We start from the raw sequence: 121910 nt of genomic DNA, 5'->3' as shown, positions 1-121910 counted from the left end.
GCAAATCAATCTCTAACAGACAAAATGTCTTACCCATTTGTAATACCTTAACTAGCTAACATCTTTTATTTCTTCCACTTGACCTCTTTTTCATGTATATTAAAATGCGTTATTCTATATATTTATGCTCAGTACGTTCCTGCCATGTATATGCATTCATCTTTTTTCTTTTTTCTTTTTTTTTTTTTCTGCATGAGAATTTCAGAAAAGATATTGGTGTGACACATTTTTATCTTCTTTTCTTCTTCTTTCCTGTCTGCAAGATTTGGAAGATCTCCAGATTGATGGTGAAGGTGTTCAGTATTGCCTGTTTCTAATATTGATTTTTTATCACAAGCTAAACTCTAGGAAGGACTACCTATATATACATCACCACTGAAACTGGTGCAAATATAAAACTGTAATACTGGCATTGAAAACTGACTAAATAATGGAGGGGAGTAGCCTGACATTCCTCCTAGCTCTTCAGAATTCACAGCCCTTCAGTACTCATCCCAGACACCTGTCATTCTTTTGGCCAAGTTCAGCACCCAGCACCTGAGCTTGCTGCTGTTTTAGTCCAACTTCAGTTCTTCTGGCAAGGTTGGAGATGCTTCTTTGTCCAGCCCCCTATTTATTTCAGTACCCAGAGTAGACAAGTGGAGATCACTGAACGTATATTCTTATTTTTTTCTGCAGAATGTATATACTTAAAATCAGTGGACCAAATCCTCAGAAAATGGGTTTGATGTCTTAGTTACCTTTTCCAGGTAACTTAGTTACCTTTTCTTCTTTAGAAGCTACAGATAGAAACTTAATGCTGTTTCAGAATGGCAAGGCAAACCTTCTGTGAACTTACTCAGTGTCTTCAAACTTTATCTCACATAGACACGATTACGGCCCCATTGGTACAGGTACAAACTGCATTCCTGAATTCTGAAAGAATGACTTTATGCAATTGCAGGGCTGGAAGAAATGCTTCTAATAATCTTTCTAGTTGAGAGCGGTATTGTATTATCGGAGAACTGAAAATGTAATACTTTTAAAGGACGCAGTGAAAAAATTATGCTGACAAACAGAGGGTTAATAGTCTAGACTCAGTCGTTTGCAAGACTTCAGCGATGTTTTCAAGGAAAGGCTCACTAAGAACATAGAGGTAAATGCAAAATGGGATAAAATGCGAGATGGACTTAAAAATAGATGACTCCTGAGTAGCTTGGGTAACAGCTGATTTTATGGACAAAGGAAATGCAGTGGTTATAATCTATTTAGACTTCATTAAGCATTTGATATAGAACCATACAGGGAATAATTAGTTAGGGATTAGTATAAAGTGAACAAAGAACTGGATAAGGGAAGATGGAATGGCTGATGTTCAAAAGGTGTGTCTATATTAGCAAGCAGTGCAGCACTACAGGAATAAATACGCAAAGTAGTTGGTGCTCAGGAGCCAATATCCACACTGTAGGTAGAGGGTTGCTTCTGACCAGCTCTTGTCTGGTCCCATGGACTGAACTCTGATTAGCATCTGGAGCATAGCGGGGGCACTGCTGGAAAGCATCTCTTGTTCACTTTCATCTGAAAGGAACCCATTTTCCGTACTGGGTGCACTACTTCGTAGTGCAAACTGAAGTGTGGAACAGTGATAACAGTCGTTGCAGAGCAGGATGAAGCCACCACAAGGGCACAGCCTCAGTGGCTGGAACAACTGAAGCAGAAGAAAATTGGAGTACAAAATGCAAATTTCAAAATTTGAACTGCATTGCCTATTTTTGATGCTATAGGATGCTAACTAAGCAGTAAAGTTTTAACTGTAGTATTGACGTACACATGACTGTGCACTGGGGCCATAGCTAGTCTTACCTGTAGCAAGGCAGATTCTTGAAACAACAATGTCACATCATCTCCCCAATTCTCCTTTTCTTCTTCACCCATTTACTAAGGACACAAACCATGCCATTACAATGGATGCCAGTAGGTATTTAGCATGAAGCAGTGGTACTACTCACCAACATGAGTAATGGGAAACACCTTCCCTCCATCTCCTGGTCATTATCCTCCTGGTACAGCCCCGTAGGCCATCTGCTTTATTCAAGATGCAAGTGCATCACTGGCTCATATTCACCCTGGCATCTGCTGTAAACCTCAGGTCCTTTTTAGCACAGCTGCTCCTCAGCCAGGTGCTTCCCAGTCTGTACTGAGACATGGGGAACCCTGTGCTTCTTCATGAGCTTTCTGTTGCCCAGCCCTCAAGCTTATCAAGGTCTTTGCCATTTGTTGTCAGCCACTCCGCAATTCAGAACTCAAAGGACAGGTTTCCATTCATGGCAGAGTGCTGCACTATTTTAAGAACTTCAGTGGAAACATAAGTCTAAATACAATAGGTTTGTAACTGAGAGTTTTCTCTTCAGAAGCAAAGAACACCATGAAACACCTTTTTATAATAGTGACTGGTAATACACTGTATTTACCAAGTTTGTAATTTTTTCAGACTCACCAAAGGTTGACTCCAGCACCCCTTGCATGGGACCATCTCCATTTACAGGCCAGACGGGCTCCACAAACCTCAGCGGCAAACACCGTTTCCACGCATTTGAAGAATTAGGCCCAGATAGCATTGGAAGTTTTGTCTCATATAGGGGAAGATGAAGATGGATACTGCCACCTCTGCTGTAAGGGCACGTATAGTTGATTGTATTCTGCAGTCCTTAAGAAAATATGTCTCCCGTGCTTCTGCCCAGGGTATTTTAAGGATTTCAGCAGCTACCTAAAGTGTCTGAAGTGCTCCGCCACTTACCAAGCACTGTAAAGGTATCTCCTGAAACCTAATGCTGTTGTTTGAGGCACTATTTACAGGCCTGTAATGTAAACTCTGGTGTATGTACTTAACTTGTAAAAGGTAACGCCTGTCAAAGGAAGAGTACATTATCTCAAGACTGCGAAAACATTCAAATACACGAGTGTTATTTTTTTCCTGACAAAGACATTTCCTTGCCAAAGACATTTCCTTGCCAAAGACATTTTTGTAGACAGTGTTAGAATTTGTACTGTTTGCAACCACTGCAAAATGCAGCTGCTGGCCAAAATTTTCTGCATTAAAGGAAGCTATAAAGTGTATGTGCTCATAGAAGATCTTCTTTCCTGTTTTTTGGTTGTTTTTTTTTCTTACAGTCAGTCTCACAGGGCTGATGGGCAAATATTTAATGCACAGTCTCTATTCCAGAAATGTACAGATATTAATAACACATGAAGGTATTTTAGAACAACTAATTTCCTGTAAGTATATAAGAGATTAAAAGGCAAAATCTTGAAACCCTTATTTACTTTACTTCTTTAATGCCTCACTCTATGGCTGACATCTACATGGATAATCTTTTACTTTAAATTTGAGCAATATGTAAAGGTTCAGCCAGCCCCATCTGAGAGTAAAAGGTGTTCCTTACCAAAGCTCCTTTGTGATGGACCTGTGTCGTGGTTTAACCCCAGCCAGCAACTAAGCACCATGCAGTCACTTGCTCACTCACTCCTCCTCCTCCACTGGGAAGAGAATTGGAAAAAACCCTAAAACTCGTGGGTTGAGATAAGAACAGTTTAATAATTGAAATATAATAACAATAACTACTGTAATGAAAAGGAAGATAACAAAAAGAGAGAGAAATAAAACCCAAGAAAAGACAAGTGATGCACAATGCAGTTGCTCGCCGCCCACAGACAGATGCCCAAGCAGCAATCTGCCCCTCCTGGCCAACTCCACCCAGTTGATACACTGAGCATGACATCCTATGGTATGGAATATCCCTTTGGCTAGTTCAGGTCAGCTGTCCTGGCTGTGCTCCCTCCCAGGTTCTTGTGCACCTCCTTGCTGGCAGAGCATGGGAAACCGAAAAATCCTTGCCTTAGGGTAAGCACTACTTAGCAACAACTAAAACATCAGTGTGTTATCAACAGTATTCTCATACTAAATCCAAAATACAGCACTGTACCAGCTACGAGGAAGAAAACTAACTCTGTCCCAGCCGAAACCAGGACAACCTGTGATTTGGGAAGGAAGGAACCCAGTTTCCTACCTCTCTGAAGCAGGCTGTACAATACCACTTCTCACACACTATGAATCCCATGTAGCACTGTGACAGGCGAGCAGGCTCTAAGCCTCAGGCACCTTCTTTTTCATTGGCAACATGGATCTAATAGAGAGACGATACCATCACTAACAAACAAACTCACTTAAATTAGTAGCCAACAAATCTACAGGCTACTCCCCTGATAGAGTGCCTATACCACAAACAGGGACTTCTTCTAAAGATAAGACGGTTGGAGCTGGATTTTCTTTCTTGCCTGATGGCTAGTTAAAAGGGTAATGTCAGCTCATACTTCTTGCACACAGCCAGCTCTTGAAACCAGCTCTCTGGTGGATATGAAACGTTACTGTAGAGGAAGCTGGGCCACTTTCACGAGGAGTAAGGAGTGGGCTACAGCTTGACCCCATGTAAAGTATTACTTACTAGAAGAGGGTAGGGGCGGGAAAGTCATCTATTAATTGCAACTCTCCAAAGGCAAGATGGTCACATTGTTCCCATTTTTACCAGGCTGCCTATCTTCTTTCCTTCCTCCCAGTCATAAGACCCAGCTCTCCAGGTGACAGACAACAGACAGACCAGTAACAAACCAGAGTGTTTTCCTGGTGGGTAATTTCAGCAAAGAGAGACTCCCTCAGTTTTGGTTTTGCTATTTTTTGGTCTTGGGCATTGCCAGCATCACGTGGAGTTAGATGAAACTGCTTCAGATATTTGGCTACCAAAGACGATTCTACGTGAATTTATATATATATAACTCATGGCACGGAAATGAAGAAACACTAGTTAATTAGCAGACCAGTTCTCATACGGCTCTCAGACATTGCCCTGAAGTGTGTGTTAACCTGCTGTCATTTACTGAACAGGTCACTCCCCTGTTGTTCCAGGCTCCTTCTAAAATGGATGAGAAAGAGAGTGATTTCTACAAAGGCTTCTGAAAGCCCTAACAGTACTTGTCTGAAGCCCACTCTTATTTTAGAGGTGATGATTACTTATCTGAGCCAGTATCTATCTTTCCTTTCTAGCACAGTTCTGTTGATAAAGAGCTATATAGAGTTCACATCAGTTGTTCTGAGCCAGCTGGTATGGCAAGAACATTTTTGCATCAATTAGAAAGTGCTTTTTTTCTTCGTAAAACGATTGTTCACTCAGGTGAGCTAATTAAAGATGACTAACCATAAATCCCCGGTGGTAAACATGGATCCCTGCTCAGTTTGTAAATGTGAAAGTGTGACAAAAGTTTGTGGAATATGTTAAAAAAAGGCCAAACACTGAGAATCTGTAGATTAAAAGAAAATACCTATTCATTCAGTGATGCTGCTAGTTATTGTTTAAAATCTATGAAATATTGAATCAGATTTTTGTATGAAGTGTTTGTATGGTGTTAAAAAGAAGAGAGAAATAGAGACCAAGCACTGTTACTTTAAATTGGTTTTAATATGTCTTTCAGGACAAAATAAACAGGTGTGGATCCAAAATTCATCTGAAAAAATCTGCATAAGGTGTTAAGTATAGTTTGCACATTACTATGGAAATGCTTAATTTTCTTTCCTTTTATAAAGTGCATTATGCCAGAACTGTAAGACCATATACAGCCAAATTAAAAATTAAAAAAGCTTGAAAATTCTATACTGCATGTGTTAGGAAGCATACACCTGACTATGAAGGCCATATTGTAAGGGTAAATGTGAGAAAATACATCAAATACATTAATGTGCATGAGTGAATCAGTAATTGCTACTTTTAGAAAACTATAATCTTTACCACAAATTATGCCATTTTGGTAGACGTTCACCCTTATTCTTCCATCCAGATATCTAACAGGATGATGCATCAACCAGTTTTAGTCATTATTATTGCATTTGGCTGGGGAGAAAAAAGAAATTAAATTCATCACAGTGATTGTTATTAAAATGAAATTCCAAACAATACAAAATAATACACAAGGGAAACAGCCAAAATGAAAGAAAATTTACATAAAAATGTTCTTATTAAGTATTGTGTCACTCAGTAGTTTAAAGAGCTTTTTGATAAAAGCCTGAACTTATTCACATTTAACTCAGTGACAACACATATGAAATTCAATAGGAGTAGAACTTTAATTTAAAAAATCCACGCTATGAAATGAAATCAAATGCATGATATTATTTTTACGGTACCAGTGTAAGTCAGGGGATAATTGCCTATTACATCATGCCCATTGACAACATCACTGGGTTTTTGATGAATCCTTGAATGCAAAGACAGGCAATGTGGATTTAACGGACACTTAATGGAAAAATTACTTAACGGAAAATAAAAAGATTAGGTGAACAAGAGAAAGTAATCCTGTGAAAATTAAGCTATAAAACCTAATTTTTTCAATATGCCAAATACTTCATTTAGAGCTGATCATTAAATCCAGTTATTCAGTACATGGAGTGGCTTGTTAGTCATTGTGGACTTTACCTATAAATCAACCAAAGCTTAAATATAGCGGCAACCTCCTAGCACAAATGCACTGATGAATATGGGGCCAAGAAAAGGAACAGGTCTAGATCATCCAGTAGGCAAATGTCACAAGGTTAAGCCATGGGAAAACAAAACTTAATTACTGTACCTACAAGCATCTTTATGCTTAAATTACGTCATATAAATGAGGCACATTTCACGGTGCTTGTAATAATTAGCACTTACCAAGCACCTTTCAGAAATGGCTTGCAAACATTAAATAAGGTCAGAAATCTCATTGCTCTTTCATTAGAATACCCATAAATACTACAGGGAGAGCTTCCTCATCAATGTCAGAGCAAGGCTGCAGGACCCATGGACCTCCAAAACAGTGTAAAAGAGGTGAGGATGTATGCCTAATTGCCATTTTACAGATTGAAAAAACAGTAGCAGGAAGATTAAACAACTTGTCAAAGATCAACAAAGCAATTGTAGCTGAATTAAGGATTCACGGCTTTGGGCTCTTTTTTTTTTTTCCAAGAGATAAAGGGTATTTGCTTGTGGCATAAAGCCACAGTCTGTTATGAACTGGGGTATGAAGAGACTGCACTGCAGCTGGAGGGTGTAAGAATTCTGCCTTACAAGCAGCAATACATCCGTAAACAGTTAAATTTAGTGCTTGCTTTGTGCTTGTATCGGTACTTTTGTAATTGCTTCTTGACACAAATGGGTTTGAACTGTTATTTAATATTGAGTGAGAAATGACAAAGGGGATGAGTATGACACAGAATACTCCAGACAGGTTTTTCTTTTTCCCCATCTCTGATGCAAAGATTCTCATGGGTTCATATCCTTGGAGTTATCATCTCAGAAAAGGGATATTTTCACACACTAGATAATGGCATTACTGGGGTTTTGATGCCATTTCCACAGCCCCTGGGAATGATACAAAAATACTGTTATAGCTTTCTGAGACATCAATAGAAAAGGAACATTTACTCGGAAAATTCCGCAGTTACGGAATAACTCCGTTTCTACTGTATTCTTTCTCCTCTACAAGAGGTAGGCCTTTTTTTGAGAGCTCTTGAAGTATAGCCATTATAAATTAGAAGATCCACAAAGAAATCCAAGTGTATTCTTAAAGATTCTGGGACCTCTCCACGGCTTCTACATGTCCCAACCCTGGCTGCCACATGTCATCCCCTTCTATAAATAGGCATTACATTTTGCTGAGGAAGGTCAAAATGTGTGAGGGGTGTAAATACTGCAGCAGTCATCGTTAAGTCATGCATTGATTTATTCTTGGAAACCTAGAGCTGTGGAAGCAAGTGTGCCTTACAGAGCTGCAAGTCCCAAGTTCCTCAACAGATATCTACAGTAAAACTTTGGAAATTACAATCACTGCATGAGCAGGAAGAAATGTTTCAGGTTCACTGAGAAAACACAGCGTGCTGCCTCGGCTCCGCTCTCCCCGTGTGTTTTGTACCCTGAGGACTCTCTTCCTTCCACCTTTGCTCACTCCTTCCCTACTGCATAAAATAAAGACTGCACATCTGACAGTCTCCACAGGGATTGTCTGCTAGTACACAGGATATTTGAACTTTCTCCAGTTTGGCCCCTCTACAGATGTTAGTTACTAGAACAGGCTCTGTGACAAAAATATTTTAGATGCTCCCCATTCATTTTAGTGGGCTATTAAAAAATCATTATATAAAAATTATAGATAATTGTGTTTGCTTTGCTTTGTGCAGTCAAAAATACCTACCTAACTTCACCATATTTCAGAAACTGAAAATCTATATAATCCAACCAATTTAAGTACATGGTATCTGTCTTATTACTGCCAACCCAAATACATAAACATTGTAGCATTTGAAGTTGAAGAGCAAATCCAAGCTTCACAATTCTAAAGTTACCCAGTAACTACCGGAAAAGGTTTAATACTGGTTTCAGCAAGAAGAAATAACTCTGTATGGGTGTAAAATACTTTTAAATAGTTAACATGGCTCAAATTTAAAAAAATATTTTTCCTTATTTTGTTAAGAATACGTTTTTGATTTTTCTTTGATAGTGGCCACCAAGGAGATTTTACACTGAATTTACTGAGAACTTAAATAAAATGTTACAATACAGAATATATGTTTTCTTTCTATTCAATTCCTAGAAGAACATGTTGGTTTTAAATAGCATCTCCATTTAAAGAGGAAGCAGTAAGGAACAGATGAATGCTAAATTGTGCTTCTCATCACTGAAGTTCTTCATTCGTTTAGAATAGCTGGATCATCGACTCTCTTGATTTTCCAACTCCGACCCATTTAACTAGGGAGGAAAACACATCTATTAGAACAATTACTGAGAGTAAATATTACAATCAATGAATTTGAATAATTTTCACCTTTCATCACGCTTCACTACGAACTGGCCAACTTTGTCCTGAAACACAACGCTAGGAAGTTTTACTGTCAAAAATCACTTTACACCTGCTGCATTACCACACTAGAAGCGCAATATACTGAAGTTTGAAACCATGAAATAATTATACCATAAACACAAAGCATTGCAGATGGAAGGCCTAACAGAAGGTCGAGTATGTTTGTTGCAGGTTTAACTGTCATTGTCTTGAGTGACAGGATGTCTAGCTAACTCCCTGCAGAGAGGAAGTGAGAGCTCTGCCAGACTGTGAAGTTTTCTTGATGTGGACCAGGGGATAGTGATGCACACATGCTATAATATTGTTAAATATAAAGCTGCAATTAAAAACATTATCCAGTGTGAGTAGCCACCCCAAACAGCATACTACAATTGTTCCACTACAGTTTTTATTGCCCATGCATACTACAGAACTGACTGTAGGTAGGTCTCCTATAGCCATCAAACCCACCAAGGCACCCTGCCTTCACACCGAGAACCAGAGAAATAAAGTGAGGGAAGCTTTATTTACATATCCCGTCGCCCACATCTGTGTCCGTGACCACACACAGACCACCCACTGAGTTTCAGGGTCTGCTATCAGATGCTTCCTAATCCACGAACTTAATACTGGAATTGCCACAGCTGCAACTAGCTTACACTCCCCAGATGTGACCTTTGAGGTGCTTTATGGAAAACAAAAGCACACATGTCAGCTTTCCACGTTTGCTACTGTGGAAATTGCCTTTCAAACTCCACCATTCATGCCACATCTAGCTCTTGGCACCTCTAGAGCTCTAGCAATTAGATTTGAAAAAAAATGGATGGCTTGATCATGTTAAGATTCTCATTTTTCCTAAGAGGCAGAATTGGGCTAAACAATCTTGTATCCATTGTGCAACCCATCTCCTTATATGGGTAAGTATGGAAGAGATAAACAAAAAAAAAAAGAGAAGTCTACATCCAAACAGGGATGCAGCGCAGGAAGTAAAGTGAAAGGAAGAGATTAGTAAAGGGAGGACATTAGACTAACTATGCACTGAAGCACGGTGGTGTGAGAGATCCCTAAGTTTTCACTGACAGAAAGCAGTAGTTTGCCAAGAAGAACACACATTTATCTTTCCTCTGGTTAAGTCCTTGTCAGCAGCAGCTTGGAGCTCTCTGCAACACTGCAGACCTGCCCGCAGAACACCACCCCTTGCTGCTTCTTGACAACCTTTACCATCATCAGCCCAACCACAGGTACCTCCATTGCCTCCTGCCCAAATCAAGCCACTCCCTGGCTAACGAACTGAGCACTTTTACAGAGCTGTTCCTGTCTGCTGTGGCATCCTCATATGTAGATCTACAGAAAGATTTACCTGGCACTCCAACATGGTTCTCCACACAGCGAATGTAATTCTGGGCCTTGGGTGGGAGGTCCTCCCATTTTCGTGCACCAGTTGTGTCAGTCTTCCACCCAGGCATTGTTTCATACTCTACTTCCACCTTCTGTAGTATCTCCTGATTAGCTGTGGGAGAACAATTTTTATCACAGTTGATTTTAGCTGCTCCACCTTAAAAGAACACGTCTATGGTTCTTGACCAACAAAGTCTTTTGACAACATTTAAAATCTGATAAATAAAAAAACCCCCAGTATTTCTACTGGTTGGTTAATTAATTTATTCTTAATTTAGATTAATTTCTATTACTTAGGAAGATAACTCTGATTCAAGAGGATCTAGTAATCCAGTTTCCTCTTGCCAAAACCTTAGGATGCACTCTATGTTGTCAGAAGACTACTGAAGTATTTTTAAGGAAACAAATTATTTGAAGTTTACAGTACACTTTTTGGTTCAGATTTGCACATAATAAAATAGAAGTCCTCCTGTAGACAAGGCACGACTTCCTCAAAAATTTTTACTTTCATGGAACAGGGTTGAATCAGGCTTGCTAAAAACTTAGGTGCCTTCAAGCCTTTCCCCACTGGAATTCTCATTGTGCTACTCTCCACAGTCAGAAACTACCATCAGTGGTGGGAAAGCTGGTGGCTGCTGCCAGCCCTCCCTGTGCCTCCAGAATCCCCCATCTCAACAGAACAACCCCCTCATCTTGGCATAGACTGTTACAGGTATCTTGAAAACATCATTAATGTATCAAAATTACATATTATTACATCTTAAAAGTTTTAACATGAAGCATATTCAGGAGGCAATGTATATTTTTATTAACCACAATGTTGTTGCTGTTAATTACAGTTACATGATGGTAGCCGATAAGCAGTTTTATTCTGCTTGTATCCATCTCATTTTTTCACAGCTTAAGCACTGATTTTATTTTTACTTTACTTCATTAAAGGCTATTGCCAAAGATACACACTGACTTGACTCTTGCTGACTTTCAGACCCCTTGTGTTGTCAATAAAAAAAATCTAATGGGACAAGACATAGAGGCCCTAACACAAGATTTTATTTGCTCTGAACTTCTTGTCATCATACATACAGACGCAAGGTGACTAGAAATGCTAACATACTGATACAGTAGTCTTTATACTGGTATCACAGTTCTGCAAATTTCTACAGAAGGTCTAGCGAAAAAGAAATCAAGCCTGATTTTAAAAAGCAAACAGTCTTTCCCAACAGGCATGACTTAACAGAAAGAGGAAAATGAACATAGATATTTAACAACATACCTGGAAAATATGGAATTCTTTTTCCACCCAATTTGTAAGCAACACCAATTTTAATCTCATCAAGGACATCAAGAATATCCAGTTTTGTTAATGCCAAACTGTACAGAAAAACATCAGAGTTACACACATGATGAATCTCCTCTTTAATACTTTCCACCTGTCTTTTCTTTTTTCTTTCTAGTTTTGTATTCACAAATCCAGCTCAGGCAACCCAGCAAGCAGAAATACACAAATATATTAAACTATAAACTTTGTTAAATGAATTCATGCCTCTCAGATGAATACATGACTGAGTTACTAAGACACATTTCCAAATGCTTGGCTGCTCATACAGGTGCACAGTGTTCAGTTCAGCACATGAAAATGCAAGCTGACTACGTAAAGTGAGCCTTACTGGACTTGGTTTGGGTGTGTATGATGGCACGTCACTTTACATCACTACTAGCAATTGTTTCTGCTACTCCTACTGATTCACAACAACTGTAAGACAGACTTATTTACTAAATTACGCTTTTAAAACAGACTTCACAAGCATAATCTAGCTACTAAAATCACGTATACAGTTCAGTAGGAAGGATCCCAGCCTGACTTTCAGTGCCCAGGCTGTGCTACCAGGGTTGTCAGTTTAATGAACCTTTTTCTTCTTGTGAATGAACACACTGGAACACAAAAATGGAACCTCAAAAAGACACTGTAGTATTCACTGATCAGAATAAAACTGCATTTTAAAACTAGTAAAATTCTCTAGAAACAATATGCCAGACCTTGCTGGTAAAAATATGAGTAGCTAAGGATTTAGACATACATTTAGGTATGTACATAACAGTCCATGCTATATGTGCTCAGTAAGTATATGATGAATGCAATGATTAAATGAAAAGGCCTTTTGGGAAAGAAGCAGCACGGAGCCAGTTCTTCAACTTTTTGGAAGTTTTTATCTCCCCATGTGTTTTTAAGTGTCACAGTTACCAGAAATGACATAGTTTTGTTGATAGAAGCGCAGTAATTGTATAGAACTGAGATGGAAGGAAACATAATGCCTTCCTAATACTATTTCCACATAAACTAGAGCTATGTAAGTTAAAGCAAAATATAAATCCAAGTAAAAAAAAAATTTGAAAAACCTTCTGATAAATTAATGAACAAAGATCATTGTTCCTTTGTAACATTAGTAGCATAAACAATATTAAGCCTCAGTTTGTAAGATATTAAAATGCCCAAGGTCATGTGTTTGCATATATGAACAAGTTTGCCTGAATGCATGAGTAAGTCTACACTTTACATGAACAAAACTGTAATGAAACTTCTGCAACTTCTTCTGAAAATACAGATTGGTAATTAGTATAAATTAATGGCTTGTGATAGTTACTAGCATTTTAGCATTAGACATAATCTAGCTTGATGGTATTATGGTCTTGAACAGTTTCTTTAGACAGTCACTTTTCCTTTAAAATGTCAATTTAGTATATATTTTTAATTATAAAATAATTTATCAACCAAGTAAGTCACTCAGTCCCAAAGAAAATAAAACTCAGCCCATTAAAAGCAGAATTTATAACATAATAATAATCCACATCTTTGTAAATAAATGAACCTGTAGGGACTGGAATGGAAGCTGTGCCAGTTGCTGTGCACTTTGTGTCATCCCACTTAATTCACTTAAAGAGACAGTGGTTCCAAATGATGCAGAATTGGTCCTACAAGTACGATCCACTAGAGCCAACCAAAGCTCAAACCCAGCAGGTTTTAGATCGCGACGTAAGTCAGTATGAAAGCACTGCGCCAAGAACTGTAAACTCTTAAAAAACTGATACATTGGTCCAATCTACATTTGCCATCTGATGTAAGCAAAGTGAAAACATGTATGAAAAAAAATCACTACTATGATGTTGTAAAATCACTTGATTTGAAAAAAAAGTCAAAGGAATTAGATTATTATTAGCATTAAGACAATTCTCAGTTGCCCATTGTGAATTATTTTATTGCTTAAAATGTAACACTTTACTGGACTTATATTAATGTTACCTACATATTTATTCTGCGAAGCACAAAATTATCACTTCCAAATGTAGCGCAAAATCTGTGATGCTTACGCAGTGAATCCGTTGATCATATGAGCATATTTCAAAATGACAAGATCTAACCAGCCACAACGTCTCTTTCTGCCTGTAGTTACTCCCCATTCATGGCCACGGGACTGTAAAAGATCTCCAATTTCCTAAAAGAAGACAGAAAAGAATGCTCATGGTATTTCACTGAAAAATAGCAGGAAAACGAATATAAACAAATATAGACAAATAGCAAAAAAAATATAGTTGCTCAATTCCAAGGCCTTTTTGTAGGAAAAAAAGAAAAAAATAATTAAGTTTTATTACGAGGGGACTAAGGCAGAGAATAAAGCCCCTCATATGTACAGGATTTTTGTATTTCAATCACTAGTATTTCCAAAATACTTATTTAATATCAGTATTTCATGTTCCAAGGAGACACTTTTCTTCCTTCTTCATCTGATAGGAAGATTTCCTTGACAATTCAGCCCTGGTTTTGATTTTGTTTGTGTTTACTTTCTTCACCTGGTCTTTTGGCATCTACTGTTTTGGGGGGCCAAGACTGTAAATGCCTGGGACAAAATCAATGCTTGTACAATGTCGAGGTCAACAGACTCCTTGACCATGCCTAGGGCTCCTAGGTTCTACCACAGAATGAGACTGCCAAGTGTTCCCTTCAGGCAGGCAGCATCTATAATGCATTAAAAATGAAGAAGAAAGAAACTTTACGCTCATGATTCATGTAACTAAAGGATATCACCAATTCATTTGAGCCATTAGAAAAAGGATTTTAGTGACTAAATCCTTACATTAGACCTGGATCACTGACCTAGAGATTGCTGTGTGCATAGTTCATAATCAATACCCTGAGCTTTCTAGTTTCTTGATAATGAAAATACAACAGACAGTTTAAAAGAATCAGAATCTCTCCCCTTCTTTTTATTGATCAATTTGTGCATGACTGGCTGATGCGCACACCACATTTATTCTATAAATCACACAGAACACAGGCTGTGTTAAGCACAGGTTAAGCACAGAAGTTGTATCTTGTAATTTAAGTTTTCCTGTGATGCACTGACGGTTCCAGCCTACAACAAACTCTCGCCACTGAAACGCACCTAATGTTATTACATAAAATGATGAAATCTATTTTCACATCATTCATTACAACAGAAGTGTGGTCACCATGATATAACATCATCACACTTGTGTTTCTCTCCTCTGAAGAAAAATACCTTAAGTTTATAATGTACTTCTCTCTTCATGAGTGCAATTGCTTGGCATTATTATTAAGGTGCTTATTTATCATTTGTATACCCTTACCCCATTCCATTGACCTTGTTTTTTGGCAACTGTATATATTGCATTTTGTAACATTAAACCTACATTAATCTGCTCAGTGGGGAAGGCTCCAATTCCCACCCGAGTAGTATACGCCTTCACCACACCGTACACATCACCGACATGCTGGGGAGGAACACCAAGTCCAGTGCATACACCACCTACGGTGCAGTTCGATGAAGTCACAAAAGGATAGGTGCCTGTCAGAAAAACAACAGCACAACCCTGTTTCAGCAATGATAAGAAACAAAGACTGATTTTCCTTTATGAGTTGAAAGGAGATTTTCACCTGTATATTTGGCTTTAAAGCTAAACTGAAACAGCAGCCAAAGAGCAGGGCAAATTCTTCTTACTACATATCCCCATTTTGTTTTTAAGAGAACAAATTAAGCTGTTCTTCCCCAAATTGCTTCCTCCTGTAGTGAATAATATGTATTTAGATTGCTAAAGCTACACAGAAACCCCTCAAAATGAAGGATTTTTTCCACTCAAATAGCTGACTCACCCTGGCAATTTGTATAAGCATATTATTAGTGAGCAAGAAGTTCAGACAGACAAATAAGAAAATATCCTGCTTTCTTATACTTAAGGAGGTATCAAGTATGTGCTATCTGTTCCAATGCGTAAGCTTTTTTGCATTCATCCTTTGAAACTTTCACTGAGAATTGCCCACAAGGGAGAAATTTAAAAGGATCTCAATACTACTTCCATTAGGCACTGGATCTATTCTAGGATGCTGCTGCTGTGTAAATGTTTTTTCACTGTCCTGTGTATCACAGAAAGTATTTCCGCTACATCCACGGAGAGCCTGGTGTAAAGGTCACGGTCTGACATTGCCAGTCCTCTACACAAGTAGCTCTGAGTATCTGCACCAAATTTTCTAAGTCTTAAAAGGTTATTCATGAACTCTACACTGTGACTCTGGATTGGAGAATCTCTTCAGTTCTTCATTTCATCTTCATGGAGACCTAAGTGGTTTAATTAACCTTTGGTAAGAGGGCAGAGCAGAGATCAACTGAGGAGGCTAGACTTACGGGTTATCCGTACCAGTTTAATCCTCCCTCCACTGCAGAGGAATTACCTCAGCAGCACTGCAATGGGTGCCTGGAATGTATGGCAATGTGCACACACATTTAGAAGTAATAAAGACAAGAACATCTGCAGTGAAATTGCAACTCCACTGGAATAAACTTCAGTAAAAATCAATATTTAAACCCTAAGCACTTAATCCTGTTAATGATACAATCTCTGGCTTACTGTGCTTTACTTTTGGGAGATCTGTTCCTATTAAAGGAAAGACTATTTTGTTTCTCTATTTTTCTGAGGTTTTCAAAGCTGATATAAACACAAATCAAAATAAAAGTAATCTCTTAGGAGTTAAATTGAGTTTGAAATTTAACTTACCAAAGTCAATATCAAGTAATGCTGCATTGGCTCCTTCAACAAGGATCTTCTTTGGGGAGCCATGAAGAGCTTCATACATAAAATACACACCATCTCGAACCATGGGCCTTATTTTTTCAGCATATCCCTGCAAATTTGAGTAGAAATGTCAGCTTCCCCAGATAATAGCTGGAAGTAGGGAACACTGTGTTCACTTTTGAAACACGAAACATACAGATAACCCTAACACGCCAGCCTCAATAGCTGTATTTTACCTGAAAAATACAACCATTAGCTTATATTCTATTGAAAACAAATCAATGACTGATTCACATAAGAAAACATGACTTGTTATGGCATCAGAATGCCACAATTTCTGTACCATTTCTATTCACAGAGATGTTGTATACCTACCTCATTTTGTTGATACAGTCTCTCTATAGTGTGTCTATAGTCTAGACACACTGAGAGTGGGACTTCAAAATAGCGCAAGCTCCGAAAGAAAAAAAAAATCACTACCCACGAACATTAAAAAATATCTTTAAAGGTAGCGTGTCAGCTCTGAACAAGTACCAGACAAAACTTGGGAAAGGTAAGAGATTTTTTTAGCATCCTCTTTTCTTACATATTCATCAAAGAACATGTTTTACCAGCAGCTCTTCTGAATTTATTTATGAAAAGACATTTTTCTTGTAATACCAGCATCTTGAAACACAGCTTCCACAAACAATTCTTCAGTAAGCATGGAAGTCTCTCAGACAAACTAGATCAGTTATGGCTGGAGACTGCTAACTGCAAGTGTCACCCTGTGTCCTCTTGGCTACTTTAATACAACAGTTATTTTATGTCAAAAATGTTATAGGAGAATTAAATCATCCACAAAATTTATTTTAATGCCCACAAGAAGAGAACATTCTATTAAGAAGCATAGCTACTGCTTATTGAAAGGTTTTATAATAATGAAGATATGCATTTTTAATTTAAATTAATTAATTAGTTTAATAAGTAGTAGTTCTGGTACACTTCATTTTTACTTTTTTAATTAAATATTACTGTTTTCTTCTATACTTTCCCTGAAACTGAACAAAAAGTACAACTGTTAAATCCTTACCTTTAGCTTTTTCAATTGTCCTTCTACATCTATTTCCAATGTGGGAAACATTGACTTGTATTGTTGTGCCAGATTTTTAAATCTGTAAAATATTGAAATAGTATCTATGAAGAACATACTCTGTTGATAGAACCTTTGGCAAGAACTCAGTTTATGTTATACACAGTATATACTGAGAGCTACAGGGAGAAAATACCCAGAACTTTGATACCCCAACCAGTGCATTTCCCAATGTACAAAATTACATTTTAAATTATGAGAAACTCTGTGAGGTGCAGGAAATATACACACACATTCTTTCCAGTTTTCTTCTCCTTCTAGACAATTTATATACAAAATTCAGACACATATTTAAAAACGTCTCCTTAAAAGCAAATCTGTCAGCCAAAATGTATCGCTCTTTAACATAATATTTAGAAATGGAAATAGTTGTACCTGGAAGAAAATTCATCAAAGTCAGAAAGGAGGTCACAAATTCGAAGGCCTGTTCGTGCAGCTTTGGAAGAATATGTTGGTCCAATCCCCTTCTTTGTTGTGCCAATACTAATTAAAAATAACCCCCCCAAACATGTATAAATATATGCAAAAATATGCTTTATGCTAAGTAATATTATTAAAGCTCTTCAATACACCATATACTGGGCAGGAGGTCTGAGACATAAAAAAATGACTAAAGTTCTATAATAGTGAATATATAGCAACTCTCATGGTTCAGTGGATTTGCATAAATATTGGTAATATTCATGGTGTGCAGTAAAGCATTAAGCCTTGGGTCTGGCTGACACAAGCTTAGTTGAAACAATGTGCATATATACATATATTATACAGTAATAAAGGTTACTATACTATCCTGTGGTACTACTACATCCCTTACCATAAACAATAGGAAACAAATGTCATTTTCACATTTTCACAGTTGCAGCACTGTCTATAGTTGTAAACAACCACCAGTTCTGTGAGTGATCAAACTGGTTTCCTATGGCTTTGGCATTATTCATACCACCTCTCTCCCTATGAACTGTTGTAGTCTTTACCCTGATGAGGATAAAAATGAAACTGTTTCCCTACCTGCATGCCTATTTTCATATGCATTTTAGAAATTTTGAGATCTCTATTTGTGTGTTAAGTTTGGCTGAAATTGTCCAATGGGATCAAAAACTAATAGACTAACAGAGAGAAAAATACAGTGTGTTCACATAAACCTTTGTTCTTTCAGAAGCCAAAATAACGAAGTATGAATAGTTACATACTGTGCTAAAGTCTAAGATTAAATTAAAATAGAAACTAATATCTCCATGAAGTATAAGTGAATACACTATAAACGATTACAAGTGTGGAACCTAATTGCGCCAACACTTCAGACTTGATTCAAAAGAGCATCACTAGTCTGATATTAAACTGGATTGGAAGCATCATTTTACTGGAAATGAGTTTGGGGGATTTGGTAGGTATTTCAAAATGTTTCTATATGTTGCAGAGAACTGGAAAACGGAAATAGGTAGGAATTCATATCCTGCCTTTTCAGTAATACCTCAGAGTTTGTTCACTAACATAAGTAGGAGCAGAACAGAGTCACAGAATTAGTAACACCAGCAAGGCTCATTAGAGATACATTGCATTTCTGTTTTCCAAAATTACACCAATTTTTCAAATTTGCATAATTATTAATGAAATGAAGGTGCTGAAAACACTTACTTTTTTCCTTCTTGTGCTTGACGTTGCACTTCCTGGAGCCCATCTACTGCCTGGTGAAAGTCAAACACTGCAATGGAAAAACAAATGGACATAGTGCGAGACCAAAGGAGAAAAACATTCTTTAAATCAGGGACATCTATAATTTCAAGACAAAGTTCCTTTGTTATAACTGATAGTGCACAGGCCGCCTCATGTGAAAACAGAGCGAGTATTCCTTAAACATTGTGAAAACATGTAAAACATCACTCTTTAGTGGATACAAATACCATTATTATGCTTCAGATACACAACATATAAAGAAGCTGTACTAGATCAAATACATGACTGCTCTGTGGAGTAATAAGGTAGTTTAGTACCATGAGCTAAGCAGTCATTTTGATTTTTTTCCCCCTTCAATCATCACTTACCTATATGTGCTCTATCTGATATAATCAGTCTTTTCTCCCAGTCTTTTAAACCTGTCAGAAGATATAAAGGAAAGTAGGATTTCAGCTGTGCTGATTGGTCAAACTTTGAGATTTGCTTTTAGTTTTTCTATGTCTTTCTTCTAGTTTATATAGCTTTTTGTTAAGAAGACTGCAGACAAAATGGGTAAACCATAAGTGAATATCAAATAACAGCAATATTTTTGTTAACAAACTTTTCTCATTTTTTACTTTTTCAGCTTTCTCATTTTGATATGGACAAAGATACTCACCACTTCTTCCTAGCCCAGAATGCTGTGGCTTACACACAATTCTTATTTTAAGGAAAGATTCATGTTTAACTCGCTCTACGATAAATCACTTGAACTCCATTTGTGCCTCAGAAAATAAAGAATTTATATATATAGAATCATAAAAGAATTTAAGAAGTAAGGGACCTTAGAAGGTCATCTGGTCCAAAGCCTCGCTGAGAGCAGAACCAACTGAGTTTATACTTGGGCACAGAAATGGGGACACAGAAACTCTGGGTTAAATTATCTCAGTCTGAGGTCAAAGGCAGCTTTGCCACACACCTTAGGATTTTATTTTCTATCTAATGTGGCATCAAATGCCATAAAACTCCCTGAAAACCCAGGAAAAGATTGCTTTCGAAAATCTGTCTGAAGACTACAACACAATTCAACATTTTAAATACTGTCTTCCTCATTATTTAAAATCCAGAATGTTATTGTGCTGAATATTTATGGTCAGAAACAAAGGCTTAAAAAACCCTTCAACCTGGCTGCCAAAATAAGGAAAAGTTAAAAATTATTCGATACAAACCTTTCTTTTCATTCTTTTCAGCTTCTTCAAACAGGCCTGGTAAATGTATAACCACTCCATTACCTTCGGGAACATAAATGATTTATTTTAAAGCAAGAAATAAAATACGCCTTCTTAGGATGTAAGGCATGCAAACACTTGCTGTCTGAAATTTTATTTCAAAAGTAAGACTAATCTTCTCACATTTCTCACAAAGTGATCTCGAGAACTTTTTGGATAAATCCTCATTTTGGGTAAGCAGCTACAAGCCTGCTAAAATCAGAAAAACAAAGAGCTTTCTTGTTTTAGATGTGAATGCCGGGCCTGCTCTGAAGCCAGCTGAGGTAAGCGGATTCTTGTCTTTGTTTGTGGTGGACTTTGTACCACGACTTCAGCCTCGATTGTTCACTGGTAAAAGCTCAAAGAAGTCCACGGCCTTACAACACTGACAAGTCTGTGTGACAATATTTAAATTTTCTTCAATATTCACATATTTGTTTTAAACTCAGTTCAGACTAGTGCTGAAATACATTAGCAATGCCTTCTCCCTGCTTTTGAGCTACAATATAGAATCCACAAGCAATACAGAGCATTACTGACGAGGCGTGGAGGATTAGTGATGTAGTGGGCTGGAAACAGCTGCTGCTTCCTTCTTGAGAACATCAGAAATGCATGCAAGAGCCTGTCTCAGCCTAGTTTTAGGATAACTTAAGTTATAGTCTTTACTAACTGGCAAGGGAGTAAATCGGAAAGCAAAACGATACACCATATTTTGCAGAGAGAAAAAAATGTTTCATGTATTTCAATCATCCATTTGGAAATTATCAAATGAAACAAAACTGAAACTCCATGACTCACTAAAACTTACACTCATGTCTTGCACATTCTGTATACATTTTTTCTGTCAGAAAGAATCATCATTTTGGACAAGTAAAAGTCTTAAATTTGCCTGTCACTTAAATATGAGTTTAATGTCCAGTAAGCAATGCAAACTTTTTAGTGATGCCATCTACTTCGAATATCTTTACAGTGAAATACAACATCACCTTAAACAGCTGGTAATGTGAACAAAAAGGAGACTGGATGGTAACCTTCCAAGCGGAGCCCTGTATCTTAGGGTCTATTTCTGGAAAGTCAATAAAGAGATGCCAGAGATAAATTATATTATTTATTTAGCCTAAGTGCCAGGTTTTGTGTCCTCAAAGAATAGCATATATATTTCTGAAAGTATAAAAGGAGTGTACAAGTAGAGGGTGGGATCCAAACTGTACCATAAAGCACAAGAAAGAGCAATGTGATGGAAAGAGGGGGCTCTTGCTTTCAGTTTTCTAGTAGCAGAAACTAAACTAACACTGAAAGTAGAATAACTCTTCATGTTAACATGCAACAGTGAAATAAAAGTCAAACAGCTGAAGCTAAAGCAAATCTGACTCTCACCTATATGTTTTTCTTCGCTTGCTACTATAAAATATGGTTGCAGCTACACATCATACAATGTTATTTTATTTAATAAGTTCCAAAATTGTCTTACCAATAAAAGAAATTGCCTTTGGATTAATGATGCCACTAGGAAATAGGTGAAAATCATATTCTTTCCCATCAACAACCACAGTATGGCCTGCGTTATTCCCACCCTGCAACAGAAAGAAACACCTGAAGATTAATGGTCTCATACCACCACTCTAAACTCTCAGCAGATGATTTGACATGATCATCTTTTTTTATTTATACATTCATGTCCTAGGTCACTAATTTCTCCACCTTATGGTTTCTTCAGACACTGTAGTATTGTAAAAAGGGCTCAGACAGGACAATTAGGGGGCTGATGGATTTCAGCAGGACTGTGTAGAATTACAAAGCAGAATGATACCACGGGGTCAAGCCAGGACTGGGGCAGAGCAATGTGGGAGCAGTAGCAGAAGCTAGAAGAGAACTGAAGCTTTCGGGGAACAAAACTGGATTGAACTACCACCCACAGAGTCCTGTCTCTGACATGCCTACACAAGCCCATCCTTTTTGGGCATCTTCTGTGCATGGTCATTTCTTTTGAATGGAAGCTCTTCCTGCCTGCCCACCCACAAACAGCTACTGCTTCTCTAGGTGTCCAAGATGGAAGGCATATATAAAGTTGGGAGCACGTGTAGTCTGCAACTCCACAGAATCTCCCTGTCAAGGGATGATCTTCCTAGTTTCCACCACCATCACTTTATGGAGCAATTCATACCTTACACAACCATCTACCAGACCTGAGAATGGGAGGTGGTGTTTTCCTCAAGAAACTGATTTTTCACGAACAGCTTCAAAAGAGAATGATGAGACAACACACAAACTTGGGAAGAGGTGAGTAAATGAAGGTCATGAGTCGACTTGAACCAAAAGAGTTTTAAAAATTAAAGGCCCAGTTTTCTCCACAAGCTTAATGTTTGTTGCTGTTCTGTCATGATGTAACTTTTTCTCCTATTGATAAGGTTGGGAAATCTGACTGCTTGTCTGCTCTGGTGCTACAGGCCTTCCAATTTCCAAAATGATTACAAATCTTCGTGGATTTGATATGAGGTCTGAATGATGTAGAATTGTCTAGAATGAGGGCATCTACTGGAAAGGAGAACTGAGACTGTCACCAGTAATTTGCAAATAACAAAGAGTGTCGGCTGAATGAGTGGAGTTGTTACATGAAAACTTTGAGAAAGAACAGTCACTTACAAAAATTAATAATATAACACAGGTTCTTCCAGAGTTTTATTTACTCTTCATTTACTCATTTGCCCATTTGATAGCATGTAATATACAGGAAAATGGCAAATGACATTCCTTTCAAAATATGGATATATGCTGAAACCCAACATTAAGAAAGTAAAAGCTACAGGTTATAAAAAAAAATCAAGTTTTTTTAAGCAGTGGGATGGAGGAAAATATTAAGAAATATGCTTTTAAATACGACAAAAGTAATTCTCATGTTTTGGAAGATCTGAGCTCAACAATGAAATGTAAAGAGATAACCTGTTAAGGGAGAGCTGAGTAGGAGTTGTAACACAGAAACTGGTGCACACACATATTTAATTTGATTTGGCAAACTGCTGGGTAGCTCATCCTTGGGCTGGAAAGGACTCCCAAGCATCTTGCTAATGCAGTTATAACTTGTCCGGAGAATCCTGAAGAAAGCAGGACCGTCCTGGGTATTCAACTTGCCTCCCAGATATAAGAAGCCAGTTGTAGGAACCTGGATCTAGTTAAAAGTACTGAATTATCTAGCAGGCTAATAAATCATGTAGGAGACTCCTTTACATGACATTTAAGAGGTCTGAGACTGGATGGATTGCACTGGTTGAAACACTAGTTTATTTTTTTATAGCAGTATCAGGCTTGAGAAAGAGGCTAGTAACTTCTGAGACAATCAGCTTTCCTCTTCTGCTTGCGTATAGACGATGACAAAATGGAAACTTTAAAAGAATGAACTCCATCATTTAACACTGATTTAATCTCTACTACAAACAACTTTCACGTTTCCTGAGAAAATGGGGAACCAGGCTCCTTCAAAAGTATTTGTTATCACTAACACTATAGTTATATTCTGCTTTTCTTAATCAACATGAACAAATGAAATCAAGCTTGAGGACTCACAATCTGAGATAAAAGCACTCCTAAATTATAGTCAGAAGTGTTTTCTTGTATCCTAAAAGTCTAGAAGGTGGGATATACCAGTATGAGAATGTTTATGAAAGGTAGCTTATGCTTTTGGAAATTTTCCTGAACAAGTGATACCCAGACAAATGCTCTCTTTCTTTAGCAAATGCTTGAAAAGGGACATTAATCAATCAGCTGTGAAAGCTGGCATACATAAAAAAATGCTGAAGTACAGAAATATCAGCACATATGATACAACCTTTAATTGCCAAAATCTCTGAATCCACTTTCAGTTCCTCTGGACAGACAATATAAATCAAGAATTCAGTGACAGACCTTATAAAACAGCACTTCCCTAATTTAAAGCTAGTGCTGACAGCTCTGGAACTGGTTTTGTGCATTGCTCATGTTGGTCTGCATTTCCTAAACAAGTGTCTTCTGAGTATATTTTTACAGCTCAATTAATTAAATTTTTACAATTATAATTAAAGTGGTAGCAGAACATTGAATTGCCCAGCAGACATGACCAAACTTGCAAAACATACTGCTGGTCTGATGAGATACTTTGTTTATTATCTGGTCATCTCAGTAATTTCTCACATTCAGTTTCATAGATATTCTAACAGCATATTGGCAGTCTAATAGCTCAGATATTAAAGATACCTAGTCCTTTTCTAATTTTACTTGAGTTCTGAAAGTCAATATGGGGTCTATATGAGCCACTTCTTTTTCTAATGAAGTATAAGGGGAACCTAAAACCTTGTATGGGCTTAATCTGAAGATAACATGATTGAAGGTGCAGAGAACTACCCGCTACACTGCAACCATGTAAGCTCCCTTCTTTTCCTCAAATGGTATTTTATTAAAGTGGTGTCAACACTAACACACCTAGTGACAGTATTCTCTGGGCCCTCAGGATGCTTCCACTTGGACCAAGAGACCTCTGGTGTCTCTGCTTGGCCCTTGCTTCAAGTGCAGCTCTGCATAATGAGCTTCCATTTAATATCCAGACCCAGCTCACAGAATCTCTGCTGTGCACCACTGATCTCACCTGAATTTTATTTACCTTTCATCTCTAGAGTTGGTATCTGCCACCTTCTGTGCTTCTTCAAAAACTTCTCTAACAAAGGGAATGGTAAGGCAACAACTTCTGACAGATTAACCACCAGTGCCACTCTGGCATTATCTGCATTGCAAAATGATGGTATGACCAGAAATAACAATTAGCATTCACTTCCAAAATCTGGGAAGCCTGGGCACTCCCATTAAACTAGTCCGGTGTGGGAAGTTCTGTTCCCAAGAAGGAACCACTAGGGCAGCTGTTGAAGCTCCAAAAGGCTAAGAGTGCAACCAGGATGACAGCAGCGTCTTGAACATTAGCATCCACTTCAACCTAAAACCTTCCTTACTGCTCCTGCAGTGATTCCAACATGTTCAGTAGCACTTGCATCCCTCCTGTTAAGCCACTTTAATCTCTAGTGACTCTATTAAAACTGCAACAAATGCAGGAAACCTACCAGGTGCAGGTGATGGGAGCATCAATTACAGCAAACTGCAGGAATGAAGTGGGACTTGAGAACTAGAAAGTATTAAGCATGCCGAAGACAACAGGATAGGTATCTTACTATAGTAATAAAGAGACCTTAAAATCATTTAGGAAGCTCATCTTCAGAGAGCACACAAAAATCCTTCCTTTGAGGCACTGCCTAGATACAGCAATACTTTTTGATTGGGCACCCATAACTGTTGTTCTTCGTATCAGCTATATTAAAGTTTCAGAGCAGATAAATGCTTGTTTCTAACAGTATTTGGTAGGTGTTAAAGTTCTTCACATTTAAATCAGGCACCTAAGACAAAATAACTTTCATTGAAGTCATTCATAGCCTGCAGTGGAAAATTAGTATTCAGCCTTTTGAAAGTACCTACACTGCTTAGCATATCAGTTTTTATTAACTTCAAAAGTGCTAGAAGTTGAGGCTCTAGTAACAGCATTGAATATGTATAATTTCAATATATTTTGCCTAAGGAATGCTCTATTACCTTGTGGTGCTGCAAGCTATGCCTCCTTTCTTCTAAAATCCAGCAGACCACCAGCCATGTGGTTTAAATTCAACAACCTAAAATGCCTGTCATTCCAGGTTGGAAAACAGACTTTAAGTTAATAGAAAGAGCTGCAACATGTTGTTTTAAAGAGTTAAACAACAGGAAACATACCAGGCATTATTTTCAGAGGACAGTAATCCTATATGTTGAGGTTTTGGGGCGGGGGGGGGGGGGGGGTGTCTGGGGGGGTGTGGTGTGTTAATTATTTTTGAAGAATGTTTAAGTTGGACTCAGATAAAAATTGGATTATTTTCTGGAATATTTTAGTCTATATTTTCAGACTTCTAATAATCAAAGTGTAAAGTTACATACTGTCCCAGTACCAGAATGAGCTAGAGGAACTTAAGCTACCTCATAAAACATCCTAATGTTTTTTTCAGCACATTAGTTTATCTAAAAAGATGCATTTCCAAGCTTTTTATGTGCTGATCTGCTTGTGATATGGGATTCTTGCACTGAAGTGACGTACTTTGATTACTATTCCATAGTATGTGAACACAAGAACTGCATCAATACACTAAATTGAGAAGCTATTACATCTTACTAGCGTTAACAACTGTATGCTGGTATAAACACTACCTTTTAGGGAATTAATAATTATTATGAACAGGCTGGCAAAGGAGAACACATAGTCTTTACCTTTTTAGAACTTACAAAAAAGATGAAGAAACAAATCCACCTCCCAAAGTGCTCAGCCATTTAAAGGCTGGTGGTTTGTTTTGTATTGTTTTTAAAATAATCTCTTTATTCTCTGCAGTCGAAACATCCCAAGCTAGAAACAGAATTTCTATTCAGAGCAGCAGTGAGGCTGTTCAGTACCTGCAGCAGGAACTCCTTCCTCCCAGCTAGCCTTATGATACATGTTTGAATAGGAATGAAATGTGTCCTGATGCTGATGTGTTTCTGCCTGCTCTTGCCAGGCAGGTTGTGTGCAGGAGACTGCATTCTGCATATGTGGGAGGGGTGTTTCCAGATGGTCTGCTGGTTTCCACTGGTTAGCACACCTTTCAATTGCTCAGTGCCTAAACGTAACTTGATTAACTAGATTGATATGAGAAATCATCAGAGCACATATAAAATGCCTTAAAACTTGATGATAGTTTCAAACTATAACTAGAGGATGAACACAAAACAGGTATGTTTCTGAGGGGTCCCACACTGATCTGTCCTCACCCTCCTCCAGTTAGCAACATTAATCAATGCAATGGGGAAAAAACAGAAACTTGTTATTGAAGATCTGCAGCCGACACAACTGTCATTTGAGAGGTTTAACAGCAGTACGCAGCAGTCTGAGCTCCTTAGCCAACTGGTATATGCAGTGAATCTACAAAATGTCATGACTAGGTTTAGACTAAATGAATTAGAATCAAAAAGGTAGGCCAAACTTTGGATGGGAGATATCTATGCTAGGAAGCATGTGGAGGTGTCTGAACAGTTTCAGTATTGGCCGATATGCCTAAAGCGAACCTCGCATATATAAATGGGAATATCAAGTAGGAGTAGAGAGATTGTATTACCTCCCCTTTTGGCAGTGGTGCAACTGCTTCTAGAATACTGTGTCCTGGGTGCTTGGACACAATTACAAGATGATCTCCTCCGGCATTATAATCTATGAATTTATAATCTATGAATTGGAATACCAGCTACAAACCAGCAGTTTGGGAAGTCTGCATCTGAAAACAAATGCTGATTCCTGTCTATCTCTTTTCACAGTAAGTGTCCCAGCTCTACTAATTCCATCCATCGATGAAGCAAAATATTTTCTGAAATTCAACTGCATCTGCAGGCCAAATACCTCTCATCATACTGTGAAACAGACTACAAAATACTTCAGTTTTCTTATCTGGATTCAGTAATTTTCTTCCATTTATAGGATTTCATATGTGATTCTGAATAAACAAGAAGGAGCACTGTTACATAAATTGTTTCTTCTTCCTCTTTAAAATTTAATTAACGATGGCTATTTCTAACTTACATTAGCAACTGCCTGGAACTAACTTGAATAAATGTAGCTAATAAGTGTTACCAGCATAACTGGCTTTGACATGAACTTTATAATAATATGAATCTATTGCCTTTCACGGTATTCCTCGTGATTTACACCATTGTGAATGAGTTCAGAACATCATTGGTTTAAAACAAAAAAAATCCAACACACAGACAAATGCAATGCATTAAGTGCTTTGAACGCTCAGACCCTTAGACACAATGTCACAAAATCACCTGTGTGTGAAAACTTTTGTCAGGTAACTGAAAGTGCTGTACATTCCGGTTGGGAGGTTGCTGCCACAGATGCTCATTATAATTTCCTTTACTGGAAGTTTTTTCTTGCTAATTTTTCCAGTTAAACTATCACCTGATAGCACCCAACTCACCCCAACTCAGTTCCAAGAAGTGGGTCATAACTTTTTTTTTTCAAACCCAAGCCATTTGAAAGAGCTGGGTTAGGGAATAATCAGAAGTATACTTAGACCAGAAGAGCTGAGGGAGCAGTGAATTTTAAAGCTACGGTAGTGACAAAGGGCTGGAGTGAGTTCCAGGTATTTATCTCCTGACATCAGTTTGCATCAAATCTAGTTTGCCTTGCTCTTCTTCCCAAAGAATATATTTGCAATAATGGTTTCAAGTACGAACAACTCTGCACAAAACTGCTATGTCTGATTCCTGCATCTGTTCAAGTGTGCTCCTGCTGTGTCCCTTCTCACTGTCTCATAGAACGAACAAAATCCACAGGATCCCACCTTCCCAATCAAAATAGTGATCTCTTCAAAAACTCCTGAATTCCCACGGAAGGAGACCTTCTAAAGCCTAATGAGATAATTAGTATGATTATAAACACAAACACTCTTGAGAAGAACTGAGCGAAACTTTTGACCTTTTAAAGAAATATATAAAATTATTTCTAGCACAAGTATCAAAAACTGAAGCTTATATCATATTTTCATTTGTAGTAAAGGAAAAATACTACATTAGTGCAAAAGTGACCCTAACTTATATGGATACCTTGGTCTTCCTAAGTATCTGAAAAATGCAACTGGAAAAGCCAGGTCTAATTCAACTCAGGTTTTAAACAGCAGTCATTGTAGGCAAACTAGACACTCTTAAAGTGCAGTTATTTTCTCTCAAACTGGATTTAATGTTTTGTCAAACCACATAAAAACAATATACTACAACAGACCACTACAACAAAACACACATTTAACTCCAGCAGAAGATGTAAAAAAAGTAATGAATTCAAGGTATATTGATAGAAAATGCTAAAGTGGAAAAAGCATTCTGACTAATGTTAGCAGAATCCCAAAACAAAGGAAATCAAACATGAAAAACCTAGACATGTCTGCTCATCTTTAGTCCTCTGTTCTGAAGAAGTGTAGTCATGTCCCTTTGGGAAGTAATATGATCCAAGGATATGAACATAACTTTTCTTATATCTGTAAACCAGTTAACAACAGCTAGTGAGTTACAACAGGAATGAAATAGAACAGATGTCATTTCAGCTTAATTTTCAGCTGCTTTCTTTTGATGCTTGTAGAGGATAATAAATTCATCAAGCTTTATAAAGGGGATTGAAAATTAAGCTTGCTTTCTTATGGAGATTTGGAAACTTTAAACCTGACCTTCTCATACAGTATTTATAATCCTGGTGGTCCTGACATGATCTCGCTGATGCCCAAAGGAGAGGCTAGTTTAAAATAGCAATGTCACCATGTTGTTCTAAAGCCTAAAATGATATAGTGTAGCATGTAAGTATGTATAAGCAAAGTGAAAAATAAAACTTGGATAAAATAGCTTATAAGTGACAGATAGCTACAAAAAAAAATTTCCAATTTTGAAAGAGTGAAATTCTTTATTGTAGCTAAGGAAACCACTCACACTTAATGAACCCTCTCCTTTGTCGAATAGCAAAATAAAACCTACTTGCTCTTTTGCAGGGAAACTTGCAAAAAAATTACTTAGAAAGAAATATGCCTGTATGAATGTACATGTATGTGCAAATGGGATTATCAACCTTCCCAAACATTAGAGAAATCAAAACCAACAGTGTTGCAGTCACTGCACACTCATGACTCCAAGGTCATCAATCTCTTCACTGAAGATCATCACGCAGTAAATCATTAGGAGATTAAAGTCTTTACATACTACTTTATCTTGTAGGGAGAAATTATACTAAATATCAGGGTTAAATCTCACTTAAAGGAGAGCAACATATGATACATACACCCAGAGAAAAATAGTAGCCATCAAGCCCCTGTAACTCCACGTAATCATCACGTAAAACTGCCCTAATTTAATCCCCGTTGCAAACAGTTCCAGCAGCCCATGATCAATAGGGACAGTCACAACAACGTGTGGCTGCTTTGCCCTGCCATGTCAGCAGCAAAACAGAGGAACAAAGGAAACCACCCTGTCTCGCACCTAAACCACTGAGAAAAACTTCTCGTCTGACATTTCTGCCACGTTTGGTTTTTGTTATTCGATCACTTGCCCACAGTATATTCCTTTGCATTCTTCAAAGCACCATTTCTAACATATATGGTATTTACTTTGCATTCATCAAAACACTAGAACAAGGAAATAAGGAAACTGGCAATAATATGCAAGTTATTTGTATCGTAAGTATTGGGCACACCCCTTCACCCTTTCCTAGGTTGTTCTTTAATGTCGCAATGGTATCTCAAACCCAAAATGTTGCTAGGCTTTTCTTACTGGTTAGTCCCTCTCAATCTTATTTGTTAACATCCACTACATCAAGAAAACTTGCCACTCAATGTCCTTGGTGTATGACCTGGTTAAATCTCTTCGGTCTAAACGACTGCGAACTACTCAACCACAGAAGACCTTAACAGCAAGTTTTTCTGGTACCTTTTTTCAACCTCCTCAGCTTTTCTTCAGTATTAACATCAACTATAATTTTTGTCCATCTGTCTCAAAAGATCAGATGAGCCCTTTTTAAAACCAAAGCAATTCTTAATTTGAAAGCATACTGACTTGGGTAGAGGAAATGTTTTTAAAAGTGACTGCATATTTAGTGAAAAATAAAAGCACATTAATATGAGAAACTTAAGGAATCTAATAACAACTCTTCTTATTGCAGTCACATTCTTACAATTTGGTGTTGTTTCTTCAATGCCAGTTCTTAAGGGAACGCTGCTAACATCAGGCAGATTGTTTCCAGACTTCCAGAAGGCAGAAGTGTCACAGATCTGACACATCCAGCACTGCATTGGGCAACACTGTAACAGCAGTGCCAAATGAAGGCTTGAAAAATCTTAAAAACTGTCTTGGACTAGTCCCTTCTGCTGAATCATTGTCACAGGTTTTGGTATGAAGCGAAGGAAAGACACGCATTTATGCCGCAACTGTTTTCCCAATCTATTCAGTAACCAAGATCAAACCCACTGCAGGTAATGATTATTATCACAGGGGCTCTACTAATTTACTAGCAATATTTTTTGTATCTTTCACACTATGCTTTTGGAAAATCTTTTTCTCTTTCCTCCCCTTCAAATTTTTTATCAAATTGTTTATGGGGTATTTTCCTATAGTGCTTTTGGATGTTTTGTTGAAAAACAATATATTGCACAAGAAAACTTCATCAGGAAAGGCAGAATTGTTTACTCTCCATTACAATAGGAATTCCTAGACATTCTTGGCACACACCTAAATTATAAAAGAGGAAGTGTTTCATGAGTAATTTACCATTATTGGCAAAGATGCATGGTAATTCTCCTGCCATATATGACAATACACGCTATTTACATTCATACCCATACAGAACTGTTCAGTAAACATGTTCAGTGAAAAGTTATCATTACAAGTGTACCTTACGTGGTCTTTGCTTAAGGAAACAGCTAGAACTGTATAACCACCAGCTGCCCTCAGGTAACTGTGAACTTACTACAGCAGTTCTATGTATGACTTTTTAGGAACAGATCTAGTTTAAGTGGTGCCTCTGGAGGTACATCACCTCGGCAGTTGTGACAGTTGACTATTTGTTTGATCATGCTCCAAAGCAGATCTGAGAAATTATCTAATTAAAAACCAGGTAGATAAAACCAGTCACAAGATCTAGTTTTGAAGGCAGCCACACAACAACGTATGCGGTGATGTGAGAAATGTACAGCTGGAATGAGAGCTGCCACTGAAGAAATCACGATCCAAAGCCATGTTTTGAACAATGCCAAACCTCTCTTCATCAATATGATTACACATATCCAAATTACTTAAGCTTACGTTAGGAATTCTTGTTCTATGACAACATGCTAAGGGGCTAGGTAAAAAGTGAACTTCCCTCTATATATCTGATATTCTATCAGTTAAAAGCTTTTAACAAATGCACAAACTCTGTTTTTAAAGGAAACATCAAAATGAAACATCTGCAGGCTAAGTCTTTGATTGTACCCTTCCCTGAAAATATACCAGGGATTAAAAGTATTGCACAGCATAATGTGACGGTTCTATGCCCCAGGAGGCCACAGTAAGAAAGAAGTATTAGCCTCTATCGTTCTGCTTCTGAATGACTTTGCTTGCTGAAAGAGCAATTTAGAGGAAAAACATTCTTGATGTTCTCCATTAATAACCCGAACTTAGACAAACCTACTTAGTTCTTTAACAGCCTTAAACTTCCTGTTGTTATTCATTTATTTAGAAATACCTTTTCCGCTCATTTATATGGGTGTGTGCGCGCCGGTGTATCTAGTATTTTAATGAAAGCAGTCTGTGAAAAGTTTTGTTCAGCATCATCTGTGAGAATATCCAGGTATCTTTTACCCTTATTGAAACATCCCCTTTAACAAAGAATGTTTCAAGTATACAGATGAAATGAAATCAATTACTTTGGGTGAACTAAGATTTCATATTTAAATTGTCACATATTTCAGTGTTGCTAACGTGAAAAATGAAGTGAATTATGGAGTGTACCGTCATTCGTTTGGATTTAGACTGTGTATAATTTAAGTACTGAGAAAGACTGAAACAACATGATCAACAAATTGAGACTCTTCAATTCATGTGAAATTAAATTCTGAAAGCTCAGGAAAATTAAGCAGGCTGGGGTTTTAATGCAGAATTTTCTTTATTTAACATATTCTGAAGCTTCCCCTGTGCCTGTGAAGGACTTCCTATTCCCATTTGCCTGCTTGCCTTTCTTTCCAGTATCCCAGGAAATACCATTTCATTTCCTCTGTAGCAATCCAGCTGTCACAGATTTTTCTCACGAAATCAACAGACTAAAAATACTTGAGAAACATTTAATGAAATTTATTTCCTTTCACAGAAATATTAGGGAACTACTATTTTGAGAAAGCTCTTCAAACTCAAATTTGGCCCTGAATTGAAATTCTTATTCAGATGGGGGGGGGGGGACGACACACCCCACCTTTTTAAAAACGTTAGCTCAAAGAGTATCCTGCCACAATGAAGAATTAACCTAGCTGAGACATTGTTTCAAAAGATTATAAACATCCCCCTTTCAGACGTTAATTTTCTAGCTTTCCCTACATACATTGTGCTGAGGAATAAAACAAGCTGTTGAACACAGTTTCCATCAATGTCTCAGAAAATGGAGTGGACAGGAAATAACATTGTCAATCATCATATTCTAAAACATAAAAAATTCCCTGTGGAAATTTTTCTGATATTTTTGCCAAAGTCTCGTCTCTAATAAGGGAGACCTTCAGTGTTTCTTGTTTAAGCAATCTCTTCTAGTTTTTCTTAGTTTCTAGGAGGAATGTGAAACAAGCAAGATTCTGGACCAAACACTGATGTTTTCCGCAGCAATACGCAGCATTAATGAAGTCCCTCTCAAACTGATTATGCCTATAAGTTAATGACCTACTATTATCACACTGAGAGAACTCATCAGTACTGTCCACATGCTTAGATATGTGAATATCTTTACTAACTAAACCTTAACAGTCCCATCTGAGTTCTAACAGAGGCAAAAATCATACACCGTTATCTGCTTGCATGATTGGCTTTGAAAGTATGAAATATTAAATTATTAAAAATGGCATCTTTTTAAAAAGCATCCTCAAAATTGCCAAACACACAAAACCCCCCACTTAAGTATTAAAAAACCCCCACTTAAGTCGTATAATTTTTGCTACTCAAAAGTAAATGTTTACACATATTTTACCTTTCAAAGGTTTTATATTCTTCCCTAAACTCTAATCCTGAAGATGCTTCCATTAAATCAGTGTATTAGTAATCCTATTGTAGTCTCATACACGGTGTGTGTGCATGTGTATCAGTGAACACTGTTCTGAAAAGAGCCCAGAGCTCTTCTAGATCCACATGCCTTCCATCCGTCCTGCTCTCATCATCAGGCTACAGAAAGATGATCTAGATGTGCCCACCAGCACATTAAACCATCTAAGCCATCTACCCTGTTCTTAACACACTAACCCTTCTGGCATGCTCACACACACAGAGTCCTGTATCCTTCAAAGGGTATTCTGAGGCTACACCTGGGGGCCATGCTTGCAAATTAGTTCTCTGGATGGACAGCAAATTCGTCCTGGAAGCAGCCTCAGGGCACCCCTCAAAAGCAGGTCTAAAAAGAACCAATATGACCTATTGCAGTAATAACAGTAAACCCATGAGAAAGCACTGTTTGACTGGGGCCTATATGAAATGCTCCTCCTCAGCTAAAACTTTTGATTTTTTTTTTTCCTCACCAAAGCAATTATGAGACCTGTGTTTAAATTCCTAGCAACACGTTATTAGGGGGGAAGGAGGAAATAAAGATAGAAAAGTAGCTATAGTCCTGATAATACATATTCATTAGCTAACTTTTGCAGGGAAACTTCTCCCCAAGGTGATTCAAGATCTTGGGAGTTTAATGTCCCAATTGAAAAAACTTCCTCCACCTTCTAAATAGTTAACTTGCATGACAACATTTATTTACATAATATACTTAATTACACAAACGTCCTTGGATTTATCATCTCGGATTCAAGGATATCTGTAGCTTTTCAGTAGCTATCATGCATTTTAAGGCAGGAGAAATTTCATGGTACGTACCAGCTGAGCCGGACTAAGCTAACTACTTACTACTGTGGTCACACAGTTTACAGGGACAACCGAACAGAGTATTAGCTGTATTGGTCTAATATGTTCATAAATAATGTTTGAAAACAGTTCTTTTAAAAGTTATTACTGTGATTACTATTATTTGGGATCACCTTTGTGCCTAATTTGGTTTCTACTAGGCAAATAGATCGTTTTAAGAATCCCTGCATTATATTCAATTCAAAAATACATATAAGCAAAGGCATGTAAGATGCTCCCTTTTTTCATCAAACTGTTTCAATCTTGTACTTTTACGTAACTTGTTTTCTCCATTTTACTCACGCTCCATTTAAAAAGTATTTTTAGAATAAACTTCCATGCGTTTTACAGGGAACACAACCTGCCTCTCAAAAAAAAAAAAAAAAAAAAAAGCCCCTGCACTAAAACTTTGGAAAACTCATTATGTTTATTAGCAGCTGGACTTCAAGCCGGCTCATACCGTTTTTCTCCCGGAGGAGCAACAAGCCCGGGGACACCAACCCCCTTACAGGCAGCCTTACAGCCAGCTGACCCCACCCCAGGCCCCGGGGCTTTGCTTCCCAACACAACCCAGGGCCGGGAAGGAAGGGCCGGGAAGCGCCCGGAGCGCGGCCCTCCGCCGGCCGGCCCACCCTCCCTCCCCGGGCGGCGGCAGGGGGCAGCGGCGGGCTCCGGCCCCCGGCAGCGCTGCCCGCCCCGCCCCGGGCAGACGGCCCCCGTTCCTCCTCCCCCCCCGCCTGCCGGCACCTCGGGATCTTGTGTCGCTTATCGTGAAGGGTCAGCTATTTATATTTATAGTTCGGGGCTTTTTCTTTCCGAGTGGCATTTCGAGGCGCAGCCGGTGAGGGTTGGGGGGGTATGGGGAGCCCAGCGGGGCGCGTTCGCGTCCCACCGCTCGCCGCGGGAGAGGGGACGGGGGGGAGGAGTACGGAGCGGGGAGGGGAGGAAGAACACCGACAGGAGAGAGGAGCGGCAGAAGGTGAAGGCAGGCAGGCGGCGGGGGAGAAAAGGGAGAGCAGCACGGGAGAGAGAGGGGACCCGCAAGGGAAGGAGGGCGCCGGGCTGAAGGGAGCGGGGGTAAAGCGGGGGCCGAGGAGAGCACGAAACGCAGGGCGGGGAAGCGCCAAGGGGGAGCGGCGGGCAGAGCCGGCCCGGCCCGGCACCCACCTGGCACCGGCACACAATGTCCGACTCGGTGGCCAGCAGGTCGACCACCTTGCCCTTGCCTTCGTCCCCCCACTGCGCCCCCAGCACCACCGTCACTTTGTTACCGCCCGGCTCGCTGCGCGCCCGCTTGAGCCCGCCGCCGGGGTGGCTGCTGCGGTCGTTGGACGCCCGGGTGCCCGACATGGTGGGAGGGTGGCTGGAGCCGCCGCCTCGCTCTGCCTCGCTCCCCCGCCGGCGACGAGCCCAGCCCCTGCGCGCTGCCCGCGCTGCGCCGCCGCCGCCGGCCTTTAACGGCGCCGCCGCCGCCCGCCCCGCGCGGCGCGCTGACGTGCGGGTCCGGCTGCCCCGCCGGCCTCGGCCGCCCCGCGCGGGCGTACGCACACACGCACGGTCTCCACACGTACGGTCTCACACACGCACACGCGCGGTCTCCACACACACGGTCTCCACACACACGGTCTCACACACACACACGCGCGGTCTCCACACGCGCGGTCTCCACACACACGGTCTCACACACACACACACACGCGGTCTCCACACACACACGCACGGTCTCCGCACACACACACATGCAGTCTCCTCACACGCACACCGACCTCCGAGGCACGGGGGCTGTGGCACTGTGAGGCAAGCGCAGCCCTGAGGCAGGCGTGTGACAGGGGCAGCTCGGAGGGACGTGGGCCTGTGTCACATGCTTGTCTGAGGCAGCCGGGCCTGTGGCAGGGACAGGCAGACAGACGTTGGGCTGAGTCACGCGGGGCTGTGTCACTGCGAGGCACGCTTATGCAAGGGTCTGCGGCCTGCGTCTGTCTCACTCTGACGTGGGTCTGAGGCGCGTGGCTGTGTGACGGAGAGACACAACACACGGGTCCGAGGCGCGTGGCTGTCACGGCGGTCTGAGGGCCGTGGGGCTGTGTCACGGGGACGTACGGACACGTGCCGTCCTGAGGTGCGTGACTGTCACTGTGAGACGCACGAGCAGTGCTGAGGGGTGTGTGACAGTGACACCACGAGACAGACCCACGCGCTGGTCTTAGGCGCAGGGGCTGTGTCACTGAGACACACGCAGAATCCTGAGGCACCTGAGCCTGTGTCGCTGCCAGACAGACGCTGGCCTGAGGAACATGGGCCTGTGTCACTGCCAGACAGAGGTTTCTCTGAGGCATTTGGGGCTGTCGCTGTCAGACACACTGAGAATTGCACACGCAGAGTAGCTTGACACGCGCACAGGTACACTCAGAGTACCCCGTGATACCTAACAGTCAAAGGGAGAAGGACGGGCACACAAGCAACTCCAGCATACACGGGTCATGAGACGCAGACATCTACCCGCTGGCCCGAGAAACATGGGCAGGCGCACTTTGAGTTTGACAGACACACACGCTAGCCTAAAATACATACGACTGTTGTCCTGAACTGGCACAAACCCCGTTGACAGGCACATACATACCCTGTCCCGGTGGCCTGAGACACCCGAGACCGTTCCAGCAAGGCACACATGCACACCCACACATACGCTCACACACTGACCTGGAAAAACACAGGACCGTCACCGTGAGACAAATAAACAAGCGAGGCACGTGGAGCTGTGTCACAGGGACAGATTTATGTGCCCGCTTCCCTGGTGTGACAGGCGAACAGGCAGCGCCTGGCATCCATAACCCTTTCCCCATGCACGAGCCATATGCTAGGCTTGACTTTTTCTATAACGTGTGTCTAGCTGGCACCACGTCCTTAAAAAAAGCAACTTGAAAAGTGTAAGCTTATGGACCAGTCTGAGGCACATGCAACTGTGTTAGTATGAGGCATATATATGCACGTACATGCCTGCACACACATGCATGCACAGAAGCAAAACACCAGCAGAACATACCAGGCTGCAGCTTCAGACAGGAAGAACTGTACCAGCCGCTGCTTGCGTGCTCCTCCTGGCAAATGCACGCGTGTGATTCCTACCAAGAGAGCAAGTGACAGAAATTCAGCATTTTCAAGTAACACATTCCTTCTCTTACACTGTGGCTCAGATAAGATGCCATGATATATGTGAGATGACATGAGCACTTTGTGTATGCAGTGGTCAAAATGCAGAAGGGTACTTATACAATCCATTACTCTGGTATAAGGATGAAAAGAAAGTGCTGGAATACTCAAATGAACTCCTTAGAAATAAATATATAGCAGCATGTACAGCACATTTCAAATGTGCGTATGTGGGCTCCGTATGTGGGCTCCATATGTGTGCATGTATGCATATACACAAGCATCTACCCATGTACATACACATACAGGTATGCATTTACATATGTGCGTATATAGAAATAGTATAGAACATATTCCAGACTCCAGCACCTTGTAAGCATTCATGGTGGCAAACAGAGCAGAGATTTGCTCTACTTCATTTCTAGCATTTGCAATATTTCCTCTAGGAAAAGGAGGTAGGGAAGATTTAACACTCTGTATGCTCCAGCTGAGTATTTAGCATCGATCGATGAAGGTGATAAATATGGAAGAGAAGACTTGGAAGGGAGCTCCTGATGTTTGAGTCTAGTTTCCCCTGCTACTGCAGTTAACTAAATTATACAACACCTCGCTGTTCCTAGTGAATAACTGTTCCAGAGCTGTTCTGGTTAGAAGCCTCTGCTAATTTCCATCCTTCTGGCCAATTTATATCCATATGTTCTGTGCTGACATTGCCATTTAGTTTAAATACTTCTTCCTCTCCCTTTCCTTTCTATGTATTTATAGAAGGAATTACATCCAGTCACTGGCTTTGTTTTGCTTGACAGAAGAAGACAAGGTTTTTCACTCTTTTCCTCTAAAGACCAGCTCTCAATTTGCTGGTCATTCTCATCTGCCTGCCCTGCACCTGTTCTGGATTTGGTTCATGTGTCTTGAATAAGGGTGGCTAGAATTGTATGCTATAGTCCATGTCAAGTTCCCTGGTGCCCTCTACACAGGAATTAACGTCTTCTCATTTCAGCTGGAAAGGTCTCACCTAAGACATTCCTGGACTTGTCAAGTTCCACATATGTGACAAAAGTCAGCTCCTCTCCCACACTTCTGCTGGTATCTCACACACTGAAATGCTGCTACTTCTTTCTGCCATTGGCATGTCACATGCACAATACAGCTACTTGGCATTTCATGTATATATTCACAGCCAGATGCCACGTCCGATCTAACGTGACCTGAAAGACAAGACTCCAGCTTCTGTTTCAGAATTTTACATTATAGAATTTTAACCTTTACTTTTATTTTGACCATTATTTCAGTTGTAAGGATGGAAGGCTACTGTGCAGTCTTTTAAGATGTTTGGTTCCTGTGGTCTACTATGCACCAAATGTCTGGCCACAACTCCTCAAGCATAGGCTTTATGCCAAACTCTCTGGGCTTCTTGCCCTGGTACCAGCCAGTCTAGAGCTGCCCAGCATCCCAGACCAGTTGAGCTTGAACTTGTTCCACCTGACATGGGAACAGCCAGCACTGGCCATGTTTCTCTTCACAGCCATGCACTGACAACTCGTGGACCTCATCTGAGAAACTTCTGCACTGGTCTATCCTCAATCATTTGCAGCCAGCCTGGTCCTGCCATGCAACAGAAATTCTTGTTAATGACTTACTTAAACTTCTCTTTACCTGATATCTTAGCCTCCTTTGTAATTGTACTCACCCCATACTCTGCACCACATTGAGTGTCTTAATGAAGTCCATGTCTACTGCATTTGGTCTACCTTGATAGTTGGCAAAGGAAGCCGGTGCCAGAGTGATCTGTTTCTACTTTTGCTCCTCCCTTTTGTACTTTATCCCAGTTTCATTCCCCTCCAGGCTTTTATTTTCTTTCAAAATTTCCTCTAAAGCTTTCTTTACTGTTCATCAAATCTTTCAGATTTTTTTGCCGCTTAATAATAAAATCATTTTGTCCATTAAATAATAAAAATTGTTTCATCTCATTGTGGAATAAATACTTGTCGGGCATTACATTTACGGTTATTTTTACAATTTGAAAACATGAGCACCAAGGAGGGCAAAATGTAGCAGTGGTGTCACTCAGTTCCCTCACACACACACTAATTCTCCTCAAAACTGACAGCTTGTGAGTCAGCGCCACACAGCTAGAATATAAAAATACCCTGCAAGAAATACCTATTCCTGGCCCTGTTCCTCTGCAGGAGAAGCTGTATACAGCTACATTTCGAAGTCAGAGAGGATCCCAGAGTTATATTTATTATTATTTTTATGGTATTTAACATTGCCATTCTTGCATGTTTTTTTTTTCTCTCTGTACGATACTCTACACCTGTTAGTGTAGGAACTCAAATCTTTTGCCAGAGTAATGTTATTGCTGTTCTTTTGTTTGGTTGGTTGGTTTGGTTATGCTCTATCTGGTTTTTTAAAAGCAAATCATCCTGGCATGACTATATGTAAATTGCCCTGCTTAAGGACAGAATGTAACCTTTTTAACAGGAGATGACAGTGTTTTCAGTTGTTTGTTCTTTGTGGCTCTCAGCCAGTTATACATTAATAATTTTCATATATCTTCAAAGTGACTGGCTTGGTGGAAATTGCTGCATTTTTTTGTGCAAAGAAAGGTACAGTTTCTCTCTTCTTAATAGCCAGAAAGTATTCTAAAGTATTCTGGGGTTTTCTTTTTACGTTATTTCAGATGTAGCAAACTTGAAATTTTTTTAATGTTCTCTTCAGGATTTCTGTAATCAGATCCACTGTCATTCTGAGATGGTCAGAAACTCCAGTCATATTTTCTTTCCAGTGCCAACAATGTCAAACCTTCCATTTCTGTAAACTGTTTTATATGAAGAAATTACTGAACACTTTGCAGGCAAACTAATCAACCGGGGGAACACTTCTCTTATAAAAATTCAAACCATGTAACTCAGCATAGAAATAATATGAAGCAGTTCATTACTTGAAGTGATTTGTTATTCTTCTTACACCAATTTAAAAACAAACTCAAGTCCACCAAAATCAATGGATTTAAGTCCATTTTGATGTGTGAGATGGAAAAAAAAATCAACTCTTCAAGATAGATTTTGCTCAGTTAAAAGCAAATGTTTGACTTTTAGATTGAGTAATACATGAAATTAACAGTGAGGTCATGCAGAGTGACACGCGACTTGTAAGGGCTGCAGGTATGCAGTGTCCCCGTCCCCTGTGAGTCACCTGGTGCCGGGTACTGACAAAGAAGGGAATGCACCATTAGCTCCGTGATCAGTATCAGTGTCTCAGAGGAGCTCCCTGTTCCTCAGAGCTCTACGGTTAAAACCAATTCACCTGACAACGTTTGACCTTCGCAATTTCACAGAAAAAACTTTCAAGCATTTGCCTTCTCAGGTAAAAAAATGCAGTGCTTTTTACTTCAGCGCAACTAATAGGAGCAAAGTACGTCCACATGATTAAAGCAGTTCACTTTAGATTTACGGCAGAATAAATTAACCAAAGCTATACTCTTTCTTTTCAGAACATTTTTACCAAACATTTGTTTGTTCACAGCCCTGATAAAAGTAGTAAATTGGTGCAAAAGCACATGAAGAACTATACTCGGAGAGTAGTAAAGAATGATTTATTTGGAAAAAGCCCACATCAAATTGCAAAGGCTCGGTTTGTGGTTCAAAATTTTTTTCTGTTTCCAACCGTGAAAGGCTTGGAGCGTGCAATAGAGTGCGTTTATTGAATGTGCAGATGGGACAACCCTTGAAGTGACAAGTATGCTGGAGACCAGGATGCTTCTCTGAATAGGAGTCAAAATATTACATGGTTGTAAAAGAAGTCAAACATCATGCTGAGATGGAAGAGCAACCTGTAAAATGCAGGAAGATATCCTTTCACTCTCCTCAGCCCTCCTGAATTGCCCAGCTGGAAATCCAGCACTACTGTGAGGAAAATGAGATCCAGTTGAAGAAAATCTAGAAGAATGCCACAAGTGCATGAACACGGATGGAAAACCCTAGGATGAAAAAACTAGGAAAGCCCCAGAAGGAAAAACTGGAAGGGCTGGGGTGGTTTAGTCTAGGTGGAAACAGACCAGAAGTAACATGATAACAGCCACCAAATATGTAAAAGGCTGCTGCAAATTAAAACGGAGTGGTATCGTGTTTTCTCTGTGGTGGTTAGCATGAAATGAAAAGAGTTTGCATCTTTGCTTAGGCTAAACCAACTGATGTGATAAATGTGGACAAACTTGAAAGCATATAAAGCTTTATTAAACTTGAAACAGAAGCTGTGAATAAGACCAGCTTTGCTCCAACACTGCTGCTAAGGATGGCATTTTAGCACAGCAGCATTTTAGCACCATGTTAGCACAGCAGCAGCTTGTCCAGGCTGCAGGATTCCTGTGTGCTTGGGCATTTTTTGAGAAGAGATTAGGCAAAAATGATTCAGCATTAACTGCTTTGAGTTAGATCAGCTTTACTAACTGTGTAAGTCCCAGCACTGTGGGTCTTTTCTGAAGACTTTGGCCCAAACCCTCAAAAAGCACATATCCATCTGTTTAGATGCCCAAGTTGAATACTTAAGCAACGCTTAAAAAGCTGCTCAGCTGCCACCCAATTCTGTGATCACCTACACGTCTGTGGGTGGGCACAGGCAATTTATCCCACAGTTCAGCTTGTTGTGTCATGAGAGAGGTCTCACATCTGCTTTGCTACCAGGTCCCTCCCTCAGGAACAGTGAATGTATAAACCAGAGCAAATGCCCCCCCAAATTGTATTTGGACTATCACCACAGACTGGCGGAGGAGTTAAGGGTCTCAGCTGTGATGTGACAGACACTGACTGGTTCAAATCTGTGACTAGAGACATGGACAGGAACTTGAGTCTCTGGCATCCTAGGGTGAGCCCTATAATAGGTGAATTATGTAGCATCTTTCTCTGCCTAACAAATAATCAAGCTGGTACCAAAACTGGAGGCCTCTTCACATTATTTCAGCTGGTTGGGTAAATAATACACACTGAAATAAGATTTCATAAAACCTATGGAAAGATTTGAAAACACGTTTTAATGAAATTAGTTCAATTTGAGTCACCTATCCAGTCAATTCAATGAGTTGAAGATTCTGCAGGGTGATTTATATTTTAAAAAAAGAGATTAAAGGAGCACTGCAATATGGTTATGCTCCTTTATGCCTGTGAGAGCATGGCCTGAAGTCTGCCAGACTCCCAGTAAAAGAACTGTGGCAAACTCATTGAACTCTGGGGTGCAGGGTCAGGCTTTAACAAAAAAAAATCTTTGCAGTTTTCTAGAATTCATGTGGAATTAATTTAACTGCTTAACGGTTTTATATTGCCAGATGCAATTAAGAAGCTTTTTCTCATTTATTCACCTTCTTATTTAGGAGATTAAGATCCAGATAGTCTATCCTTGCAGCTGCACTTAAAAATAAATAAAATAAAAATACCATGACAGTTTTCACAATTAGCACAGGAAAAGCAGTTGCTTGGGATCTTATTTGCTACTACGTGATGTAAAACCACAACTAAAAAGCCTCACAGATTTAGGTACATTTGTTTAGCTCTGTTTACTGAAGTGAACATATACAGAAGTGAAATACATCCTAGATTACAAATACATACTAGAGTACAATGCAGTTGTAAATGAACTCTGCATTGAAGGTTGGACTTGTCCTTAATACACAGTTTTTAAACCATTATTACATGCTTTGAAAAAGCAAACACAAGCAATACAACAGTAACCCAGTAAGCAATAAGCTTTTAGCAGCAGAACATTTGCTTTTTTCCCCAGCTCTTGAAGACTTGATGCTTTTATTATTGCAAGGCCAATTTATGCTGATGACATTTTATCATATATCGGTTTGTTACAGCCACATGAATAAGTCCTCTGTAAGTAGAGACAATAAGAAATTTGCCAGCGAAAAGCTCTTGTATTTGACGCTGAATATGTCAACATAAGAAATTGGGCTGGGGCGTCTGCTTTTGCAGTTGGTTTCTATATGTAATGATTGTAGTTATGCTGTGGAACTCCCGTACTGTTCATCAAATTTTACTTTCTCTTCATCTTCTAATAGCATTTCATTTTCTGCTGCAGTTACAGTATTACAGCTACATACATAAATCCTCACCAGATATTTAACTGCACATTTTCACTTTTTTGTTCTTAAGTGGTGGTGTTCAGTTGCTTACTCTGGTCATTAGCTGTGTCCTCAAATTAGCATTAGAAGCAGCTCATTTTTCCACCTGGTTAGGTAAAGAAACCTCTATGTGTTATTTCTCTTGAAATAACATATAGAATTGGTCTTTGCAGGTGTTTGATACAATTCTGAAGAATTTAAATGCTCAGTAACAGAAGCTGCTGCAAGCAAGCTGAAGTGCATCCGTAACAAAAATAAAGCAGGATAGTTGCTTAATCCATTATCAAGCATGGAAAAAAATTTTCTTAATTATAAAAACATATGTAAACATGTTCAGCGATGTTAAAAATACCCCTAGATGTCTGAGTCTCTGGAATCAGCAGAAGCCTGTCACTGAACTTTTTAGGAAATTTTGTCTTAATTTTTATTCACCCACCCAATTTATTGAATTTTGGTAACAATTTCTGACTCGGCTTGGTTCTCAGCAGTTTTCAGTAGCTGCAAGCCCTCCCTTGTAATCTGTTAATAGTACATCAGTGATGGGTGCTTCTGCCTTCACCTCTTCTGTTTGAACTCAGGAGAGCAAAGATTATTGCCTGCCCTAAGAGACTTTGCTGTTCTGTGCTGTCCATGGCAGATCTGTCAACTGCAGAGAAATGATCCTCAGACAACTGGATAAACCAGATATTGACACTGACAAGAGCATGTGACTGGAGTTAAAGGTCAGAGATTCAAAGACTGTAGGACTGGGGCCTTAAAGATTTATGCACAGGATTACCCCGTGTGCTGTAAATCGCTGGCTTCACAGGAGATACCTGCAAAGTTAAAGGTGTACTTAATTCTTTGCGGAACCAGGCCTTGATAATCCTGTAAACACATGCTAATAGGGTTTCACCAGATTTACTGTCTTTTCATTCCCTCCTTCAGAAAATAAATACAGAAAATAATTACTTAACTTGCTAATTATATGATAAAAAAAAAAGAAAAAAGGTTTTATGTAGACTGAAGAATGTTAAGATGAGCTCCAACATCCTGCCATGCCAGATCTGATACCCTCTATAGTTTATGTCACCATATCCTGATGGAGATTAAAATAGATTAAAAAACCACCTGATTTTCATTGTCGCCAGTGCTACGCACAGTTTTCTAAAATAAGTAATAAAAAATAATTCAGAGTCTAAATACCCTCTCACATTTAAGTTTATACCCCAAGAATTAAATCCACCTTCTCACAAAGGACCAAAAATAACGACAGTTCCATCTAAACTGCGTGTTGGAAGTGCAGAAGGTTCTCCTGGTCTGGTGCTCCTTCTCTTTACAGGGTTGAAGGACACCTTTAATCCTTACAGCTGCTGAATGTCACTTTATAATTTTATTTTACCATATACTAAGTTACTTTTCTGTATTTACAGGAAAAAGGTTTATTGTTTTAATCTGCAGCTTTACATTAAGCATGTTACGATTGCAAAGTATGTAGAACTTTTGCAGTACAGCTTGTCAAGACAATATTGAAAACTTCGCTTTGGTCAGTTTTCAGTGAATCTTACGTATTTTTAAAATGTATTTCTAAGGATGAGTAACTGTGAAAGAGGAGCTAAAAGAATGCCATTTATTTAGACACCAGATACAAGGAAAAAAAGTCTTCCAAGGGATAAGCATCTAGTGTAATATTTACACGAACTCAGATTTACTAATGCCATTTTTGCAGTGGTTCTCTGAAGAATCAAGAATCATAACCAAATGTTATTGGCAGAAATCTTCAAGAAAAGTCGATGTCAAGTATTTGCCAAAATAAAATTTTAAAATACACACATGCCAGTGTTACCACTAGAAACGCTTCACAGCCAGGTAGGCCAGCACAACAAACGCTTTTCTACATTTATGTCAATCAGCTGTTCTTCAGCAAAGCACAGACGCTCCTTTAAGCACACTCATAACTGCTTGAAGGAATCAGACGTCTAATCAGAAAAAAGCAAACGTTCTGGTAACAGTAACACGTGACACAACTTGCCTACTACAGTGACACAGCGCAGCTTGAAGTTCAAGTATGTGTAACTTTCTATGCCCCTAAAAGTCTTCAAACAACTATTCAGAGCAATAGCAGGGTATCACCCACCTCTAAGCAAAATGGTAGCAACTTGCTCGTTGGGAGTGACTTTTTTTATAACATCCCTATCATGATTTCTTCCAAGCATTCACATGCACTTGAAAATTGATGTCTTACTATACTATCTGCTTGACAACTACATCATCCATGGCTAAGTCACTCTCATTGTATTAGATTAGCTGCAACTAAACAGATATTTTCATCCTAATTAACAAAAGACTGGCTAATAAAACCAGAATTAATTTTTGTTTAATGTACCGCTCTTTCCATACTCTCCTTTTAGCCTCTTTGCATCTTCTCCTTTAAGCTGTTTCTTCCTTTTCTCAGACTTTGCAGCTTGCTCCTTCCTGTCTTGATTTTCCTGCATTCAGACAGAACAACAAATAGAAAAAATAAATAAGAAGAGCTACTGAAGGAAAAGCTGATTAATAAACTCTCAATTTGCAATGAGTAGCTATTCTGAATATGCCCTATGCACACTTAAAACTCTCAGCTGCTGGGGTTTGAGGGTAAATAGCAGAACAGAGCTTCCTGGTCAATCCCTTTGGACTTTTCCATATGATGATGTCACCAGCAAACTATTTCATTAGCTTTAACTGCCACGTTGGACTATGGACTGAAATGCATTCTTCTTAATTAGTCCCTTTGTCCACAAAACAGAACATTAGTTTAACTTAATTAGCATTCTAGAGATTTATCCCATAGCAACCTTGATTTTACATTGTTTGTATTCAGGGATTTCTACCAGAAATTTCAGGAACTCTTCAACTGTGTTAAACAGCAATTCACACTTTCTCTTTAGGCACCCATTAAATTTGCCAGCTGTATTTCTGCACTAGTGTTCAGTGGCAGAGTCCAAGCTGGATGTCTGTTGGTACCAGTCGTACAACTGCCAGGATGGCATAAATCCTGCTGGGATTTACGCAGGCAGGCAGGACTCTGGTTTCTGCAGAGCTGCTGGTACCGGGATGATATGATTAATGGAGGAAGAGAAAGAAATTGAGCAATTGCTCCTAGTAAAGGAAGGAAGACCTTTACTCAGTGGAAGAGTATTTCTGGGTTTTGATAAGTGGCACAATGACAGGAGAGGGTAGTTCTCAACAACTGGGATAACTGTAGCAGAACATCAAGATGACAAAAGCCATTTTCTTAAAAGCTTATGCAGTCCTTGTTCCAGAGTTGCAATCATCATCAGAACGTTGCCATCACCACCTGGAAGCTTGCTTGCTTTTGATTGCAACCAGTCGGTAGCTAATCTTCATGTCGTAGGTAGATCAGTAGTTACTGGGCCTGCTGTCATAGAGATTTGTGATGTTAAGAGAAGGGCGCTGCTGTGTCATATTACAAAATTTAATAATGTCCAGGAAGATGTTGATGATTTGGTGCAGATAGGATTCTTGATGAGGCACGTCTGCTCTCCTTTGCAGAGAGTTTGGCAGCAGAAAAGACATTTTCCCATTATAGGGATAGATTTGGTTGATTGCTATGGATAGGCTGAAGAAGTCCCAGGAAACACGCACAGGTTTCTTAGAGCCTTTATGGAAAGTAAAAGCATAGGATCCTTTTGTCCAAAGAAATTTCCAGCCAAATAAAGAAAACTTGAGAACATTACTAGAGTTAGTCTCTCTGAAATACAGGAGCATTATAGGCTCAAGGTTATGGGGACCTTCACTGAATATCTAGAAAAGGAGAGAAAAACGGTGTAGTGTTGACAAAGAAAGAAAAAGAGGGTGCTTCTGAAAGAACATGGTACAGGCAGTGAAGTCTTATGTAGAGGCTAAAAGCCTTTCATCACTGTATGCCTCCTACACACTTGCCTGATAAATTCCTGCTGTGTTTTAGCATAATGTCTTTGAGATATTATCGCTGTTGAGATACTTGCAGATCTGTGGGCCCTGGGAGAATGTCTCTGTGTAACATGCCACAAGAAGTAAAGGAGGTGAATTCAGGGATACATTGTCCTGCTACTTGAGCAGCACACACAGAGTACTGAGAACAAACCAAAACACATTAGGAATAAATTTATGGATTGAGCAAGCCTGAACTAAATTGTTCAGAGAAATTAAAACAAAAAATATACATAACGATGCGACATAAACATACTTAACAGAGTTTCTTCAACACAAGAAGGCTAGACAAGGCAAAGTGGTAGCAAGGCAGAGTAATGAATATTCACAATCCCTTCTCCATCTCCTGGATTACTGAACACAGCTGTATGGATGAGATTAAATGATAGAGGGGTGTCACTTTAGATTTGCACTTTGTGAGACGTTAGATACTTGCTTGATCTTTGAATTAAAAGATGCTCCATGACAACTGTTTATCCCCACACTATCTAAAGTACATCCTGTTCCAACGCCACATGCACCCTACTGAGGAGCAGCTGCTCCAGCTCGGTTATCCTAGGGGAGCACTCGGAGGAACTATCCCTGTGCAAAGCTGTCTGTGTATAACCTCTGTCATCAACCGAGTACTTCCTAGAGCAGAATTTGTTTAACTTTTTTTTTCCTTTTCCTGAGATTAGACAGCCTCTTTGTTGGGAGCTCCTCTCTTGGAACAGCTGCAAGTGCTAAGAGAAATCAAATGTTTCTCCCAATCCCCTATAATCACACAGTATTCCTTTTCCCCGCAACTTTACAACTCAGTTCTCAGTGTATCTCCAATTTTGTTTTTTTTTTATCTTTGAGCTGGGAAGCTATTTTCTCCCTGTCTCCTTCCTCCTGCCATCTGCTCCTTTTACTTTTGAGAATTGGTAAAACAGTCATCAACCCTGGGTGACAAACCTTCTCCTTTTCACTGTGTCAGTTTTGGGGATCATTTGGGTGTTTGTAAAGCTTCCCCCCCACCTCTTCAAGTAGATGGAGAGGAAGAATGCAGATTCTTATTATAGTAATTTGATTTGTGTAGCTCAGTTTTTGTTACCTGAAGGCTACGAGTCCAGAAAGAACCCTCAGGGAATGAAGGAAGATTTTGTTTAAACAAAGAAGTAACAAACTCAAAATCTTTCTAGGTAAGCTTAGGAGCCATAAAGGATCACTATTTATCAAAATTATTTCCCTTCTTATTTGATGTGAGATTGGAAAGATAGCACTAACGATTTTGGTAGAGCTAAGAGACCTGCTTTACAGAGAAGGCTCATCTCAAAGTAAAAGTTACACCTTAGCCTTAAAGCTTCCATCAAATGGCACTGGAAAGAGATGATGCATGTAGCTGATTCTAGTGTAAAAATCAAAATCACAGAACAAAAAGATGCTTTAAAAATTAAACCCTTCAACTTTTCAGCATGTTGCCGTTTCAAGCACAAACAGTATCTTTACTACAGTGATAGGGAGAGAAAGCAAGGCAAGAGGGGAGAGGAGATTACATTACAAGTCTGCAATGGAGGTAACAGAGATGCATACAATGTGGCTAACAGCTGTGGTACCTCTGAGGTGAGGTGCTGCTGAGAAATGGAACCAAAAATAGGATGAAAGGGAGTTTACATGTTGGGTAGATAAAAAGAAGTTCCTTTCTAGTTGCTCCAACCTGGCTGTGAACAAGCAGCACCCAAAAAAGTAGTTTAAAACTTCTGCAGCTGTACTAGGATACTACATAACTTTTATTGGGACTGTTTCTCAAAAGAACTGCAGTTGCTGGATTTACCCCTCACAGCAATTTTCTCATATAGCTCTCCACAGATGCTGAGCCACTATGTTCTCAACCCTCTTAATGCTTTCCTTCCTGCCTAGAGTTTTAGGAACTCTAAGGATCAAGTGTTTTGCCATAGGATCTGTGGCTTGTAGGGTTTATTTTCCAGACTGTCTGTGGCGCTGTCGCATCGTTTTGGAGCCTGGGTAGCTGTATTGCTTGCAAAATTGAAGCCCAGTGCCTCACAGGATAAGCAGATAGTGGGATTATTACAGGATATATTTTTCATCTTTCATCTTCTAACACTTCCTCAGAAGCTCCTTTGTTTTCATCTGAAACTATGATGTGCCCTAAAGCACTCCTTCAGCCTCCCTTGCCTTGACGTTGCCCAGCATAGTTGTCTGTATTCTTGCAATACTTCTTGTCATGTGGACGGTCCCCTTTGTAGAAGGCAAATGCAGTCTGGGGCTCTCCTGGAGTCAGCACAGGAGTGGGGGATTATTGCTGTTCAAATATATAAAAGTGAAGCCACTCTCACCTGGCATTAAGAAAACCCTAGAGGAAGTACATTAGTTCAGGTGTGAAGTATGTAGTAAGGGATGTGAAATGGAGGTTTACTGGAGGCTTACTAATTGGAAGGTGCTGTACACAACTTTCATGGTGAAATTGCTGTTTTCTTACTCCTTATTGCAATGAGTGAAGTCTTATAAATTAATAAAATGCCAAATATAATCTCTTGGCAGATTCATAGTTTTGTAGGGGACACAAAACATACTGTTTTGAACTAACTAGTACAATGAAATACCTACATGTAAACATATCTCACAATTAGGCTTTGCCTATTGGAAAATTTACCTTTGGTCTATTGGCAAAGCCTATAAAGCATGTCACGTTGCTCATTCTTTCACACATCACTAAGCTCCTATTGCATTGAGGCCTGATTAGTAATTTTACAGTGGGAACAACAACGTGGAGGGTTCTTAGTTCTCCATAGCAAAAAAAAAAAAAAAAAAAATCACATTTTATATTTGCCCACATGCTCATTTCTTGCTGCAGGTTGCAAGCAAATAAACAGTTACTTTCATTTACTTCTGCAGCCAAGGTTTAGGTAGGCCAGCTTGGAGTATAAGAAAAAAAGGAATTCTTGCTTGCTTAAAAAAAAAAAAAAGTTCTCAATCTATTTCTAAACAGTCACAAATGCAAACCACCTGTAAGGCCTTGAGGAAGAGCTCTCTGAAGGTTGTCATTGTGCTAAATAAATCTTCCAAAGACAATTTTTTTCGGTCTTCACAAAGATAATCAGCAAGTTCTTCCTTTTTCTTTTCAATGGTGGCAAACTCCTTCTGCAGGTCCTTTGAAGCATCGAGACTGCCCTGAGACACAGGTTGCAACACAATTTATGCATATTAACAAGTAGCGCATATTAACAAGTAGCATATTCTGAGCTGCCCAGAACACTCAAGCCAGTTAACACAGAGCAGTCAGTTTTTAAAAAACTGACAGTTAAGATTTGTTCACAATGTGTGGTATTTTCTTCTTAATTGAACCATCTGCATTTCCCTGGTTTTTCTTTTGGCCCAAAGCAGCTCATCGTATGTTGCCACTTTCACCATACAACCACATGGAAATTTGGCACAACCTGGCATGACTGATGAAGGGAGATACAGCACCAGGATTTCTGCCTTTTAGCTTTAGTTAAGTGACCCTGTTTTGAGAACAGGAAAAGCTAGGATGTTTGGAAATATGCAAATTGGAAATGTGAAAAAAAAAAAAGCATATTGCAAATCTGTTCACTTTTTCTCCCCAAAGAGCACTGAGACAAAACACGTTTTTGTACACATTTATAGTTGCATCCTACATTTCATTTTTAGGGCCTCCCTTTCTTTTGCCCACACACAAAGCTGACTGGTCCTCAGCTGTTTCCTTATCACAATACCACATTACAGAAGTGGAGGAACATCTTGGATGCTCCTTCCACCAGGGCGCAGGGGGAGTGCAGTCCTGACCCTTTCCCATAGAGCTCTATGTCCATTTGCAACCTGAATTACAGTGCCTTTGAGGAGAGATTTAAAGTGTTTAGGAAGAAGGATGGGAAATGTGTCACACCCACATTACCTACTTGAAGAGATTTTGCATGCTGTGTTTTTAAATCGTCTGTTGACAAAAATAAACGCTTCTCTATTTCCAACAGTTTCTTCAAATTGGCACTTGCCTCAGCCCGCATAACATCAAAGTGGATTCTGAAAGGCCCACAAAAGGGACAGTACATTGAAGGCGTGAGTCTTTTGTTTTCATTAAGTTAAAAGATTATTATAAACAGTATCATCTTTGTAAATGAATGTGGAATTAATTGTCTAACCCAGACCCTGCTTTTGCAGGTAGTTCTCTATATAAATCCTTTTCTACGTGCTCAAACCCTCATCTAAGAAAGAATCTGTGCTTTTGCCCTCACTACCTCCCTGGGTAGATTGTGGAAGAACCTCACTGTTCTAGTATTCAAAAAACTCCTCCAAAATTTCCAGCCTATTTTTATTCATAGGCAACACACACTCATCTCTCTTGTGCCAATACTGTCCTTACTTAGCTGGTTCTTTTCCCTCCTTACCTTTTCTCCCTAATCTATTTGTAGTCCAAAATTGTATCTCTTCTCAGAGTTCATTTAGCTCACGTGGATACCCAAACACGTTACACTGCCAAAACAACATCTTCTATGGTTCTGACCTACTCTTTGTGCCAGACAAGAAGTACTGAATCAGCAAAACCTGGTGTGGTGTTTCACAGTGTATCCAGATGTGAGCAGCATTAGAAGAGTCCCTTGCAGGATTTGCATTGTAAACAGCTCTCCACAGGTTGATTAGCAAATCAATTCTCTAAGTTTGAAAGTTTGACTAAACTAAAGGGCAATTACTTTATAAAAAAGAGCACATTTATATCATTGACCAGCAAGATTTAGTTTCAGGTAACAGAAGTATTTCTATTATGACGCAACCCAAAAAGAAATTAATGTTTCAAAACAACATCCAACTTAAATTCTGCACAGATATAACTTGCAAAAGCCATAATATTTTCTGTGGCATTACTGAATAAAAAATACTTTCTTTTAATTATTTAGCAGCTACTTAAATGTCAATCCATCTCCAGATTTAAAAGTTACCCCTGCTTGTAGCTACAAGGAAATGTAAAACACTACAAGGTTCCTCTTAATTCATAACAGGATTAAAAAATGTTAATGCCGGTGCTATAAATGTGGATTCAGATTAGTGTAATTTAACATATCTCCATGTGATTCTTCTCAGCTAAACAGAAAGTGCTGGTGTTAGACTCATGAGGCTTTCAGGCACATGTGGGAAAGTCTGCAGAAACAGATTTTTTTTTTTTCTACCCACATACGTTAGAAACTTGTGCTGATACTCAACTCAGGGACTCCTGAGGTCCCTCGATTGCCAGTAAATCACTCCAATCATTCCCTCCTTACACCAGCTCTGCACATGTACCTCCTGATGGGCTTGTACATGAATATCACAGAAATTTCAGGGAAGATATGTTTCTATTGCAATAGAATAGAAGAATTCTATTGGAATAGAAAGAAGTAGTGGTGGAAGAAGAATCCAGTCCTTGAAAATGAAGGAGTTCACTATTTACACAGTTTTACTGGATCATCCGAAAGAAAAATCACACTGAGCTCCACATAAAAAGTCTTAACCAGGTTGATTTATAAATCTTAACAATGTTTGGTGTTAGAAGGGAACCTCTCTCTCCCACAGCAGAGAAGTCCTGTGACCTTATTACACCACCATAAAATGACTCAGCTCCTTGTTGGCTTTAAAGAGGTTGGCAATTCATACATGACAAAAACAAACAATAATGTCCTACCCTGCTGCCTTGGAAACAAAGTCAAGATCGCTGGGAAGCTGCAGCAGATCTGTGTGGGTTTTTTCGACCTCCTAAAATTGAAGTGAAAAATGGTTACCTTGCACAGTCAGTCAAAGAGTATGAAAATTTTTCAGCTGGACAACATCAGGACTGAAAAATTAGCACTTCAGTTTTCATTCTTATAAGTGTAGGGGTAAATTTAGTCTCGTTCATTCTTTGTCTCATGTTGGTACCCATAGGGAGTTAAAAAGAAAGCAAAAGGCTCTTTCAACTGCTCAGGCTTACATCCCACGTGCTGCCACAGTGCACAAGCTGACCAGAGATTTTGTCTTCATACCACTAAAATTAATTTCATTTGACAGATGCATTTGGGAGACGTGTCAACACAAGAGAGCAGTTGGAGAAGAAGAGAAAGAAAACAGCAAGCAGATATGTTAAACAAACTTGAGAAAGGAAACCTAGTGTTAAATCTCTAAACATTACTGCACATGGATTTGATCCCGTCTGCACAGAGAGCGGTGGAAAAGTTTTCATCGTATTTCAGGCACAGAGGCTTACTCTCCAGACACCTACAGTGGGGTGCTACTGAGGTCAAAGCCCCTTAGTTTCTGGGGAATGAATATTTGAGAATAACGCATGCAGAAATAATTTCACAGTTTTGTTGTACCTCCAAAATATGGTGAAGCAGAGTAATGTGGTTTTGGTTTGCTTTTGTTTCTGTTAGTCTGAGCAAGGCACTAATTTTAAAACCTCCAGCATCTCCAGTGTGACGCCCCTAGAAGACACAGAAAAAAGTTCCTTCCTTCAGTTTCCAAGTCTTGCATTTGTATTTTCTGTTATCTTTAGAAATATAGCAATTAAAGAAATCAGTTTACTTACATAGTTCAGAAAGTTTCCAACTTTAAGAATCAATTGGCAGAAAACTGGCAGTCGGTGACTGGTAAGAAGTGCTGAAGAATAAAAAGAGAGAGATTTTCAATAAACTAAATTAAATGATCTGAAATAGGATTTTCCTTAGGTTTGACAGCGGGGGGTAATAAAATTCTCATCCAAGATCATGTCAAGCCATTGTTACAGATTTGGAAATATACAAGTACAGAAATAAATCAGCTGAATGGAAGTGGAATGAGTAAGTTTCTGTTGTGGTGTCTTCTCTACAAATAGATGGAAAACTAGTTTTGCCATCAAGTTGGGAGTATAGATGTGTCATCCCTGCAGCCGCTTATGAAGGAGAACCACATATGAGAAAGTGTATAAACTTGTGAAAGTCTATAGCCCCCATTTCTAGCACATTATTATTCTAGGTTAAGAAAAGCAAAGGGCTTTTTGCCTTGTTATCATCGTTAGTGGGAGTGATAACCAAAAGCTGTGCATTTTAGCAGAAGAATCTGGGGTAAGAATAAAGTTTTTGGCAGAACTAGAACAGAAATGCTGACCCACGCAACGGGATGGAGGGTAGATGGGTGGGACTGCAGAGCTGTTGATTGCAACGCAGTAAAGAGTAACGATAGCACTGACATCAGCCAGCCAGGTATAGCCAAGTTTTATGTGCAAACATAAACAAAAGTTTTGCAGTTTAACTCTTCAACAGGAGGTCAATGACTCTCTAAAACTATTGAACTAATTGGTAGAATCCAAGATCAACTTCAAGAAAGAGCTAAAACTAAAACCAAGGCTAATTTTGTGTGAAGGGGGTTGCTGAAACACTGGTGAACATCATCTGGGACATCTGTTTTGGAAGCCAAACCAGATTCTGGTATGTCACTGTGGCCTGCTCCACCACAGAGCTAAGCTGGACTGCAACCAGTGTGCACTAGATGAAAAACTAGAACTGATTCATTGTTATGGACAAAAATCTCCACTGTGCACAAAAATTTAACCTGTATTCAAACAGAATCTGGCACTGACATAAAGGAAATTTTCTTCTTCTCTGCAGAACTGCTGACAGGAGAGAGGTTTGTGTTATTAATGTCAACAGAAGCTCCACTTCAGAGCAAGACAGCACAAAACGTAGTTCTGCTGAATGAATTCTGGAAGCAGGAATCTACAGAATCGTTTTGCCATTTGCTACATATTCAGCAATTAAAAGGTTAATTTTGATTAGATTATAGCATATGTTACCACTGATGCTATTCAAGTAGAAGAGAGGCTTCCTATGACTGGGCCTGGGCATAGACACAGCACTGATGTACTTACTTTCACAGGCTGTCCTGATAGCTCGTGCTTTTGGCCACAGACACTCCAGCAGAACCGTTGTTTCCTCACAAATCAGCATACATTCAATCCGCAACTGGTAGCTAAAAGAAGTCAGTGGAAAAAAACCCCAACAAATACCACAAAAACAATCCCCACAGGCCTGATTAATTGACTTGTGTTCAGCAAGAGAATCACCCATTTTAGGCAAAGTGCAGTACCAGCATTGTTACATGCTCTTTAATGCTCTGACATGAGAACTGGATTATAAATAAATCAAACACTTAGATATTTCCAAAGATGCCCTAGAAACAATTATCTTCTCTTCTTTCAGAATGCAATGTTGCACTGACATCTGGCAGTGACTTCCTTGCGTGAGGCCATAATTTTTTATAATTCCTGGGCAACACTAGCCAGGACTTTTGTTCTTCCTTTCAACTTCCCAAACAGAAATTAGAAATATTTTTGCATTGATGTCCTTTAATGATATTTATGCCTCACCATGGATTAATATTGTGGAAGAGCCATGAAAACATTTTCTAAAGTACTTTTAAAGCTAGCTGTAAGTTTGAGAAAATGAAAAGGCATATTTTCACCACGACATTTTCAGAAAAGTGTTTCTGTTTGTGGCATGGCAACTGATCAGATTTATGGAGAGTTGTTGCTATGAATTACAACATATCACCATATTTTTATGAACAGCATAAAGATTTCTCTGCGTGCACCTCATTTGACTTCGTAAAAGTGAGGGAGGTGGTGAAAGCACAGGCACTGCTGTGATTCATTCACGGTTTTGTGGGCACTCTTTGGTAGACTGGAATCTCTAAACCAGGGGTGGAGTGAATCAGCAGCCTGGTGGCAGGATTCATTCTGCAACTTCATGCCATGCAGATAGTAGCTGTACAACAGTCAGGAGTTTTCTCATACCAAGGTTAATTTAACTGTAGTTTGCCAAAGGTGTCTGAAAGCCTCTTCAGCCTTTGGGAAGGAAAAGTTTCTCAAACCAGCTCTACAAATAGTAGTCAGATGATTTATCCTGAAGACTGAATATGAGGAACATTGCTTTAGCATAGGAAACAGAGACCTTAATTCTTATGGACAAATCTTATAAGAACCACACGAATGGGTTGAAGACAAGGAGAATTTTGCTTACCTAGGAACTTCGAAGAGATGGAGATAAAACTGATCTGCATTTGCTAGTTCTGATTTTTCTTCTTTGAAAGATTTCAGGCTATTTATCTAACAGGGAATAAAACAGTAAAATAACCACACAGATATTGTGGGTGCCCATTGCTTCTTACAGGTATGAAACGGGCTTTTCTGAACTTGCTGGGGGCACAGGCAATGGGACTGAGGCAGATGAACAATAAATTCCATATATGAACTTGTTTGTAAGGGCAGATGCATAGGTTTTGTTTTGGCTGGAAGGTCATCTGCATTTGTATAGCATCTTGTAGGATGAATCCCTGATCCATAGGCAAGGATTCAGCAAGCTATAGTGCATAGAAATCCCGCAACCCCTTTAAAAACATGGGTCCTTTCCCTTTCTCCTCATTGAAACCTGCTCTGAAAGGCTCTTTATTCACCTAAGTCCACAAATGCTAATGTACTTCATCCATCTAATTAAAATAATGGGAACAGAGAGCAGCACTTAGTCTACACCTGTGCTGAGTCTCCCAGTGTGCTGTTGCCTAATCTCTGTGTGAAGAGGCCAGGCCGTTGCTGGGGCAGACTTCCCACCACTCTACCTTGGAAGTTCATTGACTGAGATGGTGCAGGAGGATATGGGATCCAGTCATAACTTCTTGCTTTAGCAGTGCAAGTGTTTTAAGCTAAGCACAAAACACGCTGAACTCCGTCAGAATAACACACTTAATACCTCATGGTCTTCAGGCAGCAGTTTAAGTAGCTGCTTCAGTATCTCAGCATCCAGCTTGGATCTATCCCCTTTCTGAATCATGTTAACAATCTCTTCATTGGAGCTGCAGGAAAGAGAGAAGTGCTGTGGAGCAATGGCACAGGGAAGAGTGACATGACAAACAGAAGAGACCCCAACCTCTCAGCTAGCACTATAGGAGTAAATGAAGTAACTTACTATGCTTGCCTGCCATTACATTTTGGATCTTAGTCCTCAGAAGTACAGTGGAGATATGAAAAAGCAAAGCATTTTTTTTTAAGCCTAAAGCAATATTCCTCATAATTTAGATGTGCTTTCTGGGCTTTGTTCATCTTTATGCAACAAACCATGAAGGCCCTCCTTTTTCTGTGGCTGTCCAGTGTCACTAGGAAGAGATTTACTTTTGGATTCCTCCACTGCTTGCAGCAAAGCCAGTGCTAAAACCAATGGCTCTCCTCCTGCTGAGAAGTATTTATAAAGATCCCAGAAGGTTTTGCCCAAAATCCTTGCCTGAAACTTTGGCAGACAACATGTCTTTGAAATGAGTCCAGACTGCTCTGGTTTGGGCTCTGGAGAGCTCGGCTCCCTGCAGCCACCGGTGCTAATAGAGGCAGCACCCAGCTGCAGAGCAGCCTCATCCCTCATGAGTGCAAGCAGGGCTCAACTCTTTGATCCCCTGGTCACTAGCTGCTCTCAGGAGAGCTTCACCACTGCCCCGGGGAATCATGCAGAGAGAGGAAATAGCAACTGGATTAGGCTATGCACAGCTCTTCCCCACTGAGAAGCAGTTTGCAATGGAAAAAGAATAAAACAATCGTAAAAAAAAATCCCTCTGACTGATTCTGATTTATTCTTAACACAAAGGAACTTCTAGGCTGAGTTTCTTTTTGAAGCCCTTGTAACATGGGCCATTGCACAAAAGGCAGGGAGACATCAGAACATCCATCTTCATCCTGCAATAGTTTCAGGAAATCTAAGAGTAAAGATATTTTGCCAAAAACTAATACAGATCCCTTTCTTTTGTTTTTTTCCCCTCCCTGTGAGGACTGTGACTTGGTAAATTTCCTGTTGTTTAATTATAGAAACTGTTTCCTATTTATAGAAAAACTGCAAATAAAATCTATATACAATTTTGGATCTGAACCCTTGGAGATGTGTCTTTAAAATCAATTAAGTAACTTGAGACTTTCAATCAGGAATCTTCACTGATGGTTGCTGCCAGCAGTTGATATTTATGTCAATAATACCAAACAAAAATATGTTTCCACATGATTTTGCTGTTATTTATGAATATTGTCTCTTTAGGAATTAGTGGTCCATTTTAGGTTTAATACCAGTGTGAGACATGATATTAATTTTCTGGAAAGAGACTGCCACATCTCATTAGTTTTTAAAAAAAAAAAAAAAAAGAAGTTGACTCCTTTCTAAAGACAGATACTGGTTGTAAAGTATTTCTGCTAGATTTATTTCATTTAATGTCTGAATAAACACATAGACACATCAAATAAGTAATTCAGACAGTACCCTCCAAATCTTACCACTTAAATTGCTTCAGAACTATACTCAGAAGGAGGCTTTTCTTTGGATCTATGAATGTGATCTGTGAAAAGAAAAAAAAGCAGTCAGCTAGAAATACATTTACCTTGATTTTAATGGAAATTTTAGAGCTTTTGTTTGTTTGTTGGGTGAGATTCATTCTTCTCTGGTAATAACATTATCAACAATCTTCATCAAACTTAGAGCAATTACAATGGTACAGGTCATTAGTTCTATTTTAAAAAGAGAGAAGCAAAGGCATAGAGAAGGGAATTGATTTGTCTAGAATATTCCAATTTATAAGAATTAATACTGAAATGCCCATGTCTTCCCCTCTCAGATGAAGACATCTCCCTCAGCAGTTACTTCAACATGTTTAATTCTACACTTCTCCCGTGCTTTTTTTAGGTAATCTTAGGCAATGGTTATAAAAATATTTCAAACTTTCTTATTATAAATGATTGACAACAATAAAGAGTGAATAAGCTTTTCTCTTCCAAGAATTTTGCCGGGCTGTACAAAAAGCAAGCAGTCCAAGTACCTCTTTTGTTTTCTTTATTTTTGGCCCCATTTTCTCCTTAGGTGCTGTTGGCGGGACAGAGAAAAGTAGCTCCAAGCTTGCGTAGTCAGGCTCTACAAGCTCCCTGCTGCTGTTTGGCATCATGGCCCACATGGAGCGACTGTCTGGAAGAGGAAAAACACTTCAAGATAGACCACAAAGGTAGAGGAGCACTTTCAAGGCAGTGTGATTTGTGGAAGGGAAAACACTTTAGAGGATGAATGAAATACAACACTCATTAGTCCTGGACAAATGTTAATTATTTAAGAGTGGCAGCTCCCACAGACAGCATCCTGAAGGTTTGAAGGCTAATTAAACCTGGAAAACTACCACCACATTTGATTCACTGAACTGAAGGCAGCAGATGAACTTAATGGGCTGCTCCAAATTCTTTTGGCTATTGCTGACTGGCTACACATTGCAGAATTGTGGGACCAAACAGGGGATGTTGCATCCAATTAGGTAATCATCTCTCTTTGCAAGAGATAAGGACTCCCAAGCCCAGCATGATTACCAGAATCATCAGGAGCCATCTGAATAACACATAGCACTTTGAAACATGAACTTGTCTACAACACTGGAATCTTTAATGAAGGATCTCACCTTTTTCTTTAGGAGAGATTGCAACAGTGGCACTGAAGACATTGTGGATGAATCTGAATTTGTATCTCTGCCCAGGAAAGCAGACTGTGGCTCAAACTGTTTTTTTACATGCTTGTTTATGTATTTTATCATAGCAGCAAGTTCTTACCCCCTGCTGTCCACTTTTCTTGGTGATAAGCACAATGGAGAACAACTACAAGATCTGTGTTGTGTGAACCGAGTATTAAAAGCTGCAGCAAAAATGGAAATGTATTCATAGTCTCCTTGCTGAAGGTTGAACAGGACTTGCAAACCATTTTGGCAGGCCACATGTTAACCATAGACCTTAGTGTTATTTTGTGTGAGGGGAAAAAAACCCCACACAAATCACATGGCTGTGGTCACTATGAAATGAAGTTGGAGGCTACACCCTACCCAGCCATATTGACAAGAGTTTTCAGCCTCAGATCTTGGCTGATGCATCTTCTGGCTGTGCAAGAAAAAAAAAAAAAAAAAAAAAAGTAAAAGCTTCAGCTGAGAAGACACTTACTGGTGATGTGTCAGGAGTTCATTAGGAAGAACCACAGAGCATGACCGTTCAACAGATCTTTCCACTCAACACACTCGGAGCATTTTGCAAACCTTAATTAATACAGACTCACAACATCACTTCACCAAGTAATGAATAGAGACTAAGAGATTAAGAGAAGAAAATTTTAGCAGCCACAGAGCCTCAGTTCAGTGCTTTTCCCAAACTACTATTTCCTCCATTTATTGGTGAAGGCCTGGCTTTCCATATTTATTTGTGATTACTAATTTTTTGTAGGATGAGAGCGGACAATGGGACCACCTGTGTAACCTGACTTACTGAGTCAAGGCCTAGCCCCCTGACATTAGCGTTTTTGTTTGGATGTGAAGTAAACGAACCGATTACCCCGGTGTCACAAACATGCACGTACGTCTTGCTACGTCGAAGGGGAGCTTCTGCCAGTGAAACACCTTCATCTTCAATGTCGGCATCTTCTTAGGGTGGGGCTGCCACCCGTATCCACAGGTAAGATGACTGCACTCAGGATTACTGCATGGCTGGGAAGGTGGGAGTGACGGGGCATTTATGCCAGGCACGGGAAGGGGTGGAGGAGGCACCTTACACCCAGAGGGTAGCGGTGCAGGGGTTGGCAATAGTGGTAGCAGAGATGGCATGGCAGACTGTCCTTGGGAGGATGAGGAAACACCTCGCTGGGAAGGCGACATGTTCCCTGGAGATTGCTGTGCCTTCCCGGAAAGGCCAGTTGTTGGAGAAAGGCTCAGGTCTGCACCGGCGCTCTCCTCTTCCAATTCCATATCAACTTGAATGCATTTGTTCACCTTTTGAACAGATCTTCTGGACACTGTTTTGTGGTGATTTGGGCACTGCATGCTTGATAGCAGGTTCTCTGTGGCTTGCCCCGGTCCCATTTTCCTGCTCTACAAGACAAGGAGGAGGCGCATGGATTAGCAAAATTCCTCACAACTGCCGGCTACTGCTAACTCCCAGAAAAACAGAAATAACAGTGACTTTCTGTCATGGTTTAAGCCCAGCTGGCAACAAAGCGCCATGAAGCCGCTCGCTCACTCCCCCGCCCCCCCCCCCCCCCCCCGGTGGGATGAGGAGGAGAAAATACAATTAAAACCTTGTGGGTCAAGACAAGGACAGGGAGGGATCACTCACCACTTATGGTCAGGGGCAAAAGACACTCAACTTGGGGAAAAAACAAAATCAATTTAATTTACTACCAATCAAATCAAAACAAGGATAATGAGAAGTAAAACCACATCTTAAAACACCTTCCTCCACCCCTCCCTCCTTCCCAGCTAAACTCCACTCGCAGTTTTCTCTACCTCCTCTCCCTCTCAGCGGTGCAGCGGGGCAGGGAATGGGGGTCAGTTCGTCAGACATTGTCTCTGCTGCTCCTCCTCAGGGGGAGGGCTCCTCACTCTTCCCCTGCTCCAGCACGGGGTCCCTCCCACAGGAGATAGTCCTTCACAAACTGCTCCAGCGTGGGTCCCTTCCACGGGCTGCAGTCCTTCAGGCACAGACTGCTCCAGCATGGCCTTTCCCATGGAGTCACGGCCATCTTCGGGGGCATCCCCCTGCTCCGGCGTGGGGTATTCCACGGGCTGCAGGTGGGCATCTGCTCCCCCGCTCCCCTCCATGGGCTGGGGGAGGACAGCCTGCCGTCTCACCACGGGCTGCAGGGGCATCCCCTCCTCCGGCGCACCTCCTCCCCTCCTCCTTCACCGACCTCAGTATCTGCACAGGGGTTTCTCTCACATTCCACTCTCCTCCCACCGCTGCAGGTTTCCCCTTCTCAAATCTCTTCTCCCAGAGGCACTACCACCCTCGCTGATGGGCTTGGCCTTGGCCAGAGGTACGTCCAACTCGGAGCCGGGGAAGCTTCTAGCAGCTTCTCATAGGAGCCACCCCTGCAGCCCCTCTGCTGCTACCAAAACCCTGCCACACAAACCCAAACCAGTTTCCCATTAAGGTAAATGGCAGAAATATTTCTATCTATCTGCTTTACAAGTGACATTTCATGGTGGTTTAAGCGGTGTAAGTCAGGAGCAAAGAAGTACTGCTGGCCATAAGGCTCCTTTTTGACTTCCCTTGATCCTTCTACCTTCTTGTTGTGACAGAGAAAGGAAAAGTAAATGCTATCAGCATAATAGATCTCTACCTGGTTGCTTTTTCCCCCTTGTTGCTCAGCCATTCAGTAGGATTTTTCTTTTGATGGGTAAATAGATGCGTCCTACAGAAGTTGCTACAGGTGCTCTGCAGAGGGGACTTCTCAAACAGGAGGGACACAGACACTTGTTCCTAAGAAACCATGTTACCACAACTTACCTTGAGTGCAGAAGGGTAGGGGTTTTGAGAGAAACTCTCAAAATAGCCTAATAAATTAAACAAGCTACAGCTGAGGAGAACTCAGGCTGAGCTGCTTAGGGACCTGTGACCACACAGGGAAATGACTGATAAGCATTAAAATGAGTAAGATGGTCTTATTTTGCCCTTCAACCAAATTTTCACCTAGGACGAATCTTTACATTTGTCCAGAGACTATACAGTTCTCCCAGAGCCTCTTGCAAAAGGCTATGTGGAAGTGCCCATCTTGTATGTATGCCCAATTTTAAACGTGGAAGTGGGCCTACCTAAGTTAGTAGCACGCTTGCTGGCTCAGGACTTGGTTTTGTTTGCTTGACTGAGAAAACCTTTCTTTTGCAAACACTTACAACTCCTGTGGATGAACAGTGTCCTGGGACACTTAATCTCAGTAGCTGTAGTTGCTTTGTGATTTCTCTCTTTAGCTAACTTCTATAGCAATGGTCATCAACAACTGTAGAAACACCACATGTTAAATCAGGAGCAATGAGCAAACTATCACCCTCCAGAAATGACACAGTAGGTGCGGCCTTTTTAGGGACTGTGTGTAGAGAGAAACAAAGACCCCCCTCATCCTAGCCCTTACACAAGTCTTTAACAAAACACGCATTAGTAGCATCAGCAGCTTTAATGGAGTTAACTGGCTGGGTACTTTCATTTTTATTTTTAGTGCAGGATCAGAGTCTTATTTGGTATATAAACTATGTTTATGTTCCCAAAGGACTAGATTAATACTTATGAATGACTGTTTTTCTCCTGACACAGCAATTTTAAGTAATGACTCACACAGACAAAACTCTTTAAGGGAGCTGCGTTAAAATCTACAATTGATGCATCTCTAGTCCATAGTACAGCTCTAAAGCATATCCTATAATTTGAAACAGTTTGTCTTTGAAACCTAGCAGTCCATACTGATGATAGTGTCCAGCTCTTACAACAGCCTCAGTAAAATCGTGAACCAATGGATCCAAGGCAAAAGAAAGCAATAAAACTTTTGATCTGTGTTTTTAATCTTAATCTAGTAGGAATGACTTACGTTAAAAACATTAAATGTTAAATCAACCAGAAAATAACACTTGATTTACATACAAAATGGAAACAGTTAAAATAGCTAAGGCAAAGGCCTGTAACAGAAAATGAGTATTAACTGTATTTGCTGTTTACTTAAATTAATTTGTTGTTGGTTTCCATAAATTTTTTTTTGCACAAATAAGCACTAACACTTCCCCAAAGGTAAAGCAGGCTTACATTTAATTTATGTAAACAACTTAATGTATCCCCTTTAGGACTTTACAGTCTTTGTGCTAAACTTGTACAGATGTCTGTAATTACCCTAGCAGGACAAGTGAGGGATTCAGCACTATGAAAGAGCCTAATGAGAAATAAGCCACTTTCTGCTAGAAATATTAGGAGTAAAATGAGCTGATTAAAAAAAAAAATCTTATTAGAAATAATCATGTTAAAATTCTGCTACTTGTTTATTTTAATTAAGCTATTGGAGGAATCAGTAGAAGGCGATTAATTAGGAAGCTCATTTTTTTTTAATCAGAGTGCTCATCTAAATTGCTACGGGGTTTGTGTAAAGGAAAGTCTTGTTTTTGAAAATCCTAATAAACAAGCAATACTACACAAGAAACAGCTAATATGCTTTGAATGATAAATAGGCTTATAATAATGTACCTCCAAAGATTATACTTTTGAGACTATGTAGAGAAATCCATGCTCTTAGGAAGATTAAAGCTTTGGTATAACTTCAAGGCAGCTGTAACTTACATTGCTGATACTGTTCAAATGAGCTTGTGGGTATATTTAAAAAAAAAATCTCTGCATGAAATTTCTCCTCGCACAGTGCAAAAATCCACCTCTAGTAAATATATACACATATACATACACATCTGAACGCAACCAGATAAGGACTAACATACTGCAGAAAGCTCCAAAAGCTCAGTAATTGGCTGGCACCATTTAGGCAGGGCAGGAAACGGAGATTGACTCAATACACCGGTCCAACTCTGATGATCCAGTTGAAATCAATTAACTTGCAATTAACTGTGAAGCTGTTTTCAGTGCTCTGCTGCTCTACCTTTTGTTTTATCGGGAAAGCTGCTGATGTTTGAGGACTGCCACAATACAGGCTTTCATTTCTGTCTGCTTACTGACACGCTAAAAATAGGCATACTTCTCATTAGCTTAGAAAGAGAAGTTGTATTTTGATGGCATAGGGTGTAGATTTTTAAGTTAGATCCAAAAAACAGCTTACCTCTGTGTCTTGGGCTATGTAAGCACTCTCATTTTTTCATTTCTAGTGTTGCTGATGGGCTGATGTAGGGCTATGTTATTTTTATAAACTTGATTTTCTTTGTAGCTGGAAGTTCATTTATTGGTCATTATAATGCTGGAAACAGGGATTTCAATGAATGCTTCAGAAAACCTGGTATTTCCCCTTGTGTGCTATTCCTAAAGTGTTTTTTGGAGGGGGGGAAGTTGTTTAAAAACTGTGCCTCATACACTCTCAAGGTAACCATCAAAAGCGTAAGCACAAGAGTCAATATCTGCAATGCAAGATATTTTTGAGGGTAAGATGTTCTGCTTACCAGATGGCTGGAAGTGAGCTACAGGATGTATAACCCAACCAGGGACAGGGTTAGTCACTTGATTATGCAGATAGATGGTCCCTAACTAGTACAAAGCTATTGATCGTTACCTCTGAATGGGCTACACTTGCTATGGTTTGGATTCAGGGACCTGCTTGCATTAAGAGGCTCCCAGTGTGATATTCTTTGCTGCTGACTTTTCAACAGGTGTAATTAATTCTTGATGTTTATGATTCTTACAAGGATAAGAATAAGAAGTAGAAGAAATTAGAGATCTTAATCCTTTCTTGCACAAATAATCTTGTTGCTATAAGGGTCACCCTCTTCCTTTCAGACACATTCCTAGGGGTCCCCAAGGGTTTTTTGCAATCTGGGTTCAGAGAGGTCTTAGGGGAACAGCAGTTCTTTGGAAGTTACCCTCCTCCTTTTGTTTTGACTCTAATATGGCTGCAAACATGTGTTACAATGTCAGAAAAAAGAGAAGAATTTTTTTTCTTTTTTTGCTTATTACTAACAATATTTGTTGTTGTCAAAGTGTTTCAAAGGATACCATTATCCCCATTTTACAGATGTGGGAACTGAGGCACAGAGAACTGGCTTGCCCACAGCCACTCAGGAAGCCAGTGGCAGAAAATAAGTAGCCCACGTCCCTGGCATTTCATTTCAGTTCTCCAGCAGTCAAAAATCTGTTTAGTCTTTGCAATCTAGCAAGTTACCCACCTCTCCCTCATTAAGATCCAGCTAATGCTGTGCCTCCATTTTCTCATATCAAAAAGCTGGAAACAGTTGGAAACAAAGCAAAAATGCTCACTTTTCACTCTGGAACTGCCTCTGCTGTTGGCTGGAGTGTGCCTGGGAAGCCTATGTGCTTAAGGTCTGTGGGCTCAGTCCTAGTGATGGAGTTAATGAAAAAGCCCTCTAAGGGAACTGGGTGCACTTTTTGGCAGCTGGTGGGAGGGCAGGAGCCTTGGGATCTGCTGCAGGTGGAGCCTGGACCAGCAGCTGTGGGTGGCAGATGTTGGGGGAGACTGCTGCTAAGACCCCTTCGCTGGCCTGTGTGCCCTGCGGCAGGGCGGTGAGGCAGTTCAACCAAGGAACCGTGTGAAGGTGTATGTAGAGTACGGCGGTGGGCTGTGAAAGGTAGGAGGCTGGGAGAAGGTGGCTTGCAGGACTAACTGAGGGCTTTGTAGAGAGTAGGGATGAACTCTTCAAAATGGAAAGGAATTTTGACAGTTACTTTAATTGGGGCTTGTATAGCTGAAGGGATTAATGACAGGATATAATAGCTTTAATCTTTGGATGTTTGCTAGGTTTGGGATAGGTCATGGTTTGGAAGAGATTACCATGTTGGCTGTCATTTGATCTACATGCGGTTATGCTGTGGTCTGCACCCAGACCTCTGCAGGCAGCTGTGTGTGTCACAGAACATGCTTTGTGGAGGTCAGGGTCTCTCCTCTGTCCTCTAGAACTCTACAAGCGAAGTAGAGCAGTTGAAAGTACCTGGAAGGAGAAAAACCCTTCTGTCCTCCTGTTGTCCCTGGGGTCTCTCCAATTAAGGAGGTATTTTAGAAAAGCAAACCATTTGTCTGTGATTCAGGATGGGTTTGTAGACTGCTACTATGGTGAATGCAGTCACTACTCTTGGGGCATATTCTTCTGTGTGTATGGTACTGGCTCACCAAAGAGGATTAACATATAGACCTGAAAGCGTTTCTGGACTCCTACTACTCCTATCTTTTCTGAACTACTCTGCTTCTCTTATATCTGGTTCTTGCTGAACAGAGAATCATAGAAATGTTGGTTGAGAGCGACCCTGGAAATGGTCTTGTCCAAGCTCCCCTTCAGGGGACTATCACCACCACTATAGATCAGATCAGCTATGGTTTTGTCTAATTGAGCTGTGAAAACCTTAAAGAATGGAGATTACAAAATATGGCAAAGTGTATAGAAAAAGTCTGTTGGCCTCCAAGGATCAGTCCTGGAAATTGTGTGCTATTAGGGGTTTCATTTAGATTACAATATCAAGTTGTGGGTTTCAAAGGATCACAGCAGCACACATCATAGATCTGTTACCCTTTTTGCCTATGCTGCTTCTTCTTTGGGCAAACCTTATCTCTCTGTGGTAGCTCTGACTTTCTGCATCTATTCTGACTGATGGATTTGGTAATTAATTGTCACCAATTCATGACTAAACTCATTGCAGATTATGTTGTATGAAGCTGCATAAGTACTAAACAAACACATCAGGTTCTGCATGCCCAGAGCAGGGCAAACCAACCGTAACCATAATGTAGGTGTCATCAGCAAAGACTGCTGATTCTAGAAAAAACCTACTTTGACAGGCTGGGAGTGTATCTAAACTGACTTGATAGGAGCTGACTGTCACAGTGTGATTCTTGTCTTCTGACTTTGAGTAATGTAAGCGGAATCTGCTTAAAGTCTCCATTAGGGAAGAGCAGAACTCCTGCTAATTCCTACTGACACCTGGCTCTCTATGAATTGTCACACACAATTCTTGCAAGAGTTGTTCATGCTGCAGCAAAGACAGCGTTAGAGAGTCCCTAATGTGAATTAAGTACTAGCATAGCATGGATGAAAGAGTGAGTTACACTTACAGTGCTGAATATGCTCATTAATTTGCAGTGATCAAATTCTCCACTGGTATTTAAGGTCTGGTACCTGCTCTACACAAAGGAATCAGAAACCTTTTTCTGTATTATGGACCTGCATTTCCATTGCAAGTCCTGCAAACAAGGTGGTTATTCTGCAAGATTGTCACCGTGTAGTAATTGCAAACACCTAGAGAGGTCCTGTCACTATCACTGCCCCATTTTAAACCCTCTGTAGTCATGCTTCTAGACATGGCAAAGCTGTTTTTCATATCCTGCCCACAGCTTGATGGTAAGGTGACCAAACAAAACGTTGGTTCTGGTGGAGTTTGTTCATGACTGTATTTGCTTTCAGATATGTTAGGTGAATATAACCCCATGACTAACATGTTCACCCATATTTCATGGCTGGGACTACTACCACATAGAGCAAGCTAGGATTGGTACAATACTGATTTTTAGTATTGGTAAGCTTGTATGTTGTACTCAGTTGACCACTGTGTACAAAAAACCCAGAAATATGAAGCTGTAGGTCCAGGCTTTATGTTTAGACAGACTGAAAACTGGTTAATTTTGCTGAAATGGGCTCATGCATTTTTCTTTTATTTCAATTTATCCCCTCTCTTTCTAACCAGAACAGAAGGTATTTCTCAGCCACCTCTGCTCTACTGAATGTAGGAGAGGACCAAATGGTACACTCAAACCGAAAGATATTGGCATAATTTTGGACACAGAGATTTCAGCCATGCTCTAAGTACGGTGCAACGCTGTGGTGGTGCTCATGTACTAGATATAGCTCCATTTATACATCTCTGTTTCTTTGAGAGAAAACAATGGGTAGTTATTACTAAGCATATACAACAATTACATGCTTAGGTGCTTTATAAACTATGTAGAAAATACAGGAAGTTGATGAACAAATTCTGGTGAATCATAGGTCTTCCCCATCCCCACAAGAGAAAGAAAACTTGTCAAGTACTTATTTTATTCTAAACTTTGAAATATTTTCAGTATTGAAATAAAAAAAAAAAAAACCAACCAAACAAAAAAACTCCCAAAACAAACACTGAAAATCCATCCCATTAAACATATCTAAATTCTGATGTGAAATACTTGGAAAAGACTTCTGCTGATTTCTTCCATAGCTTCCTTTTATCATATAGCCAATGCTTAATTAAGGAATATGCAGTGATTTGGCAGCTAGAAACTTGTGGTGTTCACAGCCTGGTTTACATACTAGACTCCATTTGCAGTCACTGTAATATACCACATGAATTCTTTTTTGAGGTCCAAACTCACTGTTGGCTTAAATGACCACAGACCTTTTGAAATAGCTGCAAGTGACGTTGTTTTTACCAGCAGTTAATTTGGCCTTGCAACCACCGAAAAATCTTCAGGATCACGAGCTTTATTTCAAGGTCACAAATGGAACAAAACTGCACATCCCAGTTGAACATCATTCTATGACCTGCTCTGATTCTGTCCCACTGTTCTTCTTAGAAAATCACTGTAATGGAAACAGAGCTGCTCTGGAATAATAAATTACAAATGCTATGCTTCAGCCTGCTTATTGGGATGTAATTGTATAGATAATTTAATATAGTTTTCACAGATGACTATGGAACGAAGAACCGGCAGTGGCTCAAAACGACCCATTTCTCCGTAAAGTCTTGAGGGCAGTGGGAAGATAATGCCAAACACCCTCTCTTTGAAGGCCAAGGTAAGAACGCAGAGCAATAGAACCTCTGGCTGTGTGAAGAGAGCTGCTCTCTCTAGGTGGACACGGGGGTAGCTGAAAGACTCAGGTGGACAAGTGGACAACTGCTGCAGCATCTGAAGACAGCAGCTTGCAGGGCATCAGCAGGTAAGGTTCCCTACGTAACACCCAGAAAGCCTGTTTGTTCATGAGTCCTGAATCTCCAAATGATGTTGTTCCTATTGATAAAACAGTGGGGTGGGGAGCAGGAGGCTAACTGCTCACTCCTAGCCTGGGCTGCAGGCTTTTGCTGGAAACACGGAGGTCGAAAAACTGCTGGGAAAACATGTTTGATACTCAGATTTTTGTAGCCTGGGGTCTAATCTGAGAGCAGAGAAGCTAGATTAAAGAGCAAAAGGATGATGCTTGGGTGATGTGCTCTGAGACTGGAAAAGAGGAAAAAAAAAAAGGGGAAACCTGTAAATGTTATAGAGACCGTCCTGCAGGTCAAACCTGGGGCGGGTTACATGGTTCTGCAGGAAACGGTGGGTCTCTGCCTGCTTCTGCCAGCCAGGAATGGGACTTCAGCTGCAATGGGGCTGTGCTGCTCTGCGGGGTCTGCTGAACTGAAGCTGCCCACGCGTCTGCTCTCTAGTCATCTTTGCTTTTTTTAACTGATTCTCAATATGCTCATAGCAATGCTTTGGTTAAAATAAACCAGTGATTTAATTCTTGGTTTAACTTCTAACTTAGTCCAGCAAAGTTTTCAGTATTACAAGGACATTACAAGTCCTATTAAGCAAAGCAAAATAAGCTTCAGCCTGAACATTAGTCTAGCCACAGTGAATTACCATATAAAGGCAAAGTTCTTAAATGTACCCAGCTCTTTCACTTGATTCATGTTTCAGCACAGTATCACACTATAGATTCAACAAACATAGATCATTTTAAATGGACAGCTATGTACAAAACTATGATACAATGTTATTACAAAACTTGAGAAATAAAGTTCTGAATTTTGAAAACACAATACTGCACATTCCCAGTTTTAAAGCAAAAGTAACATGAATCTACACATTCTGCAGCTTGAACACAAAGACTTTTGAGTGCAAGCAGCTGACAACAGCATTCAGACCCAGAGACTTACTAAAGGATGAGCTGAAAATGTGTCCGATAGAGCATTCTGGAAAACCTCTTTCTGTTGCTTTAATAAGAGGAACTGGGGCCCTGGTTCTCCAAAAGTCAATGGATGCATCTGTGCATGTGAGAAGATTACTGCAAGACTACTGACGTGCTTCAACTTAATTGCACATAAGCGTCATGTAAGAACCAGACACTGTTTATATGGCCATATGCTTACTAAAATACATACTTTTTTTTTCTTTTTACTTTTTTTTCCCTGTAACCGATTTCCCTTGCTTTAAATGATTGAGAGTAAAAATACATTTGTCTGATCTGGGTCTTGGACCTGGTCCAATATAAATTGTCAGTGGGCGATGAGAAGAGGGAGTTAACACGCTTCCACCTGTAATGGTACAGCCACTGCTTAATTTATACCCTTAATTTAGTTGAGGCACTGCTATTTTTAAAATTTCTCTGAGGGCTAAACACTGCAGTCCTTTCTTGGGCCACACTCAGCTGTCGTTTCAAGAAGAGTTTGGCCTAAGAGCAGGCTGAAAGACTTGGCTTCCCGGACAGCAGACGAGAGGTCTGACCCTTTCAGGCCGCCACGCACAGAACCGGCCCCCGGCCCCACGGGCACCCAGCGTAAGGCACGGCCGAGGGGGCTGAAGTCTCTGGGGAGACTCTTTGGGTCTTGGGGAGGGGAGTGAAAGGCTGTGCAAGGAGAAGCGGTGCGTTCTGGTGGGGCAGAGGTGACCACGGTGGTGTTTTGGCGATGCAGAACCCGGCTTCTGAGAAGCTGGCAGCACTCCGGGGACATGTGAGCAGTTCGCTGGGTCTCTTATTTCTTCTGCCTTGCTGTGACACCTGCAGGAGGAGGGGGAAATGCAAATTATTTGCAGCTATAAATTGAAAGTGGTGTGGTTTTGCATGTGCGTGTATCTAATGGTCGGGGTGCTACTAGGGAAACCAGTTTCAGATAATCTAAAAACAGGTAGACCTAAATCTTTATGTACTTCATTGCTTGTAAGCTGGATGCTAGTTCAGTCCAACAACATGAGTCTTGTATTTTCGAAGCAGAATATTGGAATATGCTTCTAGATATTGCTGAACTTACTAAATCTAGAGGATTTAGCAGAACTGTCAGAAGGATGGGGCAGCACACTGTCATTTTTAAGAGCCTGTCTCACTCCATAACCAAAGCAAATACCGCTTCTAATGGTATTAAGCCCATACAGGAAGATGAGCATTAGCTTGATTATATTCTCGTGGTACATTAGAAAACTGCCCACAGACAATACTGAGTCTGCAGAAGGGAAGGTGAAGCATCTGTTCCTCTAGAATTAAAGGAAGACAATTGAAAAAAAACAAAGGAAGAGGAAAACCTTGACTCTCAAACCCTGCTGTCTCTTTGCAGGGGGAGGCTGATGTCCCACTCTGCCATGTGCCTGCTGTAGCTGGTGGCAGGCAGCGCTGCGTCCCCCTCCTGCCCCTTCCCTCCCTCCTCACCAGGCTGTGGTCTTTGAGCACTGGCCTATGCTCCCGGGTTGGTTTGTTCTTTTATTTTCTAGGGAATAAATCCAGTGGATTTGTGAGCAGGGAAATTGCCAAAGCCCGGTTGCTTATGGACTTGTGCTTTCAAGACTTTTGTTTCCCCTAACCTTTCCAAGTGACATAAAGATGGGAGGAGAGGAAAAAGGTTGCTGCACAAACAGACGTGAACATTTGTCTGTAGCAATTCTCTAGGGTCTAAGGCAGGGGAACTCAAAGAGCACCCCCGCTGAGTTCAGGCATTTGTACAGTCCCTCCTCTGTTTGACTGTCAGCTTTTGTTAAATGGTCCTTCTTCAAGCTCTTTTCAGATTTGGTTGGAAATGAGTTCAGATGTTACCAGAGTGCACACAAACACAGTGTGACTACCAGTGCCTTGATTCCACAGGAAAACCAGCTAAACCATTTTTTTCAGGAATATGGAGATAACGTGGGATACCACTCTTTGGGCGTAAAAGCTGACATTTAAAGAACATTAACATTAATACAGAAATTGCTGCATAACAAGATATAGTCAAGGTGAGGCAAGAGCTCAGTAGCTGATTACAACAGTCTTTTATTGCTCTGAATATTATTTTATAGAGTCACGGGCTGTTCCTGCCCTTACTCTGCTGCTGTTACAAAAGCTCTAAAAACTGATAAGGGGATCGATTCTTGATCCCTGCAGCTGGATCTGCACAAGAAGGAAGAAGATTCCTGCGACTTCACTGAGACCCAGTAACTCCCACATCCAGCAAATCCACCAGAGAAAGAAATATCCTGTACCAAAAGAGAACTGGTGCTGTGACCTGCACAGACCATGTGCACTTGGGACAATAAATGACAGGAAAAAAAATGAGGTGGAACATCCTAGGAAAAAATATTGATGGGGAGCACTCTAGGCTTGCTGAGTCTGTCATATCATGAGGGACAGACTTGAGCTGCATTTGGGTGAGGAAGCCCTGTGGCTGGACACTAAGAGAATCAAATGGATTTTTGTTTCCTCTAACCTTTCCAAGTGACATAAAGATGGGAGCAGAGGAAAAAGGGAATTGCAGGTTTCAAGGTGCAGCTTGTCTCTACCCTCCTGGCACTGAAGCATAGCTGAGTGCTGCCGGCACGATGCGGCTGTGCCGGGTGCTGCATTTCAAGGATGCGCTGAAACTCCTGCCTGACTTGGTCACTTCATAAAGGTACTATTTGTTCATGCATTCCTTTATATTGCTTTCCCATGTCTTCTAAGGGGAATTCAAAACTGTCTGTGTCTCTATTTTTCTAAAATATGACTTTTTTTAAGCCTGCATGCTGGAATCCCTGTGCTTAAAACATACATAATCCGAGTTACGCTTAACTCACGGTTTCAGCTGCCCTCCCTGTGCAGCATGACTACTGGTCCTGACATATTTCTTACCTGTGCCTTGCTGCTACTATTTTCTGCTCTTGCTGAAAATCTTCCTTAGGATTCTTAAACCAACAGAGCTACTTCCCTTTTCCACTTGATGTAATCCTGTGTTACGGCACAGAAAGCGCCAAGAGGAGGGCAGGAGTAGTCAGGACTGTAACTACCCAATTTATATCTCATTTTCTCTTGCTAGCAATGATGCTCCAGGTGCAGAAACTAAAGCAACCCTGTGTGGAAATCCTGCAGAGATTGCTCTGTTCTACCACCCCAGAGGCAGGGGCCGCCAGGCTGTGTGGGAGCAGGGCTCCCAGCTGGGCTCCCAGCCCTGGGCACTGGGGATGCTGGAGAATAAATACATTCCTTTCAGGAAGTGAGACAGACAGAGATTTGACATTATTGATTCAGTTCATAAATGATGCTCATCAGCATGGAAAGGACAACGCGTAACTATGCAATTTCAGTACAGTGGGTGTTTTGATTGTTTTTCTCTTGCTTTTCTTTCCATTTGCCAAAAAAACAGGCAAAGGTTTGCAAATGAAAGTCTCATCCTGAAACTCCTGAAGTTTTCTTTTGAGGGGCAACCGTATATTGCCAGCACCAGTGAAGGATGCAGGGAATTTGGTACACAGTTTCACTAGAAATTGGGTTTACCTGTATTATTTTTTTTGGTGACAAAAGCCAAATGACCTACCCCCCCACCATCCCAGAAAGCTGCATGAATGCACATACAAAATATTCATGGTCTGTTTGCTCCAATGGACTAGTTAGTGTGCAACTCTGGAATTGAATTTGGCTTCAAGCTGGAATCTTGCCCCAACTAGTATTTCTCCCCAGGTCCAGTGTTTTATTCTCCTTTCTAGATACCTATATCTAAACGATGCTATAGGAAGTGGCTACCCACAAGCAAAGCAAACATTGTTCTTCACAGGAGGTAGATACTGAAATTGCATTTTTACAGTTTTTGAGAAAATAACGGGATCAAAGCAAGGACTTTGTTTATCACATGAAGCTGGATTCACTTGGTTAGAATAATGACTTTTAATTATCTGCAGAGAAAGGAGGTTTGGCTGCTGCTGACACAGAGGACAGACACGTGGGCTGCGACCCTGTGTCAAGGGGAGATCAGCACTGACTCCACTCAACGCAAGATCAACACCCTGGAGAGTAAAAATCAGAGTAACAAATTTATTTTACATGTATTTGTGATTAGACACAAAGACAAAAAGCTTAGCTGATATGCTGAATACTGATTAGGTCTGTAAAGTCCCAATGCTGCGGTTAGTTCACATAGAAACACCTTTGTGAGTTTACATACCTCATTGTGCCACACAACCTTTTTTTGTTTTATTATCTCCAGTATCAGTCTCAACCTCTGCTTTTAAACAAAAGAGAAACACTAAATATAGCTGATCATGGCAAGGCAAATGTAACAACAGGGAACTTCTTGCGATGAAAACATTGTCTAGTAGCAGAGAGGTTCCCAAGGTGCCATCCCTGGATGCCCAGGCAGCCCCATGGCTTTCGGGGGTTCAGTTCCTTAAGCCAGAAATACTAATACATGTCAGGAAAGCATCGCCACGGCTGGGAGCGTGGGTGCTCCCGTTGCTGCAGCTCCTCCTGCTGCCGTCTGGGAAGCAAGTTTGGGAACCACTGCTCTGGGAAACCACTTTTGCTTTGTGGCTTGTTTTTCAACTATGGGAAAGTGGCACGTTTAGAAATGTAAATAACTACAGCCCCAGGGCATGCCGGCATTATAAGGGTAAGTCCCTCTGTGGTAGATGCTCAACCCATGCCATCTTTCTCAGCAGTGGGTATTCAAAACCTCCTTTCCTTTCTCCTCCACCTTCCTTGGAAGGAAAAACATTAAACATTGATAAAAAGAGACTTCCACCACTTTCATGCCCATTTGTTTGACCCCAGGATCTCGCAGAAAACAGGCTTTGGACAGTATATTGCATCTTTCTAAAGGCTGGCAGACCCATGTGTCTTCCCTATGAGGCACCTCACCTCATAGGTGACAAACCCAAGGGTGGCTTCAGCTCGGTAGAGTCTCAGGGACTTGGATGCACTTCCCAGGTTTGGGACTGGCTGTGGACATTCACCGTGAAGCAGAGACCTGGGTGGCTCCATGCCCCAGGCGGCCGAGCTCTCTCCTGGCCCCAGCAGGGCAGCCCAGCGCGAGGGACCCATTCGACCAGCCAAATACGATCCTTCCCAGAAGCAGCAGCAAGGTGCTCTTTTTTAACTGTTGATGTTCTCCCCTTACCCTGCAGCGATGGCTTGAGGGCCTGATGTTCAGGAGCCACCTAAAGTACCCCTGGGACAGGTTGTCAAGTCACTGCAGGCAAAGTGCTCTTGCAATGAGGCTTAGGAGAGGAAAAACCAAACAACCCCACAGCAGCACTCGTGTTGCTGCCTTTATGTGTTTATAAGTAGTTGAGAGGGGGTGATCGCTGATTAAGTACCCGGTATTAACTGCTCTTAATCACTGCTCTGGAGTCTAATGGAGCTCTTGTTTGCACATAACCGTGCCTTGTAGCTGTCTTTAGCACACTTGACAGATGTGCTTATTGCCATCTTTACTGCGTATGTGTAATGGGCTTTTTAATTATTGATTCATCATTACCCCTTTATAAACTACTTATAAGTGTCAAGAGAATGAACTATGCTTGTATTTTTCTTTTTAAATCTCTTTCAGGTTAAAAAAAAATAACAAAATAACAGCTCCATGAAACAGCGTGGCTCTAGGGGCAGGGGGCAATGGACCTCAAAGTGGGGAGGAACAGATATATACAAATACACAAAGAAGCCTCCCCAGTTTAACTCAGTCCCCGGGAGCTATATATGAAATAGGCTACCTGAGTAGCTTTTGCTGTGCCTCTTCTTCTTCCTCCGTTTCCCGGATGGCCTCTGCTTTTCCCTGTCGCTGTGAGTTTGCCCTGGGGGGAGCGTTGCCGAACAAGAGGAGTCAGTGGCTGGCTCCTCTGAGAAGGACTTCTCTTGAGAGGTGTCCAACAGTGAGTCTGTACCAGGGTCTTCATTTTCCTTCGCCATCTCTTTTGACTCTGCCTGATGAGCCCCATCGCAGGGAGCGGACTGAGCGCTGCCAGGGTCGACCCTGCTCTCACTCAGCCAGGTTTCTGGCTCCTGCGCCAGCCTGTAGCTCTCTGATCCATCAGCCAGGCATTCTTTGTCCTGGCCTTCTGAGATGGACCCGTTGAGTTGGTCTCTCAGAGCAGTGCCCGAACTGCTGCTCACAAACCTTATCCCCGTGCCTATGTTAGCAGCAGAGAAGGCAATGGAGCCGCTCTTTGTGCTTGGCTGGAGGCTTGCCCAGCTGTCTGCCTGCTCCATCTTGGTGCCCGGCATGGGCTGACTGGCCCCGTCAGCTTCCACCAAGCTTACTGAGGGGCTTTCCGTCCGGGACTCTGGTGGCAAATCTCCTCCAGCATTGTTTTTAATTAAAGCCTGGTTTGAAGCTGAGGCATTTGTAACATCTCCACCCATCTCCATCAGGGCAGTGGTTGAGGGGGGAGTGCTTTCTGAGGGATGACCATCGTTGTTCTGCTTCGTCTCATCATCGATCTGCTTTCCTGCTGCTTGTGGATCCTTAAAGCTCTTTCCTTTAAACAAAAAACATGCAATCAGCCACAGCTGCAGAGCTGCACCTGGGATCAACCAAGGTGTTTCTGCCACTGGGAGAGGTTACAAGCTAGCAGCTGCCTGTGGAGGGTGCACTGACCCTAAAGCAGCTACGCAGAAACAGCACCATTTTATCCCCCCTATACCTCCCCTCCTTATACCCCTTGTGGTCAGCCGATTTGGACCCCAGACCCCAGTTCAGCAAAGCCCCTGCTCTATTTTCAGTTGGAGTTCATGTGTCTTTGCTGCCAACTGGCTGATTTCCATGGAAGCCCCTGGACTCACAAGGGTGCCTGAAAGCCTACAGCAGCAGGAAGGAACCCACCTGCGAGGTCCTGAACCAGGTGGGACTGCTGGCTTGTGTGCATGAGCACTTCAAAACTGCCCATCAGCCAGCCTAATTCTGCCCTTGCAGAGCATGTTTAGGAGAGCCACAGCGCACAAAAGTCAGGCTCTATGGTAGGCCAATGTCCTTGAACTTACCTAATGTGCACTGACACCAAGGTCAAGAGATCAAAGAAAAGCTAAACACACGGGCTGTCTTCTAACAGGCACCTAAAGGACTTGGGTCCTTCTGCAACTAGCATTTTCTAATCTTTTTTTAAGGGCTTCTTTAGACTTCCAAATGTAGACTAAGACAGGGTGCAGCACTCTCCAAAGCAGTGGCAAGCTGTGCTACTGAGACTTGATAGCATGGAGGGGACTCATGTGAGGATGACACCAGCACCCCATTAGCACGGTTCTATGGCTGACCCGTGGGCCATGCCTCTCAGGGGGTTTATCAGCACAAGTACAAGGCCATGCTGCTCCAAATTGCTGCTAATTCTGGGACAGACCTGGCTGGCAATAGCTCAGGGCCCTCTGCTCCTCTTCTCCACGGCACTGGCTGCAAAGCCTCCTTAAATAAAATGCCCCAAATGCAAAGGCGAAGGCTTCTTGCTTCTGTGCTTGGCTCAGGCTCAGAGGCAGAGGGGAATGAATAGCTGTAGGTAGAGTCGGGTCTGTGTCCTTACCAGACTGGCTCTGCTCCGGGCTCTCTGCAGGCAAGGTTTTAGGAATTGCGTCCAACTCGTGTCTGTTCTTTGTCTTTCTCAGCGTGAACCCTTTCCTTATGTCGGCTAGCAGCGCATCGATGACGCACACCTCCTCCTGCTTCACCACCCCCTTCTTAACTGGGATAGAGAGAGAGATGGGTGTTAAATCTGCCCATGAGATGGGGCAGAAGGAGACTTTGCAGCGATGCTATTGCTTGGGGTGGGTACTGCTGTCCTGGTACAAGCAACCACTGGGCAAAAGCAAGACCCTGATGCCAGGCCGCAGCAGCATGTCCTGGCTGAAGTCAAAGGGTTTACCCCAAAGTCTGGGTGCTACAGGCTGGCACCAGTGGCACCTGCTCTGCCCGGACTTGTGCCTGGTTGTACCATGACCTTGAAATGCCTCCTGTTTGCTATCTGTGTTGGTGGGGGTCTTCTTTTTTTTGGGGGGGGGGGGGGGCAGGATGGAAGGAAAATAATCTTGATTCTTCTTTTCTCTCAGCTTCTTCCAATTGTGCTTTTCAGTTGTGCCTTTCATTTTCATCCAGAGAAAGGCAGATTTAAGTTATCTGCAAGATTTTGGGGTGTCAGTAGTCTCTGGTAAAGAGAGACTATTCAAGTGTATATGGGGATTTTGGAGGGGGGGAGAAGTCAAATGTTTCTTGTTAGATTTGGGATTCAAAAGCTATGTTTAGAAACAGAAAAAGTTAACTGAAATGTTTCAATTTGGTTTTTTTTTTTTCTCTGCTGTTCAGTCAGCAAACCTAAAATTAACTTCTCTGCCCAGCTGCAATTGTGAAAAGTCAACTCTTAGCTGTGGCTGTAAGACACCTAAAAGCCTTTAGTCAGCCAGCACCCGGAAACCCACAAAATAAATTGCCACTACTGGTCCATTAAAGCAGGACCAGCAAAGAGCTCCTATCATCAGCTCCATCTATCTTTTTTGAAGCCCTTTCAGATACTCACTGACTTTTCCATTTTCTCCTTTCTGTCTCTTCCCCTCTTCCTCTTCCAGCTGTTTCTTCCTCTTTTCTGCTTTGGCAGCTTGCTCCTTTCTGTCCTTGTTTTCCTGCAGTGAGGTAACAGGGGCATGAGAAGCTTGGCTAAACGTCTGCTAGAAAAGCCAATGAAGAGAAAGAAGGTCTGCAGATGGTTGCAAAGGAGAAGGAGAAATTCTGGCCTTATCCTGTGCAATAAATAAAATGGGCATGGGGAATAAAGACTGTCTTGCCAAGAGGGTGAGAGGGAGACCGCTGGCTTGGTCGGGGCTCTGCCACATCCCAGGACGAGGTGGCAGCAGTGATCTGCCCAACACAGCTACTTACCAGTGTGCAGATCTTCTGCCTGACTTTAAAGCTGCATCTTTAACTGAGGCAAAAGTGGAAGGTACTGAAGCCACAATTTCGTCCAAACTGGTGGCTTTTTTACTACACATCCCCTTTCTGAGTCTGTTTGCTCATGCTGGAGCAAAGCATTCAGTTTAATAAGTCCCTTCCTCTAAAACTTACACACTTGATTCCAAAGCATCTTTGTGACTCTGCAGCTGAAGTTGTACCAAAATTGCAAATCGCCAGGGTCTGGGCCAGGCCAGGAGCACCAGCATTGCATGAGGATGCAGTGGAGTAGGGATCAGACACCTCTTCACTGAGTGACCTCATGCCAAGCGCCGAAAGGAGGAGGCTGTAACCAGCATCTTCCCCCCACCAGATTTGGGTGCCCATCCCACCCCTGTCTGTCGGAGCAGAGGCATGCACCAGTACTAAGGATGCTCAGCATCATGTGTGCAGACGCCAACCTTCAGGGCTCGGATGAAGAGATCTCTGAAGGTCTTCATGGTGCTAAATATGTCCTCTAAGGACAACTTGCTTGGGTCTTCACAGAGATAATTTGCAAGTTCTTCTCTCTTCCTTTCAATGGTTTCAAATTCTTCTTCCAGCTTTCTGGAGGCATCAATGCTATCCTGAAATACATTTAATATACACAGTAAAACACCATCCAGAGGACAATGAGTGAAGTGCACTTAAAGAAAAAAGGATGTCAACATAAGAGCTTGGAGCAGGACTCTGGGCCCTGGCTTTTAACTGCAGCAGAGCTTATAAGGTGGGAGGAAACTAAGATTTGCAGATGATCTTTGCACCTGGTGACTGTGCTGTGCCAGTTTACAGGGGTGACTTGACCAGGACATGGAAAACTCAACGCAAAGCTTAATCCCAAGAGAAGGGTTTTACTCTGGTGATCCACACAGAGGGCGAATGCCTTCACTCAAAGTGAGGAGTCACACAACAGAGTAGAGAGTGCAGTTGGGGCAGGGGCTTTAAGAAATGGCCTCACCAAGGGTATCCAGGTTTGTGGCGGAACTGGCAAGTAGCCACCGATGGGTTGTGTGGCATTGCAGCCTGTTTCCAAATTTGAGAGCATGTCTCGTGGAAGTATTTTCCACCCTCTCATGAGCCTCCTCAGCTGCATATGTACCGCACACTGCCTCTGTGTGTGTAATGGGGGAGTGTGCTGGTTTTGGCTGGGATAGAGTTAATTTTCTTCAGAGTAGCTAATATGAGGCTATGTTTTGGATTTGTGCTGGAAACAGTGTTGATAATACCGAGATGTTTTCATTATTGTTGAGCAGTGCTTACACAGAGCCAAGGCCTTTTCTGCTTCTCACCCCACCCCACCAGCGAGTAGGCTGGGGGTGCACAAGAAGTTGGGAGGGGACACAGCTGGGACAGCTGACCCCAGCTGACCAAAGGGATATTCCAGACCATATGATGTCATGCTCAGCATATAAATCGGGGGGAAGAAGGAGGGGACATTCAGAGTGATGGCATTTGTCTTCCCAAGTCACCCTTGTGCATGATGGAGCCCTGCTTTCCTGGAGATGGCTGAACACCTGCCTGCCGATGGGAAGTGGTGAATGAATTCCTTGTTTTGCTTTGCTTGTGTGCGCGGCTTTTGTTTTACCTGTCTTTATCTCAGCCCATGAATTTTCTCACTTTTACCCTTCTGATTCTCTCCCCCATCCCACTGTGAGGGAGATGAGTGAGCGGCTGTGTGGTGCTTAGCTGCCAGTTGGGGTTAAACCGTGACAGAAAGGTATAAGGGAGCTCCGTTACTAACCTGGATAGGTTTCTCATACTGTTGTTTCACATCGTCGCTCGATGATAAGACTTTTCGCTGAAGCTCTAGCAATTTCTTTAAATTGGTACTGGACTCCGTGCGTATAATATCAAGATTAATTCTGAAATCACACAGAACCCCGCCATTAGTTGACACTCCACCATCTTGTGCTGACCAAAGAGTGGGCAAATCTGAGCTGGTGGTTTGGTTGTCCCTGTGTTTCCCACCACTTCACTGAACTGACACCTGAGCTCTGAACTCTCTCCAGTCCAAGCTCATGGAAAACAGCTTCCCTCGATAGCACTTATGAAAAGGCTGCCAGGTCTGCCTACAGTTTTGTGTACTGAGTAGATGAATGCCCCCAAAAGTTCACCCATTCAAAGGGCTGTTCTCCACCCTCAGAGCTCAGCATTAGCTCACTTTCTTTGGTTGAAGGCACTTCAGAAATGCTTCTGGGTAGCTGGCCTTCACGAGGTCCTGCTACCACAAAGGCAGTGCAGAGTTAGGAAGGGCCTGGAAGGCAGCATTAACTGAATGCTCTGCAAATTTCAGCCCTAAGTGTTGCCAGCTGTAGTAGAACTATTATATATTAAAGGGTTTTCAACATTCATCAACCAAATCTTTTGGCTGAAACTAAATAAGATGCCATCTTGTTAATGTGCTATACCAGCTGTGTGTGTCCCAATTTCTGGTACATTGTTGATGTGTATGGGATTTATTTTTGTTTTTAATTCAAAGGAAGCGACACGCAATTTTACCCTGCTGCTTTTGAAACATATTCAAGATCCTTTGGCAGTTCCAGTAGGTCCGTGTGGCTGTTTTCTACTTCCTGAAGCGGAAGAGAGAAAGAAGTGTTATTTGCTGTGTGGCAGGAGCTGAGAGAGGAAGGTGGGGGGAAGAGGCACGTGCAGAAGTGCCCAGGAAGGACGACTGTGCCACGTCCTGCTGCTGCCCCCCCCCGCAGTTTGCTTTCCCTTGCAGAGCCGAGGCATGTTCAAAACAGGACAGCACGTTCAGGGTGGAAAGGCATTGCTCCTGGGCTATAAAAACATACAAGAGGGCTGAATGCTGAGAAATACTTACAGTTCAAAGCAAGGCTGACCTGTCGCTGAGCTATTCTACCCTCTTCTGAAACACCTACTTGTGACCATGGGAGGAGGCAGGACTGTGGTTTGATGCAGTCTGACACTCCCTACGGTCCCAAGAGAGTGTCAAAAGGGCTTGAATCTTATTTGCATAATTTAATTTCATGGCTGTGCTTGCTGAAGCTACTGCCAGTTAAAGCAGGGCTTGAACATGCATAACTGGAATGGAGGGACCTTGAGGAGTGAAGGTGGCAGAGCAGAGCACGGAGAAAAAAGAAAAAACAGCATTATAGGGAATAAGAAAGCCATGGGGGCTTGGAGAGGAGTATGAAAAGCTCGAGCATAGTCTGGTGGAAAAGGGAGAGGCAGTGGAAAGACAGAAGGGCTGAATGGGTACAGGCCAGCCAGGATAGCTTTGGTAGTCATGTGCTCTGTGGTTTGCCGCTGATGATGTGCAGATTGCACAAATATGAAAAAGGAAGTTCCAGCCCGTGTGGGGAAAGATGCTGGAAGAAAGTAGAACAAGTCTTAAACTAAGGAGCTGCCTGAGTAGTGCCTACAAGCAGCCTCCACCAGCCTAAGTGATTCAAACGCTCCCAACTTGTGACACTCTGCAGCTAGCCAGGGAGGATACGGATACAAGTGTGTGGCATTAACTACGAAAGTAGAGTAGGAGAAATGGTTCATCTGTGATAAAATCCTCCCCTTCCCTATTGCCCAGGACTTGGCAGTGGTACCTCCAGAATATGGTGGAGCAGAGTAATGCGGGTTTGGTTTGCTTTGGTTTCTGTTAGTTTGAGTAAAGTGCTGATTTTAAACCCATCGGCATCGCCCGTGTGACTTCCCTACAAGATAGAAAGAAAGCAGATGTAACTCCTGTGTCCGCCCAAATTACAACCCTAAAGGAGATCATCCACATACTGTAATGTGGGGAGGACAAGACAAAAGAAGTCCTTACGTAGTTCAGAAAGTTTCCAACTTTGAGAATGAGTTGACAAAAGAGCGGCAGGCGATGACTGTTCAGAAGATCTGAAAGACATAAAGGACTTTTAAACAAAAGCCTCTGTTACACCAGAACATTTCCTAAACTGCATTGAAATTGGGATTCTGAATTCCACCAAACCAAATCTGGTATTTCAGCTTTGCAGCCCAATGGCCCAACCTGCAGAGAAACTGACTCTACATAGATTCAGTTCCATGAGTTGTAAAAGTTTTTGTTGACATATGTTTCTTTCTTTCATTACATCTGGTCTCTCATTCCTAATGGAAAACCTGAAGTTGGACCCTCCTCAGTAACAGCCATCAACTCGCTGCCTTCCTTGGAAGTACCCTGATTTACCCTGGTGCAGGCGAGGGTAACTGGGCTGCAATTTTAATCTTGCAGACTCTGCAGTGAAGCCAGTTCTGACAGCCATGCAATTATCTGCCAGCTGCTAAAACCAGACACGCTCACCCTGTTCTTGGTCTCACGTGGTGGAGGTGATTATCAGGGCATGAAGGGTACAGTCCCTATCCTTGCTCTTACAACAGGGTGCCGCAGTGTTGTGCTTTCTGAAGCACTCAACTTTGAGACAGGAACAGCTCCAAAAGGACAACTGGGCTGCCAGGAAGATACTTTTTGGGGGAAGATTCAATTTATGCCAGCAGGCAGCTGTAATACCAGCTGGAGAAACCTCCGGCAGGAGTTGGGGGAACTGCCTCTGTAGGACGGGCAGCACTTCACAATGCCAAGAAGACCATCCTGCTCTCAGCGGAGCGGGACCTGAGTTTTCTGCCACAGGAAGGCAAAACCTATTGCGTAATATCTCCATGTACTCACAAAACTGGAGCATCAGCAATTTATAGCCCAAAATAACAAACTTTTTCTTCTGGTTCCATTTGTAGGCAACGAAAAAGTAAAGCATCACTACTTTCTGGGGAAAGTTTGGGGTGTGCTTTTCTGGCAGCAAATTGCTGTGTGAAGGTCTTAACGTGGCAAATAATGCTGGATGAATTAGCTGTAATGGGGCCAGCTCCACTGTCTGAATTCAGCTCCTTTGAAAGGGCTGACGAGCTTCCAACACTTCACCATTGAAAGTGTTTCAGAGGAACACATCTGCTGCAGAAAAAGAGGGCTGAGGGTGAGGGAAAGTGATCTCCAGTCCTATTAAGGGCTTTGACCATCGGTGGAAATACCTAAAGCTGTATTCTGCAGTGAACCAGTGAATGGACCGCAAGGGAGTTTTTTGGGCGCTGGGTAGTATCATTGCAGAGCTCCAGGGGAGTTTTGGGGGGTTTCAAGCTTCCTGTCATAAATAAGATCCACAAATAAAGTCAGGTCATTTACCTTCGCAGGCTCTCCGGATGGCTTCAGCTTTTGGCTGAATCATGTCCAGCACAACAGTGGTCTCTTCACAGATCAGCATACATTCAATGCGCAGCTGGTAGCTAAGGATGGAGATTGACTCAAAGCTTAAAGGCACTGTGATTGTGGCCGGCACAGCGGCCCTCTTCCCACATCACTGGTAAGTCTGGCAACCCCACAACATCGCTGTCAACCACATCCACATCAAACCAGTATCTATGGCTTGTGGAGGGAGGTGAGGGGCTGCTGCTTGCCTTGGGGTCCAGTGGGGATGTAGTTTCTGCTGACGCACTGTGATCAGCAAAGAGAAGACTGACCACTGTGTGAGATATGGGTTCCCCCTTCTTGGCATTGCATTTGGCACTGCCTTTCAGTAAGTTATGGGGCCTCTTTGGGCAGGTCTGACCCTGGGTCTGGGCCAGCTTCTGCTGCTTCAGAGGGAAAGGAGGTGCTGGAGCAGCAACAGCCCTTCATCTGAGGGTAAGGGGAAAGGGATGGCTCTAAGGTAGAAGGGGGAATCCACCAGCTATATCCATCAGTGTCTGCCTGTGAGGCTCCTATAAAGAAACTTAAACTTCCCAGAGGTAAACCAAGAAAAAGATTGGGCTGAAGTTCACCCTTACCTGGGAATCTGAAGGAGGAGAAGATAAAACTGATCTGCGTTTGCTAGCTTTGATTTCTCTTCTTTGAAGGACTTCAGGTTTTCTATCTAATGAGAAATAAAAAATCAAGACTGCAGGACTGCACTGTGTGTTCAGCTCTGTGAACTAAGGGTACCGTTTTTCCTCCTACCTCATGCTTTTCAGGCAGCAGCTTCAGCAACTGCTTCAGAACCTCAACGTCGAACTTGGTCCGGTCCCCATTCTGGACCATGGCAGCCACCTCTTCGTTGGAGCTGCAGGGAGGAGCAGAGTCAGCTGTCACCCAAAGACCCCTCTTCCACAATCACATGCTACTGAGACATGTACCTGCGCAAGCGCTCCGTGCTTTCCCTAGGGAGAGCCATGATAATCCAAAAGAAAAGATATGTCCCCATGATTAACTTAGAATCAGGACCTGGATCCCTGCTATGCCCCAAATTTTGTTTCTGGCCCTGGTCAAATGACTCAAGGCCAGAGATCAATCCTGCAATTCAGATCTTTGTCTCTGGGCATTTGACTACCTTAAAAGAAAATTTAATTCTTAACGTCTCCATTGGCCCTGTTTTGAGGAGGAATTTGACCTACAGAGGTGTCTCACAGCCTAAGTCACCCCGAGTCTGTGCCACAACTTTATCTGTGACATGAAGATGTAACACCTTTGCCAACATATGGGGATGTTGTATGTGAAAACATAATTAAATCCCTAAACTCAGTATTTTAGAGACAGTGTAGGACAAACTGGAAAATGTTCAGATGTTTCAGTAACACAGACCACCAAAGCGCATTGGCTAGAGTACCTTCCAGATACTATGCAAAACCTGCTCAGTTTTGTCAACTGTCAGGAAAATTGGCTATATCTTACCATTTAAATTGCTTCAAAAATATGTTCAAATTGAGACTTTTCTTGGAGTCCAAAAATGTGATCTTCATTAAAGAAAAAGAAGATATCTCATATTAGATGAGCTGTCTGCAGTGATCTTTATTCAAAAGAATGAGAGGGAACCTCCTCACCTCCTTCGGTTCTGCCTTCACTGGTGTGGCCGTTTTCTCCTTGGGGGTTGGTTGTGGAAAGCAAAACAGCTGCTCTATGCTTGTGTAATTGGGCTCTATAGTTTCCTCGCTGCTGCTGCTCACTGAAGCCCACATTGAGTGACTTTCTGAAAAAAGACAAGGTGTTCAGACTGGCTACAGGGAGAGCTGAAAACTCCTGGCTTCTGGGGCAATGCGAGTTGCTGGAAGGGACACTTCTCAGAAGATGAATGAAATAAGGAGAGACATATGAGTCCTGAAAAATGCTAATTATTGAGGAGGGGCAAGTCCCACAGGCAGGATCCAAAGGGCCTGAAGGGTAATTAAACCTGGTGCTTTACCCCAAGATGTGCTGGTAAGGGGATGAAGCACTGGGCACACAGAGGCCATACAGCCCCATCCCTCCCTATACAACTGCATTCTCCTCCATGGTAGGCAAACTGGATCAGCATGAGAAGGACCTCGGCCATTTGTTTTCTAGTCCCATGGCTGATGTTCTTTTTGCTTCCTGGCCACAACCTGGACATTTTCTGACTGTGGCCTTCCTCCATTTTTCATTTTATGATAGAGCCTCCTTGTATAATGCTGGCTATAGGACTGCTTGAATTAATTCCCACTGCACTTCCTTAAAAATCTTAAAAAAAAAAAAAAATCACCCAAACATGCCTGTAGAAGTCTCTACTGAAAGAATATCAACAATTAACTGCTCCTGTGATTGAAAACATGCCTTATTTAGATTTCACCTATGCCAGCTTCCATGCAGTGGATGCCTTGCTTGTCTAGGGCAAAGCTGACGTTGCCTGTCCTGGCTTCTTCTCACATTTCGTGCTCCTCTTTGGATCCACTAGGAGAGGGAAATGTAACCCAAAAATCAAGAAACAAGTCAATGATTCTCATGGCTCTCCAATTCTTTCAATGTCCTTCTCAAACTGTGATATGATCCTTACCTGCACTCTTACTCATGACTTTAATATACCCAGATACAAGTCTAGATGAACTGGAGAACAAAAGTCTGGGGAACCCAGATCAGAGCCTGTTGAAAACTCAAACCTAAGGCATGTCATGGTGGATTACAGAAATATTCCCATCTCTCCTCCTTCTTTTAATTTCAAAGTATTTTAGTTATAAACAAACTATTCCAAACTACTGATTTAGTTGGAATGGTTATTATATTATATTAGTGGTTTCATGCCACTTTTATTTATTTAAGCTCTGCAGGTCAGATGTGATGGAAATGAGGGAAGTTCTATATCTAAATGGAGTCAACTACATTTGACAAACTCAAAGATAGTGTTCCTTCCCCTGGGTGACCCCTGAAGCAGCAGTGACTTTATGCCAGAAGCACCCACCTCTCACCACGTTGGAGGGCAGCTTCTGCCAGTTCAGCTTCTTCATTCTCAACGTTGGCGTCTTCATCGTCTTGTGGGGAGGCCTGCCCGAGCCAAGAGGACAGCTGAACTGGGAGGCCACCACGGCTTCTACATGATCTCCTGCCATGCCGGGCAGAAGGGGTGGAGGGGGAGGGATGCCACCCATGCCGGGCAATGGGGGTGGGGGTGGAGGGATGCCCATCATGCTGGGCAATAGGGGTGGGGGTGGAGGGATGCCACCCATGCCGGGCAATGGGGGTGGGGGTGGAGGGATGCCACCCATGCTGGGCAATGGGGGTGGGGGTGGAGGGATGCCCACCATTCCAGGCAGCGGGGGTGGAGGGGGAGGGATGCTCCCCATGCCGGGCAATGGGGGTGGAGGGGGAGGGATGCCCACCATGCCGGGCAATGGGGGTGGAGCGGGGGGGATACCCTCCATGCCAGGCAATGGGGGTGGGGGTGGAGGGATGCCAGGGAGTGGAGAGGCTGGAGGTGCATTCATCATGGGGGACGTGGGGGTCACAGCTGCTGTGCCAGAGGGTTGGGGCAGAGGTGGTGGGGGTGGAGGTGCCGGCGCGGGAGCAGTGTTGGGTGGAGGGTTAGATGTGTCCGGCAAAGCAGAGCAGGCTGTGAGCTGGGAGGATGAGATCTTTTCGTTGGCAGGTGGCCCTGAGGGAGTTGCTGGTGCCTTGGAGGGGTTTGATGATCCTGCTGGGCTCTGAGCTGCATGTGCACATGGTTCTAGCTCAGCCTGGATGCCTCCATTCGCACTCCCGGACAGCCGGTTTTCAGCTCGTTTTTGCTTGTTTGGATGTTTCTTGATAGATAGCAGCCTCTCAATGACTTCTTCAACTGTGTTCCCTTGGACTAGAGACATGAGTTGGGGTCAGAGAAGTGGATGGGGCCGAAAGGTTGGTTCATGCTATTCAACCTTCACCAAGCAGCAGATCTGGAGCCACAGAGCCCACTCCCTGGTGTCACTGAGCCCACTCCCTGGTGTCACTTTGCCCACTCCCTAATGTCACTTTACACAACTGCACTTTTAGCTTCCGGGCAATTTCCTTCCCATGGTCCTGGCCCACAAACACTGTTTTGAGCATGCCTGCCAGTAAGACTAGCCAGCACCAGCGGCAAGATGCCAATGAGGACAGATTCTCACTGAGTCCCATGACCCAAAGCTCAGGGCTTAAGGATCAAAGCAAGACCGTGAATCCCAAGCCCACTGCTAAACATGGCCAGCTCTCACTGGCATCCGTATGGCTGGGGCTTCGCATCAAGACTTGACCCTATGCAGGAGGTGTAGCTTTGTCCCAGCTTCTGTTCAGCTCTTAGCAAGTCCCATAGATTATTTTCTGTGCATTTGGGAAGGACTTCTGGGGGCAGTGGATGGGACAAGGGAAAACAAGAGGAGAGTGCAAGGCTGGATGGATACGTCATTCTTACTGTCATTTGCAAGCAAAAGGGCTCTGTTCACTACCGCGTCCAAGGACTCCCACAGCAGGAGGCTGGAGTGATGAGATGGTTCCAAGTGCAGCAGACTCTGGAGGATGGACAGCAGCTGGATGGAGACCGGAGAGCGGCTCACCTGGAAGACAGGGCAGCTTTCCATCACAGCAAGACCGGTTCCAAGCAAAGTGTGTTAACTTTGCCATTGCATGACTTTGCATCCCATGTGAGGGCCTACTTACTTTATTGAAGAGAGATGAAAAGACCTCATGATGATCATTCATGTTTATCCCATCACATATCTTTAATAATTCCTCATCATCTTCTATCTTGAACTCCTCAAATGTATCACACTGGATAAGCAGATCCTCCTCCTCTATGTCTCTGCAATATTACAGCATTCATTTTCACTGGAGAGCCCTTCACTGATTTTCAGATGATTGTTTTTGTTTAAATGGCTTTTATCTCTTTGCCTCTCAGACTCGGCCAGTCGGTGTTGAAAGTACCCAACTCTACCTTATTTATAAAGGATCAAATGCCATCAGTGCGTCCTTTCTTGAACTGAATGTACCTCTTTCTACAGTCAAGACATGCAAATGAATGAGACTTTTCATGGCATAGCCTGGGCCAGTGTATGCTTTGTATGGGCTTCTTGGAGCTGTAACAACAGAGTGGCATTTCCACCTTTTTGAAACTGGGCCACCTTCTTTTTTTTTTTTAAAGTCAGGACAAATTGAAAATATTCCAGTGATGTTTCTGTTCGAAAAACTTCCTTCTCTGTTACTCAAAACTGGATTAAAAAACCCCCAAATACTCTAAAGCCAACTTTTTCAGCATTCTTGAGACCACTCAGTGCAGGAACTCCCCCCTTGCTAGTTGGCACTATTGAAAGATCTTCTCTAATTTTTATGGGGTTGGACAGAGCAATTCCAGTTATGTGGATAACTGCAACTCACATATCATGCATTCTAGAATTCATCATGGGTGTTTCTGACACAACATCATTTTTAAATTGAGAAACTGTAAAGATAGGTATGTCCAGATATGCATTAGTAAATTGTTTTAGCTGGATGCTTCTGGGACCAACACCAGCAGTGAAGGCGTTTTGAATATAGCAACCTGCTCAGTGAGCCCACAGCATCACTTCAGGTTCAGTCTGAAACGCAGCCTCAATGAGGACGTCGCTGAGCCTTGCTCCATCTGTGCCCAGAGCCTTTGTCAATGCCATCTGTGCCAACAGCTGTCCCTGTGACACCGTGGTTGGCAAGAGCATCTTAACACTGGCCTAATGCCTCCGGTTCCTGTGTAATGGGTGCACAAAAGCATGGTCCACTCCACCCGGGCACGCTTCACTTCGCACAACTGAAGGCTGATTAAGTATTAAGTTTCCATAGCTGCGTTACTGTGAATCTCATTTATAAAAGAAAATTGAAACAGTGATCCTTACCTTAGCTTGTCTAAAATATCCAATAGCTGAAGCCCTGGGAGAACAAAAAATAGATATATTGGCATTATGACCCACTTGGTACTGATCTGTTATGATCTTTATATAATGTTATGCTCATAAACACTTTTTGCAGAGAGAAAAAGTGAAAATATCTTCAGATGGGTCAGTCAGATGAACAGTGTGGTCAAACGTCCCTTGCTCTCCACGGAGAGAAATGGAGCCCAGGCTCACCAGCTCAGATGCGCACATTATGTGAGGTGAATCCTAACAACGGTACCTAGGATCCCAGTATTCAAGTAGTTGGAAAGTATTTCTGACTCACAGGGCAGCTTCAGTGGCTCAGCTGAGTACACACAGGGTGAAGAAACCTTATGTATTCTTATGAGAAGTTGTAACATATGGAAATGGGGCTACATAAGATGGTTGGTTATAGAAATGTGTCGAAGAAGCTCAAGTGATACAGTGCTGCTGGGATTCCAGAAAAGATCGAAGCTATTGGAAAGCAGCAAGGTTTAAAAAATACGTTTACAGAAAGGTTGTTGAAGAAAATAGAGACCAAAAGACAAAAAAAAAAAAAGGAGTCTGCCTTTAATATTTGCAGTTTTGCTCCCCAGCCCTCTTTAGTCACCTTATGGATACATCTGAAAATACACCTGCTTGGCAACTGATTTTCTCCAGAGAAAGTTAGGTGCAACAAACATCCTTACCTATGAACTCATTTCTGATTTGCGTCCTCGTTCTTAGGTCTTCTTTACCCAGTATGATGGCATTGATAGCACTCAGCAGTGTCACCATGTATGGCACATTATCTGTGTTGGAGAGCTCGTTCATTATGACGCTGAATCGATACTGCTGGTTCTTCACACTCTGTTAATAACACAAGTGAAATTTCTGTTCAGACAGTTCAGAAACATCTACCACTTTGGTGCAGGCTCTCAGACGGAATTAGCATCTTAAAACCTCTCAGTTTATCCCACTGTGCACATGACAGGAAGATACAGATAAAAGCAGCACTCCTCCATCATGGAGCGGGGTCTGGTCAGCAGAGAAAGTCAGTGAAACTCCTCTTGGACCCCTTTATGCTTTCTGATAACTGATGCACCTACCTGGGCTTGTGGCCAATGAAACCCATGGATGTGATTATCTATTTTGCTAATCTGGTAGTGCTTTTCCTGCCAAAAGGGATCTTGTGGTTGGCAGTCATCTGTCCAGACAAGTCACAGAGCAGCACCATGGACTTATGCTGACCAGGCCAAATTTCCTCCAGTTTTCACCTTATAAATCCCTGCCTCTCTTACCAAAATGATGCAAAATGGCCTTAATTCCCACCCCTTTTCTGTGGTACATAGATCTACCTGCATGGATCAGAGCAGAGCTGTACCCCTGCTGCAGCCCAACACTTGCCTTGTAATGGTCCAGGGCATCCAAAGCCAAAGCATGGCCATCTGATGAGTAAATGCACAGTGCAGCCAGGAGCTCAAACACTTGCTTTTTGACCATGACATTAGTTGTGTCAAGTGCTGGAGGGAAAACAAAACAAAACAAAAAAGAATTTATAATGACATTAATGTTCTGAATCTCAGTGTCTTCTGCTACATGGCTTATGACCAGTGGTAGAAAAACAGATTGAAGGAGTGGAGCCAGAATGTGGAAGATGGGAAGAAAAATATCTCAATTTATAGATATTCCATCCCAATAGCAATATCTGGTAGTAACTTCTATTGGGAACAGTAAATGCTAGTTCAGGTACCCTATTGGCATTTTGGTGCTGCTTGTAGGTGTTCATTTCTTCCATGTACCAGTGGTGCACTGCAACAGCAGCCAAGATCTCAGCACTCGCAATCACACATTTTATTTCCCGTTTTCACATATGGGTATTTTCTAGAACAGCAGATGAACCATTTTCTTCAATTAATGAGTCTTATTTTTAGTGCAGCAACACCCCATATGCATATCAAGTAGGCCAATTGTTCTAACCAGTCCCCATGTATTCCCTTTTTTCCACTACTCTTTCTCTGTGAGCCCCGGGAGTTGGGAGGAGTGGATTAGACCATCTTATTTTTCCTTTATTAGTGCACAAAGAAGCTTGACCACTGAAAAGCCCAGGGTACCGGCCTGTTTTTCACAGCACAAAAATGCCAGCTCTGTATTTCACACTAGTTAAGAAAATACAGGGTGGAGAGGAAGAAAGAGGACTTCAAAACTGAAGAGGGGGGCAAGCTAGCTTTCAGACTAAATGCATTTTAAAGAACTATTAATAAGGGTTTCTGGGCACAGCGGTGATCTCAGCTCTGTGAAGCAGCACAGAAGTTATCCTCCCAGCACCATGATCACTAAGTGCTGTACAATAAGTCCTAGGAGATGCCCTGACGAGTTTCATACCTAATGACAAGCGAAGTGAATGGCAGCAGAAAGTGAGTGATATTACCTACCATCTTCTAGAAGGAACAGACTGAGCAGCGCAGAGAACGTGCTCTCTTGAGTCTAAACCATGCCACCTTCCCTCCCCTTTACAGGCTACAAGTCTCCACGCCCTTTCAATCCCTCTTCCTCTGCCCTTGGGGCTCCCAAAGACTAAATAGCAAATGTCTGCTGACAGCTGAAGGGTCGAGGACTTCTCATGCCTGCGTACAGCTAAGGCTGGGTTTATCCCTGGCTTCTCAGTAAACTATGAAGATATTTGTGTGGAAATAGCATTGGGTGGTAAAGGCAATGTCATTTCAAAGCAGTATTATTTTAAAGAAGAAAACAACCTCATTAATCAGTTGCGACCAACAATTTACAAGAAGCCTGGTGCGAGGCAGGAGGATACGCAACAGGAAAGTTCCCCACCGTGCCACATGTGATGGATGAAACAGGAAGATGTCTTCTCACCTTGGAAGAGTTTTCTAACGTAGCCCTCATTGCTCACAATGTATTCGATGCCTTTGTGGGAGTTCATGACCGCTCGCACACAGTTAATGCAAGTGAGCTGAAGCAAGGCATCAGAAATCCTGGCCACTCCTCGCCCGGACAGCCTGTCCAGGGCCTCCAGCAGGAGGTCCAGCCCACACAGCTCCAGGAACTGGACCATCCAGACATCATCGCTGTTCTCCAGCCTCTTCTTCAGCCCAGAGTAGTTTACCACTGACGGCATTTGCAGGAGACGGATGCACAGCTCTGGCTCTGCATTTTCCAGGTTGGCCTCTGACTGGTCAGTCTCCTGGGGTCCGAGTTTCTCCTTCAGGGCAGCCCACTTCTTGTGGGCACCTTCCTTTTTGATTGACATTGTGAACAGTTTGTCCTGAAAGAAAATGAAAAGACAAAGTGAGAAGCTTGCCTGGACTGACGAACAACTGTCCAGCAGCCCTGGTTTTTCTCTTAGTGACTGGGATGTAAAGCTCAACTGCAGCAGGTCCCCAGCTCTCCAGCATGTAGGGCACACACTGGAACCAGTCTTCTGCTGAAGAAACTCAATATATCCCCTCCTTAACCACACACATTACATTCAGGCCCTGAAAACTGTAGAGAGACTCTTAGCACATCTAAGCCAGCAAATACAGCTTTAAAAGTAGCCAATTTACACCAGTCAATAGCGACTACCTATTTTCATGCAGTGAAAGGATAAGGTTGGAAGCGGCATTATCAGCTCTGAGCTTCTTATGCCCATTATCCAGTCTAAAATCTCACTGCACTGGAGAGGCTGTGCAGTTTCTAAGCATTTGTAATGAGATGGAGAAGTAATTTTGAGCATATCCTGCTCATAAGAGCATCTGATTACCGTGTTATTTTTTGCTTTTGTTTCTTTTGACTGATGCAGAGGTTAGTTTTATAACACTCACTTAATCTTTTCCTGTCTGCTGTAATAGCAAATATGTTTGCAAAACGTGCTGCTTGCGTGTGATAATGTGAGAGCCTGACAGGTTGCAAGCAAAGGGACAGCAGCGGGAGGCTATGGAAACAGCAGTGCACCTTTTTGGAGATGCAGAGCATCTCTTCAAGGCCCATCTCCCTGGAGGACATGGCCTGTCTCTGCCATGCTGTTAGCAGCAAGGAGAGTGAGGAGCTGATTCAGCACAGAGAAATAGCAAAGCCAAATTTTCTGGTTTTAGGCAGGATTATTATTTTTCAGTCCCACAGTGATTATTGTACAATGCAAGGCCTTTACAAAGCTGAATGCAATCGGTTTAAAGCTGAATTGCTCCCAGAGAGGACAGTTTGTCCCACAAAAGGGGAATAAACCTGCTGGACCCAAAGCCAGCCACTAACACTAGCTCCCCTCCCTGCCACACCACTGGGACCTCTGCTTCCCTGGGCCCACACAGGGCTCAAAATAACCTGGGGGCCAGTTGGGTCCCAAACCCCAGCTCCTGCAGGACTGAAGGGATTATAGGAGAGTCTCTCTTTCCCTTACCAGCTACAGCACAAGTGTTTCTAGCCCTGCAGCGTGTCAGGAAAAGGCTTGAAAAATCTAAACTGAGACATCTCTGAAAGGTTTTATTTGCCAGAAAGCCAAGATAAAAGATGGACCATTTACAATGGTTGAAAATAATCTCATTATTTTAAAGCCTGCCTTATGATTTTTCCTGGGGACTGCACTGTTGTGAAAGGTCCTGGCTGCTTCGCCGCAGCAGAGCCACATGGCTTCTGGTTTACCCAAAAGTTTCATTTTGGCAGTCACCCCTTGGCAAATACACAGCCAAAAAGTTTGCTCACCAATTTGTGGCAGGCATGATATTATAGGCCTAAACATGCCTCTTGGAAAGATGCAAAGTGTGATGGGATGGGATATTTGAGAGATCTCGAACAATTCTCATGGGAAAAGGTGATGGTGGGACTCTCTGGCAGGGGCATTCAGCTCACAGCTCACAGCATCAACGGCTATGTTGAGTAAGGGTCAGAAGGTGGGGGATTAGCGGGATACAGTCACAGAAAATTCTTTTAGAAAGCTCTGGAGAAACCCTCTTGCAGAGTTTCCCTTTGCTTCAGTGGGGAAAGAGCTGGCCAAGCGCCCAGTTGTTCACTGTTCTGTTATCTGAAAAAATGATGGTCACGATCAAAAACCATGAAGTTGCAAATATACCATCTGAGAACACAATGTACAGCTGAAAAAATAATAAAAAGGACCATATAAAAAACCCCAAAACCCAAACGGCAATCCCTCCTGCCAAAGTACAGGCTTGAATTTCTGAGATTTGTCATCACTGTCTGCAGCCCAGAGCCCTGACTCATTCTTGGTAAAATTCTTGTTGCAGTTAGTCACCCCCAGTCACTCCTCTGTACCCAAGCCCAGGAATTTGGGTTAGGCTCAATGCAAAGAAAAGAAATCCTCCCTCCCCGGAGGGAGAGAAGCAATAGTGTCCTGCCCCCAGGGTCACAGCCCTGGCTAAGGGTCCGTGTCCTACACCTCTCCCCGCAGCAAATTTACAGTCATGGGGCTGGAGAGGTGCTCCTAAGGAGCTGCGGTCAAATCCTTCCCCGTGCTGTGCATCGAGCCCAGCAGTCCTCTTCCAGCGCCCGGGGTCAAGGCCAGACTTTCAGCGCGGGGCAGTGCTGAGGACCATGCGTCCAGGGTGCAGCACAGCTCATCCTGCCCAGCCCCGTCCTTCGGTGGCTTCCGCAAAGACCCAAGGTCCCTCAGCCTCCCGCCTGGGAGGAGGAACCGACTGTCCTGGATTTTCTACTTCTGCACAGGGGATGGGCACAAACCCCAGCGCTGGCAGCGGTGGCCAAGCCCTGGCTCACTGGCTAGGACTCGTCCCTCCTCTTGGCGCTGCTGTAACCCAGACTCTTTCCTCTCCCCAAAGTGAAAGGGTGCCCCAAGCAGAAGAATCTGGTTTTGGGCCTTGCGTGCATGGAAGAGCCTCATGGTCCCGCTGCAGGAGCAGCCGTTGGAGGAGGACGGTCCTCCCGGCTCATGCCCGGGCTCTGCCCTGCCCGGAGCTGTGCCGGGGCTCGTGCTGCTCAGCCGAGGGGCTGCAGAAGTGGCTGCCGACCACAAGCTTCCCTTTCTCTCAGTGTGACTTCTTTTTATACTCAGCGAATCACTTTTTTTATTTGTGTATGACTAAAGGTTTCTTATCAAACCAGATAACAAAGCAGGCTGGCTTTTTGCTCCCAGTTGTAGAAATACTTCATTATATATTGTATCGGCTACAGAAGGTCAGAGAGATTATAATAGCATTATTGACCTTAGGCTTAGCTGATTTCTGAAAATTACACTCAACCAGTGCAACAGCAGACAGGAAATACTGATGGAGCATCCTGTTTACCCGTGGATTTGTTCTGAATTATCCTTTCCTCCCCACCTGCTCTGCACAGATGTGAAGAGATGAGAAACAAACCCAGGCAGGTACCTCTCCAAACAGTACTGGCTTGTGTTTTTATGGACTAAGCTGAACAAATTGGATTGATTAAATACTCTTCCCCACAGAGAGTGCACTCTTTTTGTAGGGAAGAAAAGAAGATGGCTAATGTATCTAACTGTAAAAAGGGAATAAAATAAATAGGAGCTGTACTATATAAATGGAAAGGAAATAAATATGGAGGAGACTGCAGTACAATTCTGCAGATGGTGTGATAAATCTGTTTACAAACACAGATATGTGATATATTATGAAAGCAACATCTTTCCATATTTTCCATGAAGCACAGTGTTGCAAAGCATCATCCTTAAAGGGCTGGTAGTTTCGCCTTTTATCTCTGACCGCAGGAGCTTATTAGCAGGTAAATGATCTCAGCAGAGTGAGACAGATAAGGGATTAAAATGGAATGCATCTATCTGGCTGTCTCACAGAGGCCATTTAGACTGTGCTGGCTGAGGGAAGGAAAGTCCCCTGACAAAAAGAGACAAGGCGCTAGACTTGAAAGGCTGAATACATCTCGCCCCCTGCCAGTAGAAGGGCATGGGGAGCTTTGCTTTTTGCTGCCCAGGCCATAGAGGAGGATGCGATGGTGGAAGCAATGTCCCCAGCCTCTGCGTCCGACTATGCCTGCAGCACCCATGGTCTGCCCTCCCATCACGCTCGGCATCGGTGCTGGGTGCTGCTCCCTAGGGTACATCCTGATGGAGCATCTTGTGCTTGCTGCCGTGGGGACACCCACAGCCCACAACATTCACCGTGATACGTGCAACCCTCCCCTCATCTTGCTTCTCACCCTCAGAGGTTGGTTAGGCCTGACAGGTAATGACAACTAAAGAAGCATCAATGCAAAAATACTCTTAATTTGAAGAGATTCCTTTGGGAAACATAAAGGCATCATAGAGGCTTGTCCTCTTGCACCCGGCTACAGCAACGTTGTGGTTTGTGGTGCTGTCTTTCCAGATCATTGGATTTTCAAAGCTGTGGTGTTCCCTGCATCCATCCAACCCAGTTCATAAAATTTCCTACTCCTTTCTTTTTGAATCAGGTGCTTCCCAGATTCAGTTTTCTGTGCCCCTCTGTCCTTCAAGTCAGCTCCTAGGGAGATGACATCTGTGGGAGATAAATCAGGGCACATCAATACTTTCTCCATCCTGTGATGCTGTGGAGAACAGAGCTGCACAGCACAGCTTTCAGTCTAAATTATTACATGCCTCCAGGATGACATGGATCACAGCAAGGACCTGGGAGGACATGTCAGAAGAGCTTTCTCAGGGCAACTAAATATGATTGAGTGAAAACAAAAGGGAGAAAAATTACAGGTCAAAACCATTCTGATTTTTTGGGAGCAGACCCACTGCCCATGCCGCAGGACAGGGGGGCATGAGGGGGAACAGCAGCTCCTTGCTGCCCTTTGAAGAAGTCTGAGAGCATCCCGACCCAAACTGCTGCCCTCACAGCCGACCGCTTCCCTCCACAAGGCTGCTTGGGCACACTGCTGGCCCTTAAGAAAAGCTCTTTTTTGCTGCTCAGCCCCTCCTCCCTTCCATGCCAGTTCCTGGCACTCAGGAGCCCGTTCTACCTGGCTGACTGCTAATGATAGGTTTTGCTTCTGGATAGTTCCAGTTTCCACTCTGCTGCTGGGAATATGCCAAGCCTTTGTATTTTGCAACATGTCAGACTACTCAGTCACTAAAAAGAAACAACATCCTGGCTTTGTGCTTTCCAAAAGCACTTCAGGAAGCATGATGGGTTTGTTCCTCCTCTCCTCTTGCTTTCATTTGTACTATTGTGTTTTCCTGTGCAGCCTCTGAACAGCTGGCGTACATACAGGCTAATGAAATCATCTTCCCATGCACCAAAAGAAGTGTTGGGGGGGACTCGCAAATCTCTATTTTAGAAACCAACCTGACCCCTTGGTGTGGGCCCATTAGCGTTGGTAGGAACCAGCAGCATACTCAGTCTCCCAGGGGAGCTGATGGTAAGGGTACGGTGGGAAATTGAGGCATGCACACAAAAAGCACGGTTTGCTCACCAGACCCTGCCTCAGCACGCAAACCAGCTGCTGCTCCATCCTTTTTCCGCCACAGCCAGTAGCCTCAGTCACCTTCAGATCTATGTATCCTTGATCTCACCAGTATCAGAGGCCAGAATGAGTCATTCATGCTTAAAAAATTAAAAGGTCTTGGAATGAGGCCTAATCTTGCTCTGCATTACTGAAGAAGTTCATGAAATCTCTGGCACACTATGCTTTGCTTTGGCACAGCCCACGTGTGAGGCAAATAGGAGCTCTCGCAAAGCAGCCCGGGTCGGCTGTGTCCTCAGAGGCACCGCACCGTTACGGGGAGTGTTTTGTCTTTAGCAAATGAGGGAGCACGGACACGCAGCCCGCTGCGGCCAGCGGGCAGGAGCTGTGCCATCCACGTGCTGGCTGGGGGTGGCACGGGGCTGGCAAGGGCTTCTTCTGGCAGTGAACTCCTAGAAAAGGACTTCAGTGCATAGACAAAAAGGACCATACTGGTATAAATGTACATGTATTTTGCCAGTATAGCTTATTCTTTTACAAAGAAAGGAAAAACACATTGTCCTGATTCAGTCCCATCATCTAACACTATTAGGATGCTGTGCGCCAGCACAGCTCCTCTCTGCTGGGCATATACAAGCTATGATATCCTGTGATGCCTTGCACAAGGGGTAAATGTGTCCATTCAACATGTAGTGGCAGTGGTGGGGTTATACCAGGATTAACCATGCTGGTAAATATAATCACTGGTGCCTTCTTCCTTGCCAGTAAATAAACAAGTAAATAAATCATCAGGCTGCTATAGGTACCACATGCAAATCAAGCTCAAGTTTGATGCTCAAGGATGTTTATGTTAGGATCTTCAGTGGCACCTAAAGCCTTATTTGTATTTAAAGGTTGCACTAGCTTAGCTTTAAATGGGTTTAAAACCACTCTTTGTTACAACAGTAACACTGTCTGAAGATAGTCAATAACCAATTTACCTTAACCTGGGAAGCCAGGTTTAAATCAGGCTGGTGTAGCTGTCAGACCTTTGCTTTGGGAACAGCCACTGCCACTGGGGAGACCTGGCCAGAAGCAAGGTGCCAGCCTTTCCTAACTGTTTGAGTGCCAAATCAGCTGAACCAATTTTAAAAGCTTTCCACAGTGGGTACGAGCCCTGTGGCATCCTCGTATGCTACCACCGGCCTTCGGAGGCATGGCGGATTTCGGGTTGGAGGGATGCCGGGTGGTAGCCAGTACTTGCCCCGTGCAGAGGGTGCCGGGTCCCAGCTGCACTGCAGCAAATGGGGCTGCAAATGCTTCACTCTGATCTCACCAGAGCTTCATCCCCGCTGTCGTTAGCAGACCCATGGGAGCCAGCGAGGTGCCCTGACCCAGCTGGAAAGGAACGGGACTCGGGTCTGGATCCCACGAATATCCTGACGGGGTGTAAGGCGGGTCTGGAGGGCCCTCCGCTCCCTGCTCCAGCGCCTGCACGCTCGGGCGGAGGCAGCATGTCCACCCACCAGCGATCCCAGCATCATTCAGCATTTTGGGATGCAATTATTATGATTATTATGATTTGGGGGGTCACGTGAGAAGCAGAAACTGTTACCCAGCAACATGGACAGTGTGGTGGTAACTTTCTAAGACTCTCCCAGCTCCCGCTCAGCGGGAAGCTGTCACACAAACAGATATTATGAGAACCAAAAACCTTTTATTGCTTTTTTTGTTTGTTTTTAAACACCTCCACAGGATGCCAAGAGGACAGAGAAAACAGGTAGAGGGAAGAATTCCTACCTCAGAGCTGAAGCCAAATTATTCCCTTGTCTCTCTCGCACAGAAGGGTCCTTCTCGACCAGCTGTGTGAGCCTTCACTTCCCCAGCCAGCTCATTTTCTTCTTCTCTGCCAAGCAACCTTCAGTCAATAAAGTCTAAATCCCCAAATGAGCGTGTCTGCAAATCACACGCTCTAAGAAAGTGCAACAGGATGTCGGCGTCTAATAGTATGTAAATACCAGTCTTCAGAAAGGTGCAAGGAAGTGAATTTTCTGTAGCCTCCAGGGAAGGCATTTGCATGTCATTTCTTACCCCCTTCATTCACTCTTCGGAAGGTGACACTTCCCCATGGGCTGGGAAGGAGGGAGGCTTGCACGGCACCTCCATCCGCCAGCACGAGAAAGCAGTCCTGGCATGGAGTGACTCAGAGCAGGGAAATGATCAAAGCAGGGAAATGATCTGGCAAAGGAAAGGAAAAAAAAAAAAAACCAAAACCCAAAGAAGGATGGCTGGGGTGGGTGGGATGGAGAGTGTGGGGGTGGCAGGCAGCAGGGACAGCCCCTTGCACCTTGCATCAGCTGTGCGGGGTTTTCTGGCTTTGTGGCACCGAGGTTTTAAACACTGCAAGATCTCAGAAGTCTTTGAAATGCTGGGAGAGCCAGGACAGCTTAAAATAATGAGGATGTCCGACTGAAGGCCGCCCAGCCCAGGATCGGCAGCGAGGAGAAGGGTGGCAAAGCAAGGGTCAGAGGGTCAGGCAGTGTCCCCCGGGCAGGGGCTCGATGACGGGAATCCTGCTCTCACTGGGGCACCCCTAAGGTCCCACTGAGCTTCAGTCCAGCCCAGCTTTTATGGGCTGAGCAGGCTCTGAAGACTTTAAAAGCTCTTTTTCCCAGAAAATGTCTCTGTGCCTTTCTGATCGAGATTTCACGTGGAAACTAGTTTGTGAGCCACAGCTGTAAAATGCATCCATTCAGCCTCTCGGGAGGTGTTAAGTGAAAGCCAGTTATTATTAAACTGTGAATATTTCAACATGGCCTATTTTAGCAGAGACCTCCTGCCTGGCTCAGGGTAGCTGTTAGGCTTCAAATGTTGTTTTTTTCTTACTCTGTGAGGTCTCTACCCTGAATTGAACTCCCTAGATCAAAAGTTGGAGCCCACAGCAAGAGCTTTCCCGCCTTAGTGGGGAAACTCAACCCTTGTGTACATGACCACAGCTCCGCCAATATTAGAAATACACTGATCTGTCTGCCCTTTGGTCCAAATTCAGCTAGCCTTTAAGAGACGAACTTGCTTTCTAATTAAGGAAGTTTCACTGTAAAAATTCAACACCCAGGGAAATGACTCTGCACAGCTCCCTGTCCTGCTGTAGGAAGCACTCTGAGGGTGTGTTTATACAATCCAAGACAAACGTTAATTCATGATGGGTTTTACAACAGCAAATGAATGTCACTTGACGTTACATGCACTCCTTAAGCGTAATCCGCAAGTCCTCAAAAGGTCAGTCACTAATCTAGTTCTTGGGAGCAGGATGGGGCTCACACCAGGTTTTAGGGAAAAAATAAAAGATTAAGAGAAGAAAAATTCCTGCAAAGAAAGGATTGTTGATGTTGCAAATTCCTGTCCTCGCAACCATGGAAGAAATTTAAAGGGCTATCAGATCCCATCAGGTTTCATCTGAAGCCTGGACCTGTGAGATATGCCAGAAAGGTTTGTGTTCTTAGAAAGGCTGCATCATCTTCCACATAAAAAATAAACAGAAGCAGAGAAATTGGGCTAAAAAGCAGAAAAACCAGCTCTGGGGCTGCAGCGTCCCTCTGCGGGCCCCACGGCACATGAACAGCAGCAGCAATGGGCCGTAGCTGAGAAAAACGAGGGGGTTTGGATCCCAGCTCCTGCTCCCAGCGTGTGCATCACTTGTGCTTCTTCCAGGCGTTTGCAGCCCTGCCTGGCTGCTGCAGGCAGCTGCCCGCGCCCTCGCCACTCTCTAATGCCAGCCCGCGCGGGAGCAGCTCGTGGACACATAGATGCTTCTGCAGCCTGCCGAGCTCAGCCCCCAGCCGAGGTCCATCGACCCGACCGTCTGTCACTCGGCCCTAGCAAAGGCGTTTGCTTTTCACGGCACGACCAGAAAGAGTCCACGCATGGTGTTGTGTCTCTGACTGAATGCTTTGGGCACTGCCTGGGGAGGGAGGGTTTCCTCAGCTCCCCTGGCCTCCTCTTCCTCTGGAGGAAGCAGTGGCAGCCCCATGCTGATGTGCTTGGAGAGGAGGGGTGCTGGTGGGGAGTCCGAATGATTATCTCCCAGGAGAGCTGAGTGCTATCCTGGGGAGCAAAGCTTGCCCCCACACCACCAGAATGTAGGGTGTTAAATCCTTTGATGGATCCATCCCCTCACATCTGAGCTTCTGTCCCAGCAACTTTGCTTTCAGAGAGGACTAATGGTTTTCCCCCAGCAAATCAGCCCAATTTCACCCTGATTTTCTAGCAGATGATTTGGTGGTCCTCCAAACAGTAATTACATCAAAGTCAGGCAGATTAAATCAAGAACTAACAGTTTAGTCCCACATTAGGTAAACAAGAGCTGAGACCCTCTACAGCTCCAGTATTGCTCTGCTGCCTCCGGATCGCAGCATGGTGGCTCCCCTGCCCACGTGGTGGGTCCACAAAATGCAGGAGTCCAATTAAACAGAAATAAATACACCCAATTTGCCCTTAGGAATTAGATTATTCCTGATTACAGCAATCAGTGTCTTCTTGCTGCTCTACATTTATGCGACAAATCGGCTCCTGTGCCAGTGGCTTTTCTTGTAAGTTGTGTCAAGGATTTTGGAAAGGAGACACTCGGCTCATTTCTGGCTGGCAGAGAGAGATGCGAGCCAGAGGTCTGCTGCGATGGCTCTTTTTAGGTGATCCTGCCTAAAATGCCTGGTATCATCCGCTACTAAATTACAAAACATCAGCACAGCCAGTATTTGAGAATTACAGGTGTAATATTCGCCTCCGCATCTCTGCAACCGCCTTGTTGGGTACTGCGGCTTCTATAGAGCCAGTGAAGACAACCACATGTTTATAGGGGAAAAATTAGGGTACGGGAAAAAAATCTGGATAATTAACAAGACTCCTTCATTCATCTGAGAACTGAATTCCACGTTAGAAGGACCAGTGTCAAAGAAAGTGCTGAAAGGGCACTGAAAGGGGGTTTGGCCAGGTGAAGACATACAAATTTAGGGGGAGAGCCCAATCCTCCCCCTGCCCACAAGGAAGGGAAGGTGTCTGGCCTTTGCAGCATGACCCTGTGCCACAGGGACAGCAGCAGACACCAGAAGAGCTGCTGGGGAGCAGATGGGGTGGGCCAGCGATGACCTTCCCAAGCATTGGGAGAGCACAGTGAAAGCAGCGGGTTTGCTCCCTCCTTGAGGAGCAGAGACATCTGAGCATCCTCAGGAAGTCGTGGGAGCAAGACGGGAGCTACAAAGCTGACTGCTGGCTCTTCTGCTTACTGAATTTCTCTGCCCTCCTTGGAGATGGACACCCGTCCAGCCCTCTTGTCACAGACCAGCTCTCTGACTGCTTTTCTGCTGAATATGTTCACTTTAGATGATGCTATGAGGAGAAAAAAAAAAAAAAAGCGTTCTGAAGTAGTCTTTCTCTGATGGATACTTCAGATAATGAAAATAAAGGACTCTGCTACTGCCAGCACATGCATATTTCCGGGAACTTTGTATTTAATGGGGTCGATGTGCTATAAACATCCAAAACATTTGCTCCGCAGCTCTTTCAGTAGGAAGCTTCTGCAACAAAAAAACATCCTGTTTTGGGGAGGGTGCTTCCAGCCGGGGAGATTAAACCATTAACCATGGGGATCTCGGTGCTTTCTTTGGACAGGCGAGGACAAAGTTTTTTGCCAAAACCCCAGACTGCACCGGCAGTTCTACCCAAAGCAAAGGGCACAGACCCATGCACAGGTTTCTAAAGGACGTACGTGCTCCTAAGCACAGGCTGAGTAAAGAGCCTGATATTTATTCAGTTTATTTATCCTGCATACATATATTACACCTGTGCTAAGGCTGCAGGGGAACGCTTAGGAATTGCCAGGATGAAGGCTGCTGAAGCAGCTGAACTCTGCTCCCTTGCGCACACGCTGGTGCTGCAACAGTGAGAAGCTGTAATTACAGAAAAAAGACCGTTTGAGCCCTGCCCCAGAGGGAGAGAGGCAGGCAGGTCCTGTGCAGGTTTTAGCCATACTTCTCTGGCACAGGCACAAACCCGCCTCACTTGCACAAGGATGATCTTCAGGCAGGGAATAGCTCTTCCCTAAAAACCGGTATGATGCAGGAGCTCCACAGGGGAAAGGGTTGTAGGCACCACTAAGCCAAAGAGCTACTTGGATCCATATTAATGTTTACAGATGTCTCTGCTGAAAAAAGCTACTGAGACACCAGAATAGTACATAAGGAAGCAGCATTTTCCCAGCTCTTCTCCAAACAGGCTGCAAACACGACTCCCTCCTATTGAGATCAGCTTTTCCATTCAACCGCTGATGAATCATGGTGGCTGGTATCTCACCTGGTGAACAGCCCAAGAGCAAACGTCCTGAACATTTGTGTTCAGATAAGGCTGACCATAGGCAGGATTCCTCACGTTAGGGAGAACAGACCCAGATAGTGCCAGGTACTTTCCTGTGAGCTTGTCTGAATATGAAAGTTACTAAGAGTAACCAGAGAACATGCTCAGCTGCCAATTCAAGAAGTTAAGCATTTGAGCCGTTTAAAATAAATTCTTGCAGAAGAGTGGCTTAGCATGATTTCAAAACTAATCCAGTCCAAAGATGCCTTCAGACTATTTTCTCTACTGCTGGGTGAAAAAGTTTGAAGTCCCTATGTTACAATGCAGTAATCTTAGAACATTGACTAGCTTAACCTTTCACTTTGCTACAGTACTTGGTCCAGCTGTTTCGAGAAGACCTAAAGTTGTCCTCCTAGATATTATCTTTCCAGTTTTAACTCAGCCTTGGAATGAATGTGAAGGGATTTTAATATGGCCCAACCAGCTGGAGGTTTATGATGGGAAATTCTCATGCTGGGGCGAAATGACCTTACTATACATAGCTCTAACTTAAAAGCAGGATATCTTATACCAACATTTTGATGTCTTTTATTTTTTCCTGCATAATAATTTAAATCACTTTAGAAACAAGTAGTCGATACTGGTTTTTTTCTTTACAAAGAAATCAGTTGTTCAGTCATATCCTCAGGTTTGCGTAGTCCAAAGAGCTGCAGTGCTTTATGCCAGCTGAGCATGTGGCTGTCATTGATCTTCAAGTGGAAAATCACTATATTTATCTGATAAATAAATATACAACTAATATTAGGATATCATTTTATAAGTGATTCATCCCTATACATATGGCTTGCTCCAACACTTGCTTTCAAGTGCTATCAGAACAGGGGTTTGGGAATTACAGATTTGTAAATCAATTCAGCTTTGTGACAGTCCTTTTCCCTACCTTCCTTCTAGATAAATAGAGGCTGGACTTAGGGCTTGGTAATGGTTATGGAGGTTCAGTCCATTTCCAGTAATGGAAATAACAAAAAACAGAATTTATCCCCAGGCTTACAAAAGAAGCCTCAGGACTGGGTAAATACAAAATAACTCATGAATATTGGACAGCTTGTTCTGAAATGTGGAACTACAGCCCATCAGTGCATAAACAAGAGAGCAGAGCCAAGCAGGCTGGAAAGCAGTGTTCCGAGGAAGAGATGGAGCAGCTCAGCCAGGCTTCGGATGCAAGCTACTCGGGGAGCCGGGTGCCACATCAGCATGATGAAAACCAGAAGGGAAACAAGTTATAAAACATATCAGGGAATAAAAATATTTGTTCCCCTGTTCACCTTCATGGCGGGCTCAAATTTGCACCACTTGTCATGTAAGTCAAGAACAAGACACGTTCACAAAGACTTCCTAAATTGCAAAGCCCACTGCTGAAGTGCCAGGTAAATGTCGCAACCCACAGTTTCTTTTTCCATGCAAACTTTTTTGCTCTGGCTCAGAGCGCATTTGCTTTACTGCATTGTACACGCAGCTGAAACTTAAGCCGACCAACTCTAAAGGAGTTCTTTTTTTTTTTTTAAAATAGCAGAAGTAATTAATCTGCTTCAGAGAATGAATCAGCCTTTTCTGAGCTAGAAACACACAAAGGAGGAGATTGTGGTTGTTTCTGGGGCGGGAGGGAGGCTTACTCACACAACCGACGCAGCAGAGGCAGCTGCCCAAGGTCCACAGCTGTGGGCAGCAAAGGGGGGGCAAAACCCCAAAGCCGGACCCCAGAACCCCCCGGTGCCACCCCGTGCACCTGGGGGACCCGCTGCACCGGAGGGAGCGAGCTCGGCGTTGGGCAGCAGCGCGGCTGGAAGAGACGGGCCAGCGCACAACTAACGGTACGGGGAGGGCTGTGCGGCTTCGCCTCTCCTGCCGCAGCCCCCTGGGCTGCACACCCAGCCCGTGAGGGGCTGCGCCCGCTCCTCGCAGTAAAGTCTTCGGCAGCAGGGACCAGCCTTTTATTTAGGTGAAGTACCTCGATCTGGGCCAGGCGGTGGAAAGAGCTGGTTTGCCGTGGCTTAGTTTCTTGGCAGGCTGTGGGAAGAAAAGCATTGCTCATAAAGCTGCTACCTTGTACCACGGGAACTTCTGTTTGCACCGGGGCCCTCTGTCAGAAAAGAACACTAACGCTTAGCTCGCTGCTTTCGGCAAACGCCAGGCAACGACTTAACAGAAGAGTGGGACAGACGAGGAGTAGACAGTTCCCAGATAGGGGAAACCAGCACAACAGAAGCAGGACGGAGATAGCTGTCTTATTAAAAATAATGCAATTTAACTGACAGAGCGGAGGGTAACAAAGTTATTCCTTAGCTACGCTGACACAGAGCCACTCACCAAAGTAACAAATAAATAGAAATGATGCCGTCCTCATTCATCGATTTGGAGAGAGGAAACAGGCTCTGCTGCTGCCCGGGGGCTGCTGCCGCTTCCCTCCTTTCGTCCCCTCCGCCTGCCAGGGCAGGTTGGGGAGAGGCTGTGTCTCCAGCAAGGGACGCGCTCGCCGTGCAGCCCCGGGGACAGCGGCGGGGCTGGCACGTCTCCCCGTGTGGCAGCGGCCCTGCCGGAGGCGAGGTGGGGCAGGCGGCCACGACTTCCCGGCCAGACGGGAGCGGAGCAGACCTGCGGGTCTCCAAATTCACCTGACCTCTGCAAGGGCAAAATCACCAACATTTTCCATTTTAAACTACAACTAAATTTAGAGGTTTTATGGTTGCAGGGTGCCTCCTTTCCCACACTTTCCTGGAGTGATTTCCAAGTTCCTCCACTGTCCTCGCTCGTTAAAACGTGACTCAGCTCTCCCAGCTGGAAAAGCAGAGCCCCACGCAGTCCCGAGGTGGCCTGCTGCCATTAGTGATGTCCTGCGTCGGCATTAACCATCAGCTTGGGAGCAGCAGAGGCAACAGAAGACTTTGCAAGTCAGATTTGGGGAGAAATCAGTGTTACTGAACCTATGGGTACTCTGCGAGCAGCTACGCAACCTATCAACGGGAGTTTCTCTCATGTCCCTTTTGGGAAAGTCCTCCCAGCACCAAGGACTGACTGAGGAGACCTGCACAACAGACTCTAATGGAGCAGCAATGCAAAGAGAAAATTCCTCCTCTGCCCTTAAACACTCCCCCTAATTAATACCATACACACCTCAGCCGAGGCAAAATAATGGTCATGGTAAGAAAAACAAACGGGAAGTCAATGCAAAATAGCACCACCTGGTGACACCTACTATAACCATGCCAAGTTCAACATTGCGCCCTACCAACTACAAAATTTGCCAGTTCTTCATTTGCCTTTACCTTTTTTACTGGACATAGTGCTGGAGCAATGTCCCTTCTGAAGTGAGCTGCTGCTTTTAAGGTATTTAAACATCTTGGAATCGGCTGAGTGACTCCAATGCTGGGATGAGGACTTCATCCACTGGCTTTCAGTCATCCTTCTGGCTTTGCCTGGTCTCTTTTATCAGCTCAGTAGCTTTCTCAGAGCACCTTGAAATACACCATCAAATTCTACAGAGCTTTTTGCAAACACTATTGCTTGCTTAAGATTTTCATTGATCTGTGGCTTCAGCATTCCCAGCACTTTGAAACGTCAGCTCAGGTATCAAAGTAGTAGAAACAGCTGAATCTGTGAACAATACCTGTTCATTACATCAAACAGAAAAACCATCACGCTAGTAGACCCTCTCCTGATGCTTTCCGCAGATGTGAAAGGCTAGGTTGACAAAACAGCAACAAATGTTCACCTGCCACATCGTACAACCACTTACTTTTAAGTGCAACAACCGTTGTAGATGCCAGGCTATGACTCGGGGGCTCATGAGCTCCACACACCCTCTTCCTATTTGTTTCCACATTCAGTTCCATACCATCGGCTCGTCGTCTACCACCTATGACATCTGGTAACAATCATAAGGCTTGGCCGTTGCTCACTAGCTGGTTTTTTTTTAGGAAAAAGGAACCAGACAATACTTGCCCTTCACGAGGATCCTGGGTGGCACTGAGAAGTCACACAAACGTAGCGAACCCTTTTTTGAAGCATTCCCATCTAGCGCTTCACTCCAGTTTGTACAGCACGCCTGCAGAACTGGAACAACCGGAATGCCATGACAACCCCACACCAGACCTACCAGCACGATGCCACCTTCCATTAGAAGGAGAAAGCCAAGGCTCAAAATTCGATGTAACTTTTTTCCTTCTCCCAATTTGGTCTTAGCATCTTGGTTGACAGCATGGGACCCAAGAGCTCTCGATATAATTAAAATACAGATTGTTTGCCCGCTCTGTTGCAGCACTTGGTGCTCTCAGTGCTTTTTCTGGCCACTGGGAGATGAAGGCAGCCTCTGCAGCACAACACTCACAAACATTGTATGATAAACTGCTGCACATGCAATGATGAGAAACACTGGAATAAACTTGAGTTTGGTGGATAATGCCAAAGGGATTATAATATATTAGGTCAGAAGCATGAAGTCATTCTCCAGCCTCCCTCCTGCACTGAACACCAGCGGTATCACGCTGCAGGGCTGTATCTAGCTTCTGCAAAATATTTAGCTATATTTCACCTAGTTAGATAAAAAGCAATGTACAATGTTAACGAATGGAACAGGGATAACTCCTTGTGATGTGTTTGCACCTACCAACTGCGGTATTTTGCACTGAGCAGAGCTGGATTTGTTCAGTGCCACTGTGTGATCCTATGAGTTGACTTTGTTGATTCAGTGGGTGGTATTTCCTCTGAATCATTATTGATAGACCTTATTGCAAATATTAATAGCAAGGATATTCAACTGGGAGTTAAATCTGAGCTCAGATATGAGCACTGAGTTTGTCTGAAGTTCCTCCAACTTTTGCAGCTCTATGAATATTGTTCACTGCCTAATCTATGGCATTGTGTTGCTACCCACTGCCGAATTACGCCCATCTTCTACTCATGACTGGTTATGGTACAATGGTGGGATTAAAAATCCCTCATCCACAGAATAATCGTTGCAGAAAAAAAAAGAATAATTGAAGACATGGAAGTAAATGGCAGGGGAAAGAAGGACAAAATGCAACTAAGTTTGCTTTGATAAGAGCAATTTTTCTACTCAGTTGCTCTGGGAAACCTATCTGGCATACCTGGCACACAAGAAAGGGGTAGAGTTCAGCTTCCAACACATTTGAAGTTCAGCCGCTTGCTACACAGCTCAGTGAAACCAGGAGTTAAGACACAAAAGATGAAAATTTGTAATAAATAGGGTACAGACCTAAAAGGATAGGACAGCCAGTCCCATAGAAGGGGTCAGTCTGAGTTTGGCAGGGGTCACTACCGAAAGCGAGGGAGACCCCATCCTACTTAACATCTGCCTTCACGACAGAGCGAGTGAGAGAAAGCTGGGAGAATACTGCACAGAGCACAGAGCATCGGGATATGCGATAAAAATGGGATTAATAAGAGGGCTGGAATAAGATCAGAGCTGACAGCAGAAAACAAAAGTCGGACGGACACCTGGGGATGAAAATCCCAGTCTCCCACCCCCATCACAGGACAGGAGGAGCCTGGGGAGGAGGTTAATTGCAGTACCTACCAGGTGAGGTATTTATTTCTAGGTGAGGTGTCAAAGCACGAGAGGCACCAGATGGACCTCTAAGCCTTGCAGCTCTGCTCATCCACGGGGAAGTCAGAGAGCGAGAAGCCCACTGCAGGACTGCCAGGGATCAGCAGAAGCTGGAGCCTGCTTCATGAAAGCAGACAGCAAGTTCTAGCTTGTTTGGCATTGCACAGCAAAGAGAAGAGCATGCAACTCCTATTTCTATACTGGTAAGAGAGAAAAGCATCAGACTGGGAGAATGAAGCAATCATAGTGCAAATACAAATAAGAGAAAGCCATATATTGGAAAAAAAAGATTCTAACAGTTCAGTAAAGTTCTGAAACTTCCCCTTCCCGGGAGATGAGGAACAAATGAATTACAGTGGCATGCAATAAGGCGTAATATCATTCAGTGCTTAGATTTGCTGACCTGCCAGGTCCCTTCCAGTCCTACATTTAGATTATTTTTTACACAATGGGTCTTGTACACTGCTTGCATTTTTGAAGCAAAATTCTTGGATGACAGCCAAGAATGGGATTATTAACTTATAACAGGACAAAAAAAATCACATACCCTCATAGGTTCCTGCAATCCACCCCCCACCCTCCAGTTTTGGCAGCCACCGCTCCTCTGTATAGTGGAAAAACAAGCTTAAGTGGATGGAAGAGAAACGAGGCTAGTGGCCAGACAGCCCAAATTCTGAGCAAGTTCAGTAGGTCGATTGCAATCTTACTGTAACTCTGCTGACTCCCACTTTTCTTTTTAACTGACTTAGGCCAGAAGTTTCCTTGCAGTCTGCAGGCAGGCAGGGAGCCTGATTTGTTTTGCAGCCTGAAGCGTGTTTATTCAGAGAAATTCCTCAGTCTTAGGAATCCAAGAAAAACCATGTGCAGTTCACAATGCCGATCTGGTACGGGGAGGGAGGACCGTGAAGACCATTTTGGGGTATTTCGCCTAAGATCAGTGTATCCGAGCACTCCTTCCCCGCCCCCAAGCTCTGGAATTCAGCTCCCGGTGCTGATGTTGCAAGAAGCCACTTCATCGTTGCAGAGCTATTGAGCGAAAGGGAGGATGAGGCACGAGAGAAGTATGTGAGTAAACCCGGGGCAGGACTTGGGAGACCTTGCCTAAAAACTACTGGATAACAGAATCTTTCAAAACAAAAGCCTGAAACCGGCCCAGCCCCGGGAGCAGACACGGCACCCGTACGCTATATGCTAGTAGATGGACTGTCACACATAGGCACAGCAGGACCACATCCCGCCTGCACATCACACTGTCACACCTGCAATCTGGACCACATCGCACCTACACGTCATAGCGTCGTACTGGCGATCCGGACCATGTCGCACCTATACATTGCGTAGTTGCACCTGTGAGCCGAACCTCATCCAGCCCGCACGCGGGCTGTTCGCAACTGCAATCCGGACCAACTCCCACCTGTATGTTTCACCGCTGCACTTGCAATCTGGACCTCGTCCCACCTATACCTCGCACTGTTGCATCTGCAATCTGGACCGCCTCCCACCTCTCCGATGCACTGTCAAACCGGCAGTCGGGACCACGTCCCGGCGCTGCGATCTACTATCACACCTGCAGCCCAGCCCAGGTCCCACCTCCAATCCCCCCTACCCTCGCACCTCCAATCCCCCCTGCCCGCTCGGCCAGCACCTCTCCGCAGCGCCGAGCAACACCTCCGAGCAGCCTGCGGTGCTGGCGGGGGTCTTTCCTCCCTTGACACCGACCCCTTCTCACCGCCTGGGACCGGGGGAGAGCCGGGAGGGAGGATGCCCAGCCGGGCTGCAACCCCGGCGCCGGAGGTGGAGGAGGGGAGGGGAATTCAGCCCAACTTCTCCCGACCCAAAGGACCCCGCTCCCGCGATCGTCCCCGGCGGGGCTCGGCCTTACCGCGGCGGCCTCCTGCGGGCGGCGCGGTGCGGTGCGGTGCGGTGCGGTGCGGCGCGGTGCGGCGCGGTGCGGCGGGCAGCGACCCTCCGCCGGCGCCCGCAGCCGCCGGGCTCTGCCCGCCCGCGGCAGCCGCGCCCGGTTCCGGGGCGGAGCGCGGGCGGGGCGGCGGGGCGGGGGGGTCCGGACCGGCCCCGGCGGGGAAGTTTCTCCCTGCCCGGCCAGGGGTCCTGCCGCGCCCCCCCTTCCCGGACCCCCCCCCGGAGCCCCGCCGGCGGTATCCCCGCCGGCAGCCCCGGCCCCCTCCCCCGGGGTCGACCTGGCAGAGGTGCGAGGTGCGGGCAGAGCCCCCCCCCGGAGGAAGGGCCCTCCCCGGAGCCAACATGCTGCGACCCCCCTCGCCGCAGAGGGGTCCTGACACCCCCCCCCCCCCGGGAGGGATTCCCCTTCCTCCTGTCGCCCGTGGGCATCCTGGGGGCCAGCGCTGCCCCCGGCCCGGGCAACAGGCGTCTTACAGCCCGAGCGGCTCACTGCCCCGGCGTGTGCAGCCCGTGGTCGGCGTGGGGTCTCTTGCTGTCCAGCCACGGGGGTTTGAATCCACGGCCCGGGGCTGGGAGGTGAGTGGGGAATCACGAAAGCTGGGGACAGGCTACCCAGGCGGTCAGAGACCCAAGGGACCCTTCTTTAGGGACCCCACGCCCCATCTCTGCAACTGAAGCGCTTCACTTTGAACGTCTGTGAAAAGAGGGGAGGGATGCCGTCACCTGTAGTAAAATGCATCGGCTCCACCGATGAGCAGTGCAACAGTGGAGTTAAGCTAAAGATTGTCAGTCAGGTGGGGGGAGTTTGGTGGAAAAGTTTGTTTCCCTTCGTGGGTCAGGAGCGCTGTCTCCTGTAGGTATTAGGGGCCAGACTCGGTTCTGATTTCAGGCAAAGCCGCTCGGCTTCGCCATCCAGACAGAAAACCTGGCAGGGAAAATCATGGGTGGGGGAGAGGGGGGACAGCTGACGTAAAAATCATGATAAAGTATTTTGCAAAGGGCTGCTGCAAGCCAGTGAGAGCCGAGCTTAGACCACTGAGTGTGATTACAGGAGACTGGAGGATAGTTACAGGGTAAGAACACAGTGCTGAGTATCTCTGAGACTTCAAATTGGAAAATGAGATCTGAGGTTTTACCGTTTGCTCGTAAAACACTCCTCTGTTTTTAGTGGAAGAGGAGAGAAATGGAAGAAGACTGCATCTCTCAGGGATAGCAGCTAACCATTGTGGCTCATCAGTTTTTCTTTTACTCAAAATAAATGTTTCTAATTGGTATCTCATGCAATACCCAGGTGGTTACGTAATTTGTTTTACAAATCGACACAGCAGGAAAAATGGTTGTGCCCCTTGGAATCTTTCTTTGAGGGTATAAACCTGATTTTGAAAGAGCTATTTGTTATTTAGGAAATAGCAATTCTCTTTTGCTGCTGCTGCTGATTTTGCTTTAGCTTTTTCCCTTCTCTGCAAGTTTTTGCTGCTTTGGTGTGTGAAGAGGAATAGGGAACCCAAATCTTTCCTACTCGAGTGCATTTTTATTCTTCTTTGCCTTTGTCTGTTCCCTTTTCATCCCGGGGCAGCCGTGGCACGTGAGCAGGGTTGGCCAAGCGGAAGGCAGGCAGGACATCTTGCTCCTGGCCGTGATGGGACGTGTGGGGCTTCCCCTCATGCTGCCTCATGTATAAGCCCATTTCAGGCATTTTTAGGTTTGTGGCCTCTCTCCCACATGGTGACTGTGTGTGCTGGAACAGTTGGCCAGTGCATTCTTTAATCCACTTATCAGCTGTGGCCATAGGACCATGTGGTAGCAGGGAGGCTGGGGAGCTGTGTTATGTGCAGGAGAACTGCAGTTCACCATGACCTTGTACTCAGGGCAGATAAAAGACAGCAAGGGAGCCCTTCCCCTTCCTCCGTGTGTCATTCCTTTACTCATCCTTACCCTAATGCTTCACACTTGTCAGTCATGCTTTCTGACCTGGACATGAGGGGGACAGTACACATGGCCCTAAAAACTGCTTATGGAAGATAAATTATAACTGCTGGGCTATAAAGGCTCTCACCATCATGTAAGAGTGAGGAACATAGCTCAGCAAAGGCAAGGCAAGGAGAGAAAATTAAATTCTGTGTAAATGCCCCTCATTTTCACCCAAATCCCTTTTGACCGAAGCAGATATGAGTGCGGGGGTGAACAGTGAACACACAAATGCTCCTTTGTTGGGATAAAGCCACATTGTGCATGTGTGTCCAGAGCTGGATGCACACGTGATGTGGCTGAGGGGATGCAGGAGCTGATTTGCTTCTCCAGACCTGTATCTGCAGTGTGCTTTGCACCTTGAAACCTTGCATCCTTGAAAAGCAGGCTGAATTCTCCCTGGGCTCTTCATCTGCCTGCCTGGAGGGGGTGTGAATGCTGAAGATGCTGTTGAATGTCTATCTGAATTGCCATTTCTGTTTGGTGCTATCGCTGCCAATTATATCAGAAATGTGTAAATAGAAGTAAAAAGAAGACATGGATCAAATTCTTCTTTGGTTACACCATGAGCCACTTTTTCTCTTCTAATCCACAGCTGGCTGCTTTTTTTTGCTTTGGTTCAGGCAAAAGAGCTGATGGCAAGTCTGGTTTTGTTCAACAGCACCCTCATGCTGGTTCTTGGTTGCTCGGTCCCACAGTAAAAGGGATGGAAAGAAACAACACTGCAGCTGGAAGATGGGCCTTTGAAGCTTGGGGGGATTGTTGCCCTGGCTGGATTGAGATCTTGAAAAGTAACTTTTTCAGTGGAACAAGCTACTTCCAAATCACTCTTAGATTGTATTGCTCTGTGTTCTCACTACCTACACTAACATAGAATAGAATAGAATAGAATAGAATAGGAATAGAATATTTCAGTTGGAAGGGACCTACAGTGATCATCTAGTCCAGATGCCAAATATTTGGGTCAAAGTTTTTTCCGTCTGATCTCTTTTTTCTTGCTGTCCTGGGATCCATGTTAGGTTCCTGATATTTTACCTACAGTTATGCCCTGCCCCTCAGGAGGAGCAAAACATTTATTTGGGGCTTATGACATGAAGGCAGGGCTGCAGCAGAGCTCAGGAATGTCTGAGAGACACAAATGTTTGTGCAGACATTCCTCTTCCTACCAATTATCTGAGTTTTAGATAGAGATCTGCCATGCCGAGAATGTCATTACTGCACAGCTGCAGGAATTGTTGTCCCAAGGTCTGATGACGAGAGCTGGTTTTGTGTTTGTCCCTGCTTGGAATAAAGCGGGACTCGTTTCCAGCAGTGGTGGAGGTTAAGAGCATGTACTGCACAGAAGGATTCCCGATCTTTTGTTTCTTTGCTTCAGCCCTTGCAATGCTAACAGCGAAGGTCAGAACATAGAAGAAAAGTTCCTTTTGGTTTTGAGTCACAAAGCAGTAGCAGTGGTTGAGGGAGGGGCCCCGGGAGAGTTATGAGCCTCAAAGACGAAGATATTATCTGTAATATCAAGTGCACAATAATCTTTGTGTTTTAGTGTTCCCTGAACCACAGGAGATTAAGTAAGAACACTGGGAAGCCATTTAGTATACATACACAAGGATTTAGACACACATTTTCAGTTGTTGTAATGGGAGGAAGATTAAAAAAACCACCACATTTATGAAGCCTAGAGACATAGAATGGGTGAAATGCCTCAGATTGTGTAATTTAGATAAAGACTTGCTGATGTCCTATTATATAATGTAGCTAAGCACAGTCAATTTTTCTAAGATGTTTTCAGTCACTCTGCCTCATATTTTGTTTTGTTAGAGACGACACTTGGAGAGCAAGAGAGTCCTTTTTGTTTCATAAGGGCTCATCTGCTCCCCTTGCCTACTCCCCACTTGAGAAGGGTTTTTTTCTTCATGTGCCATCACGTTTATTTCCCCAGCAACAGCGATTGCATCTCAAACATGATTTCAAAGAGGTTAAAAGCTGCCAAACAAACATCCACAGCAGTTAAATAAGAGGTTAAAGTCTCCTTCCCCTCACTCCCAGATTTCTACAGAATTGCAGTTTTGGATTAATGGCTGTGTTTCCTGTGTAATGGATTTTTAAAGCACTGTAGTTCTGGTGCTGATTATTCAGGCACACGCAAAGCATGGACTAACGAGACATAATTTTGTACTGGTTCAGTGCTCTGGCTTGCCTATAAATCTCTTACTTCTTGGTCTGCCTGGTACTCTTCCAGATGCACAGCAAAGCCACGCTTGCTGTCACTTGCCATGGATAAGGGAACCAGTTACAAACTCAGGGAGAATGTTCATCTAGGTATCCCGTTCACTGGTGGGATACACATCTGTCAGCCAAACTGGGGGTACAGATGATGTGTGGCTCCCTGCCCCTATCTCTTATCCAGACGGCATAAAGATTTCTAAGCCTGCCAGAGCCTGGAAATGTTTCCAGCTCTGGCAGGAAAGCCTTCTGCTTTTATGTCCGGCTTGCTGGAGTTCAGGTCCCCACTGCTAATAACTCAGCTAGGAGCATCCTTTGAAATGCTGTGTGTAATTCTCAATAATTCCCAGAATGGTGAATTTAAAGTGGAACAGATGCTGAGAAGGGGAATGCTAGTGGTGCTTTACAGCATGAGATTAAAAGTCTTTGGCTGATATAGCATAACAAAATGAAGGTTGAGAGGGGATGTGATCATCTCTGAGTATTTCAGGAAAGGTGTCAGTGCCACGCAGGAGCAAAATCCTCCCAGCTATTCAAGCGTGTGAACAAGAACAAATGGGTGTTAATGAGAAATGAACACATTTACACTGGAGAAGAGAACAGGGGTTTTAACGGTCAGGAAAGTGATACCTCTGTCAGGAGATGAAAGGCCAAAAATCCTAGGCTGAGTTAAAAGGGAGCTTCATTGCTTTACGAAAAGTGATTGAAGAGGGGTTTGCCTGCAATAGCAGACGCCAGTTTCGGTGGCCACAAAGGGGTTTGGTCCTAAATTCTCCTTTCCTTTTACTTAAGGATCTTCCTGTAGCCTGAAGGAAAGAAGAAACGCTGTGATGTACGGTTTTGTCCTCCCATTTTGGGTAGTAATCAAGGACAGCCGCTCTCGCAACGTAGGGTGGGGTGCTTTTGGATAGGTCACCCCTCCTTTGGTTCCCTCCTCATTCCTCAGATACTCCTGTCAGGCTCAGCCTACATCTCATGCCTTGGTTGTGGTTCACTGGTGGCTTCCTTTCTCCCTTCGCATCCTGTATGCCTGGTGTGTTTCATACACTTTGAGACAGAAGGTGAAGGTTTATGGGCTATGTAGGTTTGACTGTCTCTTGTAACCGAAACTCCCTCCATCAACATTTGGAAGACCAATCCACAGCCACAGGAAGAAAGAGCAACCAGCTTAAGATGTGTGTTACAGGGACTAGTTATAGCCAAATTACTACATTAATGACACAACTCCTACCTCTTCTCCCTCCCCAGAATACTGGAGGTGTGGATACGGCAAAAATAATGTTGCATTTCTGGTAAAGGATTTTTACAAATGCTTGGGCCCTACAAGTTGTTGGGCACTGTGGTTCAATCTGGCAAAACACAATACAGCTATTTAGTGTCTTCTCCAGCAAAAGAATCAGAACCTCAGAAAAAACTAGTAGAAGAAAAGTTCAAGGCAAGTGACAAGAGATGATTCCTCACACAACATAAGTTGTGAAACTCCCTGCTGCAGGATGTTGTGGACATTAAAAATCATTGAAGACCAGTTCATGGAAGAAAAATAGACTGAGGGCTATTAAGACAATAATTCTGGCTCTGGAAGTTCCTAAGCTGCAAAATGCTGGAGGCTGAGGAGGTGGTATGGGTACGTATCATTATATGCTGTACTTAGACAGGACTAGCAACTGCGAGGCATCTGGTTTGGCCACTTACAGAGACCAAACATGGGGCTAGTTGAATGGAGACTTTGGTGTTGCCCAGTACAGCTGGTCTTGTGTTTTTGGGCTTTCTTCCAGCCTGCTCCTCATAGGTGGAGGGGTAGCCCTCCAACATCTGCAGAGCCTGGTTCACTATCTATTCTTTGAAATAATGACTGCAAAAGTCTTAGCTAAGTGACTTAGCAAAAGACTGATTAAAAAGATATGAAGTCTGCAAAAGGCTGTCTCACTTCTTCCCCAGAAGGTCTTTGTTCTGGTTTTAAGCAAGGCATGGGATTTTTTGTTTCCAGAGACAGCTTGGTGCTAAGGTAGCACTGACTCAGCCAGGTTGCATGAGCTGGTGGAAGGATGGAAGTACCACGGCAGGCAAGGCATGGTTCCTTCTCCTTTATGATCAGTATTTCCACTGTCCTAGCTTGCTGAGAAGCAGCATGTTCTGCATGTTAAGTATCAACATGGCACCGAATTTCATGCGCAGTTTTGATAAATAAAATCTGTGTTCTAAGTGAAGGCACCCAGACAGAGCCCCTTTGTGAGAGCAAGAATTAGACCTAGTGTGTGTCTTTGGGAGAAATGCAGAATTCATTTTGGGGAGGGAAACTGATACAAACAGCAGGCCATTTTCCTTTACAAAGACTCTCTTTCAAAGCTGGTGCATGCAGCAGAACAAAGGCTGACCCCATAATCTGTACTCAACAATAGCTTGGAATATTTGATAATTTGGCTATTGTACATGCATACATCATGCTTGGCTGTAAATAAATAGGGCCATGGTTGGATCCACTGTGAGGATATAGTCAGCCTGTTTCCCATTACCATTCTGGTTTCAAGGAGATGCTTATTTTGTGTCTCTGCTTTCTCCTGGCCAAGCTCAGTCCATCTTGCCATCAAGGCCAAAGGGTCTCAATTTCAAGCCCAGTAACAAACACACAAAAGATTTTGCCACCATTTTAGAGAAAAATTCTTTATTGATGCCTAACTGCCTCATCACTTCTCTCTCCTATCCCTGTAACATCTGTTTCTCTTAAGGACCTTTTCTTGGCTGAATTCATGGCCAACAAACAAGTAGCCCAAGAATAACTTGGGCCTTACAGGTAACTTAAGGCCCGTGCTATGGTAAATGTGTAGACTAACTCTCTGCACTTCTGTTCCTCATGTGTAAAAGGAAGAAGGTACGACTTCTAAAGCCTATCCTTAGATGCCTGAGATACCCCAACAATTGAATAGTGGCAACAGCTGAAGCACGTAAAGCAGTGGTAGTATGTAGATTAGTGACAGTTTTTATAAGTTGTCCGCAAAGTTCTGTGGGGATGTAACATACTTGCTCAGTTCATTTTGTGGTTATGCTCATAATGCAAGGAAAATTTGGGTTGCTGTACTGGAAACATAGCAAATCACTGGCTTAAGACACAGTGTGTTTGCAATGTAAACATTTGAGCCTTTGTTAATATAATTGGCTGTAACTGGAGAACAAAGCAACCAGAGTGAGGCTCTTGCAAAATCATCAGTTGTTTTACTGGGTGAAACGATTTTTACTTGGACATTTTGATCACATTCAGTTCATTGATTAGCATTAGGCAAGAGTTTTTGCAGTGGCAGTTGTCAAAGCTTGGCATGAATGACTTGTCTCCTATGGCATAACGTCACATGGCAGAACACATAAACATTTTCTAATAACATCAAGATCTTTGTGTAAGTTTCAGTATTCAAGCCAAGAACAAAGAGATCTGTTCCAGCAGAAGAGCTGATGACATGTATGACTCAGTACATGGCATTGCCTCTAAATACATAAACACTTGACTACCATCAGTATTTATTCTAAGGCTTTGTGACATTCCTATAAATTGACTTTTTTTTTTTTTTTACTATTCACATTCCTCAAACATTGTGAAGGCACATGGTGATGAAGGGGCAGATTTTCTGGAGAACTCAACAGCCAGGTCCCTTAGGATGGGGGTCTAGAAAAGTATA

General features: G+C 43.1%; 4 protein-coding genes across 4 annotated transcripts; all 4 read right to left on the bottom strand.

Annotated features, from left to right (window-relative positions):
* Nucleotides 1-5470: 5470 nt before the first annotated feature.
* Nucleotides 5471-36591, bottom strand: ADSS1 (adenylosuccinate synthase 1). Its single transcript, XM_052783347.1, has 13 exons — nucleotides 36313-36591; nucleotides 21899-22001; nucleotides 20389-20451; nucleotides 19549-19599; nucleotides 19142-19208; nucleotides 17882-17989; nucleotides 17447-17528; nucleotides 16357-16483; nucleotides 14998-15152; nucleotides 13657-13781; nucleotides 11564-11661; nucleotides 10253-10402; nucleotides 5471-8801 (listed from the first exon to the last, which is right to left on the bottom strand). Exons 1-13 carry the CDS (start codon nucleotides 36493-36495, stop codon nucleotides 8749-8751), a joined length of 1365 nt encoding a protein of 454 aa, XP_052639307.1. The 5' UTR covers nucleotides 36496-36591; the 3' UTR covers nucleotides 5471-8748.
* A 9173-nt stretch (nucleotides 36592-45764) lies between these two features.
* LOC128140190 (inverted formin-2-like) lies at nucleotides 45765-61810 on the bottom strand. Its single transcript, XM_052783725.1, has 12 exons — nucleotides 61750-61810; nucleotides 60191-60333; nucleotides 59652-59713; nucleotides 58096-58198; nucleotides 57370-57455; nucleotides 56220-56320; nucleotides 54903-54973; nucleotides 54691-54798; nucleotides 54024-54094; nucleotides 52270-52390; nucleotides 51359-51523; nucleotides 45765-46884 (listed from the first exon to the last, which is right to left on the bottom strand). Exons 1-12 carry the CDS (start codon nucleotides 61808-61810, stop codon nucleotides 46762-46764), a joined length of 1215 nt encoding a protein of 404 aa, XP_052639685.1. The 3' UTR covers nucleotides 45765-46761.
* An 8069-nt stretch (nucleotides 61811-69879) lies between these two features.
* LOC128140020 (inverted formin-2-like) lies at nucleotides 69880-87644 on the bottom strand. The gene is made up of 14 exons (XM_052783345.1): nucleotides 87534-87644; nucleotides 86674-86776; nucleotides 86505-86590; nucleotides 85864-85964; nucleotides 84496-84566; nucleotides 84275-84382; nucleotides 83211-83281; nucleotides 82453-82573; nucleotides 81134-81298; nucleotides 80305-80407; nucleotides 79318-79476; nucleotides 77521-78285; nucleotides 75978-76037; nucleotides 69880-72598 (listed from the first exon to the last, which is right to left on the bottom strand). The coding sequence occupies exons 2-13, from the start codon at nucleotides 86752-86754 to the stop codon at nucleotides 75979-75981; spliced, it is 1890 nt and encodes a 629-aa protein (XP_052639305.1). The 5' UTR covers nucleotides 86755-86776; nucleotides 87534-87644; the 3' UTR covers nucleotides 69880-72598; nucleotide 75978.
* A 4166-nt stretch (nucleotides 87645-91810) lies between these two features.
* INF2 (inverted formin 2) lies at nucleotides 91811-102416 on the bottom strand. Its single transcript, XM_052783346.1, has 5 exons — nucleotides 101961-102416; nucleotides 94689-95097; nucleotides 93219-93334; nucleotides 92522-92681; nucleotides 91811-91848 (listed from the first exon to the last, which is right to left on the bottom strand). Exons 2-5 carry the CDS (start codon nucleotides 95080-95082, stop codon nucleotides 91811-91813), a joined length of 708 nt encoding a protein of 235 aa, XP_052639306.1. The 5' UTR covers nucleotides 95083-95097; nucleotides 101961-102416.
* Nucleotides 102417-121910: the final 19494 nt, after the last annotated feature.

The sequence above is a fragment of the Harpia harpyja genome, chromosome 3 (genome assembly GCF_026419915.1).
Source record: "Harpia harpyja isolate bHarHar1 chromosome 3, bHarHar1 primary haplotype, whole genome shotgun sequence".
Lineage (NCBI taxonomy): Eukaryota > Metazoa > Chordata > Aves > Accipitriformes > Accipitridae > Harpia > Harpia harpyja.
The sequence above is the reverse complement of the archived record's forward strand: the minus strand, read 5'-3'. Positions and strand labels throughout refer to the sequence as shown.

Bases quoted from the DNA above. Each gene is read 5' to 3' on its own strand.
- INF2 (XM_052783346.1), bottom strand. From the start codon at position 95,082: ATGTCAATCAAAAAGGAAGGTGCCCACAAGAAGTGGGCTGCCCTGAAG. The intron at 93,335-94,688 runs GTGAGAAGACAT...TTTTCCCTCCAG, and splicing joins CGTTAGAAAACTCTTCCAAG to CACTTGACACAACTAATGTC. The intron at 91,849-92,521 runs GTAAGGATGTTT...TTGTTCTCCCAG, and splicing joins AATCAGAAATGAGTTCATAG to GGCTTCAGCTATTGGATATT.
- LOC128140190 (XM_052783725.1), bottom strand. From the start codon at position 61,810: ATGCCGACATTGAAGATGAAGGTGTTTCACTGGCAGAAGCTCCCCTTC. The intron at 60,334-61,749 runs GTACGTGCATGT...TTCCTCTTCCAG, and splicing joins CCCCTTCGACGTAGCAAGAC to ACAGTCGCTCCATGTGGGCC. The intron at 57,456-58,095 runs GTATTAAGTGTG...ATTCCCTGTTAG, and splicing joins TGCTGCCTGAAGACCATGAG to ATAAATAGCCTGAAATCTTT.
- ADSS1 (XM_052783347.1), bottom strand. From the start codon at position 36,495: ATGTCGGGCACCCGGGCGTCCAACGACCGCAGCAGCCACCCCGGCGGC. The intron at 16,484-17,446 runs GTAAGGATTTAA...TCAAATTTGCAG, and splicing joins GACAATTGAAAAAGCTAAAG to GGATATGCTGAAAAAATAAG. The intron at 13,782-14,997 runs GTAGGTTTAATG...GTCTTCTTTTAG, and splicing joins TCCCCACTGAGCAGATTAAT to GAAATTGGAGATCTTTTACA.
- LOC128140020 (XM_052783345.1), bottom strand. From the start codon at position 86,754: ATGGTCCAGAATGGGGACCGGACCAAGTTCGACGTTGAGGTTCTGAAG. The intron at 84,383-84,495 runs GTAAGGACTTCT...TCTATCTTGTAG, and splicing joins TTGGAAACTTTCTGAACTAC to GGAAGTCACACGGGCGATGC. The intron at 83,282-84,274 runs GTACCACTGCCA...CTTCCGCTTCAG, and splicing joins TGCTCCACCATATTCTGGAG to GAAGTAGAAAACAGCCACAC.